This window comes from Canis lupus, chromosome 37 (genome assembly GCF_003254725.2).
Source record: "Canis lupus dingo isolate Sandy chromosome 37, ASM325472v2, whole genome shotgun sequence".
In the NCBI taxonomy this organism is placed as follows: Eukaryota; Metazoa; Chordata; class Mammalia; order Carnivora; family Canidae; genus Canis; species Canis lupus.
In genome coordinates, this window is record NC_064279.1 from 3,199,054 (window position 1) to 3,343,232 (window position 144,179).

A 144,179-nucleotide genomic window follows, 5' to 3' on the forward strand; every position below is an offset into this window, starting at 1 on the left:
CTTTTTATACAATTAGTTATTTTAAGTTATATTTTCAATTTTTATCATATATACACTATGACCTTTTGATAAATGTTAAAATTTTGTCTCTATGTGGTCTTAGAATACAAAGTCCAAAAAGACAGAGTCCTTGAAAAATGTGTACAGTGAAGACTCTACTGGTAATTTCAGGCTACCAATATTTAGGGTAATATTCTCTTGTAGAGAATGAAAAAGTAGTAACACATAATAATACATTTCTATTGGTTATAGTTTACATTTATTAAAAAACAAGCAGTACTTCAGAGATGACGCAAGGAATATTGAATATCATTGAGTGGAATGGTGAGAAAACACTGTTTAATAAAAACCTAGAGAGTATGAGTATGTGTGTGTGTTTCTTTTTTTTTAATATTTTATTCATTTATTCATGAGAGACAGAGAGAGAGAGGGCCAGAGACACAGGCAGAGGAAAAGCAGGCTCCATGCAGGGAGCCCAATGCGGGACTTGATCCTGAGTCTCCAGGATCACGCCCTGGGCCAAAGGCAGGTGCCAAACTGCTGAGCCACCCAAGGATGCCCAGTGTGTGTGTTTCTTGTAGTCCTATATTCATATAATCAAAAAAGGATCAAAGTATCAAAATTACAAAGTAATTAAGACTCTAAGTCCTGGAATCAGATAGCAGTATGTTTGGAAGCTAGCTTTGTCATTTTCTAATTGTGAAACATAAACCAAACTGCTTCATCTTTCTAAGTCTTGGTTAAATTCTCTGTGAAACTGGAACGATGATTCCTAATGTGACATAGTCTAGTGCTACTGTTCAACAATTCATCATCCACTCCGTCTGCACTGTGGGGTAAAGGACACCTCCTGGCCTCACTGACTTTGAGCTTCCTATGTGATTTGCTGAGGCCCTGGAATATGACAAGACTTGGCATATAGAGGCTTGACACGTGGTTTACGAGATCAGGATTACTGGACCAAACAGGATGGAAAGGCACTTGGAGAACGCCTGAACAAGACTGGTGAGATAGTTCAGGGAATAAAAACAAGACAGTTGAGGAAAATGAGCAATGGTTTCGATTCTGGGCATACACTTGGAGTGTTATTTTTTGTCTCTTTGTTACATTGCATATGATATTACTAGCCATCCTGTTCCTTTCTTCTCTCCTTCTTGATTTGCTTTTTAAAACTTGGGTTCTTGCACACTGAAAAAAAAAATCTGTTTTTCATTTCTTTTCTCTCTTAGGGATTTACTTCTTTTTCTTCCAGGAGGAGTCAAGTTCTGTCTCTTGACCATATTGCCAATCATTCTATAGTAATCTCTTCCCCCTTTTTCCCAATGTTTTCTGTCTGAAACCCTTATCAATTTTATTTGACTTTTTTCTTATTCTAATTCATGGCTGAGGATGTTCAGTGAAGCACAACTATTAAATGCAGCAAACACTTGTCATTTTCTTCCTGCTGCTTACTTTCAAGGAGTAATTAATTTACCGTAGCTCTGACACAGAGACTATTTTGGTTTAGAAAATCTATTAAAATCCTTTTATGTAAAAAGTAACCTTTAGATATTGTTATGTGGCCATTGTGGTCAAATATTAACAGGAAGATGGTAACAAATTTATGTATACATAATTGCACAAAAACTAGAATGGATATATTATTTTCTAACTAGAATGGATATATTATTTTCTAACTAGTGACCCATCACTGTATTTTGCTTAATTTTAGGTAGGGCCTCCATATTATATAAATGAACATTTTTCTTTATCAGATGTAGAATTCTGTATTTTTTATCAAAGAGTTGGAAATACTAGGAAAAAAGAAAAATACTAGAAAATTGTTTACTAGCACATATAGAAGTTAATCCTGTTGAAAATTTGACTCCAATACTATTTTTTAAAGTGTAAGATCATAATGGTAGATATTGAAATGTTTGTAGTAGAATGCATAACACGTTTTCATTTTTCATTATATTTTGTACATGTAAGACATTAAGTATAAATATACTTGGTATATGTATAACATGTAATATGTAATACAGTTAATTTATTTCACCCATATTTTCTGCTTGGACCTCTCTACCTTCCCTACTGGAAAAGAAAGGCAAAATGTGTGTTTCAGATGTGCTAAAATATTATGATGCCCTGCATAACCACTCAATAACTATGAATTGATATATTTGATAATTTATGTTTAGGGAAATAAGCCTACATCTGCTGACATCTCAGGCATGTAAGACAGAACCCACACAAGAAGTTAATGTAATTAGAGTGGATCCTATTGGGTAGGCACCTGCCTGTAACAATATAAAAACAAACAAGTCACACCGGTTTGTGAGACCACTGTATTGTGGTTAATGAGTGGATAATGAAAGTTCTTCACGAGAGAATAAAAGAGTTCACTGATGACTCAGTTTGAAAGTACAGACTATGTATCAGCTTTAATCCATTACAACTGAACTCAGTCCTAAATCTGTTTTATTTGAAGATCAATCATGTTGATACCAAATGGCATTTTCAAACCTTTCAAATTTCTCAAAAAATTAAGATTATAGGTATATATGAACCCGTGGAATGTATCTGTCTCCTATAACATATTATTCAAAAGGAAGAACCACAGAGATCAATATTCCCTACTGTAGGAATCCACAGCGATTTCATGAAGATTTCAAATGAAGTATGTGACATTTTGTTTTGAGATTTTCCTTTTTTAATGTGCCATTCTCTCACATTAGTTTCTGAAATCTTGAAGAGCAAGAATCATCCTTGTAACTTGTCAATGTACTTGTATAAAGTAGGTATTGAAGGAAGTTTTGTTGAATAGAAGCAAAACAGAATTATGTTAGGATTCAATTCATGCTCATTCTCTCATATATACTCACAAACTTTACTAGCTCCATGATGATGCATAGAAACAGGCTGGTAAAGATATAGAGCTAACTAGGTTTTAGATCTATTTGGTTTTCCTTTCAGGTAGTTTATAACTGGAGAGATTTTGAGATTAGGCTATTTTTTTTTTTTTGGAAATATATGTTTAAATCAGGAAAAGAGTAGATTGGAAATTATATGAAGCAAGTTTGATTTTCCTTTTACTTGGATGAATAATTAAAGAAATTCTTGAGGGGCGCCTGGGTGGCTCAGACGGTTAAGCATTTGTCTTCGGTGCAGGTTATGATCTCTAGGTCCTGGGATGGAGTCCCACGTAATATTCCCTGCTCACTGAGGAGTCTCCCTCTCCCTCTGCCTCTCCTCCTGTTTGTGCTCTCTCTGTCTGTCTTGCTCAAATGAATAAATAAAAAATCTTAAAAAAAATTCTTGAGTTGGCATGGGAAGACTCTAGGTTTCTGCAAGTCATCTTGGGATCATGCATGTAGAGATACATGGGTGAGGTAGAGTGAAGAATGAGGCAAGGGTCCAGAAGGAAATGACGTCCAATTTCACACAGCTAAAGCTGATCTTATGCTTGATAGAGATAATCAGAGAGCTGAACACATACGATTAGTAATTCATGGAGTATAGGACTTTTGATTTCTCTGACTTAGAGTTCTTCATACATTATTGAAAAAGGTCAGCAGTGTCCATGCTTACAACTATTGCATCAGTTGCTCAGTTCTCAGGGGACAAGGGTGATGTGTGCTATCTAGCTATAACCATCCTCTACTTAGGCATTTGTTGAGGGAGAAAATAGGCATATGTAGCAAACAGATGGCATTGACATGCTCCTGTATTAGGTCATTGGCTACAGCAAAATACTGGAACTATTGGAATCACCAAATTTGCAGTAAGCCCCAGAAGAAACAAAAATGTTTGCAAAAGCCATTACTCCACCACACCAAACTACTGTGCACTCTCTCTCTCTCTCTCTCTTTTTTTTTTTTTTTGAAAAAGGAGGTTTTTTTGGTAATGATGAAAACAGTAAAAAGTGTACATGAATTTTTCGCCATGCTTGTAGTTCAGGCTAGTCACTTCCACATTGCCAACATCTTTTAAATCCCTATTCTTTCTTTTCTTCCTCTTTTACTCTCTAAATTTGTTTCATTTGGTCAAGTAGTTGACGTGGTCTGCTTCATGTTTCCAAATGATTGTGTGTGTGTGTACATGTATTTCAGATCCAGATGTTGAAAATGAACTCTTCAATCCTCTCTTGGGTTTGTACCGATATTACTCTAGTGAATAATTTATCAAACAGAATCTTAGTAAAAATCTGTTCTTGGTTTCCTCAGAGCTTTTAAAGTTATCCTTTCAGGATATGTATAAATTATTTCTATATTATTAAGTATTTTCAAGATAGAATATAAATTACTTCCACATTAGTAACTTGTGAGTTGCTAGAGGATCAAAAGCAGATGAGTCTCCTCTTGTCCATGCATTCAAATGAGTTAATTAGATTTACTTTTATGTTAATTGAAACAGATGCCATAACTGAGTCACCACCAGGTTAAGGCTAAATAGTGGTTTTGTGTTCTTAAGAAAAATCAAATGTATTTTGCTATCTGAATTTGTGTCCATTTAAATTTTTAGTGTCTGTATATGTTAATGTACATAGGATTCTGTGCAAAATTATCAAATAGTCATCAAATATGATCCCTTTGTTTCCAATGACATGAAACTTATTTGTCTTAAAAACATTTTTTTTCAGTAAGAATTAGACTTTTAGAGCAATGAGTAAAGATTGATATTTATGGGAAACTGGATGCAATCAAATTAATACAATATTGACATACCGTTTTAACCTTCACTTTTTTATGATTTGGAGCTCAAAATATTTTTCTAGTTACTTTAAGTTCATAGATAAAGAATAGTATACATTTTGGCAAGACACATTTGTGTCATCATGCCCTCAGAGGCAGTTTCCTTGCCTAAACAAATTACTTAGCTTGAGGAAAATTGCTATGAAAATAAATAAAAAAGTAATAAAACAAATAATACTGAACTTCAGTTTTATCATCTGTAAAACAGGAATAATATTTGTCACTTTGAAAATTTATATGAGAATTCCTTCTGTACTAAGGAATAGGGACTTCTTTTCACTTTCTTTCTATTGAATGTACGATATATATAATATATGCATAAAAATACTGTGTTTTTTAATTTTTTTTTAAATTTATGATAGTCACACAGAGAGAGAGAGAGAGAGGCAGAGACACAGGCAGAGGGAGAAGCAGGCTCCATGCACCAGGAGCCCGACGTGGGATTCGATCCCGGGTCTCCAGGATCACGCCCTGGGCCAAAGGCAGGCGCCAAACCACTGCGCCACCCAGGGATCCCAAAATAATGTGTTGTTATATTACATATTATTAAATTATAATATAGGAACACAAAAAAATTAATCTCAGTTTCACTGTATATGCAATACATGCTAGACATACAGAAGTATAATTTCCTACTGTTCACAAGATATATTATTGATATAAGGTCTCAGAATGGAAGTAGAAATGGATCTTTGTCCTATGGTATGTATGTCACAATGCCAAGGTGTTGTTTCTCATCCTGACCAGCCAGCCCCCAAAGGCTCCTGCATCTTATTTAACAGAAGAGAAGGGAATTCAGAGTGCCCTTGGAGGAGCATCTCAACCAGAAATATGCCAGTGAGCCTTGGGTTCCCAGTGGGAAATGACAGCATTACACTTGTGCTTTTCCATTTTCCTGGGAGATGAAAGGTGTGAAAATTGGTATCGCTCTGTCTGCCAATCATCTCAGAGGCCATTCCCCACCACCTTTAGAAGGCTTAGGTTGAGTTGTTTCTTTCTCTTCACCCATTTTTTCTTCCTTTCCGTCCCCGCCCACCCCCATCCTAATCTACTCAGAATTAAGTAGATGCTTAGGCTTTCAACTATAATTTTATTAAATGAAAAATTTTACAGTGACTTGTAGAGTTAAAATCTAAACTATTATATTTTTTGTAAGTATAAATATTAAGGACTTTATTTGCTTTGCCTATTTGTTTTTTGCCTGCAAAAAAAAATGTATTTAGGTTTGGTTTGGATAGCTGTTTTTTTGAAATACAGTTTTCTTGTTCCAAGGGATTGACAGATGCAAAGAATGTGATCTCTATGGAGTCAAAATCTGTTAGTTAAATGTATCGATTTAATTCCGATTAATTTTTATTGCAGAACAAACTTGCTTACAATAAAACTTATCGGAAAGCCATGGATCATTATCAAATACCTTAAAATGAATACAGCCTAGTAATCTATAAAGTGTAGTCAAACATATCATTTTTTAGACATTTTACAGCAATTTGCCACATTGATAAATTCAAAATGATGGCTCTAGGGGGTTATTATAATGGGTGTATCTTCTCAAATACTTTCACTAGCCATAGACATATAACTATTTGGGTATGACTTTTTATTTTATTTTATTATTTTTTTAATAAATTTATTTTTTATTGGTGTTCAATTAACCAACATACAGAATAACACCAAGTGCTCATCCCGTCAAGTGCTCGCCTCAGGGCCCGTCACCTATTCAACCCACCCTCCTCCCCTTCTACCACTCCTAGTTCGTTTCCCAGAGATAGAAGTCTTTATGTTCTGTCTCCCTTTCTGATATTTCCCACACATTTCTTCTCCCTTCCCTTCTATTCCCTTTCACTATTATTTATATTCCCCAAATGAATGGGACCATATAATGTTTGTCCTTTTCCGATTGACTTATTTCACTCAGCATAATACCCTCCAGTTCCATCCACGTTGAAGCAAATGGTGGGTATTTGTCGTTTCTAATGGCTGAGGAATACTCCATTGTATACATAGACCACATCTTCTTTATCCATTCATCTTTCGATGGACACCGAGGCTCCTTCCACAGTTTGGCTATTGTGGACATTGCTGCTAGAAACATTGGGGTGCAGGTGTCCCGGCGTTTCATTGCATCTGAATCTTTGGGGTAAATCCCCAACAGTGCAATTGCTGGGTCGTAGGGCAGGTCTATTTTTAACTCTTTGAGGAACCTCCACACAGTTTTCCAGAGTGGCTGCACCAGGTCACATTCCCACCAACAGTGCAAGAGGGTTCCCTTTTCTCCGCATCCTCTCCAACATTTGTGGTTTCCTGCCCTGTTAATGTTCCCCATTCTCACTGGTGTGAGGTGGGATCTCATTGTGGTTTGGATTTGTATGTCCCTGATGGCAAGTGATGCGGAGCATTTCCTCATGTGCTTGTTGGCCATGTCTACGTCTTCCTCTGTGAGATTTCTCTTCATGTCTTTTGCCCATTTCATGATTGGATTGTTTGTTTCTTTGGTGTTGAGTTTAATAAGTTCTTTATAGATCTTGGAAACTAGCCCTTTATCTGATACGTCATTTGCAAATACCTTCTCCCATTCTGTAGGTTGTCTTTTAGTTTTGTTGACTGTATCCTTTGCTGTGCAAAAGCCTCTTATCTTGATGAAGTCCCAATAGTTAAATTTTGCTTTCGTTTCCTTTGCCTTCGTGGATGTATCTTGCAAGAAGTTACTGTGGCCGAGTTCAAAAAGGGTGTTGCCTGTGTTTTCTGCTAGGATTTTGATGGAATCTTGTCTCACATTTAGATCTTTCATCCATTTTGAGTTTATCTTTGTGTCTGGTGAAAGAGAGTGGTCTAGTTTCATTCTTCTGCATGTGGAGGTCCAATGTTCCCAGCACCATCTATTGAAGAGACTGTCTTTCTTCCAGTGGATAGTCTTTCCTCCTTTATCGAATATTAATTGACCATAGAGTTCAGGGTCCACTTCTGGGTTCTCTATTCTGTTCCATTGATCTATGTGTCTGTTTTTGTGCCAGGACCACACTGTCTTGATGACCACAGCTTTGTAGTACGACCTGAAATCTGGCATTGTGATGCCCCCAGATATGGTTTTCTTTTTTAAAATTCCCCTGGCTAATCGGGGTCTTTTCTGATTCCACACAAATCTTAAAATAATTTGTTCTAACTCTCTGAAGAAAGTCCATGGTATTTTGATAGGGATTGCATTAAACGTGTACATTGCCCTGGGTAACATTGACATTTTCACAATATTAATTCTGCCAGTCCATGAGCATGGAATATTTTTCCATCTCTTTGTGTCTTCCTCCATTTCTTTCAGATGTGTTCTATAGTTTTTAGGGTATAGATCCTTTACCTCTTTGGTGAGGTTTATTCCTAGGTATCTTATTCTTTTGGGTGCAATTGTAAATGGGATTGACTCCTTAATTTCTCTTTCTTCAGTCTCATTGTTAGTGTATAGAAATGCCATTGATTTCTGGGCATTGATTTTGTATCCTGCCACGCTACCGAATTGCTGTATGAGTTCTAGCAATCTTGGGGTGGAGACTTTTGGGTTTTCTATGTAGAGTATCATGTCATCGGCAAAGAGGGAGGGTTTGACTTCTTCTTTGCCAATTTGAATGCCTTTAATGTCTTTTTGTTGTCTTATTGCTGAGGCCAGGACTTCCAGTACTATGTTGAATAGCAGTGGTGAGAGTGGACATGACCAAGTAGGATTTATTCCCGGGACACAAGGCTGGTTCAACACTCGTAAATCAATGTGATTCATCATATCAGCAAGAGAAAAACCAAGAACCATATGATCCTCTCAGTAGATGCAGAGAAAGCATTTGACAAAATACAGCATCCATCCTGATCAAAACTCTTCAGAGTGTAGGGATAGAGGGAACATTCCTCAGCATCTTAAAAGCCATCTATGAAAAGCCCACAGCAAATATCATTCTCAATGGGGAAGCACTGGGAGCCTTTCCCCTAAGATCAGGAACAAGACAGGGATGTCCACTCTCACCACTGCTATTCAACATAGTACTGGGAGTCCTGACTTTTTAAATTAATATAAAAATATGGCTATTATAGTCTTTTTATTATTCCAAATAAACATTCTCTTTAAATATACTCACAAAAATTATCTAATTTGCAGATAACTCTGCTGTTTAAAAGCCAATGGTACAATAGAAGATTGTGTCCGGTTTATAGGAATAATAGTCTGAATATTTCCTTTTAGGAAGTGTGGTAAGATTTGCAAACCCACTGAAATTTGCTTTTGTATTTTGCTGTCTTTTCCCAGGGCAAATTAAAGCATACTAATTCCTTTTTTTCCATCACTCAGTTACTTTATTGCGAGGAGGCTGGATCATGACTTCAAACAATGTTACAGGCTGACACAGCTCCTCTGCTATTAATCATAATACAAAATTCAGAATTAATGTTCCTGGAAAATCTAGTTATTGAGGCTAAAACTGCTTCTACCATATTTGGATTTCCATAACACGACACCAAATGCAGGTCACTGGAGCTTCTGTTGGGCTTCTGTCTGTAAAATACTGAATAATTTAATTGACTGGGCTTAAAAAAAAACACTGATTACCAGAAGAGAATAAAAAAAGGCAATAAAATGGGAAAGAAGTATCTGTATTCAAACTTCAAAAGTTCCAACTAACAATATGCCTCCTAGGTTTCCAAGACCACTTTGTGCCAAAGGCCTTACTGAGTCTTTGTTTATGACCAAGTCAATTTCTCCAAAGGGATGAAAACTACCATTAATCTTTAATTTACCTTCTTGCACATTTTTCAATAGAACACTTCAAACTTTCCTTTATGGAGAAAATTTCCATGTTAATCCATATTCTCAATGCCTTAGGATGGGAAGAAGTTCAAATTAAGGATCAGAATGTGAGTTTTGAAAGTGGTTTATATAATCCAGATTTAGTTTACTGAACCATGAATTAAAGTTACTGGTTTGTTTCCACCACTTTAATTTTAAGCTAATGTTATATAATCCTAAAATGATTATCACTTATTTGTAAATATTGTGTTGGCAAAATACTTAAGATATATGAGAATGAACTAAATGAAAACACTATATTTAATGAAGAAAAAATAATCAAATATTGGCAATCTGTGTACATTGTTCAAATCAATACAAAAATAAATTAGTCCAAGCATAATATGGAGTTTTAGTTCACAAAGTATTTTCGCCAAAGTATTTCCTCATTTATTAAAGACAGTTTATCTAAATACGTCTTTTGAACTCTTAGCCAGTGCAAAATCCTCTCCATGCATTTAGTATTTAATCCAAAAAAAATGCTTATTTGCTGGAAACAATTATTAGCTCCATTTTACAGCTGAGGGGATCTTTTCTTATTGTGTCCAAGATCATACAGCAAAGAGGTGGGAATAGGAGTCTGGGCCCAGTCAGTCCTGCTGTAAGATTGTGTTATTAACCATCAAACAGGGGCAGAAGGCAGTGTAATCAGTTTTGCAATATGCTTAGGTTCCAAATGTGAATTTGTTTCAATGCAAAAAAGGGAACAATTTGGGCATACTGCGAATTCCAATTTGTTTATGCAAGATTTCAGCTGAGAAACAGTAAGTAATTGCAGAAAACTACAAGCACTGAGCCAAGCCACTTAGGGAGACATACCCTGCATTAGACACAAACCTCAAGCATCTGTCATTTACCTCTGATGTTTTAAACTTTCTTTCCGATTTCAGTTCACCCTCCTTCCTCTACCATTACACGGTAACTAACAAGTCCCAACCCTTTCAATGTCAACTACCCCAAGGAAATTTCAGTCTTTTTCAAGGTAAAGTGCCATATTCATAATGGCATATGTACATTTTAAAAATATTTAGTGAGTATAAAAATGTGCTTTTTTATGATTTTATGTCTTTTTAAAAATACCTTACTGATGATATTTTGGAGTATGTGTTGCTAACTCAATTTCCACCATAAATCCTGTGGTTTTAGTGGCCAATTTTGTACAGTGCTGTGGTTTTTAGGAACCCATATGTCCTGTTATAACTGAATTGATAGTAACCTATTTCATAATCAGGGAAATAAAAAGGTACTTCTGGTTTCACCTGCCTATTAGCCATGGAGCAAAGTTTTAAAATATATTCCAAACATAGGCTTATTTCTACCATATCTGGCTGATATTTATATCTGGGGAGTAATATACTTAAATTGACATATTCGAATCAGAATTGTTTTTTTTTTAAGTCGCATCTATTTTAAAGTTGCACCCTTCTTACATTGTCTATAAGGTAGAATTTATATGATGTTTAATTCTAAAACATCTTTATTTATTTTAAGTAAGCTCTTCCCCCAATGTGGGGCTTAAACTCATGACCCCAAGATCAAGAATCACATGCTCTATTGACTGAGCCAGCCAGGCATCGCTTCATATAATATTTAATTCTAGAAGTATGACATGTTTTTACCCTAGGAACGAGTACTGATATTATATAAAAACATTTTTTAGATGACTTTATGAGGTTTTTGAGAATAACTCAAAGTTCCCATTAGAATTAAATTATCAATATATTTTATTTGCTTGTTTTAATGTAGATGGCCTTTGTTTTAGATATTGGTTATCATATATTTGACAGTATCTTGGGGAGTTGGCATTCATAATAAAAAGTCTACCATGGGGAGCCTGGGTAGCTCAGTCATGGATGGAGCAAAGGGACATTGATTTACACTGAGGTCCTAACCTCAGGGTCTTGACATAGAGCTTCCCATCTGCTCTGAGCTCACAACAGAGTCTGCTTGGGATTCCTCTGCACCTCCACCCTCTCATGTGTGCTCTTTCTCACTCGCTGTCTCCCTCTCCCTAAAATCAATCAATAAATAAATACAACATATATGTTTTTTGAAGTCTGACTTTATTTTTGGATCTTTGAAATGATGGCTGTGAATTCCACCTCCATCTCTGTTCCTGGTGCCCCACTTCTGGGAAAGCCAATCGGAAAGCCCAGGAGCTCCCTCCTTATGGCATTAGCAGGAAGTTCAAATGACACAAGTCCTAGTCTGCACAACAGAACCCTCACCCCAATACCGATGCCTGACCACACTCAGACACAACACACACACACACACACACACACACACACACAAACTAAAGTTTATCTCCTCGTGGCTCTTTTTTTTTTTTTTTTTTTTTTTTTTTTCCTCGTGGCTCTTATAAGACATTTTCTGACCTGCTCGGGATCCTGTCCTTGTCTCCCCAGAAAGTTTCATCATGTGTATGATAAATCTCTTCATACCCTCTCAGTGCATTTGTAGCATGGTCTGCCTCAACAGCCAAAGCAATTTGGAGTCATAGAGTCTCCATTTACCTCTGCAGAGTAATCACAACAGCATAAAATCATTCTAGGACTCTTCTAATTTCAGATTCTGTCTTAGTCAAATAAAACATATCCTATCTCTTTGGAATGCATCTCAGAACTACTACTTTGCTCTGTACATTACTGAGTCAAAATGTCATATATAGTATTTTGGTGAAATGAAGAGAAAGGAGATGGAAAAGAAATATATATATATATACACACATATAGAAGAAAGTGGAAAACTGTGAATGGGTGACAAAACCACACTCTGAACTAATCTATGTATCAATGTTTTAGTCTTAGAATGTAGACAAATAAATACTCCCTTGTAATATTTTACACTTCCCATATAACAAAAGCCTAGTTTAGGGCATTAAGACGGTATATCCTCTCTTTTTAAAGGTTTTATTTATTTATTTGATAGAGAAAGACAGAGATAGCAACAGAGATCGAGCCCGAGAGGAGTGGGGAGGAGAGGGAGAAGTAGGCTCCCTGTTTAGCAGGGATCCTGACGCGGGGCTGGATCCCAGGACCCTAGGATCATAACCTGAGGTGAAGGCAGATGCTTAACCTACTGAGCCACCCAGGTGCCCCAAGATAGTATATTTTTAGTTGGTTTTGTGACTGCAAGATAGATATCACATAAAGAAAAAAACCCACTATTCCTCATGACCATTGGGCATTTATAGCTATGCTCAACTGACTAGAACTAGGGAGATCTCTACGTATGAATGTACAGGTGTGACCAGGCAGAGAGGAACTTCCCTCAAATGAGTAGGAGAATACACTGTGGATAAATGTGCCATATATATCTACATCTATGCTAAACCACTCATTTATAGCATCTGCATTCCAAAAAGAGTGAAGGGAGACAAGTAAAATAAGTCTTTTGGGAATTTTAGATGGGATGATTGAAACTAGAGAATCCATTCAGGAACATGGAGAAGTATACATCAGAAGAACAGCTTGCAATTGGGGCAGGAGAATGTTGTAGTCACCATCACGAGGCACATCTCAGATTGAGGCCAACAACTTAGCATCAACTTAATTTGAGAAATGAAAATTTTACCTACAGAAAAATAAAGAAAGCCATATTATTACCTCAAAGATATCTCCAAATATCTCTAAAATATCTCCAAAGCTCATCCATTGACTTAAAGGTAAATGGAAGTTAAATCTGGTGTCTATCTGTACACATTATCTCTAGATCAATATCTCTAGATCAATATCTATACTCCTATCTGTCTGTATCTATATGAGAAAGTGAGATAAGAAAGTAAAAAAAAAAAAAGGTAAAGAAAGTAAAACAAGAAAGCTGCAATAAATCAACCGACACTCAGTTGCTCTGAGATAACTGATCAACTGCAAGCCTCTGTCTTACCTGATTAATTTATTCAATCAGGTGAATTCCAATGCAGTGTAAATGATGACTCACTTGAAATGATAAAATATGTGTTAAGCTGAAGTAAATAGGTTTTCTCTGATTTGAAAATGGGAAAGCATAGACAAAACCACTTCAGTATTTTGGAAACTTCTTCCAGTACCAAGCACTTGAACATTAGAATATGTCTTTATGTTATCAATACTGTATTGAATTTGTTCCCTTTATTTTTTAAAGATTTTTAAAATTTATTCATGAGAGAGAGAGAGAGAGAGAGAGAGAGGCAGAGACACAGGCAGAGGAAGAAGCAGGCTCCATGCAGGGAGCCTGACGCAGGACTCGAACTCAGGTCTCCAGAATCACCCCTGGGCTAAAGGCGGTGTTAAACCGCTGAGCCACCCAGGCTGCCCAGTTTGTTCCCTTTAGAATGATGACTTGGTAGCTATGAGGATGTCTAAGGGTCAAGGGCATGGAAGTGATATTGACCCTTCTGAGTAGTTTTCAACTCTGCTTCTAGTCCAAGAAAAGCTGTGCGTTGGGAAGTTAGCACCCCATATCCCCCCCAAACTAATCTACCTGATAAATTATCTTCTGCCCACAATGGAGAAAAAAAGAAAAAAGCAGATGGTAGCTTTTTAAATAAATAAAGAACAAATATATACTGTGTTCAGTATTCGAGGCCATCTAAATGTGGACTGCCTCTAACACAAATCAAATACTACAAACCACCTCTCAAATCTTTCATCCAGTGTTGTCCTTTCCTGAAACACAATTCTTTTCCAATTGATGAATATTTCTCACAACAGTACTTTTTCACTTTGTTTCATTTCAGAGTAAACTATTCAGAAAGATGCATGTTCCATCTTTTGAAAGACATCTGGACCAGATTCAAGCTTTAGTTAGGCCTGGGAAGGCAAGAAAATGAAGGTGTAGGATGGTGCAATATTTTCATTTGTTTTTGCCAAGAATAATTTCATCTTTGTGGTCCCCTTTTAATAAAAATGTAGGAAGGGGCTTATCAATTATTTAAGATTAGAATAAAGGAAGGGCTCCCTTTTTATCTTTTTTTCAAGAAATTTGACTCAATCCTTAGTACGATGAGATATTTGGTAGGAAGGAAGCAGACTCATATCAAGGTGCTTACTTGATATCTCCATGTGATTGTCCTAAGTCATCTTTGTATGAAAAAATATTACATGCTTTAAAATGAATAAAAAAGATGACTGGGTTATCTTCGATGGAAAATTAGGTATTGTGTAATGTATCTTACTGATTCTCTAGCGTCTCTATACCTTTCATTGTCCCTGTGCTTTACCATTTGCAAGAGGTGAATTAATGATAGAAATGCAAATTATTTTTGTCCCTAGACATGCAAATGAATTTCATCTCATCAAACACAATTGATTTCTCTTCGCTGTAGAAGATGCATGCTCTGCATCTACTAGGCAAGTTCATTTCAGTAGTCTCGATCGCCTTTGTGTGTGTCTGCTCTTTTGGGTGCTCCCTTGAATAGGTTTGAACTTCTTACCAGTCCTCTCATTAATTAATGAGTTAAATAGACTTTTGGACACATGCTCATTTCGTATTTTTCAAGAGTCATGATTTTACCCGTTTTTTCCCTTTAAATACCCTTTAACACCTCATATTCAGGATCAAATCTGGCCCTGGTGTCCTTCCAGTTTTTCCTGTATCAGAGGCCCTACGATCCGTGGTTTCATTAATCTAAACATTCAGGAACTTTAGGAACTACTTCAGTCCTTCCTTCTATTCTCCTCTACCCTCTCCATTCCTACTCAAATCTGTTTCCAAGGCTTTCCTTCACAGGTGCTCCTACTCAGATTCATCAGATCCTAACAGACAGTGTGCGTGCATATATGTCAGGATACCCCACACCACATTATGCCATTTGTGCTTTCTTTGCACAATTTAAAAACTGCCAGTGAGCAATACTTTCTACAGACCTCTTCATAGCCGGTTTCCGGGCCCCATGTACTCCACTTTCTACATATCCCTTCAAATCATTTACTTTGTGCCTGTTTCATCATTACTCTAGCGACAGCGGGGAGAAAAAGTCGACTTGGACAACTGCAGAAGGAGGTTGGTTGGTGAAGAGAAGAGGGGAGGAGATGGGCATGGCGGGCTGTGGTTCGGTGGTTGGGACTGTCATGGTGACAGTTCGTGCGGGCCTCAGGACTCTCGTCTCCACTCTATTTGTACCCCATGCGTTTGTGCAAAAGTGCTTGTGAGACAAGTGAAAAGAGGATCAGTAAATCATTTAGCACTTGCTGGAAGAACACCATTTACTAATCCATCAGTGTATGGAACTCCTGGGGCACCAGAACAAAAGCCAGGTGGCTGAGCGTCCTTAGTATCACCGTGTACTGACACAAATATCCCTTATTTAATTACTTTGACAGAAACCAGACCAACCAATACTCAGGACACAGTGGATTGCTGTCTACATTGGGCTGTGATCTGAGAACAAACCGAATGCATTGTCTTCTGAGAAGCTCAAATAAGGAGCTTTAATTACAGTCTTGCTGAAAGCACGCATGAAACTTTATTGTGGATCTTTTGAAACGGGAAAGTTTTTTAAAAGATGGAATTAATTTGCTCTGAATGCACATCCACACGTTAGTTACTCAGCATATTATTCAAACACAGTTGCCACTAGTCCTTTGCTGCAGAAACGTCAGAATTGTCCACAGCAAATGCATCAGAACCTTCATGCTTGTATTTTTAGTATCAAGAGGAAGGAGGAAAACCAAGAAAGAACAGAAAAGTGGAAACTGAGGTCGTTATACATTGATACCTTATGCATTCGAGGGTCCCTTTGGGGTAATGCACCTAGTCACGAAGTCCTTGTTACTCTTTTAAAATCACTTGTAGGGCAGCCCGGGTGGCTTAGTGGTTTAGTGCCGCCTTTGGCCCAGGCCATGACCCTGGGGTCCTGGGATCGAGTCCCACGTCGGGCTCCCTGCATGGAGCCTGCTAGTCCCTCTGCCTGTGTCTCTGCCTCTCTCTCTGTGTCTCTCATGAATAAATAAAATAAAATCTTAAAAAAAAGAAATTAAAAAAATAAATAAAATAAAATTGCTTTTAAAAAATGCGTGAGTTTTGGTTTTGATTAGCAGTTGCTTGTTTGTTTGAGGAGAAACAAACAAAATCCAAATCATCCCCTACATGGATTTTGGGAAAGCTGAGCAGTGTCTAGGCTGGCACTTAAGAGCACTACTACTCAGTAATCTCAGTAAGTGTTATCTGAATGGAGCTACCAATTCAGTAGCGGAGAGGAAGATGAATGAATCAAGCGAGCTCCTTGAAAACTTTTTTTTTTTTTTTTTGAATAGACACATGATGGTGTTTACAGGCTCGAGGAAGAGGCAGTCCCTGATTACATGGGAATGGTTCTCCCCAATCATTCTCCGTCTTTTGGTTCTGATTTTTTTTGTCAAGAAAACTGCACATATTCTGAATATGAAAATGAAACATTTACATTATATTGCACATTTCCAAGTTTCTTGGCTGATTGACATGAACAAGGTAGCGAATTAAGAGCTGTTTCCCGGTCAGTCAATAGATGAAGGCAGACCCTACACTTAGGGTCTCGCTAGTTCTTTCCTCCACAAGGGTTTCCAGGCAAGGGGGTGAGTGGCAACCAAGATCCAATCCATGTTGTATTTGCTAAAATCATGAAAAGTAACAATGGCTACTTTTTGTTTAGTTTGTGCCGTCTACCAGAGGCCTTGATTAAAGCTTAGACCTACGCTTTATTTATTTATTTATTTATTTATTTATTTATTTATTTATTTATTTAGACCTATGCTTTAAGAAGCAATTCTGAGGTCCTGGAAAAATAGATGCAGCTGAGTGTGTATTCACTAGGTGACTCAATATGAGCTGATGCTCTTTTAGTGCCAGGCTCGTGTCAGTAATGTTTAAAAATTTAATTAGGCCATTTACATTTTGGCATGGCATAGATTTTTAACTTTCTATAGAATTTGTGTTTCTCTGAATCCCACTTTTGAGTTCAACATCATTTATTTATACTTAACTAATGAATAAATTTTTAAATAATCATGTTTGATTTTGGTTAGAAATGACGTGGAGAACTGAGTACATAGCTGCACCTTTTGAACTTACATTGCCTGTGAAATCCCTGGCACACTTCATGTGTCAAAAATGGGGCAGCAGTGTCTTTGTTTACCATATCTGCACTGTAGGAAGACAAAGCTGTTATTGAAAATTCAAATCTATGCTATGGCAGCAATATCAGAAATATGGAAGATATCACAAGCTCTAGTAATTTTTTTTTTTTTTTGCTTAAAAAGTTAAAGAATTTCAAGCCTTAAAAACAATAAAAACAAAAGTCGTTTCTTCAACAACGTAAAGGAATAAGAAATACCGCAAAATATGACAAATGTACATAAACATTTGTTTTATATGCTTGTGCATGCACATGAGCATGCCTTGACTAAGAACACACGTGTTCACACGTTTAGAATTAGAGGTAGTTTTCAGGACGTCTTAAGAATTTTCCTTTCTAGAGCCAAGAGTCCATTAAAGCAAGCAGGTTCAGCAGCGCATGGTTTTATTTTTCCTTTTTCAATATGCCTTCTTGGCTTTAAGAATTCCTTGTTGCACAGATGTCAAAATGTATTGCACATTATTTCATATTATTTAAGTTAATTTTCGGGCTGATTTGATGCAGAGCAACCTGGAGCAAAGAAAGCTCAAATGCATCACTGGCTGTCGGCTAAATTGGAAATTTGGACGAATCTTGTTTTCCTTGACATTTTTCTGTTTCAGTATCTGTTCTTTTTTCCTTTTCCTCCCCCCAAGGCAGTCCTCCTGGCCAGGTGATTCATCATCTGGGACATTTGTAGCAATGTCATCCTGTCCTTGACCCTCCAAATGTTATCACCTTGGACTGCTAACGCCACACTGCCCACCATAGACAGATTTCTACCTGACAATTCATCTCTATAAAACCCAAGATATCTCTTTGCTGAACTGATAAATTAATCTCTGCTAAGGCCCATCAGGAAAATATGCCTATGATAATAACATACATTTTAATAGTTCCTTACGTAAACAACACTCTATTTTTCTTCCACCGAATAATTACTCAAATGTTGGGGATTTTTTGTATGAGGAGAAGTTTTTTTTTTTTTTTAGATTCTAAGATCAGGTCGGATCGTTGACCAACCATATAAATTTAAAGGCAAGTTTAGAAGTGAAATACCGACTGAGAATCCAAAGACTTGGCTTCCACTCTCCGCTCCAGTGCTACGCACCTGTGAGATCTTGGAAAGACACTGAACTTCATGATGTTCACTCTCTTCATTTCTGTTCTACATTGAGGAAGTTGGATCTGGTGAATTTTTTTAATACACCCTCTAGTAGCAGTTCAGATGTGTTTCTTTATAAGTTTGCAATTGTATAATGTTAATCCATCTCCATAAGATGAGGAATGAATGTAGACCATATAATCATTTCAATTCATTCAGTTCAATTCAAGGATCCAGGGATCACATGTTCAAATCTCATTCTTCAGGCAAGCCGAATATTATAAAATGGATCTTTAGATAACACAAAACAAAGCACAGAAATATCAAAATGTCTTTCAAACTTGCATAACTAGTAAATTTTGAATGGTGAATAGGAGTCGAGTTTTCCGATTTCTGAATTTAACCAAGGTTAAAGTGAAAAAGTTCTATTTTGAGCCAGATTTCCAGAGGTAATTTCTCATTCTCTGCAAGAATTAACACACGTGCCTGCTTAATGATTTGTTAATGCCAAATCCTTCCACTATAAAGAACATCTAGGAGTGCTCACTATACTGTAAGCCGTTGGCTATTGTGCCTGTGAAGTGCATCGTGGCTTCTCTTACCAGCCTGCCCTGTAAGTCAGACTCTTTTTAACAGATTCAGTATTTGCTTGCCCTAATTACATAGAATTCTGCATCCACAGAACAGAACTTGTTTATCACTTCTATCCTCTTTACAGTGGTTGAGGCCAAGATTGAGAGGGAGGAAAGGAGATAGAGGGAGAAAGAAAGGGAGAGAACGACAGAGAGAAAGGGGGAGAGAGAGAGAGAGAGAGAAAGAGAGAGAGAGAGAGAGAGAGACTCCAAGTAAATAGTAAGCAGATTGGGAAAAAATAAGCTTCATAGAAGAATGAACACTAATTAGAAAACCAAATTGAATCCGATTACTTCATAGCTGAAATGGATGACAACATCACAAGATAATTCCCTACATTTGTCCAAATGGGAAATTGTTTTTTACCTATTTTTTGAAATCCCTGAAAATCAGGGATTCTCATAAAAGATGACGAGAATGGAGACAATACTTCTTTGCTTTTGTTTCTGTTGTTGACATCAGAAGCACCTGGTGTAGTTAATCATATTATTTTCATTGTTTTAGACAAAGATATTGTCTCGAATACTTAACCTATTGATATAGTTTTTTTTTTCCTTTATTACCATTCCCTTCCTACCTCAAAGGCAATCATATCAATATAGATACCGATACCTGTTGTTGGACATGATATTGTAAAATATGTACTATTTTGTTTGAATGTATAATTAATATACTTAAGTAGTATTGTGTTATGTATCATTCTATTTATTAATATTAATAATCATTATTATTTCACATGAAACAAATTTTTTTAGATCCGTATATTGTTATGTATAACTTTGGCCTATTCTCCTTTGACTGTAGCTTGGTTTGCATCTGCCACATATTGTCTACCCACTTCTCCAGAGATGGACACCCAGATTGTTTCCAACTCTGCATCATCATAAACAGCACTTCAGTGAACATCGTAGTACATGTCCCATATAGACTGTGGGGTAATTTCTTTGTCGTATAAAGCCAAAGCAGGATTGCTGCCTAACAGCATGTCCCCCCGCTGCCCCTACCTTTGGTTTGGCTGTTATCAGTCCCACCAATGGGGTGTGAATATTTGCATGAGCGTGTCTCCAGCAACACTTGACATCATGCAGCTTTCTATTATAGCCTAAGAGGTTGGAATTGATCTATTCTTATCGTACTTTGCATTGCCCTAAATAAATTTGAACATTTCTTTATATGCTCGACTTTTGAATTCCATTTTTTAAAATATCCCCTTGCTGATTTGCCAGTGTACCGTGTCTTTTCTAGACATTGGTCTCTTGTTAGCCTTAGACATTTCAGATATCTTCTCCCGATGTGTATCATTATCTTTTTAATCTGGCTATTGTATATGTCTCGTTCCCCTAATATATGTACTTATAAGTCATGGCTAAACTTTTAGGGAGAAATTGAGATAGTTTATACATGAATAATATGTTTTCTTCAAGGGAATTTGACAGAGATGCTGACTGGTTGTGTTGGTAGTCCCAAGTTATTAAAACATGTCAAATAGCTGAAGAACCCTTGATGAGAGCCTCTTGTCAAGAAAATGATCATAAACTCTTAATTTTCACATATAATTAAATTCATCAAGGTTTTTTTACTAGTGCTTTCGAGGTTCTTTCATACTTCTAATTTTAGGATATTTTCCTCCCTTTTTGTATGTTAGACATAATTTTTATGCATATTTTTGTTATAATTTTATAGTTATATATGTAAAAATCTTAAGATACATTAAACCTGTAATCCATGGAGAATCCAACTTCGTAGATAGTATTAAATGGGAATTTACTTTCCTTTTTTTTTTCTCTAAGCAGTGAACCAATCTTCACAACACCACCCATTCAACAATTTATTATTCCCCATGAATTTGAGTTGCTGCCTCTGGTAATTACAAAGTTCCTATAAAGTCACAGAAGTGAGCTCTTTACTCTCTCTGTTTTGTTTTCTTCCACTGGAACTCTATATCCTTGTCCTCCCAGGGCAGACGTAGTGTACTGCAAGCATGTTTCTGCAAGATATATTCAATTTGCTAATAAAATTCAAACAGTCCAGGGAACATGAACAAAACCACGTCTGAGTGATTGTACGCTACAAATTCCGGAATCTGGCTGGGTCTTTGCAGTTCCTAAACAGAGTGTCATTCACATCCACCTAAAATAACTTGTCAGAGGATATCATATTCATCCGAGGCGCCTTTTCAACGTTGCCTCCACTAGATGGGAGTCACTCAAGCAGCTTCATTTCTGGGTTGTTTTTACAGTCACATATGTTCATAAATAAGGGAAGTGGATATATTGAATTATTCAGGAGAACAACAGAAAGAGAACATGATTTGGGCACATATCACTATCCTTTGTTTTGAAAGAAGTGGTGAAGATCATCACAGGTTCAAAGGGATTAAGAGGACAGGTAAGAGCGGGGAGGATTATCTCATTCTCCTTTCTTACTTGGGCTGGGTTCACCTTATCAGCTCAGCATCAGTGGCAGCAGGAGAGGTTTTATAGGCTGTTTCTCTTCACTATTTATAGAGGTGTGGTGCCTGGAGCATTTCATGATCATTTTTATTTGCACCAGTCAACCCTCATTAGCCTACTTTCCTAGGACAATAGAATTATAAAATCACTATGTCAGTCTGCCCTATCCTTTTCAACTAATAACTTTTGATCCCAGAGGCTAATTTCAACCAGAACTGGCAAAGTGGCAAAGGGTTTATCATTTCTGTAAAAAACAAAGGCACTCCCTGGAAAATACAGAAGCCCTCACACCTCGACCCATGCATAGGCCTAACAGAAGTAGGCTTAGCTAAAAGGCCTGAAGTGTGCAAATCGATTACATACAAATTTGCTGGGTGAACTTAAAAATAACCTAATTTCAGCAAAGGGTGTTCAATTGAAATAGTCTGTTTGAAATATATTTAATAAAACCCAAGTCCCAGAGCCTACTCACATAATAATCCAGAAAAAGTTTTAGTAGTTAATAAATATAAGATCTTTTTTTAGCACGTAGTGTAACCTACTTCAGTTTTCTCATAAATCCGAATCACACATTTCAAGTATTTTTGAAATTATTAGACCGATGCAAAAAGAGAAGATATATGAAAACATAATTCATTGATTGTTATTTTGTCTATTTCAGAGACTACTAACTTTAAAAATCAATAGTGAATACTAATTACCCTCCTTGTGACTTTTTCACATGTATTATTTCCTTTTTCCACCACATTTTCTTAAAACAGTTTTATTTATTTATTTATTTATGAGCACAAGTCTATGATGACCCTGAAAAGCTTTTCTTATGTTTTCTTGTTTTCTGAAATTTGTGATGAGTCACCCTCAAATAACCCTGACTGCTTTTTAAATATATACTCCCAAATGTCTGATATTTCTGTGTTTTTGTACTTTCTTATTTTGCTTTTGTCATTGGATTATTTCAAAGTTATGTGTAAGAATTTTCCATATAAAGCAATGGGATTTTAACTAAGCTCCTCTCTCACCACACAATAATGCTAATAAGAACTTATATTTTTTAAGGACATTTAAGTGCTTTCCTCTTTCTTTCTTTCTTTCTTTCTTTCTTTCTTTCTTTCTTTCTTTCTTTCTTTCTTTCTTTCTTTCTCTTTCTTCTTTCTTTCCTTCCTTCCTTCCTTCCTTCCTTCCTTCCTTCCTTCCTTCCTTCCTTCCTTCCTTCTTTCTTTCTTTCTTTCTTTCTTTCTTTCTTTCTTTCTTTCTTTCTTTCTTTCTCTTTCTTTCTTTCTCTTTCTTTCTTTCTTTTTTAGATTCTAGTTTATTTATTCATGAGAGACACAGAGAGAGTCAGAGACACAGGCAGAGGGAGAAGCAGGTTCCCTGCAGGGAGCCCGATGCAGAACTCAACCCCAGGACTCCAGGGTCACGCCCTGGGCCAAGGGCAGACGCTCAATCATTGAGCCACCCAGACGTTCCAAGTGTTGTCTTTCTGATTTGGTTTATTCTCAGCTTGATGAATATACTTGCTCTTTATGTCTATAACATTATGAATACTTGTTTATATATTTGGACGGTGGAGATTGGCATATTCAAAAGGTTCTCCTGGGGGAAGGGGTGGTGATGGAAACACTGGCCAGTTGAGTCATAGTTTCAAAGTTGTTAAAGCATGTCCAATGGCTGGAATAGTCTCTCTCAGAGCCAGGGGCCAAGAAAACGTCATGAAACTGCTGAAACAGAATTCAACAAGACAACAGAAGGAACGTCTTCACCACAGATTATAGAGTCAGAATGAAACTATAGTTCTTGGCCGGCAGTGCTCCTGAGACTCAAATTTTTCATGACCCAAGTTTCCTGACCTTGCAGGAGTTGCCTTTGGGAAATGACGATGTTGTGATACTGACATCACTTTTATAATAAGCACATGAAGAGGAGGGAAGAGCTATGGTGTCTCCATTAAGGAATCAGGCCCAGCAGGGAGGGTAGGAGCAAAATAGGAGACACAGACTGAGTCATAAAGGTTTGGCCCTCAGGTGTCCCCACCGGGTAGTCATGGTGCGATGCTCTCACTAGCAGTTGGGGACTGGAACATCTTTTAGGAAGGACCAGGGTTTTTTGTTTGTTTTTACTGGTTCTGTTCATTCTCGGTCTTCTCTGCTAAGTGGTAATGGTGGTGATGCCTCAGCTTCAAGAATTGTTATCAGTGGGGCAGAGGTGATGGGTTTCTGCACTTTTTGTTGGCAGGGCAACAATAACCGAGAATGCTCTTTGGAGAATGTACGTTCTTTAGAATGCTTTCTTCCTCTTTCTTTTTCTCTTTTCCCTCCTCCTCCACTCCTTCCCTTTCTTCCTTTTGTTTGGTAATTTCCTTTGCCTTAAAAAAAAATCCTCGTAGAGGCAGTCTAATAATTTGATTGCAATATTTTCATAAATTCATAACTTTTGTGATATATTTGATTCTTCAACTATATAGCATTATTTTGTGTTTAAAGGTATATTTATTTATTTATTTATTTTTAAAGATTGTATTTATTTATTCATGAGACACGCAGAGAGACAGGCAGAGACATAGGCAGAGGGAGAAGCAGGCTCCCTGTGGGGAGCCCGTCATGGGACTTGATCCCAGGACCCCGGAATCATGCCCTGAGCCAAAGACAGATGCTCAACCGCTGAGCCACCGATGTCCTTCAGTGTATAAAGGTTTAAATAATGCATTAACATTGATAATGTATTAGCATCGTACTAATTCATTATCAGCTAACTTGTTTTAGTCAATATGTGTTTTTCTGACATTCCTCAGTGTTGATATATTTAGATGTAGGGTGTTACATGACTTTATGACATGACTTTAAAAATTATCATTTTTTGGGTCAATCTCCCAACTCAGAAACAGTTAAATTATTTATTTATTTATTTTTCTCACTGTGACAAACAATGATGCTTTGAACTTTTTTTTTTTTTTTCCTCACACATTTCCTTATACTCAGTGGTAGGGAGTTTCTCCAAGGTAGGTATGTAGAAGTAGAAGTGTTTTGCCAAGGGTATGGAGTCTTCGAATTTCTGACATTGCTGAATTACTTTTTAAAATGATTTTAGTAATTTAAACTCCCATTTTTTAATGTTAAATCATAAACACTGCTGATTTCAGAAACCTTATTGTTTTAGAGTTAGAAATCTTTTCTAGTATTTATTAGTCATTGTTTTCCTTTTCAGGTTATCTGTTCATAATCTTTATTCTTTTTCTAAAATCACATTTGACTTTTTAAAATTTATTTTAGGTAGGTAGATAGATTCACAGTCTTGGGTAGTCTTTTACACTGAATCATCAGGTCAGAGCTGGTCCTAATCATAAGAGGTTTTTTGTTTTTTGTTCATTTGTTGGTTGGTTTTTTTGTGGTTTGTCTGTTTTTAGCTTTTATACCTCTTTGGTCTCTGAACTACCATGCAAGACTTTGAACTACTTTGTGGCTGTCAAGCTGGAAACAGCACCTAGAGAGTCTATAAGGAGAGATCCTGAAATTACATCAAGAAAGATGCCCAAGGAACACAGAGAAGAAACAAGTTCCCAGTTAAGTATTGTGCACATTGCAAATTAATGAGCAAAATGAGTAATTTTGATTGCTTTAAATCATTTTGTTTTGGAGTGGTTTTTGAATAGCAATGTATAAATGAAATTGTCTCTTTCTCATCTATTATCTGTGTAGCTATCTATTTACCTATCTACATAAATTCATGTCTATATCCATGTACTGGAAACTAATCTTTCATTATTTGTATGAATGCAAATTTCTTCAATATTATTTTTTCACCTTTCTTTTATTTTTCCAAGCCTCACATAATGTTTTCACTTTAGATAAATTTGTTATAATCTTTTCCTTTATGGTTTTTGTTTTTCATGTTTTTCTTAAATTTTTAAAAATTTCAGTACAGTTAATATACAGTGTTACAGTAGTTTCAGATGCACAATATAGCGACTGAACAATTCTATACCTTACTCAGTGCTCATCTGATAAGCGTGCTCTTTAATCCTCATCATCTATCTCACTCATCCCATCACCCCCCTCTGATAACCATCAGATTGTTCTACAGTTAAGAGTCGTTTTTTGGTTTGTCTCTTTTTTTTCCCCTTTGCTCATTTATTTCTTAAATTCCACATATGAGTGCAACCATATGGTATTTATCTTTCTCTGACTTCACTTAGCATCATACTCTCTAGATCCGTGCATGTCGTCACAAATGGCAAGATTTCATTCTTTTTTATGGCTGAGTAATATTCCATTGTGTGTGTGTGTGTGTGTGTGTGTGTGTACACCACATCTTCTTTATCCATTTGTCTATTTTTTTAAAACATTTTATTTATTTATTCATGATAGTCACAGAGAGAGAGAGAGAGAGAGAGAGAGAGGCAGAGACACAGGCAGAGGGAGAAGCGGGCTCCATGCAGGGAGCCCGATGTGGGACTCGATCCTGGGTCTCCAGGATTGCGCCCTGGGCCAAAGGCAGGCACCAAACCACTGTGCCACCCAGGGATCCCTCCATTTGTCTATTGATGGACACCTGGGCTGCTTCCATATTTGGCTATTGTAAATAATGTTGCAATAAACATGGTGATGTATATATCCCTTTGAATATGTGTTTTTTAAAATAGCCCATTGTACTATTATGGAAATGTAAGGTAGTTGTATTTTTAATTTTTGAGGAAGCTTCATATTATTTTCCTCAGTGGCTGTACCAGTTTGCATTCCCACCAATATTGTGCGAAGGTTCCTATTTGTCCACATCCTCACCAAACTTGTCTTTTGTGGTTTTGACTTCAGTCATTCTGACTGGTGTGAGGTGATAACTCATTGTAGTTTCGATTTGTATTTCCCTGATGATGAGTAAAGTTGAGCATCTTTTCATTTGTCTGTCGGCCACCTGGATGTCTCCTTTGGAGAAATGCCTGTTCATGTCTTCTGTCCATTTTTAATCGGATTATTTGTTTTTTTCGGTGTTGGATTGTGTAAGTTCTTTATATGTTTTGGATCCTAACCCTTTATCAGATATGTCATTTGCAAGTTTCTTCTCCCATTCTATAGACTATGTTTTAGTTTTGTTGATTGTTTCCTTTGTTGTGCAGAAGCGTTTCATTTTAATGTAGTCTGATAATTCATTTTCCTTGCTTTTGTTCCCCTTGCTTCAGAAGACATATCTAGAAACAAGTTGCTATGTCTGATGTCACAGAACTTACTGCCTGTGCTCTCTTCTAGGACTGTAATGGTTTCCTGTCTCACATTTAGGTCCTTTATTCATTGTGAATCTACTTTGCATATTATGTAAGCCACTGGTCCAGTTTCATTCTTTTGCATGGAGCTGTCTAGTTCTCCCAACAACATTAGTTGTAGAGACTTTTCCTATTGCATATTCTTGCCTCTTTTGTCAAGGATTAATTGACCATATCAATATGGGTTTATTTCTGGACTTTCTAATCTATTCCTTTGTCTATGTGCCTATTTTTAGGCAAACTATACTGTTTCGATTACTATGGCTTTGTACTAAAATTTAAATCAGAAATTGTGATACCTCCCAGCTTTCTTTTTCTTTTTCAAGATTTTTTTGGTCATTCAGGGTCTTCTGTGGTTCCATACAAATTTTAGGACTGTTTCTTTTAGTTCTGTGAAAAATCTTGTTGGTATTTTGATAGGGATTGCATTAAATCCCTAGATTTCTTTGGGTAATATGGACATTTTAATAATATTTGTTCTTCCCATCCAATTCCTCCTTACTCTAACGATATAGAGAAATTTATATATATTCTCATAGAAGTTTTGCAGTTTTATTATTATTTTTACCCTTAGTCATTAAAACCTCAGGAAATTATTTTTGTGTAAGATATAGATGCAGCAACCTAATTTTATCTTTTGCATACAGATAACTAATTTGCCATTATGTTAATATTAATCCACATTTTTCCATGATTTGTAACATCACCTTTTTTTTTTTTTAACATCACCTTTTCTATTGCTACTTACATGATATCTAACACTGTTTCTGAGTTCTTTATTCTATCTTTTTGGTTGCCCAAACCACGTTGTTGTAAGTGCCTTAACCATTCTGTTACCTCTTAGTTCTGTTAGTTATCTTCTTATATGTTTCTTTTCTCGACTACTTACATTAACTCTTTTTCTTGTATTGTGAAATCGGACACTTAGTCAACATCTGTGAAAAAGAACTGCCAAGATTTTTACTACAATTCCAGTAAACTTATAAATCAGTGATGGAGATCAATTACATAAGATGCTGTGTTTTCCAATCTATAAAGATCCTTTGCTTATATGAATCTTTACAATAGGGATTTTTGAAAATATCAAGGTTGGGAGAAATAATTTATTTTGTTTTCTTGGGATGGAGTGTTTACTGGTAAGGCTGCGTGATCATCAGTGACAGGTACCACAAAAGGCATTCCAGTACAGAGTGGGAAGTTGAACTACATAACCTTCAAAGCCCCTTCTAATTGTAAAGTTCAAGGTAGTAAAACCAGTTACGCAAACTAATGTTTGCATGTTGTTTCTGGCTCTTTCTAACTGGAAAACTGAGAAAATTGACAAACTTTCCTGAGCAACTAACTTTTATTATCTGTGAATTGGGGTTGATCATACTTCAAAGTGTGGTTGGAAGGAATAACCAAACAGTTAGCACAGTATCTGTTTCTCAGCTGATCAAAAATTTAGTTCCCTTTTCTATCTCTGTAATAATTTGCAATGTCCTCAGAGATAAAGGTGCTCTTTATAAAGTAGTAATGTTCATGAAATTATTAATGATATGCTTAAATCATGTGATGAATAATCAGAATCAGATCTCAAATATTGCTTTAAAGTACATATGGTTTCTGAAATCTCAAGACTAGATTTGTTCAAATTATTGCACAGACATATTTTTTGACGGTTGAGGGACTCATTTCTAAGAAGTCCACTTTAGACAATTCTTATAGAGCTCTTGCTAGAAACTATGTGCTATGCAAATATTATGGGTTTAAAGCATGACCTAAGGTAAAAGTCTAGGAATGGTTGTTCATTTTTTTGTATTCAAAATCACTCTCTATTAATATATTTATAAAAGTAAACCAACAAAACAAACAATTTTAAAGTTACCATGGTTAATGCTATAAGCCTTTGCCTAAAAACCTGCTTCTAGTGCAACAAACTTTCACCTTTGCCAGAGCCATTTTCTTTACTCTTTTTTTCACACTCTTTTTCTCCATATCCTTTTCTATCAGCTATTTTTTTTTGAGGAAAAGGAGAAAGATTAATATTCTTACAGCAAAATTGCAAACACATTCCCCCAACCCTCTTCTCTTATGCAAGTTCCTTCATTACACTCAATATTGATTTAATGAACTGATTATTACTGGCATATGGTAATTTTGCACACATTTTCCACCATTTCCTTTTCATTTTTAAATCCACTTCTCTTCCTTGCTTTTCTTTCTATAGCTTCCTTCGTTTTTCCTCTAAATGTTATTTTCTATCCCAAAATTGACTCTTTGTTCAGACATACAGAACCCACCCCCCCCCAAAAAAAAAAGTAAGAATGACATAAGTCTTGATTGCAGTTATGTGGGATTTATAGGGGAAAACAAATCAGACTTGGCCCTTTTACAGATGAGCTCACATTCTTCCATTTTCCCCATTGGAAATAAAAAGAAAAGTCAGGGAAGAAATCCAAATCAGAACCTTTATCCCAATGCCAATAATTTAATTCCAACTTTCCTGTTTCTCCAAAGAATCTCTTCCTCTAAACTTCTCACCATTGCTTTGGTTCAGAAAACAAAAATACACAGAACTAGAATTTCAACAGTAAAGGACAAAGCTACGTAGTTCAAACCCTTGACACTTGTGACAAATGGCCATCAAAATATTGTATTTTATTCTAAGTTCATCATTTTGCTTTTTATCTCAAACAAAAATAGGGTAGGAGTCATGCCACTTCATGGTACAAAAAGGTATATAAACTATGTAAAGAGCCCCAATGGCTTCTTATTATATTTAGAATAGAATCCAAATTCCTTACTATGAATTCCGAGGCCCTCCAGTGTAACTGGACGTGTCCTATCACTTTTCCTATTTCTCTTTCCACATACAGTACAAAAGCTCCTTCTGTTTTCTAGAATAAACTCTGCCCCGTTCCCACTTCAAGGCTGTCACTACTGTTTAAAGCAAAATATCCTCAGTATCCCTAGGTCATCATGAGGCTGCCTCCCATATATCAATCTCTTATATACCCTCATTATCTAAAAGTTCACTCTCACCAGACACTGTCCCATCATCCTTTTTAATTTCTTCAGAATATGTATTTCTACTTGAAAAAATTTATTTAATTTTTCACTAATTCTCTGACTAACTTAGTGGAATTTAAGTTCCATGACAGCAGGATGCTTATTTGTTTCTTTTTCTTTTTCTTCTTTTTTTAAAATTTTACTGGCAAACTGTTATCATATAGGTTCTTGATATTTTGGGATTTGTGATTTCATGAAGATCAGCTTTCAGTACAAAGGCAGTATTTTTAAAACACACTATTTATAAAAAACATTAATAAATAAAATTTCTCATAGCTAAGTTACCTACTTGAACCTCATATATGGGTTTATATTAATAATCCATTCTTCCAGAAAAGATATATTTAGCAATCAAAAATTGGTGGAAGTGGAAGGAATTACATTATCACATTATTAATACTATTTTCATTGAGTAGAATGATGATTCAGTATTTATCATTTTCCATTATAATTTTCTGTTGTGCATCTATTGATGTACCCAGGAAAAACTTGGCATTAAAACGATAATTAAGGCATCCTCCAGGGGAGAGGAAGAGAAAAGGGAAAGCTAGAAAAAAAGGAAATATGAATTTATGCTGATGGGATGATGAGAAAACTTGTTCTGCATCTCTGAACTCATGGACTTTTACCTCAACTCCTGGTACATTCCCCAAATGCCACTTTCACACTCAATGTCCACTTCTCAAGTTGGTGATTTTCCAAGGCTTGACTCACAGGTCACCGCTTCCTGTTGCCTTCTTGACATCAAAAGACTGGCCCTCTTCTTCCTCCTGGTGGAAATTTGGGGTCTTTTAAGGTAAAAACTGCTTAATTTGATGATGAAATCTATACAAACTTGGTAGTAGGAGATGCTTAAGGCAAGACATGCTGTTCAGGGTCCTTCCACTTAGGTTCGCATTTTAAAAAGTGACATTCAGCAGGTTGTGTACTGCTCTGACTTATAAATAGATGAATGTCTCTAATGGGAATAAAAAGGCAGCTAGAAAGGAGAATTGCTTGTTCTTTTTTTTTTTTTTTCTTATCCTAGTGGGACTGGTATGTTAGCATATTCGGAGACTCATGGAACCATACGGCTGGCTTTCCCTTCAAATGATCTGCTATAGGGTGTTCATTTAGTTATCCAATAATTTACTATCACTAATCTTCCTAGTCTTTCTGTGTCTCGTGTAGAAGGACAAAGTCATTAAACCTGAATAGAATCACCCTTTACTTTATGGACCAAGACATACAAGTCCATTAGCAGTCCTTTTTATTCATTCATTCATTTATTTATTTTCTTTCTCCTTTGGCTTCCCATTGGTCACAGTTCAGTTATCATTTGATTATCTTAGATCTCTGTTACATACTTTCAAATGGATGAATCTAAACAACTAGTATCAGCTCAATTATATCTGATTTTAGGAAGGATATCAAGTTCTTCCAGGTTCTCAAAGAATGTTGTCTATAATCTAAGTTTCCTAATAGATCAACACCTTTGGTATTATCTGATTGCTCGAAAGCACTGGTATACACAGGGAATCTTGAGCATATTGCAAACAACCTTGTTTTGGTGGTATGACTCCAGGGAAATGGTAAATCAATTAACATTTATAGAGTCTAATGCTTATTTAAAGATGCATTTTATCATGAAGAAATAAAATTTCTAGTCCAATCTATGTTTAATACATACTGCATACAAATCGCTTATATATGCACACAAATGAAAGCATAAATGCCTATTCAAAGAGTATTTCTGTTCCCTGCAGTATTTTAAATAAAAGAAGATTTAGAAGATAGGTTTGAAAGAGATCTTTGAGACTTGTGAGGAAGCTTAGCAGAAAACCTAGCTTTTAAAAGAAAGGGCATAGAGAGTGTGGAAATGAGCAAGCAAATCAGCCTGAAGAAGTAGAGGAATAGGTGGAACAATGAATGGTAAGGGGCCTGGCTGGGAAGGGATGGGGGAGCGGGTACTGGGGGGTCAGAGGGGCAGGCGGGAGGCAATAAGTACAACTGAGAGAGATATTTGAAGACCGGCATGTGAAGAAAATGCACATCACCTGGGCCGCCTAGGGCAGGAGAAGGCCCATAACCTGAGACAGGTCATTTGGCTAACAGGACTCCAGAGAGAGCCCAAGTCAACCTTCTGAGTGCCAAGCAGACAAAGCTAATTAAAAATATATCATTTAGTAACAAGTGGGCTTGCAACAGCAAATACAAAGAAAACCAAGCTATACATAATTGAATATGTAGTTTTATCTACCAGTCTACTTACTCCTATAAAGAATGATGTAGTTACATGCAAGACACAGTGAAAATACTGAATATAAATCGGTATTAAAAATTGATGCCCCTGGTATATACAGAGGTTAACTTTTTTTTCCCCTCTGTAACAAGGAAGAATGTCTGTGCATCTCAAATGGATCCCAGCTTACTTTTCCCAGACAACTGCAAACCTGACTATTCCAAGGTGCTTGATTTCCAGCTCATCGATCCTAATTATTTCTCTTCCCCACTCAGGGTTAAATATACTTTAATGGATCTTAAATCTGCCCGACAAAGAGGCTGACTTAGAGACTCATCTTACCCATGACATACAATTATTAATTAATGAGGGTCAGCTGCATAAGGGGATTGCAGCTGATAGGTGTAATAAAGGAAAGCATTACAGCCTGAATTATGCACTGTGGAACAGGAAAGAGTCCATTTTATTAGAATCATCAAAATTTCCTGTTTCCAGACTAATTAGGTTAACTCTTTCTGTAGTTTAAATAAATTGTGTTTACGTCTTTCAGGTTACTGCAATTTTCTTCTAGCAAATAAAATGCCTGGGTCTTTTCATTAAGAACAATAAGCTTCCTTCCTACAACAGTTAAATTTTCTTCTGGCATCACACTTTATCCTTTTTTACTATTGGGTGGGGGTCAAGTAGAGTGTGCATTGTTAATCTTTGAAGCTGTAGTCAGTGTTGGCAGCCCGTTGTGACCGAGAAGCTAACGCTCAGAGAGAAGTCTCTACAGGCTCCCAATCTTCTTTCTCAACACAAGAAAAATGCTTTGCGACAGGAGCGACAATTAGCTCAAACCTGCCTTTTCCCTTCTGGGACATTCTTTCCACCTGAACATACTCCAGTTATCTAATATTATCTGAGACTTTATTTGAGAATGTTCGTCTCATGAGAGTGTTCTTTTGAAGTCTGAGATCTTATTAAAACAAAGGATGTCTGATGACCTTAGCTTCGACCAACTGAACATATCACAGCCCAGATGTGCAGAACCTCTTGGAAAAAAAGATCTGTTTGAAAAACAAAACAAAACAGAAATCACAGGGCTGCAAGCTAGATATATTGACTCGTTTCCATTGGGGATATCACAGTCGTTGGAATGCATCTTAATATGAATTTACAGCCTGCGCCTCCTGTCCAACCACAGCACTAGCCAGATATGCCGATGAAGGTCTCACGCTCGCTTCCCCTTTAGAGGAAACTAGAATAATACGGACTTACCTGGGCTGCTCCTCAATCCTTTAGGTTCCAGCCCACAAAGGAATGGGAATAGGGATCACCTTTACACTCCACACATTCATTGACCCTATGCTTTTTAATTAATTTGTTGTCCATTAAAATGTAAAATCATGCAAGCCAGAGATTTTTCTCCTTAATTCGTTTTGTGTAGTAGTTTCTTTACATGCTGTGTCTGTTAGAAATTTTTTTCTATTTTCTAGAAAAATCTTAAAATTTTTGTTGCTAATTTCATATAAAATGGAGTAGTCTCTGAATTTCCTGCCCAAAGAACTATGCCCTTATAAGTTCAAACACCTTTTGGTGTTTTGTTAAGTAACAGTTTAGCATCTTTCCTTTTAATAGGATGGTTGTCTTTGTTGGCTTCTAGAATTCACTAGTTTTAACTACTTGAAAATCTCCCAAGTGACAGCTCTGTGCTCCTGCCCTTTGGCCCATTATTCCTGATGTCTCTGAGGCTTGCTCCATTGTTAATTGTGGTGCCAGCGGCCCTCTCCGCTGTTAACTGTCTCCACTCCTCCACTCCTGCAAAGCTGCAGGTCTATGCCCCTCAGGCAGAAGCATTTATTTCCAAGTGCTAAATCTCCCTTTGATTTAGCCTGCCACCTGCTTAAGTCTTCCCTCATCCTACCTACACATTCACTTCTATCTTCCTTTTCAATAAAGGGACCCAGATGTCTCATTTTCTCATTTCTTTTTTCTTTTATTTTTTTTCTAAGATTAATTTATTTATTTTAGAAAAAGAGAGAGATGGGGCTAGAGAGAGAGAGGGAGAACAAGAGTAGGAGAGGGAAAGGGAGAGAGAGACTCTCCAGCAGACTCTGCACCGAGTGTGAAGCCTACCTGAGGCTCCATCTCCTGACCCTGAGATCACAACCTGAGCTGAAACCAAGAGTCAGTTGCTTGACTGTGCCCCCCTGGGCACCCCCAGATGTCTGATTTCTTTAAGATACAATAGAAATGGGTTTAATTTGAAGTTGAGTGGGAGAACTGTTCTGAATTTGAAATCTAAACACCTAACATCCTGAAATCACCTTGTGCAAGTTTATGTCAACGGTTAACAATCTGCTTGCAGGTTTTGAGGTGCCTAATACATACTTGTGAGGTACAATGTTCCTTTTTTTTTTGCTAAATGTACATTTTATGTATAGCATTTTGGAAGAAACCCAGGCAGAATTATTTTTGTATGTGATTAAATAAAGATCATCATTAGCAATGTGGGCTATGAAAGCCATAAGATACTTTATTAAAGTGATCTCAAAACCCTGTGACTGCCAAGTACGAGCTCTATAGGCTTCTTCAAAGAATCTTTCTTTTCTGTCTCTTCTCCCAGATGACCCAATGTCAGGAACCAAAGTTCACACTTAGTTGATTCAGCTTCAAAGTTTCAGGAGTCGTGGTCCGTAGCTTTCACACAAGTTGACCTTATGGCAGCTGATTACAGTAAGTGTCAAATGCAAATTATTTTGGGGCTCTCTACAGAATGGAATACAAACTCAGTGCTAATTCTTTAGAAAACTGGATATATTTCCGCAAGGCTGGCCTATATCTCATTGGTGGAATTCAGTGTGGTCTTAACTTCTCTCTTTTTATGCCTTTCTCTGGTTTACTGTCATTGTAATCCAAGTCTAGTCCACTGAACTCTTAAGCTATTCCTTGGGTGGAAGAGAACCTCCTCTTGACAGAGTCTTGGCATATCTAGGGCAGACTGCACTCCTCTCATGCCCTTAGTTACATGCCACAGGCATCTCTTTGAAGACCTAGTTCTACAAATTAACACATATGTTAATATACAACAAGAAGCCCTAATGTCTCTACTCTCTGTTTTCACTTACTGGATAGATAGAGCAGGGCAATTCTGGGGCAGAAAGCAGGCAGCTCCTATCTAAACAGTGTTAGAGTTTAGAACTTGAGATGATCTTGTTTTGTAATTGGTTAAGTCAGCATTTGTTTCTTTCCACATTTGGACATTATGCAATTTCATGTTTTTCTTCATATAAATGATACCGTGTGTAATGATTGGCTCTGCTTTACAGTAACACACAGAGCCTGCTCCAGTGTTTTGCATATAGTAGGCATTTGAAGAAAATTGAACTCTTTTGGTTGTTGTCAATGAACAGCTATAATGATATATTAACTTTCTCAGAAAATGTGTGCCTTTTAATGGAGGCTTGTCCTATCTAACCATAAGTGGGTGGCTTTGGTGACTATTTCAGACATCCTGCCGGTTTCTTCAAGAGATTTCTTTAAATGAGGGGGGCAGTTTTGTACGTCTCAATTCACAGCATGGAGAGCTGTTTTTAAAATTAAATATGCTGGGGCACCTGGGTGGCTCAGTGGTTGAGCGTCTGCCTTTGATTCAGGTCTTGATCCCAGCGTCCTGGGATCAAGGCCCTCTGCCTATGTCTTTGTTCTCTCTCTCTCTATCTCTCTCTCTCGTGAGTAAATAAAACCTTAAAAAAATATAAAAGAAAATAAAACAATAAATAACATCAAATATGCTAATAAGGGCTATGTTTAAACATACTGGGATTTAATTTTGTGGTCATAGTTACTTGCAAAAGGTAAAGATTGTACATTTAACACAATATTTGTATCAAATGGACAGATTATTTGAATAATTAATTTTAACAATTACTTAATTCCTAATATGAGAGGTTCTGTTATTCTGAATTCTCCCCTTAAATTTGTTTTCATGTACACCAGGCCTTTAGTCAATAAGCCCCATAATATTTTTGAAATCTCTTGGAAAAAAATTCTACGCTTATTGCTTAATTATTGCTGTGCTGCTTGTGATAGGTGTGAAGAAAGTACACAAGAGAGCAGGAGAAACTTATCACCTTAATGTTAAGGGGACTTCATAAAAAAGCTTCTGTCTTTGCTCATATTAATTAAATATGTGGGTAGAATCTATTGAGGCAAAATGCTGCAAGTAGTTTTCCTTAGAAGTTCTTTCATCTTTTTTTTTTTTTAAATCAAAAATAGCAAGACAATTTAGCCGGGCACATATTATTGAACATTTTAAATACATCATCTGATACATAAATGTGTGAAGTTATCGGCCAATCGATTTAAGCAACAGGTTATTTATGAAAGTATGCATTGAAAACTCCCAATATGTTGAGCATGAGCACTGTTGCATTGTTAGTTACATGGTACCTTGTATACAGCTCTTTGACTTATTCTGTTAATAAGGATTTCAAAGACCAAACACATTCACTCATTCAAAAAATGTTTCCTGAGTTCCTACTGTGTGCCTGGCACTTTTCTAGGCACTATAAATACAGTAGTGACAAAGCATAAGACAAACAAAAGGAAAGTAAGAACAAAGTACAGCCAAAAAGAGGGAATTAAGTAAACTATGGCATATTCACTAGAATGCTCTCTTGATATGGAATCATTCTACACAAACTAGATATTGACACTAACACAGAAATATGGCATACTTCACATTAAAAAAATACCTTGACCATAACTTATTTTACATGTAGGTCATTGAAATAACTGATAGTATAAAATGTGTAAGACATGGCACCTTGTTTTGGGAAAAGAATAAACACATTACATTCTCATCAGTATAATTGTGTTTTGAACTCGAAATTGCAATAAATGTAAAATCCTACTAAATTATAAATTAAACAATGTAAGTTAAGCTGTTATAGAAACTCATACAAGCTGTTCCTAGCTTCATAAATCACTACTTTGGAATTGTGAATGGAATAACTGAATAGTGCATATTGATGTAAAATCTGGGCCTTTTTTTTGTAAGTTGAATCTTAACACATAAGCTAAAAGATAATGAAAGATAAAAAGCTGTTTGCTAAAAATAAGACGTTCCCTAAAGCAGTGTCTGTGAGCTAGGATTGCTCCTAGTGCAAAAGCCCTTTCCCTCGGGATTCCTGGGCGTCCCCTCACAGCTGGCCCCAGACACGCTTTCTCTCATGCAGTATCTATTTGCTTGATTTGTGAATGATGAGTTAGCACTCGTTTCCCATCTCTTCAACAACGGCAACAGCAATGACACACACTTGTGCATGTGCTCACACGAAGACATCTCTTATTGTGAACATACCTAGACCTTATCTAGAGTTTCACTTAAATTGCTAAGTGAAACAACGTCAAGTCTACTCCCTGAGCATCGTTTACTTTTATACATATTTGGATTATCCTATATTGCAAAGGAGAGGAGCGTAAAGAGAAACTCAAGGAGACAGAGATACAGAGAAAGACAGAAAGTGTGTGCAGTTAAAGGGAGAATTCTGAAGAAGATACTTATGAACTCATTCCAACATTCTGTGCTACCTGGACATAAGGTGAAAGTTGGGGCCACCAGTGGTCTATCTACTGGCTCCCCCCACTATGCTCCCATGGGGAGGACTTCCTGGACAAAGAGTGCCCCCTATCAGCTACACAAAGGGCAGTTTTCCCACTTGCCTCTAACAAGTGTCAGTTCACTTGCCAACTGGAAGAATTATTCAAACAAACCAATTATATCCTCTCACAGGGACTACGGGACGTTCACCTTTTTGATATAACAAAGCCTGCCTTCCACAGCCTCTGATTTTTCACTCTGCTCCCAAGTGCAACCTCCTTGTGGCTCTCTGTGGCATGCGGTGTCCTCCTCCCCTGGTCTGTGCATGTGACTAATAAACTTTTGCTCTCAATCTAGTCTGTGTACTATTGGATGTCCTGTGTCTACCAACGCCATAACTCTAGAGAATCCCTCCCTCACTCATGGAGTGAACAGAAGGCAATAAAACACTACCATACCATGATATACATAAGGATTTTATATATGATAAAAAGATGTCTCAAAAAATCTGGGCATGGATATTTGGAAACAATCCACTTAAATCCTTAAATCACACACAAAACATATTAAAGGATTACATGGGGGGAAAAGATAGGCATAAAACTAGAAGAAAATAATAGCGAGCACTTTTACATTTCTTAACAGGAAAGACTTAAAATGGGTGTGACACGAGAGAAAAATAGATGCAACTTAAACATGTCTATGTATCAAAAAGCATCAAAAGAAAGCAAAGTGACAGAAGCAATAACATAGAAAAAATTTCTATTTCTGCATATTAGAAATCATAATAAAAAGAATAAACTATCTGAAAGTTGGAAAAGTTTGGAAACTATCTAATAGCATATGATAGGCAAATATAAAGACAGCTAGTGAATCAATAAGAGAAAGATAAATGATGTATAGATGTGAACATATAAGTCACAATAAAAGAAATGTGATTGTTTCATAAATACAAAACTTTCTGTTTCATGAGTAATTAAGTCTACATTTTCTCTAACATCAAGATTTCATTCTGTCTGCCTGATTAGCAATGATCTTAAACGTGAATATCTTCATTTACTAGTGAGTCTAATGAGCTAGATCATCTCCTATTGAGAGTATATGTTGCCAAACCTTTTAAAAAATATTTGTATATGAGTTAAATATGTTCACACCTTTTGATTGATTAATAAGAAACAAAGACAGAGATTACATAGACATGGTTATCACAGCATAATTTATGACAGTGAAACAATGGAAACAGTCTCGTTTGCAACAACAAAGGGCTGTCTGACACCACAACCGAGATACACACAAATGATGGAAAACCGTGCAGCCAATTAAAAGTTATGGCTGATGAGTAATTGTGTAATGTAGTGACAGGTTATGATATGCTGTAAAAATAAATTATAAATGAACTTCATATAAACAACATATTTTGCTATGATGGCAAAATATATTCCTAGATAGAAAATTTTAAGAAATTATCAAAACTCTGACAGTTCTCTCTAGATAGTACATTTGAGATGCTTTTCATCACCAAAAGTGTTTTGCATGTTGTAGTTTTTCCAGTGAACATGTACCATCATCATCTAAAAAAATAATCAATTTGATAACTAATACCTTTCTTTGAATTTAGTGAAAAAGTATAGCTTTGGGTCAAATGCTTCAGTAATTACCAGGTGATGGATGATACGAGATATGACATTTACTTTGACAAGATAAATTCATTTGTTACATAAAAATTGTAAGAGAAGTCAATGAGCATAAAGTGTTCCAGGAAGTTTCTAAGTAAAAAAGAAAAGGGATGTTTTAGATCGTTTTCTTAACTTGTGCTTTTTCTTTTTGTCTTGCTTTTTTATTTTTTTAAGATTATTTATTTATTTATTCATGAGAGACACAAAGCAAGGCAGAGACACAGGCAGAGGGAGAAGCAGGCTTCATGCAGGGAGCCCGATGGGGGACTCGATTCTGGGATCCAGGGATCACGCCCTGAGCTGAAGGCAAATGCTCAACCGCTGCCACCCAGGCATCCCAGTCTTGCTTTGTTTTTATTTTAACTTTTGAACTCTAAAGAATTGAATAACTTTCTAGACTAAGTCGAAAGAGCCAAAAGCATAGAAGGAATTTAAGATATGTCATAAAGCATGATCTTGGGTGAGGCAGTGCTGTCAAGAGCAAATGCACAAGTCAAGGTTAAACTTATATGGAAAAATGAATTTTTTTCTTTAAGAAAAGGACAAAGGATGGGGTGCCAGGGTGGTTCAGTTTGTTAAACATCCGACTCTTGATTTCGGCTCAGGTCATGATTTCAGGGTGAGATGGATCCATATAGTGCTCTGTGTTGGTGTGGAGCCGGCTTAAGATTCTCTCTTTCCTTCTCCCTCTGCCCCTCCCCACATCCACCCCCTGCTCATATGCTCTCTCTCTCTCTCTCTCTCTCTCTCTCTTTCTCAGAACAAGGAGAAGGACAAGGGATGACAATGAATGAAAACACAGATGAAATTTTATTTGGAGAGCAAGGATAAATAAACGGTGTGAGCAAAGCCCTCTATTTCCTGGTAAAGCCTTCAAACTCGATGTTTTAGGTCACCATCAGAGAGTGAGCAGGATGGGGCAGGATGAGAGCCTGTGACCGGCCTAGGATTTGAACAGGTGCTACTGGGAACCGAGTGAGAGCTGCGCCCTGGCTCATGAAAGGGTAGGTGAGATCCAAAGGCCCAGCTGACACTGGAATGAATGAACACCAAGGGGCTTGGAATCAATTTTTTCATCAACACTAGTTATAAAAATGATTAAAGTGCATAGAGATGGTGTTTTTTTTAGGATTAGAGGATGTTTTAAGTGATTGTATTAAAATTTCAAAGGCTGAGATATTTAGGGAGTTGGCAAGAATGTATTTAAAATGTGCATTTGAGATAAGGCTAGGTACACAGGGAATTAAATCTAAAAGGAATTCAATAGACTGGATATTGGAAAAGGCATCCCAGGGCCGTGTGCCATGAAACAAATGAGGAAATATTGTGAGAGCATAAGAGTGAGGTGGATGTAGGATCAAATAGGTGGGAACTTGTTTAAAAATTTCAGAAAACCTCCCTGTCTTTATCAGTTTTTCACTGTTAGGTAAAACTTTTCTTTTTCAACTGTTTAGATCTAGTTTTCAGTAATTTTTCTTAACTAGCATGACATTTAAAAAAATATGCAATTATTAGAAAGTGGGAGGATTATATAATTAGAAAACCCGGCCGTTTTTACACTGGTGTTTCTAACCTCAGCATCCTTCATATCTCTGCTTATTATATTTTATGTCAGGATTTCTCAGCTGCATGAAATTTCTAAATGGAAAACCCACTTACTGCACTTGTTGTCAAGTCATTTGTTACATAAGTCTTCATTACTACAATTCTCTGAAATCAGTGAAATCATTTTGTCATGTGTTGTAATTTATTTTTAAAAAATAAAATGTGAGTACAGTTTAAAAGAATAGATGAAGGGAGTAAAGTAGTCTTTGCTGAATTAATATATCAAATTTTGCAGATCCAGTGATTTCTGAAAATCAGATGAGTTGAATTCAATTTTTAAGGTCAAAAGTGCATTCATAGGTTTTAGTAATGATGCAAACTCCTTTAATATCTCCTTAATTAGGGGTGTCTGGGTGGTTCAGTCTGTTTATCGGCTGCCTTTGGTCCAGGTCATGGTCTGGGTCCTCAGACTGAGCCCCATGTGGGGCTCCCCACTTAGCAGGGCGTCTCCTTCTCCCTCTACCTGGGCCCCTCCCCTGGCTTGTTTTTTTTTTTTTTTTTTCTTTCTCTCTCTCTAAAATAAACGAATAAAATCTTAAAAAAAAAAACAAAACTTCCTTAATTAGGTAATCTCTGAGTTTCTGTGAATGACTTTAAATGGCCTAAAAATACAGTTTTATCATGGCTAAGGTCACATGTGGATTTTGATGCCAAATTTGAATATGTAGAGAAGGACTATTCACCAATATATTAATTAAAAAACTATTTAAGGTTCTAGTTCAATAATAAACAATTTATTACTGCAAAACTTACGTGTTGTGGAAAGGACTAAGAAAATATTGCTTGAGGCTGGATATCAGCTAAAAAATCTAAGACTCCGCAGTTGTGATACCAGTAAATTCTTACATATTATTTCCTTCTGGTATGGATACTGGTAAATAATTCTTTAAAAAAAGTCCCACTTAACCTAAATCGTTACTGTTAGTATAGGAATGTTAATACAATTTTAATTAATCAGTATGCAAAATAAGCACAATTATGAGAAACCTGAATTGAGCTGTTTAGGCGGGTGTAAGTATGCATGTGTTTGTATAGGTGTGCATTTCTTTTATATAGATTTTGTTGATATTTGCCTAAAATATTATTCACCCTGACCTTGGAATGAACTTTCCTGAATATGATCAACTTCATTGATACTGTGGCTAGTTAGGGCAAATTCCATTTCACTTTATTTGTTTAATCTAAAGCCGCATATAACTGTGTATTGACAATAATAATAACTCATTTATTTATGATCTTGGTAACTTGGAAATAATGTTTATATTAAATTCCTATGTGACAACCCTTTAAGTGGCTTAAACCAATTTAAAATGTGGGAACTCACAAACTCAGTTGTCTGCATATGTAATTAATCACAATGCAGAATGAAAAGTAATTTTTCTTTTCTTTCTTTTTTTTTTTTTTTTAAGTGGGCTCCACGCCCAGCAGGGAGCCCAATGTGGGGCTTGAACTCACCACCCTGAGATCAAGATCTCAGCTGAGACCAAGAGCTGGCACTCAACTGAATTGATTTACTTAGCTAGGGTGAAACAAGAGTCACGTGACATCATTGCTATTCCAACTTTTTAACGTCAATTCTAGTGCTTTTCTCCCCTTAACATATAGACCTCGGCTACTCCTGTTACTAAAAATATTTTTTTAAATAAGGAACGCTCTTTTAAATAACCATATTCTGAAACTTCCTTACCATCTTCTAAACTTATTATACACAGATACACACAGTCATATCTGTGCACATGTGTGTACACACATATTTCCATCTCAATTGACCAGTGATTTCGTTCTTTAAAGATTTTATTTATTTATTCATGAGACATATACACACACACAAAGGCAGAGAATAGGCAGAGGGAGAAGGAGGCTCCCTGGGAGGGGGAGCCCAATGCAGGACTCGATCCCAGGACCCCTGGATCACGTCCCAAGCCGAAGGCTCAACCACTGAGCCACCCAGGGGCCCCAACAAATGATTTCTCTAATAATAACTGAAACATGGAAAGAGATCCATTCCTTAAAGTGCCTGTGTGAACTCAGTCACTAGATTTCATCCCCAATCCTTGACTATTTCAGAAAGATGGAATAGAAGCAGAATAGTCAGAAAGAGTCACCTGGTAAACAGATTTATGGCAAAGACTGTGAATGCTCACTTACATCCGAACGACTCTCCTTTCTGCTTATACAACTAGGCTACAGGTCCTGACATTCTCCCCCCGGCCCCGCCCCCTTGGAATCAGATGTGACCCTGTGCTGAATTCTGACTATTGCATTGTGAGCGAGGGTGGTACGTATCTTTAGCAGGACTGGCTCTATAACTCTCCCATGCATAATGTCAGACCTTTTACCATGTCCCAGCTGAATGGATGGAGCATCAAGAATCTGGAGGAGATATTATATGACATAGAGTAATATTTCATAATAAAATATATAATTACAGAAAAAAAAGAATCTGGAGGAGAGGGAAGATACAAGGTAGAAGGATTCTGTGATCCTAAATAAACCCATAGAAGGGTGTAAATGAAAAATAATCACTTATTCTAATCAGCCATAGATATTTGAGGATTTGTAGGAATTGACCAGAGTAGCTACAGCAGGCATCCAAAGGCCAGTGCTGACATGCAAATACAGAATAACATTTGGGTAGGATATTTAAGAAGAGAGAAGGTGGAAATGACAATTTTTCATCTCTCATCACTATTTTATTTTCCACACTTTTTTGACGATATTTTCTTCAATGCCACTAATTCATTCTTACTTCCTTTCTTCAAATCTTTTTGTGACAATAGCCATAAAGTCTATGCAGATGGCCTCCAAGTTTCTACCTTCTATCATCTAAGTTATTATTCTTTAGTGTTTCTAAGTTCTCAGACCTTCTGATTTAAAATGAAACAGAACAAAATACTTTTTCTTTTTTTGCCTTTTTTTTTTTTTTTTTTGCTGCCAATCCAGTATGCAGTATCTGAAAGGTTTAAGACAGATTTTGTAGTGGAAGTTGACTGACCAGAAGACGTCAAGAGGACAGACAAGAAAAGCTTAATTTGGAACAAGGGCCCAGGGATCTAGTGCCTAGCACATGGAAACCCAGGGGTCCCTTGAAAATGTGGAAACACAGTGAGGGCCCGAGGTCAATGCATGAACTAGGATCCAGGCATCTGCCTTCATTTCAAGATAAAGGTTATAGATGAGGAGATTGTAGGAGGTGAGCAGTGTTTCTATATTCACCCGAAGGGAAAAGTCTTTTATGTAAATACCATTATGAGCAGAGACCCCTAAAGCTAAATCCTGGATTACAAGACACATGCATGTTGTGAGTGCTTTTATATTCTAAAGATTAGCTTAAGGGTTTTACTACAGGGCCACCTGGGTGGCTCAGTGGTTTAGCACCTGCCTTTGGTTGGGTTGTAATCCCAGGGTTTTGGGATCGAGTCCTGCATCGGGCTCCTTGCAGAGAGCCTGCCTCTCTCTCTCTCTGCTTGTGTCTCTGCCTCTCCCTCTCTCTGTGTCTCTCGTGAATTAATAAATAAAATATTAAAAAAAAGAGTTTTACTATAGGCCGTTTACATTAATATCCCATAGGCATAATGATTGAGACAAACAAATGTGGAATGTCTAGAGAAACAGAATCGTGGGGGATAATTAATCTGCTTTGAGTGTGGCCTATACTCCTCTTCCACTTGTACCCTTTCATAAAAATGATAATATTAGATAATAATTATTGAGCGTCTATCATGAACTGGGCATGGTAAACCATTCATGGTTAATCTTTCAGAATTAAAAAAAAAACAGATTTAAGGTATGGTTGCTGATACAAATTAATAAGTATATCCTGTGTCCAATAAAATGAGATAAGCTATTGGTAGATAACAAGCAAAACAATGAGGTAATTATCTTTGGAAGCCGGAAGCGTCTGGAAACATGTGACTTAGCCAATGGACTGATGAATTGAATAACAAAAGCAGATTCTGACTGGAGCAGACTGAAGCCCCATTAGTGGTGTCACACACACTTGTTCAGGGCATAGCTTTCCTTGTGCTCTGAATTCAAAAAATCCCCAAACAGGGCAGTCAAGTACACCACAGTCCATTCCTTGCAGCGTCTGGTGCACCCCCAGGGGGGTTCATGCAGAAGGTGCTGGCATCACAAAGTGTTACCAGGCCAACATGAGGATTGGGCTTCCAGCCCAGCCAGTATCACTAAGAACCAAGAGGCAGGAGAGGCGACCAGCTGGCAGCTGTTAGGTCCACACACGTCAACCACCCCCTCTTGAAGGATGAGAACAGTCTTCTTACATCTGGGACAGGAGCTGCCATCACAGCTCATATAACCCTGTCAGGGGGCTACATCTGGAAGAAGATCTATCTATCTATCTATCTATCTATCTATCTATCTATCTATCTATCTATCATCTATCTATCTATCATCTATCTGCAGGGGTTTTCTTCTAGAGACAGCTCAACGCTGTCAGGCAAAAACTGAAGGGAAGCACACAAGTGTTCAAGGGACTCAACCAAGCATGTTTCTGGATCACATCCATTTTTGTTATCAGGCGGTGAAGCTTAAGAAACTTCTGTTCCACCACAAGACCTGATCATAAACACTGCATGTTGGAAACTTGATTCAGGCACATATATATATTTATTCTTCTACTTCTCCAGCCTTAATATGATACTTAATCTGAAGACATGAATCATTTTAAATAGATTTGTTTGAACATCATTTGCCTCCATATGCTAATAACATTCCAGAATATGTTGGAACAAATTAAGGTATGTGAGAGTCAAGCACTTTTATGTCCATCTGAAAAGAGGGACTATTCGTAATTACATTAGAGTTTGATGTATTAAGATAAATAACACATGCTTAGCCTTTAGCGCAGTCCTTGAAAATAATAGTCACTAATGGTTATATCTTTAAACTGCCCATCTTCTCAGTACTCTGACACATCTTGATCTATAACCCAATCATTTCACATATTTTTTTGCTGCTTTCTTTTCTATTCTTCTTCTTTTAAATAAGTCTTGATATATGAGACTTATCCCCAAAATACTAAAACAAATTCTCTTGGTATAGGTCCAGAAACTCTGCATTAAAAAAATATATATATATATATTCTTAGCTTTTCTCACACTTCTGAGCTAAAGATGTAACTTTAGTATGTGCACATCTCTCAATTACTCACATTTTCTTTCCTTTGTTCCTATATTGCTGTAGAAAGTCTATGCCCTCTACTTTAGACAAAAGAACCACAAACTTCTTAATCATTCAGGCGTACAATCTTGGAGGCACAAGTATCATTTCTTGCTGACTCATTCCCATCATCCAAATTGATGGTTACATCCAGAAAATCTTATCTCTGTGATGCCTGTCAACGCTATAGATGATAACACATGTGCAACAGTTAGAATAGTCTTAATTTCAAATAACAGACAAAGCAGCCAAAACTGGCTTCAAAAATGAAATGATTTATTAGATATGTACTTCCAACTTTCAGAAGAAGGGCACCAATTAGGGATAGTTAGATCAATGTTCTTGCTCTATTTCTCTGTGATTCTCTTGGCTGTTCCTTCTGTTGTAGACTTGTTTGGTTTTGGGGTTTTCATTTGTTTGCTTGTTTGTTTTTGTTTTGTTCTGTTATTCAAGCTGGCTTCTCCTACAGCAGGAAAATGGTTATAGCAATTCCAGTGTCATATGCACAAACCATAATACTCAGCAGGTAAGAAAACTCAAGGTTTCACAGTAATTGCATCAATGTACCGTTCTTCATTCTGATTAAACCAGCTTGTCAGGTACTTACCTTTGAACAAGTCAGTCGCTATGAGTAGGTAAGTGTAATGCAGCTAGTGGCTAAGAACTGGGTCATGTGTCCCTCCCACTGAACTTTGACTTTTTCTGGGTTTTACCTATCCTAGGCAAAGTTTCAAATTTTTATCTGGATAGGGAAAAATTTCATCCATTTCTACAATATATACAAATAGATAAAGGTGTCTTGATGCCTGCAAGTCAAAGACCTTCAGGAACACGGGAGTAGCCAAACAAAGTTATGTGTATTTCTTGCTGCAGGGAGATTGCTCACCGTGAAGAACTGTGAGATGTCTTGGTAAAAGAATATTAGGAAGAAAATATTGTAGGAGAGGAGATTGTGTTTGGTGAATTTGATAAGATACCAAAACAGTAGGGGTTTCCTCTGGATTGAGTATTGACATAAAGCAAGGGAATTTCAGTGATTGGTATCTTAACGTTTTTTATCTAGCAAAGGAGGTGAATAAACCTGCTTTTATCTTTTCTAAGTGAAATGCATTCCGGCAAGGCAAGTACAAAATTTACATTACTGTATAAATTTTATATGCATATGAGTCACATTTTACTAACTCTCTAAGTTACCTCCACAACATATAAAAATTGCTGCATACATAGTGGATGTTCAATTCATATTTGTTGCCTCACATTGAAAATTATCCTTTGGCTCAATCGAGTGACCCTTTGGAATTGTATGGTATTTACATAAGATTTAGCCTGATGATGAAAATATCATTTATAAAATGTTAATTTTGACATGAAGTATTTTAGGGAATATATATATAGTCTAATATATATATATATATAATATACATATAACATTTAGCCCATGAAAAAAACTAGTATATCTGTTTTGTTATTCTCATTTTGTGAGTGAGAAAACAAGACTGAATGAAGTCTAATAATGTAGTCAATGTCATGCAAATAGCGTATGACCATATCTTTATTTTTTTATTTAAAAATTTTTTCCATATCTTTATTTTTACACTAGGTATTATTGTTTCTTTAGAGAAATATGGACTTAAATATGGACTTCTGGATTTCCAGAATGTCTGGTTTTGCAAAAATTTTAGCAGCAAGACATAAAGCATATGATTTTCCAACCAACAACATTTGGCTTCAGTGTAATGTTAGAAATTATATGCAATTCTAGCTATATGTTCTTGATGTGATGGGAAATACTAATCTATTAGTCAACATCCAGCTTCTCCACCATTGATGGATCATAATGGAGGCCAAGTCTATTTCATTATAAATGGAAAAATAAACAAGCAGAACAAATGGGATATTTTCTTTGGTTACCTAATATCATAAGCTACCACATTTTTCCTGACTATAGTCTCAATATTAATCTCGGAAGGTGTTTTATGTTTAGCTTACAGTGCCTATTCCTTTGATTAAATCCTTTTCTTGCAATGAAAATGTCATGCATCAGGGTTGAGCATTCCCTAACTCATGTTTTTTTTTCATTGATTTTAATGAAATATTATGAATATAGGCCTATAACTAGATATGGAATATATGGCCTATAAATAAGTTTTACCTTTTCTACCTCTTTTTTCACTTTTAAGAAATTCCTACTGCTACGAATCTTCAGTGGCTTCGAGTATTATGTCAGAGAATAATAAATGTAAATGTAACATTTAACTATCAGTAATTCATTCTGTAAGGGTAGTTCAAAAGGAACACCACCTTGAAGCTATTGATTGAGATGAGAATTACAGAAGCATTACACACCGCTTTAACTTCTTTGTACTTTAAGAGAAATTTATATGGGCATAATCAGCAAGCAGTGTGACTAGATGTGACCTGATTATTTACACTTTAATTTTTATAATTCACCTACTTGAGTGAAATCGTTCTGAAATTTTTTTTTATTCTATCAGTGTTAAAAGTATTTCTTACATTATTCAGTCATAATAAGAAGACAATGCAGGTATCTGAACAATGGTCTGTTTTCTGATCTACTTGTCTATTAAGAGAGAATCTCATTCATAAGCTTACCTATCAAAATAATTGAGTTTTCTTTAATGTATGTGACAAAAGAGGTAATAATATATAGTTTTAATTATAACATTGTAAAAATAAGTTTCCTTCATGACATTAACAGCTGTTCATAAAAAAAAAATAGAACAATGGGGAGCAAGTGGGTTTCATCCATTACTGACAAAGAAAAGGATGTTTATAGAAACATTTTAATCATTTATATTGTTGATGTAGTTTGATGGCACACTGTCTCTCTAAAACATATGTTTTTCATTGTCTGAATCATATTTTTCCATCTCAGCAGGGAATTAACTTGAGCTGATATTACCATAATAACAGAAAGATTTACTGATATTCATTTCTCAATAAACAGATGTTGACTTGAATAGAGGTGAAAGAACAAAGTACCTGAAACGTAAATGGCAAGTTATCTCTGCTGATGGCTATAAGATACAATTAACATAATCCAGACCTATTCTTTCTTTAGGAAAATCCCCACTTTCCCTTTTTTATACATAGAGTACCTCATGCCAAGTTTTTTTTGTTTTTTGTTTTTTTTTTTTTTGGATGGGGGACTGTAATTGTCATGTTTGTCTAATCTTTAACTCATTGCTCTGCTTGAAAATGTATGATAAATATACACTGTCATCAACAGAAGTTTATTCTCAAAAACTTAGACACAGCCATTTTAAAACTACTGTAAAATTAGAAAATTGCTTTCCTTGGACTTTTTTTTTTCCAATGCTGAATACAAAGCTTGTTGTGAAAATGGCGCACACCTTGGCATTGCCTAAAATAAAGTTTGGATCCTTTCATCATTAAAAGCATTTGTGAAGAATCTTCATGTGTGTAACTCCTGGCAACCTTTGGCAACAAAATGATTCAACAGAAAAGCTGCTCTCAGCTTGAAGTAGGCTCTCTGTGAATTAATGTCACCTCTAAGCTATGCTGATCGTCAGATAGAAGCCAACTGTGAAGGCCTGGAGAGTCACCATTAAAACATTAGTCATCCTGTTCGTACCCAACTGCTAGGCTGAAGCACAGGCAACACAGATCACCATGGTAGGAGGAGCACCTACCTCAAATTATACGATGCAGTGATTGATTACTGGAAAGCAGGAGTAGAGTTAAACCTCCACCCCGCAGCTGTCTGAAAGGATAAATCTTTTTGATTCAAGGAATTTGTGTACTCTAAAGAATATCCATATGAGAACCTGGATGAAGAAGAGGAGCATCCAGAGTATTCCAAACAGATATATGACAGAGGCAAAAACCTGAAAGAAATAGATGTGCTTGGTATTTGCAAGGAACAGTTAAAAATGTGTTCCAAGTGAGCCTGTGGAGACCCAAAACAGGTATGCGTACATAGGTGATGTGGGGTAAGGTAATAATTATGGGAAGTTGGGCGGAGGAGGTAGAGATGTGAACTTATACATTTGGACACATTTGCAGATATCTCAAATCTAACTTGCCTAAAATGGAACTTTTCATTCTTTGCCCATTTAGTAGGAGGAAACTCTCGAGTCAAAACTTCAGTCTTTCTTGAAACTACTTGGATCTCACTCCAGCAAAATACTTATCCTAATTCTTTTAATGAAACTTCCAAAATATATCTTTCTGTTTTTCTCCTTTTCTACCTCTAAGATGGTAGTCCAAGCCAGAATAATTTCCCAAGTGGTCATAACAACAGTTTCCCAATTAATCTCCGTTTGGTAGAGACAATTCCAAATTCCAATCCTCTTATCCATCCTCTATGTAGAGCAGGAAATTAAAAAAATACACACACACACACACACACACACACATACACACATTTCAACATGTCAATTCTCACATTAAAACCCTTCAATGGTCTCCAACCCTCTTAGAATAAAATCCAAATGCTTTACTGCGGTCTGTAAGGTTTTGCATGACTTCACCCTATCATCCTCTCCAATATTACCTTCTTCCTCTTACAAGATTAAGACACTCTAGTCTTCTTTCTGTTATTGGGAAAACCCAGGTTTGTTTCTGTTTCAGACCTTTGAACGTTTTTTTCTCTTCTTGTCATTATCCATCTCTCTTTTTGCCTGATTGATTTCTTCTCATTCTTGGTCTCAATTTAAAATTCAGTTCTTCAGAAAAACAGTCACTGTTCACCCAACAAAAGTTATTTCCATCCATTTTGTTATTCTACTCCATAGCCCTTATTTCAATTTGAGCTGAAGTTTGAAAGACCTATTTATCGTGTACTTATGTAATTAATGCCATTCTTTCCCCAATATACTTTAATCCTAGTGAGTGTAAGTTGCAAACTTACTTTGCTCACTATTTTGTACCTAGGCCTAAACCCAGTTCCTGAAGATATGAGGTTTTCAAGGTATGTTTAGTCAATAAAATATGTCTGACCATTGAGATCCCTTCATTTCTTGAGAAAAATGACATTAGTAATAATGGACTTTATAAAGACATATAGTGAGTGTTTAACTATTGGTTTTGTTCACTTTTTATTACATTTCTTTGCTGTATTAGGTAATAGAAAACCATTGTGGTTTTTACCAAGGTGGTTAGCAGAGGAGAAGTAAAGGATAAAGATGGTGGTAGGGAAGGATATATGTGGCATGATACTAATTTTGGAAGATTCCATATATTCAGTAAAGAATTCTTTCTCTCTCTCTCTCTCTCTCTCTCTCTCTCCCTTTTTTAAATAAAAACCTATTACATGAACAGATTCAGCCTTTGCTTGAATATTTCCAGTGTAAGGGTTTCCTTTTCTTCTTTCTTCTTTCTTTCTTTCTTTCTTTCTTTCTTTCTTTCTTTCTTTCTTTCTTTCTTTCTTTCTTTCTTTCTTCTTTCTTTCTTTCTTTTCTTTCTTCTTTCTGAAGCAGTTCACCACTTTTTGAGAGAGTTTTAACATTAGAGAGCGGTTATTTAATAGTGAGCTAAAATCCATGTCATTGTATTTGATCCTAATTCTGTCCTCTGCAATAAAACATAAAATAAAAGGGCTCTTGATCACATGGGCCATATTGAATGAAGTACATTCATCACATGTCGAAAACACAATTTTGAGTTTGGTAAACTGATACCTGTTAGATCTAATCAGACAGACATTTATGCAGAAACTACTGGAATAAATATATATCTATTTATCAATCTATTTAGCATCTAGGAGGATGAATAATCCCATAAAAAGAGTTTTATAAGAATGTCTTTTATTAGAAGGAATTGAGATGGATCCATGTAATCAGAGAACAAATAAAGATTTTCAATATCATATTTACGAGAAAGAGAAATGAAAATGGGAATCATCATCATAAATCATCAGAGCTAAAAAATATTTTCTTTATATTGGTATAATTTATAAAGTTAAGCTTTATCTGAATAAACTCTATTTACAACTTAGTAAAGGACAAATGATCTGAAGCATAAGTATATTTTAAAATTCCTATATTGTATTAAGTCCTGAAATTGGGTAAAATACATATATATTCAACTTCAGAAGCCTGATAGTTACGTTTGAATAAGAATGGAAATCAATTGTTGATAAGGCTTTCAGGTGTACTGTGAGGGAAGAAGATGGGAAAAGACACCTGAAACTTCCCAGAACTGAAATTTAGAATACAAAGAAAACCCACAACTTAGTAAAGCAGTTTATTTGAAGAATTAATTCTTCAAAACTTATTTGGAGATTGAAAACCACTTCATAGCTGTTATTTATCATGACACTTTGATGTCACATAAAATAATTATCTTGCTTTATGTAACAAGTTATACCTGATGAAAAGAAGAGGAAAAAGTTAATGCAGCTGCAGCTGCCCCATAGATGGATGCAAAAGGTGAATTCAATTTCACACAGGATTTTCCTAATTGTGTTTTTTAAATATCTAATATTTTTACTAATTTTTGTGTCTCCTAAATATCTCAATTACCAAGAAGGACAAATTACAATCTTCCACCTAGTGATTAAATTTTCTTTACTTACTTCTCTTAAGATTTTCTAGAAACATTATAAAACTACATCATTAGATGACTACTATTTTTAAATATTATATCTTCTTTTAAAATATATCCTGTCACTTCTACTTTTGTTTGCCTTTTGTTTTTTTTTTTTTTTCTTAATTAAATTTTTTGATAGTAATTATTAATATACTACTCCAGTTATATTTTGGCTAAAGCATCCTTGAGATATCTTTACCCTATGATTTATTTTTAATTATTCTGTGCCCTTATTATACATATATCTCTTCTGAATAACTTATAGCAGTCTTATAATCCAGACTGTGTTTATTTCTTAAACAGTTATTTTATATCAATTGTGGTTACTCTTTTATGTGAATTCATTTCTATTTTCCTACTTTTATGCATTTTAAAATTTGCCTTTAAAATTATTTATTATAATTAATTATATATAATATATAATTTAAGAAATTAAAAAATAATTATTTTACTAATTCACATTTTCCCCCTACTATATTAGAATTTACAAAATCAATTTCTATCCTTCCTGGTCACTCTAGAATTATTTTACATTAATTTAATATGTATTTATATTATATTATATATTATAACTATAATGTATATTTAATTTTTACCTTAATAATACAAAAAAAACTTAGACATTTTATTCCCATCTTAATTTTCCCCATTTATATGCAATTTTATCCATGCCTATATTTTAACCTGAAATAGATATTATTTTTTAATTTTTTGTCATTTTATACAGTTAAACTTTAAGTGTGCAGAAACATACACAATCTGTTTTTTCTCATCTTTTATTCTTTCAGTGTCACATACAAATCGTTCTGTGATAATTTTGTGTGTGTGTGTGAGTGTATAAATATATATATATATATATATATATATATATATATATATATATATGAAATTCCCTTAGAGAATCTGTTAGTAAATTTTCTCAGTTTTTATCTGAAAATGTTTTCATTTGCTTCCATTTTTGAAAGTTAATTTTTCTGTACTTACATTTTTAGGATGATTTCTTTTCTTTTAGCTCTTGAAATACATTTCCATTACTTTACTGATTTCAGTTATTATTATTGAGAAGTCAGCTTAAAATATTTTCCTTTTAGGGATGCTTGGGTGGCTCAGCAGTTGGGTGTCTGCCTTTGGTTCAGGCCATGATCCCGGGGTCCTGGGATCGAGTCCCTCCTGCAGGGAGCCTACTTCTCCCTCTGCCTGTGTCTCTGACTCTTTCTCTGTTTGTCTCATAAATCACTACATAAAATCTTTTAAAAAAGATGTTTTCCTTTTAAAGGTAGTTTTCCTTTTATTTGTATTTAAAAACATCTTGGTTTGTTACTGTTATTCAGGTTTAATATTATACATCTAGTTGTGAATGATTTTGTTGAGTTTTCTGAATCTGAAGATTTCCATCTTTTCTCAACTTGAAAAACATTTAAGCAATTTTATTTTCCAATATTCCTATGCCAGAATTCTCTATTTTCTTGTAGAAATCATATTAGAATTCTTCTTCCACTCTCTTTGTCTTTTAAGTTAATTTTCTATTTTTCATCCATCTCTACTGCATTCTGTGTAAGTTTAGGAAAGCTATCTTGCACATAATTCTCTCCTTAGCTTTGTCCAGTTGCATTTTATTCCATTTTTTTGTTATATGTCTATTTTTAGTAGTTATTTTTGTGTTTTAAGAAATGTCAATTTTGATCATTTTTTCCTTATTTTTTCCCAATTCCCTGTTTAATTTTTTCAAATATATTAAACACATCTTATTATAAACTGTACCTCATAAATGAAATATCTACTTTCTTTCTTCTTTTTTGGGGGGGGCAATATCTTTCTCTGAGTTTCATTCTTTAGTTCGTAGCTTTTACTACTTCTCATTCTGTAAGTTCTGTAAATTTTTAAAATTGTCTCATATCCCTTAAAAGTTTATCTGACAAATGCTTTGAGACCACATTTTCAAGAATGTCTCCAGGAGAGGCTTACTGTTTTCTCCTAGCAGAGGCTTGGGAAATATTTAATTCACAACCATTATAGGTCTCAAGATGGACATAAGTGACATAAGTACTAAGAATTTCAGCTCCAAACTTGTGCGAGTAAGCAGTTTTGGAAAGTAAATTTCCATAAACACTCATTTATTGTCCTTGTCCATTCCATACAGGGCCAAGAATAAATCAGACACATACCCTTCTGTATGGTCAGTTTATTGTTTTGTTTGTGTTTTTGTTCTACTGTTGTTAATGATTCCACCCACTAATTGTGGGAATAAAGTTCATCCAGTAAAACTCAACTTTAAGCAGAGATCTTCAATTTAACCTTTGTTTTGACTGCTGTCCAATATGTGCATGTGGCTCATTTAAATCTGGAGTCCAGGCAGCAGATGCCAATAACAAATTGCATATTCTCATAATTTCTGGCCTCCTTTTTTTCTGTTACTTGCCTGAAGTAACTCTTCTCCATTCCCTCACCAAACTCCACTTGTCCATTGTTACCTATCTTTTAATGATAAGTTTAAATGCAAACTTCTTTCTCTCTGATAACCTCAGCTAGAAATATTTTTGAATTTGTAACAGTTTTAGCATTAAAATATGTATTTATTTAATTTATTTAATGTATTTAATTTGTATTTATAAGTATCTCTCTTGAATTCAAATGCTTGTGTGTGTCTAATATTTCCTTTTATTTTCTTTCTTTCTCTAATTTTTTTTTAATTCCAGTTACTTAACATACAGTGTAATATTGTTTTCAGGTATAGAGTTTGGTGATTTATCAATTACAAACAAGTTAATATTCCCTTTTAGACAACAGGTTATTTGTGGATAAAAAGACAATTTGTTTTATCCTCCACTGTATCTGTCAAAGCTCTTGTCATTAAACCTTACTTATTGAGTCAAGAAATTGGTCTCATGGATCTGTTAGCATTAAAACAGAATTATAGACAAAAAAGTTAAAATATAATTATTTTTTTTTCTAGCTTTATTATGAAGTTTTGGAAAGTACTTCAATGCTCAAATCTTAGTATAAATCATCTTCTGGAAATAATTTTATAATGGATATAACTTGAAACAAATTCAGTTACAAGTAAGTGGTATTTAGCAGAAAAACAAGAATTAAGTGAACTATAGCATGATAGCATGACTATTTATAAAAGCAATAATTTGTGACACCAAGTGTTCAAACTTCAACTTTTAAATCTTCCAGTGGCTGGCCTAATTTTAGAGTCTTGTCTCACAAGTGCTACTTAATGCAGCTACTATGAGTTTAGAATCACAAGAGAAAAAAACAACTTCAAAACAAGTATTTTTTACAGTGTATTTTGCATACATTTAAATGTTTTCATACCATAATCTCCGGCCATATTTCATACCATAATCTAGGCCATATTTTAAATGCAACATTGTAAATTTGGGTTATGATGATCCCACTTTCTGTGGGAAACAATAAAATGTCTTTCCCAACATATTTTAGATTTGAGGTGAGAAACTGAAACAGGCAATATTTTAACTTTCAGCTACATAGCTTCATCTTATTTTTCAGACTATTTCCTAGCAAATTTTAAGGGTTTTTGAGGAGACACAAAGGTATAAAGAATTTATCACCTTACAGAGGCCATTTAAGCAACGTAACACTAGCCCTGGATTTCATTGCAATTCAAATTTACTTAGGAGGGAAAAAAATTGCTTCTGGAAATTTCCAAATGAAAGTATAAAGTGTTACCAATAACCATATATTTTAATTTATCTAAAATGTATTCTCCTAATCTATTTGTCCATATACCTAATAGATTTAATTACTTAAGGAATGTTTTATATATGAATAGGTGAGAGCTAACTGCTAGTGTAAATGGGCCCTATAAACTATGAATACACTCTCAATAAGTGTGGTAACTTCAATGTTACTGATGTTATATATTGGCAAAGGCAATATTGTTTAGTAGTGTCTTAAAACATTTTATTGAAATATAATTGACATATAATGTTATATTAGCTTCAGATGTACAACATAATTATTTGATATTTGTATGTAGTGGCTTTCTTAATAAATGTTTTCAGTTCTGCCTGAGAGCAAATTGTCATAGAAATTGGCTCTCTGGTCTTTTTCCATGTTCATATTTCATGTTTGAAAAGTCAATTAAAATTCCATTGCTACTACATAGTAATAAAGATTTATAAGACTATATTATTTATAGCATAACTTGTTTGTGCTTGTATCATATTTTCTCTTTAAAGGAGACAAGTATTTTTTTTTTTTTTTATTCTTTTCCTCTTCAAGATGCGAATGAGGAAATTTCAGTTGCATTCAAATAATTAAATGCAATGTTTGGATGAGTGCTTTAAATTTATTATTCCAAAGCACATATTTTGGAAATAAGAAAACTGAGGTAATACTTAAGATGAATGATTGGTAAATACAGAACTCAAAGTCATAGACTAGAAACTTCTTAAATAGGATCACTGTTTTAATCCTTCTTTCTATCATTATATATGGAAGCTGATACATAATTGGCCTCAGTTAATACTAAGGGTATCAATGGAAGCATAATTCAGACTGAATCCTAATTATTTGAGATCTCAAGAGTTGGACTCTCTCTTTCATCAGAAGCTTCTGAAGGGCCATAGGAACAAAAATGGAAACATTAAATGAACAAAAAACATTTGTATAAATTTGGTTTTAAATATCTTAGCAAATGAAACAATCTTTTTGTGTACAAAGAATTCCTCTTTTCTTCTCCCTGGATATGAAATATTATAAAGTTCGACTACAAGCATAAAGCTTCATAAACACTGTAAGAGAATTCTATTGAAGAGCCCCACAAAAATGTGTCTACCAGGGCACTGGGCTTGGACCCATCCTTTACCTGTGCTGTGCCGGCCCTCCCCGTAAGCGGGATTGCAATCCACAGCTGAGCTAGTTTGGACACAGCTGTTCAGTTTTCAGTCTGTTCCATTTTTTTGAAGAGTGGACTTAAAAACATCACTATGGTTTTGCCATTTACACCTTCTGCTCTCATTTTTCTTAAGTGCATTTTCCTTTTTTCCCCCAATGCTAAGATCACACAAATATTACATTTTTTATTGGTTCATTATTTATTCCAACATGAAATAAATTTTCATTTTATCTGCCCTACACATTTTCTACAATTTCACTTAAAGGAAATGAAAGTAGGTTTTATCTCTTAAAACATCATACTTGGTAATTCTGCATACTTAAAAGTAGATACATTAAAAAATATTCCTGTCACTTATCTGAATCCAATATTTCCCAAACTTTTAAATGAAGAAATACTATAAGCAATATTTCCAAATTACATATGTATTTTGAATGAAAATTTTCCTCTGGAAGGAGTCACCAAGGTTCTATTAGCAGTCATCATATTTAAAACACAGATTAAACCAGCTTATATTTTCTGACAAGTTTGTTAGAGAATGTCTTCAGAGCCTCTGAATGTCTTTCAAACTCCCCAGCCTGGCACGTTTCAGTATTTGAATCAAGTTCATAGTGTCTGAAATTGCAAATTGATTAAAGCATTCCTGTCTATCCCTGTAGTGAGAAAACATGATTTAATACTATAGTTTAGCTACATTCCCCAAGACTTTTTCTTTGACATCATATCATCTTATTGAAGCATTAATAAGCAAAAATGAGAAATTTTGGATTGATGAAAGGTGAAAACTTCCTAATGTTTTTAGAAAAAAAAAAAAGATTTTCTCCTTCTTCACATCCTGATTGTGAGTTCAAAATAAACATATTAAATAATTTGATAATGGTTTTTTGATGCTCTGTGTATGTCTGAAAATCATTAAACTATGTCTTTGGGAGATGTCAAAAAGAGCAATCAAATCCTTCAGTCAATATTGCCTTAGAGAACAGCGATTTGAACCCTGAGTGAATAGAGGCTTCTCCTCTCTCCTTTGAGTTTGGGAAACTGAATATAACTCAAAACCTTCAATTATGTTGGATTTACTAGGTTTGTTTATACCCTGCTTGAAGCAGAGGCACAGAGTACATTTGTGAAAAGAAACACTAAGTATACAGTTTGGAAATCAACTGTAAGCCCTCAAGGAAATTCAAGATTTTTAACATGTTGACTAGTACCGGAAGTTGAATTTGTACTTCTTTTAAGAGGCTGACCTAAACTTCAACACCTCTCTTCCTTCAATCCTCGCTCTATTAGCATCACTCAGTCACTTTCCTGTGCTGTTCCTAGCACCCAGATATCTTTCTTGTATTTGTTGACATGTCTGTTTCCAACATTAACAGGGAAGTCCTTGATGTGTGTATTAGATTTTACAGTGCTGGAATTTAGCAAAGCCTCCCAATTAACAAAAAAAGTTTTGCTGCTTATATGGATAAAGACAACAACAACAAAAAAAGAAAACACTTTAGATTTCCAATTCATCAGTACAAAAGGGCTAGGAAAATGCTACGTAGCATTTGTAAAGCTATGTTTATGGAAAGCTGTTAACTTGCATAATTCAGACAGGTGGTCTTAGCGTATCTTCTAAAATAGGAGACACTGTGCATATCTTGATGAATTGTAAATCTGCCCACTCATTTCTTCCTTGTATTTCCACCTTCCCCTTTCATGTCAGTATTGGCACTTGAACTTCCCGTCAAGTCGTGAAACGTGGGGGTGTTCATTCATTAGAGCAAACATGAGACACTGTCAGTTCTCTTTTCCAAAGCCTGTGAGGACAATCACTGGCCATGTGTCTTGCACTGGTCAAGTGACTATTCTGATCATGTTTGTCGTTATCTGTATCTTTCCCTAAATTATAGATTAACATCCCTTTCTAGACTTTTGCAAACGGTGCTTTCACTTGGTCTCTCAGGTGTTCACTCTCCACCTTCCCCAGTGATTTTTACTTAGCTCATCCTTCTGACTTGTCATATCCCAGCTTGTTTAGAGCAGATATCAGCCAGCCTTTCCTGTGAAGAGCCAGATAATAAATGTTTCAGGCTTAGCGAAGTCGTACAGTCTCTGTCAAAACGACTCAACACTGCATTTGTGAGGTGAAAACAGCCATCGATGATATGGAAATCAATGGTATACCTGCGTTCCAATAATATTCTGGTGAAAAATCATTCAAAAGTTTAGGACTAATTTATTCTTTACTAATTTTATGTGTTACGTACTAGTAACATCTAGGCATTTGGGATCCACACGTGAATAAATTAATATCTTGTCCATCTAGATATCATAGTATGAAAGGGAATAGTAAAATGAGGATTATAGTGGAGTGTGAAAACTATGATGATGGGAAAGGGGAGGGTATTCCCTGAGGAATAACTTGGCCTGATGGGTTTGGGCTCTCAGGAAAAGCCTTCTCTGAGGAACAGATGTAACAGCTGGGATTTAAAAGCCAGAAATGGATAGACTGCTTAACTTTTTTTTTTTTAATTGAATGGTGCTTTTAAACTGGTTATTTCTTTATAGATGTGCAACATTTTATACTACTCCATACATTTTAGACATCAGCTAGTTTCTTTCTCATCACTTTTTTTTTTTGTCAGCAAAAAATGGAGTATAAATCAGAGTAAACGAAGTTATGCCATTAGAACATTCTAGCATGTTTGTGGAATGTATACGTGTGTAGAACACACATTACTCTTCCTAGTTGTGATACATATCGCTGTGCTTAAAGCTCTGTGGCTCGAGCCACGTGTGTGGCTCCATCCGGGCTCAGGGAGCCTAACGTGAAATCTCATCATGTAACTGGAAGGTGGAATTCCAAAACTGTCCTGTGAGAAGCATCAGTGATTAACGTACTACCCGGTTCGTGATTTTTTGGGAACCCTTTTCTTAGCACAATCATGTTTTTTTTTTATACTACTGAGAGCAGGCCTCATTTGAAAGTTTAAAACATTCTCAAAAAATAATTTAAATAATTTTATTTTGGAGTCTATAAAAATATCTGAGACTATAACAGGCAGAGGATTAGCTTAGAGGATAGCATTAAGGAAATAAAAATCTTAAGATCATGGGATTTTATAGTCACCGACATCACATGACTATATATCAGAAAACATAGATGTTTTAGCAATTTTTCAGATCAGTAAGTAAATGCTTACTTTATGCAATCATCAAAGGTGTGAAACATTTATTCATCTCAATAGTCACTGTATGTGGCCTATTTTAAAAGATATATCACCTATTGGAATATTTGAACACATATGCAAAGAATAAGGTTTGCATGAGAATTCTTATATTTTGAACATTATGTAAAGGCTAAACACTGTGTAAAATAAATGTAAAAATACATTAAGGAAACAAAAATCACTCATGCCCTCATACTTAGGAATGGGCAGCATTAATATTTTGACAAATTGCTAGTAATTTTTTTTGTTGATATATTTTTAAAATTTTATTTTTATTTTTTAGAGGGGGAGGGGCTTGAGAGAGAGAGAGAGAATCCTCCACTGGGTGTGGAGCCTGACTCGGGTCTCAATCTCTAGACCCTGAGATCATGATCTGAGCCTAAATTAAGAGACAGAGACTTAACAGATTGAGCCACCCAGGTACCCCTATTGATAAATTACATATAAAATTACATATAATTAAAGTGCTATACAACATGATGTTCCTGGGTCTGCAGGAGCTGGCCTGGTGGCTAGGTCTCTGGAGAGACTGGTCTAGCCCTGGAGCAGGCCTGGTGCTGGGGTCCAGGCTGAAGTCGGGCACCTACCTTACTTCCCTGTGGTGGTGGAAGGTGTCTCTTTGCCCTGGGCTGCCTGGACATGGGTGAAGGGTGATCCGGTAAGTGACACTATCTTTCCTACATTCTTCAGTGAGCCTTTATAAAATTTTTTGCTCCTCCCAGGTGCTATAATTTGTCACAGGGAATATCCTTAGATCTTGTGAAGGAATTTTTGTGCATGGATAGCTGTTCAAATTGATGTTTCTGTGAGAGAACAAGCACTGGAGACTTCCATGCTGACATCTTGCTGATGTCACTAATTTCTCTTTTCATATATATTTTTTAAACCATTGCTATAGGGATCCCTGGGTGGCGCAGCGGTTTGGCGCCTGCCTTTGGCCCAGGGCGCGATCCTGGAGACCTGGGATCGAATCCCACGTCGGGCTCCCGGTGCATGGAGCCTGCTTCTCCCTCTGCCTGTGTCTCTGCCTCTCTCTCTCTCTCTCTCTCTCTCTATCATAAATAAATAAAAAAAATTAAAAAAAAATTAAACCATTGCTATATGACCAACATTTATAGATCTTAATGATAAGCTATAAATATTTATTTTCTCATAGATAATTTGACCGAGGATTTATGGCTGGCAATCCGTATCTCGAAGTGTTTATGTCTAGAATCCCAGCTGAGGTGGCCTCATGTCTCCACAAGGTCTTCTCCTAATAATGGCAGCCACACATGACAACAGATCCTGACACTATGGTATATTTTGAGCCTTTGTCCCTTTCTTGTCTGCTAACATTTCATTGGCTAATCAAAATGAAAGGACAGGGAAGCATAGCTCTCCTATTTCTATCAATTCTAAGACTGGCTTTTTAATCTGGAGATCAAAAAAATTTATCTGTCCTATGGGCTATCACACATTCTCAACATAAAATGGTAAAACATGCCAGGATAAGAGAAAAATGGGAAAATTAGAAAAGCAGGCAATACAAAGAAGAGAATGATCTGTGGCAATCCTGAAGCTTCATTGGGCATACATTGCTGGTTCTTTCCACCCTGGTTCTGTTCTATGGGAGTGACCCAACAGCCCATTATTCTCCATGGCTTTTGGCTTTGCCCTCTGAAAACTCTTTTCCTTTTTCATCTATCTCCTTGGCCACTTCTAAAGAAAGCATTTAAATAATTTATTCTTTATTTATGATGCTGAATAGCTTTCTAAGCCTGTTTCTTTCCCATAGAAAGTTCTAGGCCTAGAAGTCTTTTCCTACCACAAATCCATGTCATTCTGTTTTACTCCAGGCTAAGAAAACTTTTCCTAAAAAACCCCAAACAACAACAACAACAACAACAAAAAGCTTTTCCTAATGCAGCTTTATCAAAGCCATGCGGGTCTTCAATGTATGTATTCCTGTCAAGTCCACGTGCCATACATTATGTTATCAATTATTTTTGAAGTGTGATGTGTCCCTTTCTTTTATGGATATTTCTTTAAAAGAAATTTGCATAGCTGAAAAGGACCACTAGGTACTGACTTTTTGCTTTTAGATCTTCATAAAGAGTTTCAGAACCACTCTATCATCTATCTATCATCTATCTATCTATCATCATCATCTATCTATCACCTATCTATCATCTATCTATCTTTTACTTTGAGGCCATGTTTTATTGATAACATCCTGGATATAGTCTGTCCCCAGACTTCACCCCTTTGCCTTTAATTTAAGAACTTTTACTAGTTCAAGAAATGAGAGATGAGAAACTTCTATTTTCCAACTAAAAAGTTCTAGGATATATGGGCCTAGTATATTTACACTTCATTCTGCAGGTAATACTTTAGGCAATACCTTATCAAATGTGTTGGCACACATTTCTAATATTCTGCGTGTAAATCATCATGTCCAATTTTACAAATTTAAAAGGTACGTTTCCCATTTCACAAGGCGCAGCAGGCTATAGTTTGTCAAAAGCTTCACCATTATGTTACAATTCGGGTCATAATTTTTCTTAATTTCCTTACCATTTTTTCTGTTTCCCATGGAAGTGTCATTATCATTCCCTGGTCAATCTCAAAACAATGCCATACATGTCGTTTTTGTTACAGCAACACCCCCAACTTTGTTCCAAATTAATAGCAAATATCCATAAAGCATTAGTATCATAAAATGCAAGGATTTGTTTATACTGAAGACAATGGCCCTATTGGTATGATTCTGCATCAAGATGTGATATCCCAATGACAATGCTTTACACCGCAGAATGTGCCCTACACGCTTTCATTCTGGGGTGAAGACTAAGGTATCAGTAGCTACCTGGGGCAATGTCTCCTCGTGACTATGACAGAAATACTAGAAAGGAAGTTCATCGCACAAATGCATTTCAAGTGTTTGCTTGCTTCACGTCTTCAAACATCCAGTTGGCCTAGAAGGGTCTCATTGTGACCCAAAGTCAAAGAATGGGGAAGTACAGACATTCCCAGGAAATGAGAGGGCGGTGGGAAGAAACTTTTGTTCATCTAATCTACTACTTACAGAAGCAGACTTTTTTCTTCATAATTTTGGTAATTTTAGAAATTGATCATAATGTAACTTTTATTAAAAATTTATTGTTTATAACGGAATGCCAAAGATAAAGAATCTGTTACGGTAATAACTATTTATTTGCTATGCTAGCAATTCAGAGCATCTGGATGTAGTATAAAAAATAATTTTCTTTAAGCTGAGGTGGTTACTCTAGTCCCAAGAGGGCAACAGTGTCACCATTCCTTTTATTAAGTTGAAATTGTCCATTCTGAAGAACATATTACAGGAAAAATGCATTTAGAAAAAAAAAAAAAAAACAACTAGTGACAAAACTATTCATGGACAGAGAAATCTATGTTAGCCAATTTGTGAAGTTATTAATGTTGCAACTGGTATCATCAATCTGAAAATGAATTCTGTATTTATATTCTAAATGAGATCACAGTGTAAAATTGCCTCCACCCTTCTCTTTTGAAAACTAATTCAAATCATCTGGCTTAGCATTTATCTTTCCACTGAGAAATTCCATTATTATAAATCATACACTGAAATTAAAACTTGGTTCTTAAAATTATCAGCATTGAAAATCTAGAAAATTTGCTATTAGTCCTTTGAAAAAGTCATTTATTAACTATGGAATGATTATATATCATCCATGTAAAAACTAAAGTACATATACTATTTAAAGTATAAGGAAACAAAGATTCATGAGATATACATGTAGGAATGTTGCATTTATATACGTTGTTAGTTCAAATAATATTTTAACAGATTTTAGTTAAAAAATCAAATAGCAAAGAAGTTTTATAGATGATATTAGCAAGAATTTTAGGAAAATCATGAGGATGAAAATAGAGAATGTGACCTATTTTAGCTGACAAGAGAAGGCTGAAACTTAAGCTTACAAAAAAGAAAGCCAATGGATTTACAATGTAGAAACTACCCAAAGGTTTGGAAAGAAATCTCCAAAAATAAGGGTTAGCATAGCACTAAAACCATAAAGATTCGTTCAAAACTTGATTGATCTGTACAATATAAGCATTGCTAGGGTAGGGATCTTTGTCTGTTATTTTCATTGATATGTCTCAATTACTTATATACCAGTGTTTGGCATATAATCAGAATTATGAATATGTGAATATGTGTAACCGCACATAGCAGGAGACTGCTGACCCCCTAATAGAAGCTGGGATCTGAAGAGGTTTGCACGCTGAAAATGCTTGTGAGATGCCATTGTAAACACAGGAAAGTCTACATGTTTATCAATGAGACTAACTCTGTGCCTCAGTAGATCCCATGACACTGGCATGGAGATTCATACCCATCCCTCCCATCATGTGGGAGACTAGTATCCATGTATGGAGACGTCAGTCAGTTGCTTCTTGAGAAATCTGGTTCACTGACTTATTGATTTGCTTTAAAGCCTAACCTTCAACAAACTCCATCCAAGCACTGAGAGCTTTCACTTAAATTCTTAGTTCCTTTTTCTTCAATTAATTGAAAAAATAAGATAAAAAAAAAGCTTTAAGGAAGATTTTTATGAAATATAGAAACTAAAAAAATAAAAATTATCTTAGAAAAAAACAAAAGCAGCACAGAGATATGGAGGTAGATCTTAAAGCAACAATTATAATCAATATCTCCTAGGAGCTAGAAGACAGTAATGAATTATGAATTTCTAGTGCTACAAAGATACCATTCAGATGTAAAAATACTTTTTGAAAATCTAAAATATGACAGTAGAAATAAAAAGTGTTTTAGTAGGCTAGATTCAAGAAAAAAAATCTCAGAAAATATAAGATTAAACATGGCTAAAAACAGACAAATGAATTAAAGGATGGGTTCTGGAAATGAATAATAGATGTTTACTAAAGAGAGACCAGAAGAAGAAAATTATTAAAGAACTAATAAAGTTGTTTAAAAAATAAAAGCATTTTTTTGCATCTCTACACAATGATTTAAAAAAGGCTTATCCACATAAAAGTATATCATCATGAAATTTCAGACAATAGAGATTAAAATGCTAAATTCTTACAGAAAGAAAAATGAAGAGAAATACAAACAAGATTTTAGGTCCTGAATGGGATTAATTTCTCAACTCTAACATCAGAAGTTAGAGGAAAATCAGAAATGTGTCCTAAGTTCTGAAATACATGATTTTTAACCTAGCATTCTATAGTTAAACTATTACTCAAATATAAGGATAGATGATATAATTTTGGGAAATCATGATTACTTCCTATATTTGAACATATTTAATAGTGATGGATAATTATTCTTTAGTGTCTGAGGATGAATTAGGGACTAGCACATTGAAAACTAAATAAGTAAAAATGAGGTAACACGGAAATGATGAAGCAAAAACAGATATAATTTTACCATCCCGTATAGCTCATATGTACATGCCATAATTAAAATTATATAAGCAACAAGTACTGAAATAACCCAAACAGACTGCAACTACACTGGTAAATTAGAGGTAAATTTTAGAAAAATGAACCAAAAATATTGTCACAGATGACTTAGAAGCAGACATCAAGATGGTTTTTGGGGTGTAAGATGTGAAAGGAAGGAGAAATTAGGACTGGAAAGAATGAAAAATCTAATCCTCACTGACTCACTCAAATCCTTGGGAAAATCTGAAGCACATATGTCAGAATTGTCCCATATATTGTACATGTGTCAACCCATTTGTACTCTTTTCTCAGCCGCTGGCTGTGGCCTCCAGGGGAAGGGTGTGTTCTCTAAGGAGGCCGCTTTCTGTGGCTGATTCACATCCTGCCATGATTGACAAGTAGAAGCTGCCTGGTGACAGCACTCCACAGCTGGGTGGCAAATTCTTCCTTAGAGGAATGTCTGGACACTCTCTACCAAAAATGCTTATACATGTTTAAGGTCTATGAAAATGTGCTCAATTATTACTCTTAACCAATATGAAACACAGAGAATAATTCCCTGCAACTTGGGAATGAATGTAGCTGTGTTGAACAAACAAAAATAAATTTCTTAAAATTCTTCCAAGTAAGTTGAATTAAAAGGACATAAAGATAATAAAAAAGGAGGTCAAAATAAGACTAAGTCAGAAATTTCCAGTCGTCAGAAATATATGGATGATCAAATTTATACCATTTTAGCATTAATAAATCAGAAGCAGTGAGGTACAGAATAGAAGCAAAGACTTAAAGAAAGGGAAGATTTTGATAAACATTACAGAAAAATAAAATTTCGAGAAAATCTAAAAAAGATAAAGGCATTAAAGTACAAGGAATTTTGGCATTCTGATGGATGGAATACAAAATAAAATAAATAATATTATATTTCATCACATACTTTATTAGAGATGTGATTTGCAAATATTTCCTCCCAATGTGGATTTTCTTCTCACTCTTCGACAGGGTCTTAATTTTGGTGAAATCTAATTTATCTCTTTATTTTTTCTTTTATGAAGTTTGCCCGTCACATCAGTGAAAGAACTCTTCACCTGATTCTAGGTTACAAATATTTTCTCCTATGTTTTCTCTTAAAAGTTTTGTTTTAGTTTCATATTTTATACCAGTTCTATGATCCATTTTGAGTTCAGTTTTGTTCATGGTGTGAGATGGAGATTGAGTTTTTTTCCTTTCTTTTTTCTTTTTTCCCCTATGAATGTCCAGTTGTTCCATTTTCGCTTCTTGAAAAGTCTATCTTTTTCCATTGGATTGCTTGTGTACCTTTGTCAAAGATCATTTATCTATAATTGTATGTGTCTGGTTGTGGATTCTCTATTCTGCTTCATTGATCTATTTATCCACCTAACAACACCATACTAGCTTAATTACTAGAGCTACATAAATATAAAAATTAGGCAATAGGAAACCTTCAACTTTATTCTTTTTCAAAATTGTTTTGATTATCCTAATTTCCTTTTCTTCCTGTATAATTTTAGAAGCTGTTTTCCTATATCTAGATTCCCACTGGAATTTTGATAGAAATCAATACAGATCAATTAGGGTAGAACTGATGTCTTGCTCGGAAGAGTCAATATTGTTAAGACATCAATTCTCCCTAAATTGATCTAGATTCATGCAGTCTGCATCAAAATCCTGGTGTTTTTGTTTGTTTGCTTATTTAAGCAACTGACAAACTGACTCTAATATCTTTTGGAAAGGCCAAGAAACAGAAAAACCAAAATGTTTTTGAAAAAGAGCAAAGTTGGGGGGACTATTTGATTTTCAACTTACTATAGTCTTACTATCTTATAAAGCTACAATAATCAAGGCAGTGTAGTATTAGAGAAAGGATAGGCATGTGTATTGAGGCACAATACAAACTTCAAAAGTAAATGCAAATTTATAGGGGCAACTAATTTTTGTCAAATGTACAACAAGAATTCAAGGGAAAATGGATAGTATTTTCAAGAAATTGTGCTAGAAATGTTGGGCTTCTATTTTCAAATAAATGAACCTGGACTCATGACATACACCCATTTATAAAAATTACTTGATCTACATTATAAATCTAAATATTAAATCTAAAGCTATCAAACTTCTAGAAGAAACCGTAGGAAGAAATCTGTGGACTTTGGGTTAGGTATTTGTATCTTAGGTTACAAAATGAAGAATTTAAATAATAATAATAATTTAAAAGTTATAAAAATTCAAAAACTTCTGTTTTTCTTAAGACACAGTTGAGAAAAAAATAAGCCAAATACTAGGAGATAATAGTTGCAAAATATTTATCTGATAAAGGACTGGTATCTAGAATGTAGAAAGAATTTCCATAGATCAATATAAAAGAAATGGGCAAAAATTTGAATGGCCATCTCACCAAAAGTAGAACTGTTGTATAAAAATATGACAGTATGTTCTACATTATTAATCATTAGGGAAATATGAAACAAAATCATAATTAGATATAATTGCATATATTTTAGAAGGGATAAGAAAAAATAAGCAAGTAAAAAGTAATAATACCATTGCAGTTTCTTATAAAATTAAACATACATATAATGCAAAAAAGATCTCATATCTATATATTTACATAATGAATGAAAGCATAAGTCCAAGTAAAAATTTATAAGCAGATGTTTATAGGAGTTTTTCATTTTTACCCTAAACTAAAAATAACCCAAATGCTCATTGGTAAATGGATAAACATATTGATTTACATCCATACAATAGACTAGTTAGTGATAAAAACAAATGAACTTCTGATATGTGCAAAACCTTGCATATATTTTGAGCATATTATGCTAAAAGAAAGAGGCTGTGATTAAAAGGTATAATGTATTAATTCTATTAACATAGAGGACTATGTTTCAAAGGAGATCTTAGGTTATTAATACCTCTTTCGATGCTTGATAAAATCCACTTTCAGTTTTGAGGTGGATCCATCAACAGATAATATTAAGTTAGGGGTCTTAATAAATAAATCTGAATGAGATGAAGAAAGTTTCCTAACCGAAGTATGACAATTATAATATTCCTCTTCTAAGATTCAGAATGTGCCATGATGACTAGTAATGTGAAAGGAGAAAGCAAGAGAATCTCATAAGAAGGTAATTAATTATCCAAAATAATTGTACATTCTTCATCAGTAGTAATGTCTGTACTTCATGAGAAACCATGAAGTCAAGTGTGGAGCCTAAAATTAGTTCAAGAGGATCATCAACAAATTTTGCAGCAGCAGCAATTGCCCCCCAACTGAAGGGGATACACCTTGGCAACCAGGTCAGGCTGTAGGAAGTGAAAGGTTTGAGGTGGTTCTCGGAAGCTGAGTTAACCGCCAAGGGCCTGTCTAGATCACTCATGAACAAATTGATGAAATGATTTCTTATAGTTAGGATATCATATTGAAAGAGGCTATAGAAGACGCTTCAAGTTACAGAAGGCCTGTTCCTACTTGGGCTCCCAAAGTGGAGGTTCTCTTAGTAGGACCCAGTCAATTCATAAAGAGGCATGCAGTCTTAGAAATCTTTGTCACTATTGTCTACCACATTCACTTAAAGCCAGAAATCCTCAACTGTCATTTTGTGAGGAATCTAGGATAAGTTTGGGTATTCTTTATTAAGAGAGAATGTTTTTCCTTCAGTGGATAGGCCATGCCCTACAGGGTATGGGATGGCTTGAGTCTTGGCAAGATTGTAATTTATCTTTTGAAACTCTCTGGCCCTTTTATGCTAGACTGAGAACAATTAAATGCAATCTCTTTTTAGGCTCCCTTGTTCTCTGAACAAAGCAGAAGATCATCCAAATCCAAATGTAATAATATAACTAGATCACAAAGGATATTTAGATCTTTTAAGTCTTGTTGAAGACCTGGAGAAAATAGAAGGGGGCTTCACTGAACCCATGGGATACAATTATCCAGGTCCACTGATGTCCTCAAGGTGAAGATGAAAGGTATTTATTATCTTGGTCTAGAGACACACTGAATAAGGTAGAACAAAGCTCCACTATAGGAAAGCAAGAGGATTCAGGAAGAATTGATGATGGCATGGTATTTGGGTTAGGTATTATGAGAAACTGAGGGATAACATTTTTGTTGATGACCCTAAGGTCTTTGCACAAATCAGTCTCCTTGTTCATTTTTTTTCCCTTACCAGATGGGAGTCTTACAAGGGCTAATGCAGGATATTAGAAGACCTTTGTTCCTTTGTTATAGGACTATCAACTATAGGTTCTAGTCCTTTGATTCTGCTTCAAGAGGTATTGGGGATGTTTGAGTAATGATTTGATAGTATCTGAACTTTCATAGGTTTTGCTCAAATTATCTTTTTTTTTTTTGTCAGTGGGACTTTTAGCCCATGGAATATCGGGTATATTGTCAATATCCTTGTCTGGGATATGTATCAAATACAATGAGTAGACAAAGGTATATCCTCAGCAGACATACCTGATTATGAACAGTTTCCTATGGAAACTCAACTAATAGTTCCTCTGGCGTGCATTTAGTACTACCACTCCATTTGCAAAATAAGTCTCTCTGTGTTGAATTTGCAGGGGTGGTATCACAAAGCAGGAGGGGACAATTTTCAGCCAAGAGCCCAAGAATTACAGTTAAGGACTAGAAGGTAGGGAAACTCTGTGGGTTATTTGCAATACCTACCACCTGTCTAATATGTTCATCCTGAGAGAGATTGAACAAGGCTGGTAGTGTTTAGTGCAGAAAGAGTAGTATCTGTGTCTACCAAGAATTGTTGAGGATAACCACCTAGATTTATAGTGAATTCCTTTTAATGTGTAAGAGGAAGACAAGCTATTGAATGAGTTTTCCTTTCAGGGGGCACCCTTGCTGATTTGAATTGAAAGATTTTTCTTTATCTTTGTTATTCTTTTGTAGGAATTGGATATTCTATTTTCTGGTATCTCATACTTGTAATATTCACAAGTGTTCTTGTCAGTAGATGGCTGGTTGCAAAGTGGGCCATGTTACTGTTTGATCAATAGGGCCTCAGTTTATTTTAAGACCTGTCTCATTTTGTCCTAAAGCCCTTTTGAAATGTTCTGCAAGTGTTATAATCAAAATAAAGAGGCTAGTTCCCATTCTAATTTCTGTTTACTGATGAAATGTTCAATTTCAGGATTAATTCCATTGATGAAATGAAAGAGCTGCTATTATATTAGCATTTTCTTTAACTCTCAAATGTTGTCAAGAAAGTATTTTCCAGTTAATCCCCAAAATTTCTTATAATTTCATCTTTTAATCTATTATCAGTTATTTCAATCAAATGTTTTGAATCAGTTAAATCATTTGAATTAAGTCCAATTAATTTTTATTAAAAATGTTATGGCTCTTGTGTGTGTGTGTGTGTAAAAACAGGGGTCCTAATGGTCCCATTCTGGGTCAGTTTCACCAGATTTTGCCTTCCAGGAATTAGTCTCTGCAGTTCTGACCAACATGTGTACAAATTGATATAGGTCATGAAACCTTGAGTCAGATGCACCCCCCAAAATTTATATGAATATTTCCTGGTCTTGTTTGGATTTAGGAACTTCTTTAACTATAGCTCATGATTCAACTTATGTCTCTTAGGAAGATTTAAATTCTATATTTGCTTACTCATGAGAAGGATGGATCTTTAGAGGCAACTGTTATTTGGGGGCTTTTGGGAAAAGTTAAGAGGTCTAGAAAGAAAAAGAGGAAGGAGGCAACAAAGATCCAGATGAAGAGAAATCAGAAAAATAAAGGGGAGGAGGGAGAGCTAGATATAAACAAATCACTGGAAGACAAGGAAGGTCAGGACTCATTAGGAAAATGAGTTTAGTTTGTTGTTAAGATGACCAAATTGCTTACTAATTTTGGCCAAAGAATCATTTAGTGAAGTAAATTTTCATTCAGAACTTCATTTAATGTCCTTTAAATAATCGTAAAAAAATACTTTCCTTTGGACCTAAGAAATATTCTTCCTTTTTTTTTTCTCCTAAGGAGTCTGAAATGAACAATATTTTCCAAATCAAATGTTCTTCAGAATTGCCACTGAAAAATCATTTTTGGGGAATTTATATCATTTAGGAAAAGGGTTTTAAGAATTAGGATTGTGATGAGTGTTTCTTATATAAGAAACAAGGTTTTCATTTGTTTTTTGTTTTGTTTTGTCTTTTTCTGGAAAAGAAAAGTTGTTTTTTTTTTTCTTTTTAAAGATTTATTTATTTATTTATTTATTTATTTATTTATTTATTTATTTATTTATGATAGACAGAGAGAGAGAGAGAGAGAGGCAGAGACACAGGAGGAGGGAGCAGCAGGCTCCATGCAGGGAGCCCGATGTGGGACTTGATCCCGGGACTCCAGGATCGTGCCCTGGGCCAAAGGGAGGTGCTAAACCGCTGAGCCACCCAGGGATCCCCCTTCTGGAAAAGTAAGGGTTTTAAACTCAGATGACTCCATGAAAACTGGCAGTAGTTAGTAGAAACATAATGCTTGTGTACTTCTGAGGACTTGAAACACAGGTGGCCATCTCTATATACAGACCTGGAAATCTGTGCCTTTTGGCAAGTGGAAAAGCAGAAAGAATGTTCTCTGTGGCTAAACATTGAGCTTTCAGAACCAAAAAGTCTAGATGAAGGAAAACCTTTCTAGTTTATTGGTGATCCAAAGAAAAGCTTGTGCAAGTGGATGTTAGTCTGGTGAGAACTGTAAACTCATTGGTCTATGAAGCCAACTTGACCAATAAGACTTGCATGGTCTATGCATGGTCTCTATTCTATGATTTCCATCTTATAACAAACAACACTTTAGACTGGACAACACAAAACAGAAACACAAACACCAAAAAAAAAAAAAAAAGAAAGAAAGAAAGAAAAAAGAAAGAAAGAAAAGAAAAAGATAAAAAGGGAAGGCCTGATTCCACCAAAAATGCCAAGCAAATGGAAAACGGTAACAAAATCCAGATATCAAATTGAGAATAAAGAATAAATAGCCAAGAAACTCAATGCCAAGAAAGAGTTTAGACTCAGTATTACCTTGCAATGTCAACATAGACTTGAGCTTCAAGTAGCAAGGTGTAAGACCTCTGTAGTTATCCCACCTGGTTGAAGGGTGTAGTCTGATGCCACAGAGTCTCTCTTGATGGGCCCTCCAGGAAAACTATGGAAATAAATGAGACCTCTCAAATGAGAACAGTAAAGCCTATTTATTCAGACCTCGCTATACCAAGGGAGTCAGCCATCAGGAAATGGAGGGACATCAGGCAGGAAAGTTGGATATTTGTGTGGTAAGAAAAAAAGGGTTTCAGGTATGCTCTGACTGCTGGTTTTGGCATTCAGAAGATAGGGGTTGGGTGACTAGTAGCTCAAATCCTATGTAATCAGTTCAGGAAACATATTTGACTTTCTCTGATTGGCCCTAAGATAAAAGCAGAGGCAGAACCTGGAGAAGTTGATAGTTATTAATCAAGTACTAGCTCTTCTGGACTGATTGCTACAAAGGTTGTGGTTGGGCTGGTTCACTGCAGATTATTCATGATCTGGCTGTTACTACTTAGTATATTCTATTTCTCATCTGCTTGCCCAGGACTGGAGGTGGGGGAAGATGATTGACTACAAACAGGCAAGAGGGTATTTCCCATATCTTTGTGATGATGATTGCCACATATATATGCAGTCGTTAAAATCATAGAATAATACTCCTACATAGAATGAATTATGTTTTATGTAAATTGTAGTCAATAAACCTGACTCAGAATAGTGAAATTAGACATATTTGTTCTGTGATTTTCTCTAGTGAAGTTTAACTACACTAGTGTGAGTGTAGAAGTGATGAGTTCCAATCAGTGCAAGTAAAATGGGAGAAGAGACAGTCAAGGAATTAAAAGAATTTGCAAAAGTGAGTAGGATACAACACAAAATCAAGGCTATTGAAAGGAAAGTGAATACAGGGAAGTGATTGATAGTATAAAGGTGGTGAAGTCAAGGATCACCAATGAAACTAACTGAATGAATGAACTGGATGGAAAGTCAATGGCAGTCAGGTGGATTTTTGAAACTATGACTCCATAGATGGTGCAGTTTTCACTAGTGACAAATTCTGAGTTTGGCTTTAGAGTAGTTTAAGAAAAGTAATTGAAAATAAGAAGTCTGAGCTGATCAATCACGGAGAGGGATGGATCATCCATGGGGGCGGTAGGGACAATGTGAATTGCACAGTCATTTCAGAGGCACAGAGTCCTTTTGCTAAAGTTTTTAACAAAAGGGAGAATTTTCCTCAAGATTGCAATGGTCAGAAAGAGATTCCCTGTGGAATGAGAGAAGGCAATAGAATCAGATTGTCAAGCCTGAAATTAAAATTATTTTTTACCCTGTTTTTATAAATAAGAGAGGTAGAGCTTAGGAATGGAAGTTACATTGATTGGAGTACATCTATGGTAGGAGGTACAATGAACTACATACATCATGCATGTATTACATATACTGGCGTGTGCAGGAAACATAATCATTTACTGTCCAATCCTCATATATGAAGAGTGAGACCCAGCAGCTTCCCCTGGAAAATATAACAGGGATAATAGTGTCTTTAGGAGATAGTCAAATTCTAGTTGAGACAAGAAGCTGTGGTCTGGGAAGATTGATGGTGTGTGGGGATTATTGGAAAGAGCTATGAGACTTTCCTGAGCTTCCCCAGCATCATTCTTGGTGCTGGTTCTATCATTCTTTATGACCTGTGCCTTCTGGCTGTCTAAAATCTGTACTCCTCATCTGTTATCTCCAGCTGTCTTGACTTTTTTTGGCTCATTTTATTTTAATGTGTTCAACTTTTCCCCTTTTGTTCTGTCACCAAAGACATGTGTATAACCATTTAGTGGGAGAAAGAGGAACTAGAAGGGAGAGAGAGAGGGAGTAGTGAGGAAAGCACAGAATAAACGTTCTCGATTATCATGTTTTTTCACTGTTTCTTCTACTTGCCTTTTACTCTATGATTTTTCAACCATTTTCTATGATTCTAGTAGCAATATTGGTAAGTTCTTTTACTTTATTTTATTTTTAAAGATTTATTTTAGAGGGGATAGGCGGAGGGAGAGGGAGAGAGAGAAACTAAAGCAGATTCCTTGCTTAGCAGAGCCCCATGCAGGACTCAATCCTACAGCCCTGAGGTCACGACCCAAGCCAAAACAAATGTAGGATGCTTAACTAAGTGAGCCACCCAGGAGCCCTGGTAAGTTCTTTTCTTATGCCACTCAGGCGTCTTGGATGTACATGTCATTGGTTATGTAACATATGCCAAAATCTACCAATGACACATCATAAAATATTTAAATATGATGCGTAATTATTTATTACCATTCCAAAAACATTGACATGGGCCCTGTATTTTTTTAAATAATAAAATCATGAATTACTCTTCAAGAAATTTTTTTTTTCTGTTTCTAAATAGTTTTTAGAGATTTAGCTTTCTCTGTCAAATAACTGAAATGCTTCTGAACCATTATTTGTGTCTTCTTCCCTTTCCCCCAAGTTACAGAATGTTAATGCAAAAGTAAATTTTGAATAGGTAAAACAAGGATTAGAGAATATGAACAGAAATTATATCTAGCTGCTTAGATGACTAGGGATATGATGGTAACTTGGGGCATAGTCACTGTACATACATGACCTTTGCAATGCTACAGTAAAATTCTCAATATCACAGTAGCTTATTAGTACACTAATAAGCAGAGAGGTGGAAATCTTCTGATATGGATGAATGTGTATATTTTCAATATTCAGGGTATTAGGAGAGCTTTTCCTCTAGTCTCTGGGAACACAGCTTGCCATATCTTAAATTAATTAGAATTCTAGCTTTACTGAGAGCAATGATAATTTTTAGCAAATAAAGATTCCTTTAACTCAACTCAGCTACCTTGACAAACAAAAGAACAGTCAAACTCGCAGTGAAACTCACGTTCTCTGTTACTTTCCATGTCTCAGCCCATAATCGATTTCCATAAAAATTATTGTTACAATGTTGTACCATAGTTTTATTACTCATTGTTACACCAAAAGGAAGAAAAGAAAGCAAGAAAAAAACCAAGGGAACAAGAAAATAAGGAAAGAAAACAGATGGAATGTGTAAGCAAAGATATGCCTTTTTAAATACTATTTCCGTTTTGAAGCTTATCTGTGATGGACTGCCAGCGGAACATCATGAAATTGAGTGATTAGTAGTGAATTCACATAATATAGTGCATATAAAAAGGATTTATCAAAATGTAATTGATCATTGCTGGTCAACACAGCTAAAGCAAAGGTAAAATATCAGCATTATTGATTCCTTTTTTTTTTTTTTGGTTATTAGGAGGAATAAAAACAAAAACACAAACATGACTCTTATGTAAACAATCTCATGTGCATCCCTGAAAGTAATTTGTTTGGTAGTATCATATTTATCATCCTTAGATACATTCCAAATATGATGACAAACCAGCCAACTGAAGTGTACTTTATTATTCAAACAAAATAATGATTGAAAATACAAGATGATAAAAAGAGCATTTGGGGTTATAATTTTCCTCTATGGCAGTAGAGTATTCTGACAATAAAGTGCAGAAAAGTTATCTGGGGTTATAAAGGCGTTTTTTTTTTGTTTTTTTTTTAAGAATTGTTTAAAAAAATCATCCCAGTATAATTAACATACAGTGTTATATTAATTTCAGGTGTGCATATAATGATTCAACATACTCAGTGCTCATCACAATAAGTGCACTCTTACTCCTCTTCACCTATCTCTCTGCCCTGCACCCCCCATCATTTTATTCTTCATATTTATGAGTCTGCTTTTTTTGTTTGTATTTTTTTTCTTTGTTCATTTATCTTGTTTTTGAAATTCCATGTATGAGTGAAATCATGTGGTATCTGTGTTTCTCTGACTGATTTATTTCATTTAGCATTATACTCCCTAGATCTATCCTTGTTATGGAAAGATTTCATTCTTTTTTATGACTCAGTAATATTCTATTATATATGTTATATATACATTATATATATATTATATAACATATGCGACATCTTTTTTATCCATACGTCTTTTGATGGACACTTGGGCTGCTCCCATAATTTGATTATTGTAAATAATGCTGCAACAACCATAGGGGTGACTATATCTTTTTGAATTAGTGTTTTAGTATTCTTTGGACAAATACTGAGTAGTGGAATTACTGGATCATATAAGAATTCTATTTTTAGCTTTTTGAGGAAACGCCATATTGTTTTCCACAGTGGCTGCATCAGTTTGCATTCCCACCAACAGTGCAAGAGAGATAATTTTTCTCTACATTCTCCCCTACACTTGTTTCTTGTGTTTTTGATTTTGGCCATTCTGACCAGTGTGAGGTAATATCTCATTGTGACTTTGATTTGCATTTCCCTAATGATAAATGATGTCACTTTTTTTTGGTATCCATTGGCCATCTGCCTGTCTTCTTTGAAAAAGAATGAATGTAAATGTCTTCTGTCCAGTTTTAATTGGACTATTGGGGTTTTTTGGTGTTAGTTGCCTAAGTTCTTTTTATATTGGATACTAGCCATTTATCAGATATACCATATCCAAATATCTTCTCCTTTTTAGTAGGTTGTCTTTTACTTTTTTTGACTGTTTTTTCTTGCTGAGCAGAAGCTTTTTATTTTGATATAGTCCCAATAGTTTATTTTTGCTTTTTTCCCCCTTGCCTTTGTAGACATCTAGAAAAATGTTGCAGTGGCTGATGTCAGAGAAATTACTGCCTTTGCTCTCTTCTAGGATTTTTATTGTTTCATGTCTCACATTTAGATATTTAATCTATTTTGAGTTCATTTTTGAGTGTGGTATAAGAAAATGATCCAGTTTCATTCTTTTGTATGTAGCTGCCCAGTTTTTCAAACACCATATGGAAGAGATATCTATCATAACAATTTGAAAATTTAAGATAGTTATTAACTAAATATTTAAGTTCTCAGAAGAAAATAATAACTTTGTTTTCTAGTATTGCTATTTTTCAAGTGACCGAAAGCTGTAGTGAAATGTTAGCAACCAATGAGTATCTAATCTGGGAAGCAAAACCTATAAAATAATAATTTTAAAAGTGATGCTCATACAATAAACATACCACATCCATAAAAATCACAAAATTATACATAATGCAAAATGAATGCTGTGTCAGTACTGTAACAGATGCTCAGTGTTAGTCTCCCCCAAATATTTTACCCTTTTAATTGAACTAGTTTAGATATATATAATTTCTTTTTTATTTATTTATTTATTTATTTTTTATGTATAATTTCTAAATTAATTTGGGTTTGCTCTGCTTGGATTATTTTCTCATTTTGATGCTATCATTTCTCTACAAAAATGTAATGAAATATACTTTCCATAATTTTGCTTAGATTACCCACTCAGGGCTCACAACATTGAGTGGTAACTAAGGTTAACAAATGCCCTAAAAAGAACCAACAATGAACAATATTATTCTATTCATAGTTGTCTGGCAATATCCAATCACTCCTGTCTTCTCCGTCCCTGAACTACCAGCCCCAGGATTCTCCATGCCCCACCAAAGAATAGCGCTGCTTTCAACTCCGCTTTTTCACTCTCTGCTCTCTTATTTCAGTCTAGGGTGCTATTGCCCCTCATTGGCCATTTTCCCACAATTGCAAATCTCATTTTAAACTCACTCCTTATGTTATATGGACTCATAATGAATTACAAAAATTTAGAATGATTTTTCGCCTCCTTGTCTTGATTCCCAAAAACTTGTCTAAAAGAAGCAATACATTTTTCCTTAAATCTCACATACTCCTAGATGATGGTTGGCCATAATTGGCCTCTTCGTGGCTCCACTTTGCTACTTATCTTTTCAATTTCTCCTTTATTAAAACTGTTAAATATAGTTGTGGCATTCTATTTCCATTCTTGTTTTCTGTATCTATTAACCCTTATTCACTTCTTACTTTAGTACCAGTTTTCTACGTTCCAAAAAATAATTTGAATAGCATGTCCACTTTACCAGTCATATCGAGCATTTATTTAACCTTCGATTATTTAGCTAAAAGATCTTTCACCTTCTCTATTCTAGAATAAGTATTCTAGAAACAGCAGCCCAGAAAACAAATCCAGCCTTCTTCTTGTTTTTGTAAGTTAAGTTTTAATGGAATCTAGTCATGTCCACTTGGTTGCATATTGCTCAATGGCTTTCTCTGAGAGCAAAGTGAGAGTTTCAATAGAGACACAAAGTCAAACATATTTACTATCCACCCCTTATAGAATTCTGTAAATCCCTGTTTTAAAGTTCCTCCAAATTCAATGAGCAAACTGGCTTTAGAGCCATCTTTCTAGATGAGACCTACTGATGGCCCTAATCCAGGAATATCTTATTTGGGCCATTTCAATAGCCTCCTGAGTGGCATTCTTTTATCTCTCTTTATTTTTTTTAAGATTTTTGTTTATTTATTTAAGAGAGTGATACAGAGAGAGCGACTGGGCTAGCATAAGCAGGGGGAGTGGGAAGCAGAGAGAGAGGGAGAGGAAGGTTCCCTACTGAGCAGGGAGCCTGATTTGGGGCTAGATCCCCAGGACCTTGGGATCATGACCTGAGCTGCAGGCAGACACCTGACCAACTGAGCCAGCTAGGCACCCTTCTTTTATCTCTCTTAAAATCCATTTTTCTGTATTGTATCAATGGGACCCTTACACATTTTTCCCCCCAAAAGTCAGTTAGGGTTATCTAGCCTCCCCTTTTAAAAAATATGTTTTTCCATTAAATACAGAATAGATTAAACCTTAACCATGACTTACAAGGTCATTTTCAACATATATCATCCTATATTGCCAGATATATATGCTGTAGAGTCTTTCTTCTATCAATTGTCTGCAGCACTCTGGGGTTCCTATTTACTATTCTCTCAATAAGCCATGGAAACTCACGTCTCTGAGCCTTTGTTTATGTTATTCTCTCTGTCTGAAATATAACTCCTATGATATATCTACCTGTTCAATTCAAAATAACTTTTATTTTTTTTTTCCAACTTTGTTGTCTTTGCTTTGGAATCTAGCTCTCCTAAAGTGATGGGAGGTTTCTGAGAGTAGTAGCAAAAAATTATTTTTTAACTTTAAATCCCCAAATCAATGCCTGAAAGTTAATGATCCCTCAGTTAATGTTTGCTGAAGTGAATGTATTGAAATGCAAATTTTAATGCAAATTTTAATGCTGTTATATACCCATTTATATAATTTAAATAAAACTCATTGGTAATGAAAGTTTTGATTGCATTTTCCCTCAGTTGTTCCAGGACAGAATAATAGGGACTGTAATTTCTGAGCTGTTTTTCTTTTATCAACTGGCCAATAAAAAGACTAATTCTTTCTTGCTGTTTCCAAATCCATGTCTTCAATTGAATTCCAAAAACAAAAATCCCAATTTTCATTCTGAGGATCCCAATTTCATTGTACTTAGTAAATGCTTGTGTTGGTCTTTGCCAGAGCGAGAATTTCACATGTAGGCAAAAAGGAGACAACTGTAAAACACTGGAAAGGAATAGTAGAAAACAGATGTGACATTCTGGTTGTTTCACAGAAAAGTTTTAGATAAATTTTATGACTAAAAGATCATAGTGTCCTTGGTAATATTGCTTTCAAATGCAGAGTTGTCATCAGATCAAAGTTGACTACAAATGCATTCAAGGAACAGAGGGATTTAATTATATTCAAGAATGATATACTGTTAGGATTTGTAATTATAAATAGATTATAAATCATGTACAGGCAAAAAGAAAAAATACAGTAACAATAAATATCAATTTATTAATACAGAATTCTTTTATATTTCTCCTTTTCTATTTGTCTTGTAATGTTCAGACATTTCCTTAAATCTATCATTTCTTGCCTTTTCCCAGTAATTGTCAATGACACTAGAATTAAAAAGATGGCCTAAAATTATGAAAAAGAGGAAAACTAATCGGCAATGATGAGCACTGAAACTTTAACCTAATATCTTATTTGTATCATACCTTGAGTGTTCATCATCTGTAATAAATATTTTCCCATGTGATTCAGAATATTCCTCTGTGATAAGAATTTCTCTAAAACCTGAGGTGCCTTGGGATGACAACTGGGTGGCTCAGTGGTTGAGTGTCTGCCTTCGGTTCAGGGCATGATCCTGAGGTCCTGGGATCGAGTCCTGCATCAGGCTCCCCACAGGGAGCTTGCTTCTCCCTCTGCCTGTGTCTCTGTCTCTCCCTTTCTCTGTGTATTATACATGAGAGGATATATAAATAAATAAAATCTTAAAAACCAAAAAACAAAAACCTCAGGTGCCTGAGTGGCTTATTCAGTTAGGTGTTCTAATCTTGATTTCAGCTTAGGTCTCAATCTTAGGGCCATGAGTTCAAGCCCCATGTTGAGCTTCACGTTAGGTGTGGAGCCTACTTGAAAGGGAAAGAAAAGAGAAAGAAAGAAAAGAAAAAGAAAGAAAAGAAAGAAAGAAAGAAAAGAAAAGAAAGAAAGAAAGAAAGAAAGAAAGAAAGAAAGAAAAAAGAAGAAAGAAAGAAAGAAAGAAAGAAAGAAAGAAGAAAGAAAGAAAGAAGAAAGAAAGAAAGAAAGAAAGAAAGAAAGAAAGAAAGTAAAGAAAAGAAAGAAAGAGAAAATAATTTATTTAAAATCAAGGCTAAAAGCACATAGCCATTTGATGTCAGTTAGAACTGCTAATTTATTTTTATTTTCTTCTTTCAACTTCTATAAGTCAGTAGGATTGAATAACAACACAAGCAATAATAAATATTGTACCAAGAAAAATATCATAATATTTTGTTTGAAACATTTTCAAGGATTTCTGTAATAATTAAAGCCTCACATGCAATATAGCAAAAACCCAAAAATGTATCTCCAGTAAGTTCAACTGATTATATTAATCACAAAACTTAGCTGCTTAAAAAAAATCCAAATTATCCCATGGAAACAAATTTTTCTCAATTATCAGTAAATTATTTTTCTATTTTTTTTGTTTTGTTTTATTGCATTTCATTTCTTCAACCTGAATCTAAAATAAGGAAAGGAAACTTTTGGTCTGTTTGCAAATGCCAGTTGACAAACCACTAAGTATCAATCTTCTAAATATGATATTAAATGGATCACGATTACTGAAACTGAGTTTTGCTTGTTATGTCTAAATGTCAGGGAAAAAGATTTTTGCCAGCTCATTTGTCCAATGTCCCTTGGCTGCGATTATTTAACCTCTGAATGCACTAGATTGTAATACTATGGAAAACTTAATAATACTTAGAATGAGAGATGTATTTGCCATTGTAAGCCCCCAAATTAAAAACCCAGTTGTAGATTAAATGTTCAGCTTTCAGCTGTAGATATCATGATTGAAAATGTGAATACATTAATCTTTTAGAAACAATGTTATAAGTAATTGTTCACCAAGCTTTGCAAAAATTCGTATTTAACCCCTATGAAAAATGGGAAAATATGCTACAATACTTGTATGCATTTAAGACAAATTGAATTATAAATGTTAACTGAATCTGATTCTCTGCCTGAGGGAAAGCGGATTTCATGATAAGAGAATGGAGAGTTAGCTGGAAGTACTTTCTGGAGCTTGTGAATATGCATGTTTTTAAGAGCTCAAGAGGTTTATGTCACCTGTTTTTAGTGTGTGTAGCTTAAATTCCAAACATAAGTTCTTTTTTTTCCCCTAAAGATATTTCACGTTTTACTTGTAAAACAATTAGCCATGACTTGATAAAATGAAATAAAACAAAAATAAATCAAGGGACTATAGGAAAGATAGGGTCAATTCAAAGAACAGAGGGATAGAAAAAGATATTACACAGAAGGAAGTGGTTAAATTTATTACAGCAAATGGGCAAGAATTAGAAGAAAGGACAAGGAGAAAGCCATTCACAATATCCTCAGACACATTTGTAAAGTTGCCAAGGGTGATGTTAACCAAACTTAATGGGTGAAACTCTGGACTCTGGTGTTACCATATTGTGTATCTTCCTTATGGATAATGTCTCTATGACTCAACACTGAGAAGTAGAAACGATGGATTAGTTATATCTGTGATCATCCCCAGTGCTCTGTGTAAAGGAGATACACAATACATGCAACTGCTCATATAATAACAGTCAAAATGCTTCCTACTCTTTCTTTCAAAAAGAACATATATTTTTAATTTATTGTGTTGTCCTCATTAAAAAAAAAAAAAAAGATGCCTGCTCCCTGCAGGGCATTAATCATGGTAATTGGATAAAATAAAAATATCAAAAATGTCTATTGTCCTTAAGAATTCATAGGGATTCTTAGATAAAATAGAGATATGATTCATTGTTCTTGGCAGACAGCAACAATGTCACCCTATGTTAATCTGCATTGCAATGTTACTTTGCAGCTCTTCCCATCAAGAGGTGGAATCTATTTTCCTAAACTGGGAAGTGTGGCTGGGCTTTGGAAATGACCTGCTGACCTGCTCAGTTGCCATGTAAGCAAAGCCAGATGAGCTTGCTGTAGATTGAGAGACTGTGGAGAACAGAGTCGGCTCATTTGTCTCAGCCCATGCCCCAGGGATGTGAGACAACCCAGCCAAGGTCAGCAAACGTTGTTTTTTCCTGATTCAAATCACAGCATATTCATGAACAAGGAAAATTGAAACCCACTGGGTTTGTACCACAAAAGAGCTACCAGTTGACCAACTTGGTATTTTAAGCCACTAAATTTTTGAAGTGATTCTTAATGCAGCGTATGGGAATTGATAAAGTGGTAGAGAGAGTGTTTAGGACTTACCATCTTCCTTTTCTCTGAAAAGGTGTTTTTGTTTTTGTTTTGTCTTTTGTTTGTTTGTTTTTGCTTAAGTGGCCATAAAATTAAGGTTTTTGCAGTCAAAAATTAGGTCAGAAAGCAGGTTCTGTTTTCTCCACACCCTCACCAATATTTGGTGTTTGTTTCTTGGTAATAGCCATTCTAACAGGGATGAGGTAATATCTCTTTGGTTTTTATTTACATTTATTTCCCGGATTAGTGCTGTTAAGCATCTCTTCATTGCAATCTGTATCTCTTCTTTGGAAAAATGTCTATTGAGATTCTCAATTGGATTGCTGGATGTTTTGCTATTGAGTAATATGAGTTCTTTATATGTTTTGACTATTAACCTCTTATCAGATATATGATTTGCAAATGTTTTCTCCCATTCAGTAGGCTTCCTTTTTATTTTGTTGATGGTTTTCTTTGCTGTGCAGAAGCTTTTCACTTAAGATTTCTGTTTTAATAACAGAATGAATTTGCCATCATAAGAGTTTAACTTTAGTATTGTTTTAATATGAATGCAGTTGATTATACAACTAAACTAAGAATGCTATTGAATTAAATGTACATATTTGTCCTAGTTTTTCCCCTTAGTTCAAATGGTACATTTCCACACACAAATGTGAAACGGCTTAATAGGTGAATTCAAAGACAGTGACACTTTTAATCTACCATAACTTTGAAAAATAAATCAATGGCTTCTGGTAGTGGAATGTTTCTGATATAGTGGCTGCTTTGGCTATCAAGTTCTAATTTATGTATTTATTCTTCCCCTGGAGCTTCTGGTCCACTCCCTTGTAACAAGCAGAATTATATCTATGAAAGATCCATCATATATTTGTAATACTTATCCAGCAGCTTCAACTAGATGATTACTGCATTACAAATATGCAGTTCTAAATTCTCAAGTATTCAAACCAAGTATTTTGTTTCAGACACCATCATAGATGATTATCATATCCTTGAAAAGAGGCATCAAGTTTATCATAAAAAATCATTAGACTTGGACTTTGAGTTTCTTATGTTCTACAAATATGCCACGTAACTTCTGCTCCCCTACACTCTTTCTCATATTATTCTTTGTATAATGCTTTCTATTGCATATTCTTTCTTTGAAATTTATCCTTGAAAATGCAGAGAAATCTCTTACGCCAGGAACTTCTGAGTCAAAATTAAAAAGGAAAGCGCTTCGTGTACCAAAATATTTTATTATTTAAGATTATAAGAATTAAAACTTAAATTTTACTTCTGATTAGTACTTATGTCTTAATCATCTTTGTAAGCTTACAAGAAATATGTCTGAAAATCTAATGATGAACTTTTTCAACTGAGAAGCTTAGGGCTTCAGCTTCTACAGCCAATTAACGCAAGGTTTAGAAAATTTGTTTCTCTGAAGCCAATAAGCTGGTGAGGTCAGAATAGAAACTACTTTTTCTGACTTCTGATTCTGGACTCTACCAAACTGTCTTACACAGCAATTTCTGCATAGAGAATGTTCAGTAGGTGACTGTTTAACTATTTTTAAGTTTTTGAGTAAGTCAAGACAATTCATAATTAGTCTTCATAAAATAATTTTTTTTTTTGTTTTTTTTTTTTTTTCATAAAATAATTTAGAATGCAGTTTTGTCTTCTATTGACTCACACATGTCCAAGATTCACATTTACATTAAAACCATGTTCATTTGGGGGCACATTAGGTCTGTTTATTAGTTTATTTAATTTTTTACTCCCGTAACGACTGACAGTAGATAACCCCAAAAGCCACAGATGTATTGCATATTATTAAAACAAGGAAAAAGAACAAGAATTAGGTAATGAATCAGAAAACAGGCTAAGACTAACTACTGGTCTGACTATAAATCAAAGCTTTGGGCCTTCTAGTAATTGAGGAATATAAGGGAGTACGATGTGCTATGTCACCTCATTATTAATTTATGGAAGTGGATTAGGAAAATACAATGCAATGTTTTCTAATAAAAACTTCAAGAGATTTTATTTGATGAGTCTTTATATACAAGACATTAGACAGTTTATTGGAAAGTAATGTCAATAAAAATTTTAGAAAAGATAAGAACCATTTATATTGTTATTTTGAAAGAAAGTATCCTTTTAATAAAAGGCCAAGGTATATAATATTATACATATTATTTTGTGAAGACAGTTCTAAGGTTAATACATAAAATCCACATAGCTTTCAGGTGATTTTTTTCTAGTTTAAGGTTAAGAGGTTAAGAGTAGGTGTTGGAAAGTATAGGGGGAGCTAACAATATGTTTTTCTTTAATTGTCAATTGTATTATTATTTTCTTGAATAGATACTAGAAGATAAATAATTCCAAATGAAGCTATTATGATTTGCTACTGGAATACAAGTAAAATTGTGTATTATTTATGGAAATATCTAAATATCTAGAATGTAGTTACTTTGTTTTAGAATTCAGAGAATCTGGCATAAATATGTGGCCCATGTACCTCTCCACTGGGGAAAGCTGTAAGGATTTAGATATGCAGGACCAAGTTTTTCTCAAGTAACATCATTTAATCTGCTCAAATGCTTACATAGGTACTTTGCCCAGATTCTTCACCACCAAGCTTGAAAGATGTAAGTTTGAGTTTGGGGGACTTTAAAAAAATCAGAATTGTATTAGTCTGGGTCTTAAGGGAAAGATTCAAGGTCGACTAGCTACCTGTTCACTTGATAACCTGTTCGTCCAGGGGTGAGGGGAAAAAGAAGGTAGGACTTGCCTCTATTCTATTCACCATAAATCCCTGTAGAGTTTCTGATTTTTTCATTTAAAAGAAACCAAAAACCTTTTATCCTATTTGAGAGCATGTAAAGGTTTTCTCTGTTGAGATTCTATCTGTAGCATCCAGCTATTATGCGATATTGTGAAAAAAATCTGGAGGTATCATCAGAAGCACTTTTCTACATGTAGTTTTTGCCAATTGACTCAAAGGCTAATGACAGATCAATAAATACTATGAAATATCATAAGTTGTTCCTAGCTTCTTAATAAGTGCAACGTAGCCTACAACCATAATGAGCCTACAACCTCACAAGGTTTTAGATAAGGAGGTCCGTAATGGTAGTTACAGAAAAGGAAAAAAATAACACAGATAATGACAGTAATACCAAGTTATGAGGAATTCTGTAAGAATAAAGCCCCAGGTGTCAAAGGAAAAGATTTTAATAGTTGGGAAAAAAAGTTCTTTATGGGGCCCTTGGGTGGCTCAGTCACTTAAGCAGATGATTCTTATTCTCAGCTCAGGTCATGATCTCAGAGTTCCCAGATGGAGCCCCATGTAGGGCTCCACACTCAGTGGGGTTCTGCTTGAAAGTCTCCCCCTCTCCCTTTGCCCCTCCCCTCACTCTCACATATTCAATATCTCTCTCTCTCTCTGTAAAAAAAAAAATTTAGAAAAAAGTTATTTAAAAAAAAAAGTTATTTACACTGAACTTCCAACACCTTGAGTCATGAGTTAAATGAGTGATGTCAGGGGTATTGTGGCCTTCCAATGACAGATCTACTGGTCTATAACCACAGGAGCAAAACTTGAGGTGAAATGGTTATGCAATCATTGGTAGAAAATTGCACCTTTATAATTCTCTTTAAATTTATGTCACAGACAGCTTTTCCTCCAAATATCATTTCCGTAACAAAAGACAAATATAATCACTGCTAACAAGCATTTTTGAAAATGGGTTGGTGCTCATAACTGACATAAAATGCTTACCTTTTCAATAGCATCTCAGGCGTTTTGTTCATTTTTGTTGTGGTCAATGCTGTTTAATTTTGTTTTAATTTTTTTTCTGTTTTGCTTCCTTCCCCCACCCCAAATACTCAGATGGCCATGGCCTATTGATGTCCATGAGATAATTAGGAAATTTCAAGCTGTCTCATCTATGACTGTACACCCATTACTCATATAGCTATCCTGCTGTCATGCTATCTTGGGCCCTCTAACTATAACTCAATTTCTGAGGTTCCCTGGCTGGTGACAAAACAAGAATAAAAATAAAAACAAACAAAAAGAAATAGGCTCCTCAAGGAAAACGTGAACCGCTATGACAGACAAAACCTAGAATACATTCTGAACATTTTATACTGCGTAACGGTCTTTTCCTGCAGAATTTCTAAACAGCATCGGGTCCTGACCCCCTGTAGCCTGCTAAAGGAGAGGAGTGTCTGAAATGATTTAAGGGTATCCAGCGTTGGTATATCCTGTATTGTGCTGACTTATTCCTTCACTCGGCTTCATTCCCTTGTTCCATCCACACGCATCTGAACACATGCAACCTTGCAGCCACGGTGCTGGTAGGTAATGTTAGAATAAACATGAATAAAACATACCCTGTTGGCAAGATCTTTCTATCCTCTGGTAGAGATAACACAAACATTTAAAACTATTTGGCTAATTCCAGTTAAATATAGTACTGCAATCTCATTAGCGTCATTTAGGACCCATTATAAATGTCAATTTTATGTCCATTAAGAGACATAATTGAGGTGTCATTATGACATCTCTATAGGAGGATTTCATAGTTCTGTCAGGATACAAGAGCTATGGCAATGGTTCTCCTCTGCTTTGATGGAGCTTGAGTTTTAGTTACGCATACCCCTACCCTTGTGCAAATGTCTTCATTTGAATATTAACTTGGCATAGGGCAAAACTCTGAGTAATAATTCACAGTGGAAGTCCAAGTCCAACCATGTTTGAGTTTTACATATTATAGAGAAGACGGTACACTTCTTTTTGAGGAAATTATAGTTTGTTGTTTTTTCCAATAGAATAAAGTTTTCTAGAATATTAATCCCAGGAGCAAAAGGATAATGTCATCAACTTGTCCTCAGTCCCCTCTTTCAAGCACATTTTTTCTTGTTTCATGAAAAGAGGTAATGTTATGTTGCCTGTTAATATTTCTAAGGATTTGTGATTTGTCTATTGCTGACTGTCTTCTAGAAAAAACCTCAGAATCCTTTGTATATCAGCAAAAATTATCAAGTAAGCACTTACAAGAGAGATACATAACATCTCGAAAGTATTTTTTGTTCTCTTGTTTTTAAAAAATATTTTATTTATTTATGAGAGACAGAGAGAGAGAGAGAGAGAGAGAGAGAGAGAGAGAGAGAGGCAGAGACACAGGCAGAGGGAGAAGCAGCTCCATGCAGGGAGCCCGAGGTGGGACTGGATCCTGGGACCCCGGAGTCATGCCCTGGGCTGAGGACAGGTGCTAAACCACTGAGCCACCCAGGGATCCCCTATTTTTTGTTCTCTACACAAAGGACTTCGTGTTGCTCTTTTAATTGAATCAAAACATCTTATAGCCAAAAGAGTTGGATAGCTTTCAGATAGTGTGCTATGCAAATTTGTCAGAATAAATTCTCAGAACTCTCTTGGTAAACGATATAATCATTCTCAGACCACTTTTTTGTGTGTAGATTGGAAGTCAAGACTGGTCACCATAAGGTTTGTTTTATGGTGATACAGACAGTAAATTTTTAACATTTGAAAGGTTGGATATTTAATGTAAAAGAATATTTTACATAAAAATCAGATTTCAAAATTCCCTTGGCAAACCAGATGATCTGACTGTAATGGGCACATAGTTTTGTAATATAACAATTGCCCTTGTTTAGTAAAAGGGTTATTTTTTCCAGTTTGTTTCCACATATCCCTATTGTGTGGATTCTGAGTGAATTACCACATACCATTTTATATCTGGCTGGATTCATTCTTAAATCCTTTCTCTGATCTTTTTGGCGTTTACAGTATGGCCGTCACCTAGGAAAGTTAAAGAATGTCACCAAGATTTATTTTATTTTTATTTTTTCAGTATTTTAGATAATAGAATGTCCTTATATCTGAATTTTCACCTATTCCAGTGTTCTTTACATTTTAGACAAAATGTTGATCCTCCTTCTTGAAATTTTCTAGATTTACTTATATTCTTTCCCTTTTACCTAAACTTATATTTTTATTACACAGACAAGATTCCAACATAATTTTATGGAAGAGTCTTCCCAATGCCCTATGATTTCACATACAGCTTTTAAACAATACCAGAAACTTAATGCTACTAAGAATCTCCTTTCAGTGCCAGGAGTTCCATATTTCAAATGTATTATTCTGATTTCATTCTTATTTTCTCTATGTATGATGAATAAAACCTCTTTGTGAAAAAGTGGGATTTAGTTACTGTTTTGCCAAAGGGTTTTGATGATGAAAAAGATTACATAGGTTGCCTTTTAATGTAAAAGTCAGTACAAGAACAAAATCTGCTACATAAAGGTTTCACTCTGTTTTGCCTTCAGGATTTTGTTGCACAGCATATAAATATGTTGATACATTATCTGATAAAATTGCTGGTTGCAATCATACAAATTAATAGAATAGATTTATTATTTTTATCAAGTAGTAGAAGCAAGTACCCTCCTGGGAAATAGGACTTATCTCTTAATTGAAGCAATTAAAATTATGCTACTGAACCACACAACCTTAGCCTTGTGAGGTTATTTAAAATCGCTTCTGGTCATATGAAATACATTTTTAATGAGATGCATAGAGAGATGGAAGTACTTAAGGATATAAAGACTCGATGGTAAACATCATTTTGAATTCCTGTTAAAGTATATATCACATCGAAAGTAATCCTGTTATTCACTTCTCATAAGAAAAGTTTACCTCCACTATTGTCTAGGGCTTTCTCAAGTAGGAGTTTATGGTTTTCCAAGGAAGGAGCTCATTGTGTTTCATGGTTTACTGTTGCTATGAATTTCCGCTCTAATTACGTTTGATGAATTTTAATTTATGAATCTTATGTACAAGTTGTCTTTCTGCACTTAGAATTGTGTCTTTATACACTTTTAAGAGTGTGACTATTGACAAACTTTAAGAAAAAAAATTTGTGACTTGTCCAACATCTAAAAATAGTAGAGTCCTTCCAATTATCCTATCAGTACTCTAGACCATACAAATGTTTCGATTAAGAAATATAAGTTGTTTAAAATATTCTGAGAATGAGTAATGGGTACACTGGATTGTATTTTTCATAGATACTAGAATCATACATGCACTTGATAAAGTGACACTTTTATAGGAATTTTACACAAGCTGGGGGTAATAAATACATATGGAAAATATTTTAAATAATTATGCCAATAGCTATATTTGTTATCTATTTTATATATTTTTTGTGTATATATATATATATATGTATACTAACATACTTTAAGAAAATCCCGCTACATATTTATTATCAATGTCAATGATATTCGCTATTAAATGGAACTGTTACAGCCTAATCTAATAATTATTTCAATATTTATTTAACTTTAGATTTTTCTTGTGTTCACTTAAATAAGTCTTTAAAAACATGAGAAAGGCATCCCCTGTGGTTACTTCTGTAAGAAGAATTACATTTATTTTTATTTAAGAGCCATATTATTTTGTGAGGCCTCGCTAATCTCCAAGCCTGGTTTTCTCCAGACTTTCTGCTTCTGGGCTATACTCCTTGCTCCCACTCCCTCACTTGTTGCCGGTCTATGATTTAAATATTTGGCAGAAACTTCCAAGACAGACAACCACTCTTTATTTCTTCCCTTTCGATTTTGATGTTATACTTGTGATCGGTTCCAATTAACTAGGCCTATAAGAATAGTACCATAATTGTGAAAGTCAGAGTTACATTTAAATGATAAAGAGCATCGCTGCATTTTAGGCTTTTTTTTGTGTGTGTGTGATGAAAATAGAAAGGAGTGCTTTGAATTGGTAATCCTATTGGGATACCATGAATTAAATATTAGAACATTTTCAGGGCCACTGTTTCAACTGATCTTTGCATGCAGAATACTTTTGGTGTAAGCAAAGAATTCCTTAATTAGTATAAATTGGTGTGTACCAATTAAGGAATTCTCTTAGCTTCTTGTAAATTTGGAAAAAATCCTATGTTCAAAGAGAAGTCTCAGAAAGATTTCCACTGCAACCCTAACAAAGGGTATCTCTTAAATGGGTAGGGATGAATAAAAGGAGGCAGAAAAGAGAAAGCTAGGAGCAAAGAGAGTTTAATAGATTATGACTTCTTACACTTAGCCCTTTGCAATGTGACTTTGTCGCTCTTCTATCAAGAACTGGGGTCTAACCCGCCTCTGGAATCTAAGCTTGATCACAAGACTTTGGCTAATGAGGCATTTGTGAATGTGACACATGCCGAGACCTGGGAAATGCTTGCCTCTCGGTGCAGGCCTTTTCTTGTTGCGTCTTGAGCAAGTGATATAGCTGGAATCTTTCTTTTCTCTGTATTGAATCGAATTTAGTAAGAATCAGAGGACCAGTGAAATTACCTGAAAGTCATCCAGATTTCTTACTTCCTTTCAGGAATTCCTTCACTCCTAACCATGCCTGAACAATTTGAACCCTATTTCTCGGCAGCATCACTTAAAGAATCCTAGGAAAAATCACCATATGCATTGAGGAAAAATTTCCAATTGATTAAAAAAGTAGTATGTAGAGGATTTTAAAAATTGCTTCCCACTCCAAGAGCAGAGAGAGACCAGGAAAAATAATCCGAGCAAAAAGTCTGTAATACCACGAACCTAAAAAATAGGCAGAAGGCAATAGAAAATGCAGTGGAAATGTTGAGACTTAGGGCAGGGATAACATCATCATTTTGGAAATGCAGATAGATAGTAGATGGAGGTGCCTGGTAAGTAAGAATAACTAAAGAGACCTAACTAAGCACGATGCACAGCACATTGGACTTTTAAAGACAATGAAAAGAAAGCCAATCCAACAGATGGAAAAATTGTCCTGGATTTGTTATATACATTTTTTTTTTCTACTTGATTTTGATGTTGATTTCAAATGTGGATTCAGGAACAGGTAAAGTGGAGGAAGTCGTGAAAACATTCTCAGATATGGCTGAGGAATAGAGTTACTAATTTATGAAGAAGGCTTAAAGGATAGAAATGCAGTGATCTTGGTTAAAGGTAAGTGGACGGAGGTAAGATGGCTGTCTCCAAACTCACGAAAGGCACAGGACTGCTTTTTAAAAAGGTTTTCATATTTATTTCAGCACTCAGAACTCTTTGAAAACATCAATCCATTATATATTAAAAATTAAACGACTTTTCTGCATATACAGGAAAGTGTATTACATAGAAAAGAAAATGTAATGAAATATAGTTATTGTTCCTAAAAGAGGGACAGAAAGACCATATATTTAAAATTCCAAACTTGGTGTAGGCGGTGATGATAGTAACATTTGCTTATTATTTTTGATCATAGCAAAAAGTAAGTTATATAAATGCTGCCATTTGATATGTTTATCCCCACAGTTTGCTTCTCAAAATATTTGCGATTGCATTCGATAGCACACATATAAGTTAAAACCAAATGAATTAGAAATGCAATATCAAAACATAGTGCACTAGAAACCTTAGTTAATTTAATTGTTGTAATCAAGCATTGACTCTACCTCTGAGCTTCCTGTGATCCAAAATAACACTTCTGAAGTGCCAGGTTATATGATGTAGTCAGACGAGGCAAGCCTATTCATCAGAAGACATGAATAAAACAATGATGAAGTCAGAAAACCCAGAAAGAAGGCTCTTCATGCCTCCTCTGTATATCTGTTTCTGCTTTTATTGAAGTTTTATTCTAACACCTCGGAAAACTACTTAACATTCTCAGCCTCGTTTTCCTGGTCTGCACAATGACAGTTATTGGAGTTACTTTATCTCAGGCAGATGTTTTTGGGTATTCTTTGATGCTGTAGCTTGAACTCCAATGAGAATAGTTCTAACTCGAGTTAATAAAATATCCCTATTTGTGATGCGTCCTCCAACATTTTTTATTATTTATTTTCTACAATAACAGCAGAGGGAACTCTCAAGCTCAAATACCACTGTGATAAATATTAAACCTTATCAGTCTACTGGGGAAAAGGCAAAAATAGCAAAAATTCATGGGGGGGGAGGGGAGGTAGAAATTCCCCTATAATTTAAGGTAGAGATGATAAATTAGATTTCATCTGCAAAGTACAGGAACCACATTCAGGCGACTAGACATACTCCGAAAATGTGAACTGTATACTTAGAGACCAAAACACATCAATTTAGGGAAAAAATTTGGGAACGATAAGAGCCTTATTCATATTTCTCAATTTGCCATTACTGCTGTTATGATGATTTATGATTGGTTTATGTTCTGACTCGACTTTGGGAAATGTCACTTATAGCAGTGACAAGCGCTTTCCGCAGGGTCTATGCTGCGCAATCAAGGGGATGACATCATTCTTAGACAATCAACTTGCTCATGGTTGCTTGCCAGCTTCCTTGACGTCTTTTCATTGCCATGGCCATCATCATGAGTTATAAGGCTCTTACCAATAATTTGAATGACCTCAATCTCTCTTCACATTCTTCTTTAGTGCGTGATATGTTCATTTTACTTTTTAACATCTTTCACATATTAGCAAAGTAGTCATTTAAAATGCATGCAGAGCTAGAAAGTAAATTACTGGGGTAAAGGGCACTTCAAGATGATTGAAAATATGCCTCACGAGCTGTTGCCTTTTCTGTTTCACAGAGTTACTAAAAAGGTGTTAGAAATGCAATTTCACAGGTAAATATGTATGTACCAAATACACATTTTTTAAATTTAATGTACCTGTTACTTAATGTTTAGACATCATTTTTTTTTATTATAGTAAAGCCTGAAGATAATATTACCGTCTATGACATAGCATTGCAGGATTTAATGCCTTGGCAAATTTAAAATTCTCAAGCACTTAGCTGAAATTTTATACATAAGATTGTGCTGAGAATTTGAGGTCTTTTTCACGATTTGCTGATATTCTTTAATCTGTTGTTTACAGATGGTATCTAATTTCACATGTATCTTTCCGTATGTTAACTGAACATATATATCTTCCAGAGTTCCTAGGAACAACCAGTGCACTTGTTAGGATTAAAAAAAAAAAAAAACAAGGTAGGAATTTAGATTTTGGATAGCAAAGTTTACTGAATCATGGCTGTGAGCAAAGTAGTTGGCCATAGTTACAATGGTATAAAATTGATTAATATGTTTTTAATATTTTTATATTAAGTTCCCTCTCCTTTCCTTTTTTTATAAACGTTGTTCTGCAAACCTAATGCAATATGGCAGATATGTTCTGTTTTCTTGTGCTTTTTGTAAGTTGAGATTTTTCCAAAATATGATTTCCTCTTTTTCTCAAACAATGCAGTTTCAAGTGTTGTTAATAGAGGGGCCAAAAAATAATTTGAACCTGAGGAAAAATTTTCCCAAAATGACATATTTTATTAGGGTATTTTTATGACCATTTTACCCATTATTTACTTAGACACAACTCGGGAACAAGCCTTTGGGAAAGTAAGCCAAACAGGGTATAGTTTGAGGGACACTGACAAGGGTCCTTCAGCAACACATCTGTATGGCAGTTAGTTCTTGAAGCTTCATCCCTTTGGTTTTAGGCTTCCATTCAAAAGCAAATAATCCTGTGTGAGTTCTAATTCAGATGTTTTACTAACTCACAATTTCTTTCAACCAAAACCTAATTCTAGCTCTGGATGTCTGGGAGTCGCTGTCTCCCTTATATTGCCTCACTTTATCTTCGTAATAACCAGGCATTATTTTACTCTTTTTGCAACAGAGCTGACTGATTCTCAGGCAGTGCAAAGAGTTGATGTAACATGTCCATGATCATCCAGGTAGAAATTGATGGCATTGGTGTCAGTGGGGCCCCTTATTATTATTATCCAGAAAGGAAATAGCAAGAGAGATGAAGAAGGCATGGGGTTGAGAGACACAGACAGGAGATGCTGTGAGGGCTCCAATGTGATAGGTGTCACAGGTGTAATCTCTGTGAATTTGTCAGGTTCTATTTTTACCTCAGGGCACATAACTGAGAGTATTATACTACTAGAACCCTGGGTTCGGAGGAGAAAATCAACGGTGGACATTAAACTGTCCAACTGGGCTGCATTAAAAATTATCACAACTGATTTTTTAAAAAAGATTTTATTTATTTATTCATGAGAGACAGAGAGAGAGAGAGAGAGAGAGGCAGAGACACAGGCAGAGGGAGAAGCAGGCTCTATGCTCCTGATGTGGGACTTGATCCCAGGACCCCAGGGTCACGCCCTGGGCCAAAGGCAGATGCTCAACCACTGGGCAACCCAGGCATCCCCATAACTGATTTTAAAACTACACTTTTTATCATGATACACTTAATAAAATTTCGGATGACTACAGTAGACGAAATAAATGTATTACTTCCTATTAGCACGCATTCTCAGATTGCCGCACTGTACTGTCACAGAAGGAAAAAAGAAACATATGGTTCTCTATAAAAATTTATACAATTTCTGGGCAGCACACCTTACATTAGCAATAGCATTACCCTTGGAATGGTACGCCAGATAGTTTTATGCACGTGAATTAAAATAAAAAAGAAAATATATACCAGCCTGAAAGGAATCTGTCCATTAAAAATCTGTCATGGTGGTTTTGTGTAGACTCCCACTAAATTAAGGCAAATTACAGCAACTATTAGCAACTGCACTTTATGAAGAGTCTAAATATTTTCTCCCTCACAAAAGGTCTTAAAAGTTTGACATATTAACTGCTCTATTATATACCAACTAAAACATCACAAAGTGCAGATTACAATGAATTTAGCTTTATACAGTCACAACATTCTGTCTTTAAAGGATTGGGTTCATTCATCTTCCCCGATGAGGCACAAACACACCTTTCTTTACCTCATTTCAACAGAACAACTATTTTAAATCTACGCTCCATGGATAAACTGTGAGTGCTCTGACATTTTATGCAAGAGTTTAGAAGCATAAGCCCAAGTGAATTTTTCTGGGGAGAGAATCAAAAGTTGCCCATGATTTTTAAAAGATTGGAATTAGTCTTTATGTACAAATTGTGTGGAAATAAAAATATAATTTTATTTGGCTTCCTATTTCTTTAATCAGCACTTTTCTTTTCCGTGGGTACATATTAATTATTGTCACTTTATATAACAGAGTGGATAGGATCTCAGATTCTAAGAACTACTATTTTCTGAAAATACACTTAAAAATCTATATTTGTGATATCTCCTCTGCAGATTATATGAATGGATGGAATCAGGTTTTGGTCATATGAAGGTTTACTTCCAACCATGAAAAGCCATTTGCCAATCCAAGGTTTATTGCTGCTTCCAAAGATCGTTTTCAGTTTCTTAAATATGTCCTGAAATTCTTTGAAATAGATTATACTTTAATGCCAGGGTAAGGGAAATGGGAGAGTCTAGTGAAATTTCAGCAGAGTAATCTTTGATTTTTTTTTCCTTTTTTGCATAAACTGTCACTTTTTAAAGGCATTCTTGTATTGACTATTAACATCACTCTAAGCTTTTTTATCTCTGATTTTAGCCCTGATTGGGGTCATTAACAATTATATTTTAGAATAAATCTGAACTATAGCTAGGTACAGAGTTAATTTGTCTGTTGAGAAGCAATGTTTTACTTACACAATTACTTTGTGAGATGTAATATTTAAGATGATTCTTCTATACTGTTCATCCTAGCTGTCACGGACCCCAAATTTAATTTTCTTAGTCTTTTTTCTGTTCCTTAGTTGACACCCTTACAAATAATCCCACTTCCCAAAGACTGACAAGTTGGGAATACGAAGAGCTGATTAGAATAAAAAGTATTTCCCTCTTTATGTTTTAAGGAGTTTTCCAATCTAGTAAGTTATCAGTTGAGACAGTGAGGACTATAATTAAAGTTAAATAACATGATTTGCTACAACTTCCAATTTCCTAATTGACATTTCAAATAACTAAGCGAACGTCAAAATGTCATATTCTAAAAGTTGCCACATGCAGAATTCTTAAAATGTCAACAACAGAGGTAAGGGAAATTTTCACTTGCTTTCATCCATCTCTTCTATTTGGTAACCCAAGAAGACTTGGAATATATTTTAAAAGTCACAGTCCCTGGGCTTTGAAATAAGACATATCATCTCATTAAATACAAATACCGGCTATTATTCTAGCACAGAAAGTAGCTGAACAAACTGTCCATTGATTAGACAATGTCATTCTTTCTCAGAGCCAGAGTACAAACAAGATTTGACCAAATTATTTCTTTGAACTTTCAAGGACCTGTTGTTAGTATCTTCTTTACTTTGCAAGACAGAAATAACAGATTATTCATGCAACATTTTCAATGTTCCTCTAAAGGGAAAGAAGACACAAGAGGAAAAAGAGAAATATGTTTCTATATATTTTTGCTAATGACCTAGGAATTGAGAACTTTTATTAATTTTTATTTTGAAGAACAAAAATTGATGTCTATGGGCATCAGCTAGTAAACTCAGAATATGGTATTTGAATTCAGGAAATTTAGTTTTAGACACCAAGTTCTTAACCATCAGACTGTTCCATCTTCATAATGTAATTGTTCAGATATGACAAATGAGTTGTGTAAGGTTTTTAGTTAACATTATTTTTATTAGAAGCATATTTATGAATTTACATTTACAAATTACATTACTGCTGACCAATTTTGTAGAAATCTTTTTAGCTATTGATATACCCATTATATATAGAAATGAAATTATTTTTGGGCATATTGGGTCAATGAAACACATTATTGACTTAAATTTCACCTATTTATTTTTACCTTTTTGAATAAGGTATTAAAATTTTTAATTGTATTAAAATTTTTCAATTGTATTTTACTTGTATTAAATGCACTAAGATGCTATCTTAGATAACTTTACGTAGCATAATTTCTTCAGCTCTTTTAAATATCTGATATCACTTCCAATCATTTCTCAAATGAGTAATGTAAAAATATGCCACAGCTATTTATTTCCAGTGCATTTCATTCCCAGTAAGTTGAATTATGAAATATTAGACCTAAATGTGTTAATGAAAAGTAAGGGACCATTTATTGTTATAAAAACAAATAAAAATTCATAAATATTTCAGCCAGCTTTCTCTAAGGGTAATTATTTGATTAAAATTCTAAGAAAACTAATAGAATAACAAAGAAAAAAAGTCCTTTATCTTAGGAAAAAATAAATTTAGATAGAATTTTAAAAATTATAAATTCACAAACTAATGGTTACTAGAGGGGGGATGGGTGAAGAGATGGGTGATGAGGATTAAGGAGGACACTTACGATAAGCACTGGGTGTTGTATGAAGTGTTGAAGCACTATACTGTACATCTGAAACTAATATAACACTGTAGGTTGACTAATTGTAATTTAAAAGATTATGAATTCAATTGGAGAGTGAGAGTGAGAGATAGGAAGAAGAAGAAAGAAAGAAAAAGAAGAGGAAAGAGAAGGGGATGGAGAAGGAGGGAGAAAAGGAAGGAGAGGAAGGCAAAGGAAGAGAAGAAATAGAAGACAACATAGCTAAAAAGAGGAGATAAGAGAAAAAGAGAAAAGAAGGAAAGAAGAACACTATAATTAGGCTAGTTATAGTAGATTTGGTATTATATTCTCGTATCTCTCTAAAACACTAATGACATAATACTTAAGATGTAGCTTACATATCTAGTTTTGTTTTTGAAAAAGAAAGATAAAATTTATCATGAGTAATATGCATAGCATGAAATTATCAGTTTGATGGAAAATTATTTTTACAAATAAGTTTTTTGTGCTATATCATGTGATATATATATATATATAGTTATATAGTTATATATAGTTATATATAGTTTAAAGGCTTTAGGTGCAGTGATAAGGTATTTAAATCACATTAGAATCCCAAATGTGCAAATGCGTTCTATTTACTTAGCATATAGCTAAGTATACTATATTATATTGCTATTTTGTTATTTTTTCAGTATATCCATGTCCACTGCTTCAGCTCTTAAGAACACTAAGTAAAAAAAAAAAAAAAAAAAGAACACTAAGTAAATCTACACCACCCTATTCCATGTTACTCTTAATTATGAAACTATATGTAAAAAAGCAATGATTTTAATGTTACATACTTCAAAAGAAATGAAAATACATTTCAAAGACTGTATTTTTTCCAAGTGGAAAAAAACAAGGTACATAGTCTCTCAATTGTTAAAATATTTTACATCTTTGAAGCTAGTATCTGTATTTATTCCATTCACATGACCATTTTATGTGAAAAAAATACAACAACCAAGATTATTATTTTTTAATCTATTCATGAGAGAGAGAGAGAGACAGAGAGACAGAGAGAGGCAGAGACACAGGCAGAGAGAGAAGCAGGCTCCATGCAGGGAGCCCGACGTGGGACTCGATCCCAGGTCTCCGGATCACACCCTGGGCTGAAGGCAGCCCTAAACCCCTGAACCACCCAGGCTGCCCAACAACCAGGATTATTTGCTTGTCTCAATACCTGCCATTGCTCCAGCTAGTCACCAAAGTTAGGCATCAGTAGTCTGATTTTCTTTATACATGTATTAATCTTGAGTCATTTAGTTGCAAGCCACTGAAATATGTCTTCAAACTTGCTTAAAGATTTTTTAACACAATTGTGGCTACCAAAAACTACAAGCTTACATTACTTTCCAACTTCTCTCACCCCCAATCTATGTTCCAATTTTGAAAAATCAGAAGAGGTTGCTATTTGGCCTGGCATGTCTTGTATATGAACCTTTACACATGATAGAGGCAAGGAGGTTAGGAATTATGATTGGTAAATTGTGTCTATACTTTGATCATCGCTATTAAAGAATGTTATTGATTGGAATTAAAATAAAAATTTAAAACAACAACAACAACAAAAAAAAAACCCCAAGGACAAAAAATGTGGTCGAAGAAGTGGATCTCTAATTAACTCACAATTTGGTAAGGATGATGATACCAGAAAAATATGTTGCTATTGAAGAAACAAAATAGAACAGAACAGATCTCCTAGTACGCTTACCTACTGGTTAACAAAAATTCTTCCATTTCCTTCTAGCCCTAGCCAGGTGAAAGAATTATAATTTTATAACTTGCTTAGCATGTTTTTCTGTAAAAAAACAAACCTCCAAATTCTGTGAAAGCAGAAAAAGTAGACTCTTTGGGTTCCTGGATGCAAGTCCAACATGTGTATGTTGTGTGTGTTGGGGCTTCTCACACAACACCAAGCAATTCTTGGAAACCAGCAGGATGTAATTGAGAATTGGGTCAGTAACGACACCATCGATAGCATCGAGATAGCATCGGCTGAGGGCTCGGTCCTACCAGACTGCAATCCCCCACCAAGTCAGACAGCAGACACCACCTGTACTCTGACCAACTAGCTATAAAGTAGACATTCCCATAACCCTCTTCTTCCTCGTGAAGAGAGTTGTTGGAGTGGCTCTCAGAGCTAAGAAACGGTTTCACCTACTAGTGCACAGGTTTTATTATAAAAGAATATAGTATCATATGGACCAAATGTATAAAACATAGAAAATAGTGAAAGATGTTAGAGATAACACAACATATGGGAGGAAAAAAAGAAGATGCAATGATGAACCAGTGTGACTCTCACATGAAAGGGAAATGTCCCCTTGTTCCCAAGATCCACTGTGGGTGCTTTGTATAATCCCTCTAAATGTTTGACTGTCTTTAATCAAGGCTCTAGTTCCATTGTTCATAGCACCTCCAGCAAGAAAAGATAGTTTACTTGTACTATTTTACCTTTAAAAGTCCTGTTTTCTAGGAAGGAGAGAGATTTTGTAGATAAGAACATCTATCATAGTTTAAACAGAATTTCAGAAATGACAGGTACCTTATTTAGATAAGGTGACACATTACGGCTTCCTATCCCCCTCCTTTTTCTTATACAATGAGATCTATATGGAGACAAAATTACTTTATCAGTCCAAGTAAGTATCAAAGTCAGGCCTCATCTTCTGAGTTTTACATTTCATATCTCCTTGAATTCATCTTCTAGCTATTTGAAGGACATTTGAAGTGGATTTCGGTTTCTGTTGGTTACATTGAGTGATAATGCTGACTGAAATTATTTTTTGGTGAAAGGTTATTGGCAGAAATTGTAGTGCTTCTGAAATGCTGCTACAGGCTGTTAAGAATCTGGATTAAAAAAGAATGAAGTAGCTTAGAATGTCAATGTTCACTATTTAAAATACATTTTAAATCTTTCTAAAGTTCTAATTCACCATGGATTTTATGTATGACAGGGATATCTCATTCTTGGTGTTATATTCCCTGAACAGTGCCTTTATTTGCAGAAAAAAAATACCTTAGTGTTGTAATCAATTAATGAAATAGGATATTAGAGAATATTTCTCCTGTTACTCTGATTTCAATTTTCCAATTTTCCAAGTTGACGTGTTCATAAGAATTGAAAGTAATTTAGTTAAATACATATTTAAGCACTTTGTGGTATAAAATAAAAACAAATCTGATTCCTGGGAAAATCATAAAGAGGGTAAATATATAAATGCACATAACAGAAGATTATTCTCCTTCATTTAAAAAAATGGTGCTGCATAAAGCACATGAGGGATAAAGCTCATCTTTATGTTTAGAGAGAGTCGCGACCTATGAAGTCCTTTGTAAGGCTTATAAAAAGATGTGCCAGCTCCAAGTGACAGGCTGGCTGGACTACCTTATTGTCACTGAATAAAGTTGCTTTCAAATTCCTCTTAAAATATATGGATCCTGCATGGGACACTGACAATGGATTTTAATAATATCACCTGGGATTTGCAAAGAATAGAGTTTTAAAAGAAGGGAGAACACACTACTGTTTAGTTTTTTTTTTCTTTTTTCTTTATTTAGTTTTTTCTTTTTATAATTTTATTTATTTATTTTAGTTTTTTTCTTTTACATAACATCATCATCATCATCATTACTATTCACATAGATACATAATTTTGGGAATGAAGGAAAATTATCATCTATCTCTACTAGATGGACTTAGCCATCTTTAAAACAATCGCTCTTATTTTCTTTTTTAAGACAGAGAGCGAGTGAGCGCAAGGGGAAGGGCAGGAAGACAGGGTGGCAGAGAATCTTAGGCTCCATGCTCAGCCAGTAGAGTGGATCCCCTGACCCTGAGATCAAGATCTGAGCTGAAATCAAGAGTTGGATGCTTAACCGACTAAGCCAACCAGGAGCCCCCCTTTCCAAAGAAAAAAAAATAGATATTTAAATAATGAAGTTTTCAAAGTTAGAAGAGTATATTAAAAAAATACAGACTGCCTTTCATGCATGAGCACCATTAATACTGAATAAGTATTAATAAGTTTGCAGGAATCTTTGTCTGTATAAGATGCATTCATTGTGGTGCATACATGGAGAGAGAGGAAAATGTAAATAGAGAACATGGAGATGAAACTAAAATAAGAGTAAATGCTGGGAAGGAGAATTAGGTATCTCTGCTATGGAATCTGAGGGCATTTAAAGTCCTCTTTTTTTCTCCATTAATCTTATCCTCGATTCTTTGCTTGTTTGCTTTTTAGGTTATTAAGTATATATTGTCCAAGTTTCTAATATTTGTATTTTGTCTTCTATAATTCTCATAGACGTTTAAGATCCATATTATATTTAAAATGAGTTAATAGTCACCAATGGCCAGTTACCTTTTCCATTTCTCATTTCTTCATTTTTTTGTTATCAGATAATATATAGATTTAAAAATGTATATTTAAAAATATTCCATCATATCAAGGGCTTTTATCATACTAGTTCTTTCATGTTTGGAGAAGTCTGTCTGTTGCCTTTATATTTGCCAATAAACTTGGCTTATAATATTATATTTAGGTCAAGATTTTTCTATGAACTTTGAAGATGCTACACTGTCTTCTAACATTAATAATGTTTTCCTTTCTAAAATGATTTTATTTATTTATTTATTTTGAGAGAGAGCAAGTGTGAGCTAGGGAAGAGGTGGTGTGGTGGGGGGAATGGGAGAGAATCTCAAGTGCTGATCCCCATGCTGAGATCCTGACCCCAACCTAACCCAAGAGTCAGCCACTTAACTGAATCATGCACTCTGGCATTAATAATGCTTTTGATAATTTTGAGGTCATGTTTACTTTTTCCCTATTAAGTCATTGACATATTTTGTCATGATGATTGAAAAATTATGTCTTTAAAGTCCAAAAGATTAACGAAATTACATAACTCATTTGAAAATTTTCTAAATCAAAACTTTCTGAAATATCTATTTTTTCTCAGGTATAAAAAAACTCCTAGAATTAAATTTACATATTTCAATTATCTGTATATTATTGCCTTATATTATCCTCAAATTCAGACACATCAAATTTTCATATGCTATGTGGCTTTTTATCTTATGCTTTAAGTACCTTTATATTGCTCTAACTTCTATCTTTAATCAGCATTTTGAATATGATTATTTAAGTCATTTTTCTTTAAAAATAACTTGCTATTTGATGGTGCCTATTCTGTTCCTTCCTGATTTTAATTAATTTATTAATGATATTTCTTGGTCTAATTAATTTGATCGTTAACCTCCCCTTTTCATTTTCTAAACCCTTGTATATTGAATTTAATATTTATTAATTTATTCTACATAAATAATGACTAAAACTCTTACTATTTCACAAGATACATTATTTTCTTCAAATTTTGAACTGTCTCTTTTGCACATTGATTGTGAATATGTTTTTTTTTTTTTTTAAGATTGTATTTATGGGATCCCTGGGTGGCGCAGCGGTTTGGCGCCTGCCTTTGGCCCAGGGCACAATCCTGGAGACCCAGGATCGAATCCCACATCAGGCTCCCGGTGCATGGAGCCTACTTCTCCCTCTGCCTGTGTCTCTGCCTCTCTCTCTCTGTGTCTATCATGAATAAATAAATAAAATCTTTAAAAAAAAAAGATTGTATTTATTTATTCATGAGAGACACACACAGAGAGAGAGGCAGAGACACAGGCAGAGGGAGAAGCAGGCTCCCTGCAGGGAGCTGGATGTGGGACCCGATCCCAGGTCTCTAGGATCACACCCTGGGCCTAAGGCGAGCGCCAAACCACTGAGCCACCCAAGGATCTCCATGAATATGTGTTTAATTTAGTATCTGAACATAATTACATTGCCAGTTCTTTTTATTTTGTTCATGTTCTGCTGGCTTGTATTGACATTATCTTTACCCTGATATAATGTGGAGCATTTGATTTTGTCTTACTGAATATGAAGTTAGTTTTTCTTTTCCCTTCAGCCTAGAGATAAGAACTGAAAAATGCACATTCTTTCCATTGTTTTGAATAAGCTGAGCTAACGGTAAATACAGAAGTGGAAGAAAAACGTGATGAGGATAAGGGATAGAATTTAGTAATAAATGTATGTAATCTTTGTTATAAAATTTGGTTTACATGTTCATATGAGATGTTATAGATATCACACCTGTAGTTCACCTACAAACCAAATTTTGTGTGTGAATAGGCATATCAATACTATTCTCACAATGGGCTGTCCCTGGATTTTTTTTCCCCCTTGTGTTTTGAAACATCTTTCATTTATGTGCAGAAACTGATCCACAGAATCTTCTTTTTCTCCCCCTCCCCCCCGCCCAATCAAGATGAATCTGTATGTTCAGATTACTTCTTTTTTAGGTGTTTCTTTCTTCTGGAAACTTTTACCACTTCTAGGTATGAAAAGGAAAATATAGAGGTACCTGGGTGGCTCAGTGGTTGAGTGTCTGCCTTTGGCTCAGGTTGTGATCCCGGGGTCCGGGCTCAAGTTCTGCATCAGGCTCCCTGGGATCAGGCTTCTTCATCTCTGTCACTCTCCGTGTGTCTCATGTGAATATATAAATAAAATCTTTAAAAAAAAGGAAAATACAAGTAAATATAAAGATACCCTATCACATTTGTAGGTGATGCCAAAATGTTTTCCAAAAAGATTATATAAATTTCCACCCTTGCTAATAATACTTGAGAATGTATTTACATTTTCTTACATTCTATCAACATTTGACATTTCCAGAATTTTCATTTTGTAAATATAATGAGTATACAATGATTCTGCATATTGCTATTAATTTGTACCTTGCTGGTTACTAATAAATTTGAACATATTTTATATACATATGGTTCACTTGTATATACTTCTCTTGTAGAAATCCATTATAAATTTTATGTATTACTCTTTAATGACTCAACTTTTTCCATTGATGTGTTGTATTTCTCAACATATTATGGATACAGAGGTTAGTTTTTAACCTTTCTATATTGTCCTTTAATGAATATGATCATTAATTTAAATATATTCAAATTTCTCAATATTTTATTGTTTTTATACCTTTTGAATATCATTTAAGAAATCTTACCCCAAAGTTTTAAATATATTCTCTTATAATCTAAAAGGTTTATACATTTCTTTTTGCACTTAGGTAATTAATCCACCTGGAATACAGTGCAAGATAAGGAATTCTTTTCTACGTACATAGTGTAGTGGGTTGAATTGTTCTCCCCCCATCCCCAAATATATGTGCAAGTCCTAATCCCTGGAATCTATGAATGTGACCTTATTTAGGAAAAAGAGTCTTTGTACATGTAATTAAATTAAGGATCTTGAGATGAGATCATTCTGAACAAGTCTGATCCTGTATTATTATAAGAGAAGAGGAAGGAGAAGCCACACAAAGGGGAAGGCCATTTTAAGACAAATAGAAGCTGGGTTTGTGCTACTGTGAGCCAACAGACACTGGAGGAGGAAAGGCAGGATTGTCTTCTAGAGCCTTCAGAGGGAGTGTGGCCCTACCAACCCCTTCTTGTCTTAAATTGTAAGTTTGTGATAACTCATTATGGCAGCTGTAGAAAACTCATAGATACCTAATGCCCTAGTACCTTTATTGAAAAGTCCACCTTTTCCTTACATTTATCTATATTTGTCAAATATTTAATGTCCTCATGTACATGAATCTGTTCTTCTGTCCAATACTCTCTAGTCTTCCTGCATAACATGATATCTATGCACAAAATCACAAAGTATTGACAGAAAAGACCTCCTAGAACTAGTGAGACAATATAGCAAAATCACAGGAAGCACGATTTTGTGGAATAATGGTTGCTTAATGATGTCTATGTCTTAGTCCCTGATGCCTATTATAGTACCTCAAAAAAAAAAAAAAAGACATTTAAGAGGTAATTAAATTAAGGATTTTAAGGTTAGAAAATTATCCTGGATTATCTGGCTGGGCTCAATACAATCACAAAGGGCCATACAATAAAGAGGCAGGAGGGCCAGTCTGAGAAATGAGATATGATGATGAAAACAAAGGTTAGAGAGTGAGGGAGAAATTTGAAAATGTGACACTGCTGACTTTAAAGACAGTAGAAGGCAACGTGTGGGGGTCTCAGGCAGTTAAGCATCTGGCTCTTGGTTTCAGCTCAGGTCATGATCCCAGGGTCTCTCTCTCTCTCTCAAGTAAATAAATGAATACAATCTTAAAAAAATAAAACAGTGGAAGGGACCCCAAACTAGCAAAGAACAACTGGATTTTGAAATCTATACATACATAGACTATGTATGACAGTACTCACACAAAGACCGAAATCTAAAATATAATGTGAGTGTGTGGGAAACTTAAAATTCTGATGGAAGAAATCAACAAACATCTGAATAAATGGGAATATATTCCACAATCATGGAATAGAAGATTCAATATTGTTAAGAGGTATATTCTTTCAAACTTTACTGTATATTCTTTCAAACTGTAGATGTTACATGGTTCCAACCCAAATGCTAGCAAGTGATTATGTAGCTATCAAACCTGTTTCTAAGGTTTATGGGAGAAAAAAAAAAGACCTAGAATAGCCAACACATTAGTAAAAAAGGAGAATAAATTTGGAGGACTTCCTTATGCAATTTTAAGTCTTGCTATGCAGCTGCCTAATCAAGAGGGCATGACATTGGCAAAAGAGTAGGCACATAGATCAAAGAACCATAGTAGAGAGCTCAGAAATAGACCCACATGAAGCTGATCAACTGATTTTTTATAAAGGATCAAATATGTGGTGAAAAGATGGTGTTTAAAAAAATAGTGCTGAAACAATTAAATGTCCATATGCAAAAAAGAACCTAGAAAGAGATAATACATCTTTCATTAAAATTAACTCAAAGTAGATGATAGACTTAAATGTAAAATACAAAATTATAAAACTGCATGAAGAAAACAAAGAAGTTCCTAAGATTTTGTTTATAATCTTTTAGTTAGAGGGCTAAAAGCATGGCTGATGAAAGAAATAATTGATGTATTGGACTTTATTGAAATCAAATCTTCTATTCTTTAAAAGATTCTGATGAAAACAGGAAAGACAAGCCATGGACAGGGAGAAATATTTCAAAACACATATCTGATAAAGGGCTTGTATCCAAAATATTAAAAAAAAAAACACCCTTAAAACAAGAAAAACAACACCAACAGCTCAAATTAAAAACTTGTGCAAAATTCCAGAACAGACACTTCAGCCAGGGAGATATACGAATGGCATATAAGCATTTGAAAGGGTACTTAATACCCTGCATCCCTAGTTAATACAATGAGGACTATCACACGACCTTTGGAATGGCTATAATCCCAAATGTGATATTACAAAATGCTGGTAAGGATGCATCACAATAGGGACCTTCATTCATGGCTGGTGGACATGCAAAATTTTATGGTCACTTTGGAAGGTAGTTTGGCAGTTTTGTATAATGCCAAAGATAATCTTACCATGTAATCCAGCAATCCCATTTTTAGGTATTTACCAAATTTATTTGATTACTTACATCCACACAAATACCTACACAGAAATATTTATAGCAGCTTTATTAATAATGACCCAAAACTGAAAGTAAAGATTTTATTTATTTATTTGAGAGAGAGAGGGAGAACCTACAGGAGGAGGGGCAGAGGGAAAGATAGACACAGACTCCCTGCTAAGGAGGGAGCCTACAGTAGGGCTGATTCCCAGGATTCCAGCACCCTGAGATCATGACAATGAGCTGAAGGTAGAGGCTTAACCAACTGAGGCACTCAGGTGCCCCCCAAGATCGTCTTTAAATAGGTGAATGGATAAACACATTGTGATTCATCCAGATGATAGGATATTATTCAGTGTTAAAAATAAATGATCAAGGCACAGAAAGATGTGAATGAGCCTAAATGCATAGTGCTAAGTGAAATATCAGTCTGACAAATGATCAATGATTCCAATAATATGCCATTCTTGAAAAGGTAAAATTAATACAGACTATAAAAATATCAGTCATTGTCAGACATTCAGTGAAATGGGAGGGAAGGTTGACAGGTGAAACAGGAAATATGTAGGATGGCGAAACAATCCTCCGGTGTATGTGACACATTTGTCAGAAATCACTGAACTTCACAGCACAGAGTGAAGTCAATGCATGCACACATTTAAGACAATCATGTAGGGAGTTGGGGGAGTCCAAGAATGGAATGTGGAATATACCAAAACATTTGTGACTATATCACAAATGTATGAAACAATCTCACTAAAGAAGATGAGGGGGGGAAGTTGCTGATCAAAGTAACTTCGATAATGAGTGGAATTTCTAAAACAAAGACCAAAGAAACTACACTTAAGCATTGTAATCTAATTGATAAAGTTGCATCGCAGATGTAGGTTAAAAATTCTGATATTCTTATATGTGTATACTGAAAATTAACAATTAAATAGATGAATGGGCCGACTGTAGGAATCAGGTTTCATTCTTTGAGTGGGAGTTTACAGATAATTAAGTGGAGGAGGCTAGAATGATCTATGTTTTATTTAAAAACAAAATGACATGCTTTCCCCCTTATTTGTATACTAGTTACTATTTCAGAGTAACAATTACTTCTAAATTTAGTGGTTTAAAACAATAATATCTATTACCCCCACAGTTTTTGGGGGTTGGGAATCTGGGTGCAGCACAGTCGAGGCTTACAGCTCAGCATCTCTCACAAGGTGTCAGCCAGGCTGGAATCATCTCAAGGCTCACTGGGGCAAAATCTACTTCCAAACTCACTTGCAACTATGAATAGATTAAGGATCTTGGGATGGGGAGATTATTTTAGGCTATCTGGGTGGGATCAGTGTAATCACAATTGTTCTCCCACTAAGGAAGGCAGGGATGTCAGTCAGGGAAGAGGGTGTGAAGATAGAATCAGACGTTGGGGAGATTTGATTGCTGACAGAAATTACTACCTAAGGAATATGGGTGGCTTCTAAAAGCTGGAAAAGACAAGGAAATGGATTTTCCATTAAAGTTCCCAGAAGGAATGCAGCATGCCCAACACCTTGATTTTAGCCCCATATGGCCCTTTGCAGACTTATCTCCAGAACATATCCAGGAAGATAACAAATTTATTTTGTTTTAAGTGACTAGACATGTGCTAGTTTGTTACAACAGCAATAGGAAGTGCATACATACTCCCTCCGGGATCTTGGAGCCTCAAACTCTGCTTTTCTTCATACCTCTAGGTCTCAATCTCTTTCTTTCTTTCCCTCTCTCTGTATTTTATGAAACTTACATGTTCTCATCAGAAGGTCCTTCAAATACTACCTTCTCCTTCATACTGGAAGGTCTCAAACAGACTGAATATCCACAAATCATTCATCCCATAACCTTTGTGAGTTTCCCCATTCAGCTACCAGATGAGGATCATGATAAACACTTTACTGCGTGATACAGTGGATTACATGGATTCAAGGATTAAACTGTAACAACCATCACCATAGAGATGTAAATGATGAGAGTGTGTTAGTTTTGCAGTGAGGTTCCCTAGTGAAGTAACAACACATCTGTTTTGAAGCTGGAAAGATAAAACACATGCCTCAGCAAGATAACAATAAAGAAAATGGTCCACCTACTCATTGGCCTCAAAAGATATTTGTGAATAGGTGGAAACAAAACTGAGAATCTATAAAACACAAAGAATACTATAAAATATTGTGGATCCTTCAATACGAAAGACTGATAACATGATTTGATTTCTGCAATAATGTAAAGGACGTCGTTGTGACAAATCTCTTTGGAAAATGGGTCTTTTTACACTGATAGCATATACTTTTTGCATTTACAATTTCTGTTCTATTTTGAATTTTATCGTATAGAATCAATATACTATATGCTTCCTGAGGAAAAAGACAGTAACTTCAACATACTAAGTTATTGCCATATGTAATTGAAGATTTTAATAAATGGTGATTAAATTAGGTAAAGCCACAAAATTCTAAACATATGAAAAATAGTAACTTAACTTAGTACCATTTTAATGTACAGTGATTTTTATAGTCCTGCACTTTGAAAATTAGTAGTCCATGGATGATATAAATTAGAACCAGAAAATGTAAATAACATGAATATAGCAAGGTAGATAAAAAAGAACTGATAATAATTGAGAGGATTAGGTTTATAGGTGGAAATAGGGTGAAGATATTTACATCTGAAATTGTGTGCATAGGAAAAGATGAAAGGCAGGATATGAAGAAACTGGCGTCTAAATAATTAAATATGTGTAAAGCGCTTAAGCGTATCAAAAATTAAAAAAATATAAATACACAGTAGTTATATTTTAAATCTTTTCTCTGTACTCAGAATCCTATCCAATGTGTTATACTTGTATTTTCCTGGTCCACACTCAAGAATATGTCAATTTTCCCTTCTCAACTGACCTATTTCCTTCTGCAGTTCTTTATCTAAAAAGGGTATGTCACATTTTCCTGTAAACTAGAAATAAGCAAAATAAACTCTTCACTGTTTGCTGATGAACAAATTTTCACGCAAACAAAACATGCACATTCACGTGCCAGAGAGAGACAGAGAACAGGAAAAGTTTCTTGTTTGAATTATTGCCAGAGATCATTTAAAAAATGAGTATTCGATTATGTGGTATTTCATAAAATATCCCTGATAACCCATCAGCTAGGTATTCGTGGCTGCCACTGCCTCGCTGTGAGGAAGTAAGAGTTTGTGTGTTCTATATTTTACACTATTTCATTTGTCTTTACTCCAATGTTCACATGAGTGTGCTCTGTCCAAATGCAACATTCTGACAGGTCCTGCATCCTTTAGTATCAGCTACTCTTAAACTGTGGCTGTAAGTCTGATCATTCTTCAGTAGCACCACTACATCAATTTGTCTCTATTAATTTCCTATTCATATAGTGGATTATTTACATAATTAAAAAAATTCTTCCTGAAATCTCCCATTTTGTTCTTTGATGCAGACACATGTATATGATTAATGTGATGTCTATCATTTTGATTACAGGTCTCTCTACCAGGATAACTCTCTTAAAAAAAAATAAACAACTATGCATTGGTTCTTTCCTTTGAGATATGACTAAAATCATTTTACTTGTAATTCCACCTGTACAAGTGGTAAAAATCTCGAGTCTCATTGTATTACCAACGAGGTTTAGTTTATGAACAAGAAATCTCTTTATACGAGCTGTTGTTGCCTGGCAACATCTGGAGAAAGCTATCTGTGGAGCTAGTAAAAACACCAAGTGCAACATTGCCTGGTAAGGCCCATTATAGCCTATATTTTCTGAATAAGTTTGCAATACAGATGACTTTCATAGCGTAATTTCAAAATCTGGGCAATTAGATTTTGATTATTAAATTGCAATAGGGTTTACTTCTCCATGATAAGATACAGAAAGAGTAAATATGTTCTTCAATTTATTTAATTCCCTTAAATTCAGTAAAATAATGTGAACATTGGTTAAAAACATCTACTTATGGAAATGCCATTTGCATTGACATTTGGAAAGCTTGAGAACCTGACACAAGTTGTGTACATAGTCACAATAGAAAATAAAATGACACTTGGAAATACCTTTCCAAAAGCATTTAAATCATTAGAATTAGAAGGTCATAAGGGACCTTAAGAGATTGATTAACTCATCCTTTAGCCATCTGGTATGAATACATATTCTGTTCTATAAAAAATCCATAAAGAGCATGAATGCTCTTTTTTTTTTTTTACAATCTCCTTTAATAACAAGTTTAACACAAAATTTTCACCAGAACATCCTGTAATAACTAACTTCAAATTTAGAATATAAATTTATTGCTAAACTCCTACATGTGTATTGTGTATCATATATGACATCTGCCCAGGTAGTATAGGAAGAACTTCACAGAAGAGAAAATATTTGAATGTACCCAGAATTTAGAGTGTCAGAGTATTTACTAAGACTTGTTTCTTCATTTTCCTATGCACGCAGCCAGGTTATACTCTCTCCACTGAAATCAAGAGTAACCACATAACTGAGTTGTTGACAATGAAATGAGAGAAAAAAAAATCAAAAACAATAATGTGCAACTCCAGGTCTGGCCACATCCCTTTTCTGTGCATTGACTTGATGCAGAGGAACATGGTAACCTTGGAAGTCATAAATTGAAAATGGCGGAACCATATGACTAAGAGATTGAGTCCCTAAATTAGCCTGTATAGTAGAGCTGGCCTTCCAAGCTGGGGCACCTATTTGGAGGCTTACCATGAGCAGGAATAAACAATTGTGTTCAAACTACTGACATTTGGGGTTTTTTTCTTATACAGCAGTTGCCTTAATGTGGCCTTCTTTATCATCTGTAGGGAGGATTTGGACAGAAGACACCTAAGTGGGGAGAGGAGTCAATACTAAAGATGGGTTCAGCACAGCACGACAATGGTGCAGAAGCATACCTGTAGAATATCAAGTAGTCTGACTGTACAATTACATAGTCATAGGGAATAGTGGAAGATAATAACAGAATAAAGAATGTGTATTGGGGCCATATCTTGGAGGACTTCAAGTGTCATGCTGAGGTCCTGGACATAAAATTTAGGAAGTAATGGGGCTCATAATAAAGGCTCATCAGCAAAAGAACATGCACAATTTGAATTGTAATATATGCCTATTAATCTAGCAGCTGTAAATAACATAGTTTAGAAGTAGGGAGTAATAAAGATCTTTGTAATAATAATCACAAAGTAAAACCGTGTAATGTGAATAGATCAAGCATAGGAATATGGTGTTGTAGAGATAGGATTCGTAAGTGTAGCAATTGTTAAGATGTGAAGGTACAAGGAGAAATAGCAATATTAATAATTGTATAAGTTGATGCTAATGTTCTTACTACTGACTATTTTATATGGATTATCTCCCCTAATCATCACAATAACCCTACAAAATAAATAAAATAAATCAATGTTCCCCCATCTTGCAGAAAGAATACGATTTAGAGAGGTTTAGCTCATAGGCAAAAGTTATAAACGGAACAACCAGGATTTGAAAGAATCTAATGTTAGACCCTCGTCTCTTAACAAGTATAATATCAAATCCAGATTATGAGAAGTACGGAAAGCCATTTATTGATATGGTGTGAGAGAAAGTGGTGTGCACTCAACTGATATCTGCCTGTTTTAGTACATTTTTATATTGATATCATTTTGAATTCATAGACAAATTGCAAGAATCGTGCAAGGAACTTCAATACACCCATCATCCAAATTCACCACAACATATGGAATGACTTTTGTCATTTTTTTTTTTTTGCCATTTGCTAAGACTAAAATGACTAGCATATTTACATATTGACAGGAGGAGCCGGTTGGAATTTCTATTTGTAATTGACCTTTTGGAAGGGTTCAGTTCTAGAGAGAATGGTGTGGAATAAATTAATATAGACAGAGATTGGTAAGATTGGTAAAATCTATCAGATTCCTGAGTGAGAGGGTAGAGGGAGAAAAAGATAATTTAATATAACACTGTGTAACGAATGTCCAGATAGGAAAAGTTATAGAGGGATAGCCGTAAGGTTCAACTTAAGAAAGATCAAAAGATCTAAGAAAGGTTAGACTTCATATTCAGAAGGTCTCCAGTGACCTTCAATACAACATTTTGAGTAGCATACTGAAGAAGAAACTAAATCACAAAGGTTAAGGGGAATAATGAGTGAGAAAAATGAAAATAAATATAAGAAAAAATGCTGCACATAAGTTAATAGTTACAACTTTTAATTTTCTCTTCCATGATTTTGCTATTCATACTCTTTTCTTTCTACTAGTAGTTCTGGGTCAAAATTTTTCAGAAACACTTTGCAGTGGCCAGACAGGGAGTTTGAGGCAGGGCAGCACATGGTGGTGGCCTTCCCAGGGGTCATCCCCTCAATGGTAAGGGGCCTGGCCGAGGCAAAGGGAAGATTCATCTTTCTAGGATCACACACATGTCTCTGGATGACCCATAATGGTGGTGTGGGTGGTGCAGAGGCTAATGTGGGGCAATTTTTCAGGAGCAGATTCCCTCCTGTCTAATTGAGCAAGATGGGGTTCGGCTCACATATTTTACTACCTGGAAACTAAAATAAAGAGTGGAACTTCGAATGTGAAAAATGTTGGAGATATTTGGAACATAAATGTAAGCAAGCATATGTATGGATATATTTTATGAATATATTCGTGTATACCTGGGTAGGTATGTATACTTTACCTTGCATTGTGACTCCAGTTGAGAGAACACTTTTCTATATCTGAAGTCAGTGAATCCATTTATGACTTAGATGAACAAATTCTGTTTCATTTAAGAAAATTTTATAATTTCAGTTAAATGAGTTCAATTTCCCTTGTAGGTTCATTTTTCCTGAATTGCATTTATCACAAGGACTATTTCTATGAGCTATAAAAAAAAACAACAAAACAAAACAAAACAAAAAAACCTTTGTAGATAAAAGCTGAGAAATTTGGAGAGACTTGCTCCTTTAATAATGTCACATCAAGAAGCTGTGACTTATAATAATGATAATAATAATATATAATATATAATGAAACGAGATCTTTTCATTCATCCGGTTATGTTTTTCAAAAGACTACTTTATATTGCCTCAATAATTATTAGAATGAAGATACCTTCTAAATTTTGTTTTGCTTCAGTTTCCTTATGTTTAAGTGGAGACAATATTTGTGGCTAATTCCTAGGGTTATTGAACAGTTAAACATCACATTTTGGAACAGTGTGTTCTAACATCTCCAATTTATGATAATTTTCTTCCTGGTCAGTAACTAAAACTCAAGAATGTGTTATCTGCTACTCATACTGGTAAGACCGGTAATGCCTGTCTTTTTTTTTTATCCTTAGGGAGTTGTTGGAAACCATATAATATATTATAATATATATATATATATATAATTATATATATATATATTTAATAGAAATTCGATTTGCCAACATATAATATAACACCCAGTGCTCATCTCATCAAGTGCCCTCTTCAGTGTCCATCACCCGGTCTCGCACCTCATGAAGGCTAATCCACTTTGCAAAAAATGATCCAGTGAGGACTTTTACTTATGTTTGTTCCTTTAAATTAATACATACATCTTTCCTTCCTTCAATGTATAGGCTTATTTCTCCCCCCACCTAAAATTTCCATAAAATGGAAATCACATAAGTCATACGAATTATTTCTTATTGTTATTTTATAATTTTGGACAAATTATAATAGTGATATTGAAGGGATCTCATTTAAATGATCACCTTGTCTGACCTAAAAAGCAGTGGTGTCTGACTCGCACTCGTCTGGACCCCAGAGATGGAGGAAACTTATTACATGTGTCCAGTAACCACTTCTCCTCCATGAAAACTCATATTATGAGCCCTCGTATTAGAGTGAAAGAATGATAGTGACACCAAACACAGTGTCTTGAGTATAGCAGGTCATCTTTAGTCTTAAGAGACCAGTGTTTATGATTGTGTCCATTTACTTATTTAAAACTGTGGGCAGGGAAAGGGAATGCACCTCATCAATCAACCAGGTTTTCTCTCAGGTTTTGTCTTTCTTCTCTCTACTTATTCCCTCACTTCCTTCTTTCCTCCTTATTTCTCCTAATTCCTCCCCTGCCCTTTCTGTTTGAAGGCACAACCTTAGCCTGAACCTAAGTCACCTCTATCCTATGCATTAGATAGGGACAGATTTTTAGGTTTTCGTGTTAATGCTGATTTTTCACATTAAAATATGGGTATGATTGCACATTAAAATATGGGTATGATTATTTAAGAGATGAAATTCCATTAGATAAAACTATTCTCTCATTCTCTATATTTAAAATGTATTTAACAAAAATAAAAACTAATTGCCAACACTTGAGAAGGCTACAGGAAACTTTACTGAGCATTAGTCGAAATTTTAATTTCAAATGCATTTTAAACTACAATAATTTGCAAATACATTTTATTATTGAATACAACTTGCAAATAAAAAGTACTAGTAAATTAAAATATTCTAATATAAATTTTTATTATACAATAATAATACTATACATAATATTGTATCTGAATGTGAATTAGGAAAATATGTTAGGTGTTATTGATCCCTTAATGCATAATGGTTGTTCTCAGGTCATCAAACTAAGGTTTGTTGAGTTATTTCCTATAGGTTTAAATTCCCAAAGGTCAGAATATTTGTAGCATATTTATTGCAAAGTGGCAAGTTATCTTGATAATATTATGTTGAAATTCTGTTAACATTCCTTTCATGCAGAGACTCTCATTGGGATTAACATATGTCACAATTCAAAAACCCAAATTCTATTTAAACCTACTGGTTCTGAAGGAGAAAGCATTCAGGTGTTTATTTGTAGCACTTCTGGGAGAAATGCCAAACCCCTAGAATATTAGTATTCCTGCAACTTTACATTTTCTTTCTAGAAATTGTCCTTCTGGAAAATGTACAATAGTGTTAAAATGTTAGGTAACTAGACAACATCTGTGGTCATATTTGTGATGATTTGCTGTTAGATAAGGAAAAAAAGTAGATGAACAAGTGAGCAGTAAACATTTACTATAAAAGGAAAATGTAACATTATTGTGTTTTTATTAATAGATTTCAGAATAATTTTGCTGCCCTTATGGCTGAAATACCTAGATTAGTATTAATATTAACTTTAATCATAAAAATACCAAATTTGACTATATGCCAGATATTTTATATCCATTCTTTATTTTATGGCCATATCATGCCTAAGAAGTAAATCAAGCCCATCTACTGCATGGTATAAATACTATCGTCTTGAACAACAAGGTTTATCCAAAAGGATGAGGGGATTGAAGTCCCTAATCAGACTGTTGTTAAAGTGAATGTCATGAAGAATCAAATAATCTGGGGCAAATTACATGACTACAAAGAGGTGAGGAAATGAGAGGCTTCAGTGAGAGCGAAGGCTGTTTTGGAAGGCAAGACATGAATAATTTGAGCCGCTGGGAAACCAGTTGGCTCTGTGTGTGTATATTACCAGGTGTATCTGTGGGTATAAAACTGGGGAGATAAAAATATAATCCAACACGTTTTTATATTATAGTCTCTTTATAAATTATTAAACTTGCTTTTGATTATTATTATTTTTTTTATTTGGGTATAGTTGACACACAGAACTTGCTTAGGTTTAAATGAACTATGAGTTCACCTCATTCAGGCACTGCGGTCTTTCAATTTTCTTTTATGTTTGCCACTGTCTGCCTGGTGCCGGATACTTGCTAATTGACATTTAACGCTGTTTTGCAAAGTAAGGTTGAACAAACCAAGGATCCAAGGACAATTCCAATGGTAATAAAAGACACAGAGAGAAAAGACAGATTTTTGTGCTCAGGGAGAAATGACAGCCTTTGAAAACCATAGCGGTAGAAATATTTCATTTGAGAATGGGATATGGCCATGCTGTAAAGCGGCTGAAGTGAACAAAATCTTGTCATTAAAATTTTAAGTACCAGAAGGAGTCAGAGGAAGAATGGTGTTTACCCATTTTTGGAGAGATGCTAGGGCTCTGCCTGTATTTCACTTCATTTACTCATCACATCAACTAAACAAGTGTTAATAATTCTATCAATATATATGCAGAAAAGGCTGATAGAATTAAATAAGTCTCAAAATACAACATAGCTAGCTTTTGTTGAACTTGAAGCAGTTTGCCTACCTACAGTGACATGTGCATATGTTCTGTTTCTCTCTCGATGTACGCCAGCTTTGACTTTAAGCATGAACATCCTTAACTTCACAATTCAAAATTAGATCTTCAAATGTTGTTATATATATATATATATATTTTATTTTTACATGCAACCACAAGGTGATCCAGGCCTAGTAATAGACTGAGCATTGGAAATTAGTCTCATAATTATTCAAGGTGGAAAAAATCTTTTCAAACCTATGTTATATTGAAAATGACTTGTCCCTTCATCTTCTTTCCTTGCACTTGGGTAAAACCCTAATGAATGGATTTTGGAAATGGATTCCCCACAAGAGCTATTCTCACTCATTTGTCACAAGAAAAAAAAAAAAGTCAGAAAATATCCAACTTAAACATCTGCTTTATGTTGAAGATAAAATTCAGTCAAATAAATTTCACTTATTTTTCTTTTTTGCACATTTGATCATGTTTCTAAATGGAACCAGTGGGATTAAAGATACTTTCTAGCCAAATCTAACATTTCTAACATTTTTCTCTTTATACTCTGAACTGGTTATAATTTCTAAACCATTGTGTATGTACGTATGTACTTAAATATTTACTAATGTGTTATAGGAACTTTACATATTGTGAGTAGATTGATTTGTTGATTATTATGTCTTTGATTCAGTTCTCAACCATTAAAGAACCCTTAGACCATTGCAATCACAGAATAATTATTTCCCAACCTGCAATTATGCTTTTAATCCTTTTGGTCAACAGTGGCTCAAGTTTTGTCTTATTATGTGCCTGTGCCCTCAAAGCAGGTTGATTCATTTTCATTTTTTACTAGCTTGCTTTCTTCATTCTTCAAATACAGTTTTAAAATGCAATCAAATAATTTTTCAAGCATCTTACGAAAGCACTCTGGAGACAGGCAAGTTGACCAGGTTTGATAAACTTTATTCCATGAAGTTTCTAGAGAAATAAATCTTTGGGAGTTCCAGACCATTGATGAACCATTGTGAAAATTAACACCTGCTTTCATACGATAGATAGCTAGATGATAGATGATGATAGATAGATAGATATAGATAGATAGATAGATAGATAGATAGATAGATAGATAGATGATAGATATAGATAGATTCCTGCCAGAAAAATATCCTTAGGACTATTATCAAAAGTGCTTGAGTGCTCAGAAATACTTTTGTCTTCCTTTCTATGAGGTAAATAACCCATGCTTATGTTATATAGAACATGCCGTAAGCTAATTTTTAGCATATAGAAAACATTGTTTTCAACAGATGGTATTATTCCCCAGAACAAAATATATTCTCAGGGACTGAAAAGGTCGTGACAGGGCACCCCTGTGGACAGAACTGTGTGGGTCCTGTCCCTACAGCTGTCACCTGCCACACAGGCCTGCGGCCCAGCCTGCTGCACCCACCTGGCCTTCCTCTGGGGCTCAGTGGGGCCCCGTGAGCCTTGATATGCTGTCTGGAGAAGTCATAAGAGCGAGACCCCTTTGGCCCTGCTGTTAGTACTGGGGCCGGGCCTGGTGCGTACCAATAGCAACCAAATCCTCTCTGGCAACCAGGGCTCCCCATTGCACCTCTTCTGGGGAAGGCCCCGGCCACCTGGTTCATGATCCCATGAGATGGGGCTTTGTTTTGAGAGTGTGTTTGGCTGAGACGCAGGCAATGGATGCCATTCTCTGTGGCACCTCCTTACTAGCTGCCCCAGTAGCAGGTCCTCAGTTTACTCCCCTCCCCACCCCCGGGCGTGAAGCAGCAAAGCAGACCCAGAGGCTCCACTGGAGGCCTGCCTGCTTTGCTTGGCAAATGCACAATCCACCCACTCTGACCAGAACCCAGCCCATGGGCAACCTTCACCATATTCAAGAGTGAAGAGGAAACGTGATGAATCTTGAAATAATAGCAACAACAAAACAAGAAAACCTCCCCCAGGTATAGGCATATCATATCCAAACTGCTTCAAAGAGAAAAAGAGATCTTCTTGAAAGAAATTAGAAGAAAAAAAAATCAACATTTTGGGTAGCATACTGAAGAAGAAACTAAATCACAAAGGTTAAGGGGAATAATGAGTGAGGAAAATGAAAATAAATATAAGAAAAAATGCTGCACATATGTTAATAGTTACAACTTTTAATTTTCTCTTCCATGATTTTGCTGTTCATACTCTTTTCAACCTGTAAAGGAACAAGGATAAGAATCACAGTGATCTTATTATAAACTATCTAAGTGAAGATATTTTTTATTCCAAAGAAATATTTTATAATGTATTTGAAATATTCTTATTGGTGAATGTGCGTGTGTATAATCTCTGTGTCACAATCGCATGTGACTTCTAGATGAATAGTCTGAAAATATTTAAGTATTAAGGAGAAAATAAATATTAATCTAGAATTCTACATCCAATGAAATTGCACTTTGAAGAAAAAAAGAATGGATATTTTCTCAGGCAAACAAATCTAAGAGAGGTCATTGCCTGAAGACGTTTTGCAAGAAATTTTAAAGCAAGTTTTCAGACAGAAGAAATATAGTAAGAAATTGGAATTTGTATAAAAAAGAAAGTGTGTTAGAGAAGAAATAGATGAAGGTAAGACACAATCTTTTATTTTTCAGTCTTAATTGGTCTAAAAGATAACTGTTTAGAGTAACAATAGCACTAACGTATTTACTGGTTATAGCACATACATAAGTGAAATGAAGAACCACCAAGTCATAAGAGATGGCACTGGGATGGAGTAATTGAAAAATATGTTTATGAGGTTCCTGCACTATACTAGAAGTGTTAGAATGTTATTTGAAGGTGGATTTAGATGAGTATACATTGTAAATTCAAGGAAACCACTATAGTTTTTTTTAAGACAATTAATACAATAAAAAAGTATGTAAAATTCAACAATGTAAAATGTTGAGTTAAAACCTGTGAATGAAGGAAAAGAGAGAGTACAATAAGCAAAAAACAAATGCAACAAATAGAAACTAGTTACAGACATAGCTGATATTACTCTATCAATAATCATATTAACCTGAATGGCCTAAATATACAAATTAAAAGACAAATATTTACAGAATCAATAAAAACAAGAACAATAAAGATCCAACCGTATGTTTCTCTAAGATATACACGTGAAGTATAAAGATTTAGGTGTTAAAAGTAAAGAGATGGGATATAAGCCGTGTTAGCCTAAATGCATGTTGCTAAATGAAAAGAGACAGGATGAAAAGGCTATGGACTATATAATTCCAGTTAAGTTGCATTCTGGGAAGAGGGAAACCATAGAAAGGGTAAACAGATCAGTGGCTGCCAAAATTCCGTGGTGGGGTAGAGGGTTGGAGAGGTTGACCATAGAAACTTTTCTAGGACAGTGAAAAAACTGTATGATACCATATCGGCGAGTATTTGACTCCAGGTATTTGTATAAATCCGCAGAAATTCACAATAAAAGATAATCCCTAATGCAAAGAAATTTTAAAATAATGCCAAGAATAATTTAAAATAATATTTAAATAAAATAAAATAATTTGAAACACAAGTGTATGAAACACCCTGTACTGATAGGGTGGGAGGAAAGTGGGGACCTAGGAATTTTGAAATTGAGTGGAGTCTGTAAGACTAAAGGCATAAGAGCTGTACACAAGTCCTGTATTTTAGTTGATGAAGTTTAATGAGTGGGTTCCATTTGATAGATGTGAAAACAGGGCTGGGCTTTAAGGGCTATATCTATAAATGTAGTTATATGTATGCATGTATGTAGCTATGTGTACGTATAGTTTACAGTCATCTATATAGTATATAGTTATAAGTGTGTGTGTGTGTGTGTGTACACATATTCCCTTTCCTTGAATTTTTAAGTGGTAGTAGTTCTTCAGTTAAAAAGAGTCTCAAATCTGTTCAAGATCTTCCTACATTTGTACCATTAGCTTTGTGGGCATGGAACAGGAAACGTCATTTTTGAGGAATCTACTCTTGTCTCAGTAAATCTTTTAGTATGAGTTCAAGTATTGATTCTGAATACTCCCAATTAGCCCAACAGGTTCTTTGTAAGCAGTGGATCGATAATAAACCAATAGCATTGCATTGACACTGAAATAGCCTTTTTTCCCATCCTTCTCTAACTTCTCTGGGTACTAGGTCTAATGACAGGTGGAAGGAATTCCAAAATTATCCTCATACCTTTGTCAAACTTTCCATTGGCTACTTTTCTTTTCTTTTCTTTTCTTTTTTTACTTTTCTTTTAATAAAAGTATCTATATAACTGAAACATTTCTTCTTTTGAGAATTTTGTCTGCAAATTTTTGAATCATCATTTATGGTAACGTTTTTTTCCCTGCTGAATTTCTTCTTCCTGGATTTAACTGATGAAAATACAAGCAGGGACATTCCTAAATACTGTGAAAGCCACTAAATTCATTTTTGCAAATAAAATTTTGTTTGCCAAAGAACTCATTCTTCCCTGACATAAATTTCCATTGCTATAATCTCTTTGTTCCACCAAGTCAAGAGGTTGTTTTTCTCCTCAGATGTATTTTGCCTTTCTAATCCCTTATGTTCTTTCATTTTAAGCCAGAAGGAGGAAATTTTTTTATTCCAAAGAAATATTTTATAATGTATTTGAAATATTCTTGTTGGTGAATGTGCGTGTGTACAATCTCTGTGTCACAATCGCATGTGACTTCTGGATGAATAGTCTGAAAACGTTCCCTTAAAAGGTTAAATAGTGGGGCACCTGGGCTCTCAGTTTGAGTTGGGGTCATGATCTCACAGTCATGATCCCAGGGTCACGAGGTCAGCCCTGCGACACTCCTCCCCACCATGGAGCAGCCTCAGTGGGGTCTGCTTTTCTCTCTCTCCCTCTTCCCCTGCTCTTTTTGTCTCTTTCTCCCAAATAAAGAAATATTTTTAAAAAATGTCAGATAGTAAAGATTTTAAACTTGTAGGATTGTAACATCTCTCTTGCAACTACTCAATTTTGCCAAAGTCTGTGGAGTGTAGTTTGCCAATCCATGTTCTAAATTACTGAGAAAATTAATATTTTCTTTTATTTTTGCTTGATGGTTTCTAGTTTTTTATCACAAACATATTCATGTAGTGTCCAGAAATAACATCTCAAAAATGTCTGAAGAAAGATCTATCCTAATATTTCATAAAGAAAGATAAATATATGCATATATTTATAGTTACACTAAATATATTTATCAGTTTTTGCTATATGCATACATCTCTCCTACATAATTCTTAGGTTAACTTACATTGAAATGTGCTTACTATTATTTTGGCTTTCTACATAATATTTATATTTGGGGATTTATAAACACTTTAAAGAAGTGAAGACTTGAAATGTTTATTTTCTTAATGGCCGTATAGGGATCCACATTTGATTTCATGGAAATATTGTCTTTATATGCCCTCATCTTATAAGTATTGGCCTGAAGACCAATTTACTTCTTTAATTTATGTTATGTACTGTCTCAGTCTGTCCTGGCTACTAAAATGAAATACCACAGACTGAGTAGTTTATAAACAACAGAAATTTATTCCTTCCGGTCTCCAGAATGGGAACTCCAGCATCAAGGCACAGCATGGCTGTGTTTTGGTGAGTATTGTTTTCATGGTTTATAACTGATGACTTCTTTCTGTGTCCTCCTATGGTAGAAAGAGCTAGAATTCAATCAGGATCTTCTTTTATTAGGCACAATTCCCATTCATGAAGGATCCACCTTCATGATCTGAGCATCTCCCAATGGCTCCACCCACCACCACCAACCACCACCTTGGGCATTAGTATTACAATGTCTGAATTTGGGGAGGGGGTGCACACATTCAAACAGTAACACGTACCTTCTTGAAAAACGGTAATATGATGAAATGACCATCTCTGTGCAATGCACTTTATCTAGTTTCATCAAAGGCAGTGGGGAGTGGGGGGAGAAAGAAAGGAAGAAAGAAAAATAAACTATATATTATTGCCATGTAGCGCTATAATAAGATCCTTGACCAAAGTTTCCAAAGCAGCAACTTCTTAAGCAGATAAATGTCCTTGACAGTCAGAATATTAAAGACAGCTGGTTGGCAGAAATAAATAGGCAGAGAAAACTGCCTTGCATCTCAGTAAATTAATACTATTAGTATGAAAAGTAATTCAATACGTTGTTGGTCCGTATGTATGTCAATACAGACTCCCACATGTGATATTTTTTTCTGTGTATGGTTACATACTTATATATCATGCAGTTAGATAAGGACACTTTATTTATTAGATAATAAATTCCAGAAACAGAATTTATCCATTTATGCCTGGATCTATACATATCTGTTTAATAAAAACTGATCAAGTTCAAAAAACATATTTATAACAATTTTATGTTTAATATATTTTAGTAAAAGAACGATTCCATCTAATTTGATGTGATTCTCACAACCTTCTTTCAGAGGTAGGTAAGTACTTTCAGACAGTCCTTACTGAAGAGGATATTGAGGTTACAGTGATTATTCATCTTGCCTGTGTTTACACAATATGTAATGTGAATTGTTGGGTTTAAAGACCATGCATTATGATTTCTGGTCTACACTCCCTGTCTCTACTAATCAGCTTTCTCTCTCTCTCTCTCTCTCTCTTTTTTTTTTTTTAAGATTTTATTTATTTATCCATGAGAGACACAGAGATGCAGAGAAAGAGGCAGAGACACAGGCAGAGGGAGAAGCAGGCTCCACGCAGGGAGCTCAACATGGGACTTGATCCCAGGTCTCCAGGATCATGACCCGGGCCAAAGGCAGGAGCTAAAACGCTGAGCCACCTGGGCTGCCCTAATTAGCTTTCTCTTATACAGTCATCTATAATCATCAACTTTTGATTCAGACACCAGTATATGTTAGATACTGCTCAAATTATTTTGCTTTGTCATGTCACAAATAAGAGTTCCTTTATTTTAAAATTACTTTTGATCTGTATTATATTCTCACGGAATAGTCAGGACAGGTTCTATTAAGCATTTTTTCCCCCTGATAAAGCTGAAGGACATTATCATTTGATCTATAATTTTCAGATATGTATCAGTATCCCCACAGTACCCTCCAAACCTCTTTCTATATCCGCAATTAGGTCTTCATGTTGTCTACTTGTTAATTTGAAATACTTGAAATCTAATAAGTATATTTCACAATTTTATCCTTTTTATAAATGCATTCACAAAAGAACCAAATATTAAACTGCATCTGGGAAGATAAAATAATTAAAAGAGAATATTTCAAACATCTAGGTCAAATGGATTCTAATCTCTTAACATTGCATTAAGCTTATTCAAAATCATGCTACCAAGGACCATGATTTTTTTAAGAAAATTCTTTTCCCTACATTTTAATAAACTATTTTTTCTTGTGAAAGAGATGTCAGATGACTGACTTCTACAGCCTATCATTTAACCACACAATTGTTGAGTATCCTAACTTGGTTCAATTGTTTTCAAGGTATGTTTGTGCCTACTATGATTTAAAAAAAAATATTTTATTGTATATATGTTCCATCTGCACTTCTGAAGATCCCTTGGCTTTCTATCTTGTATTTTTAGATTCTTCATTATGCTAAATGGGATTCTTAAGTACCTTTATAAAAAAATAATGAATTTGAAAAAAAAATAGCTTTTTTGAGTCAAATATATCTAAAAATGTCTCCCCCCCCCTTTGGTAGTTTTATAATGGTGGAATTTGTTTTCAGTTGAAAATTGTTTTCCCACAGATTTTTAAATGCATAATTTGATTTCAGTTGTTATTATTAGGGCTTGATGATGAGAAGATTAAAGATTTTGTATCATTTCCTATTTTCTTCCTCTTCTGAAGTTTTATGAGTTAAATATGGGTATCATTATTTTGATATTAATAGTCCATATTATTGCCTTTCAATCTGAAGACTTGTGTCCTTCTTCAGTTTGAATGCTTTTATTTTCTTTTCCTTTTTATCAATTTGTGTATCTACATTTTCTCTTTTATTTTTCTGAAACTCTTAAGAGATGGATATTAAATGTAAAAGCCTAGATAGATTCTTTGTTGTCTCTTTAGAGCTGAATGAAATTTTTATTATTTTGGTATATTGCATTAACTAGCAATGTTAACTCTATGGTGCAGAGAGAAAGAACAGGCAGATGGAATGGATCATTTTTAAAATTGCCAAGAGAAGCTGGTAGCTACATTTAATCTCATGGCCCCACCTACAGTGTGTAAATTTCATAGGGCTGCCATAACTAATTACTACAAACTTAATTGCTTACAACAGCAGACATTTATTCTCATATAATTCTAGGGCCAGACGTCTAAAATCAAGGTGTCAGCAAGGCCATGTTTCCTCCAAAGTTTTTAGAAATTAATCTCTGTCTTTTCCAGCCTCTGGTGGACTCTAGAGATCACTTGGTTCAAGGCAGCATAATTCCAGTCTTTGCCTCCATCTTTACAAAGTCTTCTCACCTGTGACAATGCTGTAAATCTCCTTTTTCTCTTATAAAGGTACTAGTCATTGGATTTAGAGCCCAACTTAAATCCGAGGTGATCTCATCTCCAGATCCTTAACTTAATTACATCTGCAAAGATTCTATTTCCAAATAAAGTTGCGTTCACGGGTACTGGGGCTAGAATTTAGGCATATCTTTTTGGAGGACAGAATTCAACTCACTACACTTGGCATCCTGTGCCCATGCAGGTAGGTCTCAAATTCTTTACTTTAGTATCAGTAAAAATAGTACTTTGTAATTCCTAACATGCTGGCATTAGATCGGAGCCCCTCAGAGATTCTGTTCTAAAGATACGTTCATGCTCAACTACAGTCTTATGTTATCTAAGACTTAGCTGTTGACATTTATACTGTAGCTTCTTCATAAATGTATTTGTACTGATTTTCCTAGGATTCAGTATTACATTTGGTCCAAGGGTACTTGCTTCTAACAATGACAATGTTAGAACTGCTTGTTTCTAACTAAACATATTGCTAGAAAACACCTAGAAAAGTTAGAGGAGAGAGGGAGAACGAGAACAGAGAAATAGAGAATAAGGCTAATCTCATTTATTTTTTTTTCTATTTTTCACAATTATTACCTGATGCCCAATAACTTAAAACTATTATTTCATGTTTTTATCTGATTTTTGAGTTTTTAAGTGAGGAGAGCAAATATTGACTCTGTTAATATTTCTTGGCTAGAAGTAAATTTTATAAATGTAAATGTATAAGAATAGAAATGAGATTTAAAAATCACTTATATAAAAAGAAAATTCAGGGATGTGAGAAAACTGTAGCAAAATTAATATCAAAGGAGGAAGAATAGTAAATGTATAAAAGAAGCTGATAAAACATTAACAAGAACTAGAAGACCCAAGCCTGGGGAAACAGAAACAAAAGTTGGTTCTTTGAAATAAATAATAGAATTAATAATAAAACAATAAAATTGTAATAGTTGCCAATAATAAAATAGGCAGTGAAAATGAGGCATCACTATAGACCCAAATATTTAAGAAACAATAAACATTTAAAAATAAAATAACATAAGTGACTTCATTCCAAGAATATTGGAACACATAGGTAAATAGGATAAAACTATAGAAAAAGAAACTAACCAAAACAGACACAAAGGTAAAATGAGTGTCTGAATTGTACTATAACTATTAGAGATATTGAATTTGCTCTACAATCCTTCCAAGATTTTAGGCACAGATGCCTCATTTGTAAATTATACCAAAAAAAAAAATTCCAAAAAACTAAGGAATAAAAAACCACTTTCAGAAACTCTTCTGAGCTTAAAATAAAAGGAAACATTCTCATAACTGTTTTATGATAAGAGCATAACCTTAATAAAAAGCTTGAGAACGAAACTCTTATCCCATAGCTGTGCATAGCCTAAAGAAATACAATAACATTTTTAAAAAGATCTCAAGCAAAATAAATAGCAAGAAAACCACAACTACTAAACTTCTGGAAATCAGAGGCAAAGAAAAATATCTTAAAACAACAAAGATAAAAAGTATATTATCTTCAAAGGAGCAAAATTAAACTTGGTAGTTGATGTTACAAAGAAAGTATGGAGCTAGATGACGACAGAAAGATATATTTAAAGTGTTTAGGGCAATGCTGCCAATCTAGAATTCTATAGCCAGTGAATATAGTCTTAAAAACAAATGCAAAACAAAGATATTTTCAGACAAAAGACAAAACTGGAAAATATATTTTTTCAGCAGACATGTACTCCAAATAAAGGAAGTTTTTCACACAGAACAAGTTAACCAAGAGAAAATTAAACATGAAAAGTTATGGGAAGGAGTGAGGACCACCAGAAAAAGTAACATATTCTATAGATATACATGAAAATTGATTCTTCAAAAGAACAATAATAGGAGCGCCTGGGTGGCTCAGTCTGTTAAGCATCTGCCTTTGGCTCAGGTCATGATCCCAGGGTCCTTGGATGGGCCTTGCACTGCATCGTGCTCCCTGCTCAGCTGGGAATCTTCTCCCTCTCCCTTTCTCCCCCCCATGCTCTCTCTCTCTCACTCTCAAGTAAATAAATAAAATCTTTAAAATAAATAATAATAGTAATGTCTTATGGGATTTATGACATTGGCAAATATATATGATGACAGTGGCACAAGAGGTAGGACAGGTTCAGTGGGGTTAAATAGCTGTAAGACTTTTATGCTATTTTAGAAGTAGTAAAGCATTAAATTAACGCTATTTAAATAAATCAAGGGTGCAGTTATGATCGCTAGGATAACCACTGAAATAATTATAACAGGAGATATAGTTAAACAGCTGATACTGTAAAAGCAAAAAGATATCATTAAAAAAATTATTTAATCCAGAAAAAGAAAAGAAGGAAAAAATAAAAAGAATAGCAATGTTGCAGATATAAAGCCAACTATATTCATGAATATACAAAATGTGAATGTAGTAAATACTTTATTTTAAAGTATTTTAAGGCTGAATTTTATTTTATTTATTCTATTTTTAAAAAGATTTTATTTATTTATTCATGAGAGCCACAGAGAGAGGCAGAGACACAGGCAGAGGGAAAAGCAGGCTCCATGCAGGGAGCTGATATGGGACCAGGTCCCCGGGCTCACCACCTGAGCCACCCAGGCATCCCATAAAACTGAATTTTAAAAACAAACTATATTTCTAGTTTCTTAAAAAATTTAGACGTTAAAAAAATACACATACTTCCAAATAACCTAGGATTCAATGGTGAAATCACAGTGGTGGTTCGAATATATGTATATAAAGCCTAACAAAAATTACAATGTATCTGTGTTAGTTTGTCCAGGCTGTTATCACAAAGATCCCATAAACTGTATGGCTTATAAATAACAGACTTTATTTCTCACACTTCTAGAGACCTGGAAGTCCAAGATTCTGGTACTAGCAGACTTGGTGTGTCATGAGAACACTTCTGGTTTGAAGATAGCCGTCTTCTCATTGCAACCTCAAACGGCAGATAGGGCAGGGGGTCTTTCTGGAGCTTCTTTATAATGGCAGTCCATTCAAGAGGGCTTTCACGACCTAATAACCTTCCGAAGGTAGCGCCTTAGGGGTTAGGATGGCAACATGTGAATTTGGGGAGGACATAAATATTCATACCAATCCCCAGCTTCTCCCTAAGGAGAAGTGTCCTACCTAGTGTCCCACCTTTTAAGGCTGCTACCCAAAGAATTAGCTCCCAAGTCACCTGGCCCTGAAAGCCCCGGGCATTTTTGAGAATTCCCAGACCACACAAAAGAAAGAGGCATTTCTATTTATGCACATGAGCATTCCCAGTGACTATTCTCTCTGGCTCAACACACAGTGAAGGCAAAAACACCCAGCTCCTGGATTCTCCTGGATGAGAGCTAGAATATCTAATATCTAATGTCTTGACCTTTCCAGCTGCTGCCTGAAATGTTCCAGTTTACCTAAATTGGGAAACTGAAGGGATAGGCAATTAGTAATCCTCCAGGAGTCTGAGCAGGCATATGAGAATTTCCCATACCTTTGGGACATTGGCAGATCTTGGCATACCAACTACTAGGAGCCACTAAGAACACAGACAATACTTTGAACAATCACAAAGATTTGAGGGCCAATCAAGAGGTTGGGCCAACCTGGTTGAAGAGTTTCATCTCCTACATGAAACCAGTCTGTCAAGGCAGGGAGAGGTAGCTCTTTTACCTAAAGCACAGAAATCAACACAGATAGTTAAAGATTATGTGAAGAAACAGGGGAACATGTTCTAAACAAAACAACAAGATAAATTTTCAGATTTTGGTCTTAATGAAATGGCAATAAGTGATTTACCCAATAAAGAATTCAAAATAATAGTCATAAAATGCTCAATGAGGAACCTTCCTACTGCTTTCACAGTGACTGCACCAGTTGGCATTCCCACCAACAGTCCACCAGGGTTCCTTTGTCCTGCATCCTCTCCAACCCTAGCTGTTTCTTGTGTTTTTGATTTTAGCCATTCTCACAGATGTAAGATGCTATCTTATTGTGGTTTTGAATTGCATTTCCCTGAAGAGTGATGTTGAGCATCTTTTTTGTGTCTTAGCCATCTGTATGTCTTCTTTGCAAAAGATGTCTACTCATGTTCTCAGCTCATTTTTATTTTATTTTATTTTATCTTATTTTATTTTATTTTATTTTATTTTATTTTATTTTATTATTTATTTTTTTCAGCCCATTTTTAAAATTGGATTATTTGGGGGTTTTTTGGTATCAAGTATAAGTTCTTCATATATTTTGGATATTAACCCCTTATTATGTATGTCATTTGCAAATATCTTCTACCATTCAGTAGGTTGCCTTTTTTGTTTTGTTGATAGTTTTCTTTCCTGTGCAAACCCTTTTTATTTTGGTGTAGTCCTTTTTTTAAAAAAAAATTTTAATTAAAAAAAATTAAAAGCTTTTAAAAATATTTATTTATTTATTTGAGAGCTCGAGCAAGCACGGGCAAGGAGGACAGACAGAGGAGACATGAGCAAGGAGAAGTAGACTCCACAATGAGCAGGGAACCCAACACAGGACTCCATCCTAAGACCCTGGCATTATGACCTGACCTCAAGGTAACCGCTTAACTGACTAAGTCACACAGGTGCCCCTATTTCAGTGTAATTCCAATAGTTTATTTTTTCTTGTGTTTCCCTTGCGTAAGGAGATATACCTAGAAAATATTTCTATGACTGATACCAAAGAAATTACTGCCTATAATTTCTTCTAGGAGTTTCATGGTTTCAGGTCTCACATTTAAGTCTTTAATCTGTTTTGAGCTTATTTTATGAAAAGTGTAGGAAAGTGGTCCAGTTTCATTATTTTGCATATAGCTTTCCAGTACCATTTGTTGAAGAGACTTTTACTCATTGTATATTTTTGCCTTCTTTGTTGTAGATTAATTGGATTGATAGATAAATGGATATAGAAAATGTGATACATACACACACACAGAGGAATATTTTACAGCCTTAAAAAAGAAGAGAATCCTATCACTTATGACAACATAGGTGAACATGGAAGGCATGATGCTGAGAGAAATAAAGTTGACAAGAAAGACACATATTGCATAGTATCACTTAGATGTGGAAGCTAAATCATCTTTTTTTAAAAGATTTTATTTATTTATTCATGAGACGCAGAGAGAGAGAGAGAGAGGGAGAGAAAGAGAGAGAGAGAGAGAGAAAGCGGCAGAGACACAGGAGAAGCAGGCTTCATGTAGGGAACCTGATGTAGGACTCGATCCCAGGACTCCAGGATCACACCCCTTGGGCTGAAGGCAGGTGCTAAACCACTGAGCCACCCAGGGATCCCCTAAATCATCTTTTTTAAAAAATCAAATTTATACTATTAGAGAGTAGATGATGTTTGACAAGAGTCTGGAGAGTGGGCGAAATAGGAAAGATTGGCACAAATGTGTAGACTTTTGGTTATAAGATTAATAAAATCTGAGGATCTATTGTATAACATGGTGACTATAGTTGATAATTATGTAATTGAAATTTGCTTAGAGAGTAGAACTTCAGGGGTGTCATTAAAAAAAGTAAGTATATGAAGTGATTGATATATTAATTAGCTCATTAGAGGAAATCCTTCGTGATGTGTACATCAAATTATCATAATGTACACTTTAAATATATTACAATTTTGTCAGTCCAACCTCAGCAAAGCTGAAAAAAGTCAGAATTTTCTATTAAAATTTAGAGGAATGTTGATTTAATTATTTAATCAAATTAAACTAATCCTCCATCAGGTAGATTTTCTTTAATTTAGAGATGACAAGTTAAAAGACAGTAGATGCAATTTAATCAGTTAAAATCCATGAAATTATTAAAACTTTTTCAACATGTCATAATTTCATTTTTGAGAAATATTTCTAAAGTCTACTGAATAAAGTAGGATCCATTCAAATGTTCCTAATGACCCTTACCCAAATTTATCTTTAGCACAGATACTTTAAACAAATATGAGAAAGCATGTGTATCTCTGTGTGTATAGCATACATATATGTATATACATATACATGTCTGTAGTGCATAAATAGTATATATGAGTATGCATAATATGTGTGATATACATAAACTGCATAAATACATTTAAATACATGATATATGTATATATCCATTATTATATGATTATTTTGTAAATTCAATAGGGAGATAAATGAGAATGTATCTGGAATAAAAAGTTGCAGTTTTCTCAAATTCTAGACTCTAATAAGCCTTTGGAAATGCACATGATTTTGCATCACATTAAAAAGAAAATATAAAACTATATAAAATATTTTATTCATCAGTTAATAGTGCACCTAAACTCGATGAGCCAAATATTTTTGTTTAGGAATCTGCTTGTTGGAATATGTGTGATTTAAATATATTTTAAGTAATTTTAATTATGCCATCAATGATATAATAGATGCTTGTAAATTATTTTAAAAGATATAACCACACAATTGGAAAAGTGGAATTACTCCTTCATATTGTCACATCCTACATTTGATAGAATTATAAATACTGTTATACACACTCTTTCATATGATGGCACTTAAAATCTGATTTTAGATAACTCAAAGAAGAGAAATTAACCAGCATAACATGGAACATTATTATAATTTGGATTTACACAATTTCATTTTTTCCAATCTTGAAATTGTGCTGCGAAAAAATTGAACTGTTTGAAAAGCCCTGTGATCATTATATTTTTGTATGTGTTATTCATATTAAAAATACTTTTTAATTGGAGATCCCTGGGTGGCTCAGCGGTTTGGCACCTGCCTTTGGCCCAGGGCGTGATCCTGGGGTCTCGGGATCGAGTCCCACATCGGGCTCCCTGCATGGAGCCTGCTTCTCCCTCTGCCTGTGTCTCTGCCTCTCTCTCTGTGTCTCTCATGAATAAATAAATAAAATCTTTAAAAAAAGATACTTGTTAATGAATTCAGGACCAAGTGCATATAATCACAGAATACAAATTAAGACTTCTGTTATTAATAGGAGTAAACACACAAATCAGGAGAAAATGTATCCTTATATTTTAAACTTTGAAGTTTATATGAGAAATAAATTAACCATAAAATTAGAATGCAGTCAGCTTTCTAAGAAACAGTTTTAAAGGTATTCTAAAGTATTTAAAAGGCAATATTTCCTTAGGAATTTAAGCAGAGACACATAAGTTGAACAAGGGGATTTGAAAAATTGGGCAAGATTTAGATTCCCATTAAAATTAACCTTTGCTTAAGTTTCCTGGAAAGTGAATTGGACTCACTGTAATTGCTAGTATGCTATAATTAAAAGAACAGACAAATCGTCCATTTACTCCCTAGTCACCAAAAACTTACGAATTCATTGGGATTCTTTCCAAAATGACTATCATCACAATTCATTTCCCAGAGAGGGGAAAAAAAAAAGGAATTCTTTTGAAAAACATGGGGCGTAATATAAAAGAAGGTAGACTAAAAATGCTGACAAATGTGCATGTTTAAAATTTTCAAATTTTTCATCAGGAGGAATTTTTTTTGTTATGCAATTTTTTTAAAATCTTAATTTACAGATAAACATATACAGGAGTGTGTAAAATATAGATATTGTGTTTCACAAAATAATTAGAAAAGAAGGATGATGTAGGATAAGATCCTAAGAATATGTGAGCATTAACCCCTTCTGGTGAGAGACAATGTGAAAATAGAAATCTTAACATGAGCCATGAAACATTCTCAAGATTTGATTTCAAAATGTAAGACCATGACCTAAAAGGCTGACTATATAAGTATATTGATATATGCTGTACATCATGGCTAACCTATACTCTTATTTGATGTTTACTGTTTTATTAGAAATTAATATAGTTACTCATTTCAGTTGATTAATGTTAGGGGGCATATTTTTTCCATCTCTTTATCTTTAATCTACATGTTTCTTTATATTTATTTATTATTATTATTTTTAAAAGATCTTATTTTCTTATTCATGAGAGACACAGAGAGAGAGGCAGAGACACAGGCAGAGGGAGAAGCAGGCTCCCTGCAGGGAGCCCGATGTGGGACTCAATCTCAGGACCGTGGGGTCACACCCTGAACTGAAGGCAGAGGCTCAACCATTGACCTACCCAGGTGCTCCTGTTTCTTTATATTTAAAATGTGTTTCTTATAGACAAATATAGTCAAGTTGTGTTTTTGATCCACTCTGACAATCACTTTTAATTAGTGTACTTAAACCATTGACATTCTATGTGATTATTGATATAGCTGGATCAATATACACCACATTTATTACTGTTTCCTCTCTGTTCATGTTCTTCTTGTCTTACAATCTTTTCATGAATTTCTGGTTTTAATTGATACTTCATATGATTCCATTTTCTCTCCCCTTATGTCAATTATACTTTTAATTTTTTTATTTTATACTTTTTTGTGGTTGCCTTAGAATTTGCACATTTAAACTAATCTAAGCATACTGCCAAATAACACTATACTGCTCATGTATGAGAACATTATAATAACAATATAATCCTAATTCTTCCCTCATGTCCTTTGTATCAATGCTGTCATTCACTTTTTCATATATAAGCATATATAAACATATAAATATATATGCACACACCTAAGATACATACATAAGATACATATTAAATACAGTATTGCTATTATTTTGAATAAACCATTATCTGTAAGGTCAATTAAGAATAAGAAAAATAAAAGTTTTTATTTTACCTTCCTTTATTCCTTTTCAATACTCTTTTCCCTCCTTATGTAAAAACTAGTTCCTGACATATTATTTTCCTTGTCTCTAAAGAACTCCTTAAAACATTTCTTGAAAGGTAGGTCTACTGGCAATAAATTCTCTCAATTTTTGTTTGATTCTCTCAAGTCTTTATTTGTCCTTCACGTTCGAAAGATAATTTATATACAAAAATCTAGTTTTTTTTCTCTCTTTCCACATTTGAAATATGTCATTCCACTTTTTTCTAGCTTGCATGGTTTCTAAGAAGTAGAATATAATTTTTATCTTTGTTCCTCTATAAGGTATTTATTTTTCTTCTGGCTTCTTTCAGGAATTCTGCTTTGTTTTTGATTTTCCATAGTCTGAAAATGATATGCCTAGGTGTACTTATTTTGGCATTTAAGCTGCTTGGTATTCTCTGAGGTATCTGAGACTGCAGTTTGGTGTCTGATATTAACTTGGAGAAATTCTGTTGTTATTATTTTAAATATTTCTTCTCTTTTCTCTCTCTCTCTTTTTTTTACTTCTGGTATTCCCATTACATGTATGCTATATTATACCTTTTGTAGTTGTCCCAGTCTTTGGATATTCTGTTCTTTTTGTTTTCTTTGTGTTTTTTTTTTTTTTTTTTTGTCTTGTGATATACCTTGTAATTTTTTCTTGATAGTGGGACATAATGTACCAGGTAAAAAGAACTGCTATAAATAAGTCTTTATTAATATGGTGGTGAGGTGTAGGGAGATGGGAAGCATTCTATAGTCTCATAGTTAGATCTTAGTCTTTTGTGGAACCTATGCTGCTGGCCAGTGACCTTGACAGGTGTTTCTCATCCCCGCCCCACTTGGTTTAGGTAGAACAGGATGGCTAGAGTGCGCTGGAAATGGGTATTTCAGCACCTGCATGTCAGTTAGCTTCTGACAATACCTCAGTAGGCTAGGTTCTGTTTAACCAGCTTCTCCTGAGGGCAGGCCTTGTTAGAGCTGCTTTGTGTATTACATAATGATTCCTTTTCCTCTCCCCCTGCTATTAGTACAAGGGGATTTTTCCTGATGTTCATCGTGAGAACCTTATGGAGTTCCTAGAGATAAGTCTTACAAAATTGTGGGTTCCCCTTAGAGTTTTTAAACTCTGAGTTGTCCACACTGAACCTCCAGCCAACCACCAATTACTGTACAGGTTTTCCTATCCTGGTATTGGTTTCCATGCAGGCTTCTGCTAGGGAGTCTCAGCCTCTGTATGCACCTGAATTCTTCCTCCTAGGGGCAGAGGCTTACTGTGTCCTCACTTTTCTTATTGATCCCAGAAGAGTTGTTAATTTTTTATCTATTTGTGTTTTTGCTTATTGTTAGGATAGAGTGGTAACTTCTAAATCGCTTAAGGGCATAACTGGAAAGCAGAGGTCTGTCATTGTAACTTCAAATGGAAAATCTCAGGCAAATTTTTGAAGGATTCAGGATACGTGTTATTTCATTTAGATAAAATTAATCCTGGTGGTAAAAAAGAGTAGTGCACCTATTGACAATGTAAGCTTAGTTAAAATACTTAGCCTTCCTATACCTTGATGGGTACCCCTGGCAGGGCTATCATAAAGGGTTGAGTTTAATTAAAACTTAAAAAAAAAAAAAGTTTTAGGACTTTGTTACCATGTAAATGTTTATTTTCCAATTAGAATCATTGGGATTTAAATTCAAGTTATAGGGCAGCCCCGGTGGCGCAGTGGTTTAGCGCCGCCTGCAGCCCAGGGCGTGATCCTGGAGACCCTGGATGGAGTCCCACCCTCTGCCTGTGTCTCTGCCTCTATCTCTCTCTCTCTCTGTGTCTCTATGAATAAATAAAATCTTAAAAAAATAAATAAATTCAAGTTATAATAATTTTAAATAACCTTTGTTAATCTCTAGATCCTATTTCCTAATATGTAGCTATATCTATATATATAGATATATATATAGCTATATATATCTTCAGAAGAAATTGCTAATATATATTATATATTTTTATGTATATGTATATACAAGTAAGTACTCTTGTATATTTGTGTTTTACCACAAAGATAATTTTGGCTTAAACTGATGTTTGAGAGTTTCCCAATTTGTTTACAAATCTATGTATTTAGCTGCCGATGGTTCATCTTCACTTTTGTATAGTTTTTTTTTGTATAGTTTTTATTGTTTGAATATACCCTCACATATAGGATATATCTCCCCTCCAATGTAGGATATTTAGGTTGTTTCTATTTTTAGCCAATATAAAATGTAACATAAATATTCCTGTACAACTCTACATGCACATGTAGGAGGTTTTTTTTTTTTTTTTTCTGAAAAAAATCACTAGAAGTTTCTTAGTATCACTAAATTACTCTTCCCTCAGAACTAAGAGATTCTAAGATCCACATCTGCATTAGTGCTTTGTATTTTCAGAATTTTTATCTTTTTGCCAATGTGGGAGTATACAATGGTGTCCTCTTGTTTCTTTAATTTGTTTATCCATGATTAAAAGTGAAGTTCAGTATCTTTTTTTTTTTTAAGATTTTATTTATTTATTCATGAGACACACACACACGCACACACACACAGAGGCAGAGACACAGGCAGGCTTCCTGCAAGGAGTCCAATGTAGGACTGGATTCCAGAATCACGCCCTGAGCCTAAGACAGACACTCAACCGCTGAACCACCCAGGCATCCCTGAGGTTCAGTATCTTATCTTCACATAAATACATTGGTCATTTTGATTTCTTCACCTGTAAATTGCTTAGTCATACTTTTACCCAATTTTATTTTGGTGGTTTGCCAGATTCCCTATTTCTATTTCTTACTATGTACTCCATCTATAGAGACCATAAAGATAATTTATTCTTGAAAACTTCAATAGGATTTTGGATTACATTTTGCCAAATAGATATATCAGGAAAAAAAGACCTAATTTCCTGTATTAATTATGTTATGTTTGAAATACATAGTGTTATTTTCCTGACTAAACATTGATTGAGTTGTTGTCTCTTCTTACTGATTTATAGAATTATTTACATTCTGAGTGCTTATTTTTTATTTAATTTTTATTTATGATAGTCACAGAGAGAGAGAGAGAGAGGCAGAGACACAGGCAGGAGGGAGAAGCAGGCTCCATGCACCGGGAGCCCGACGTGGGACTCGATCCCGGGTCTCCAGGATCGTGCCCTGGGCCAAAGGCAGGCGCCAAACCGCTGCGCCACCCAGGGATCCCTGAGTGCTTATTTTTTATTTGGCTTATGTGTCACAAATTTTTCCAGACTGTGGTTTACTTTTTGATTTTGTTGATAATATTTTTCAGTTAACCAACGCTTTCAATTTTAATCTATTAAAATGTGTCAATGCTTTAGCTTTTAATTTTAAGTTTAAATAACAAACTCTATCCATAAATTTATAAAACTACTCTCTTAAATTTTCTTTGAAATATTTTAAAGTTTTTGATCTCATATTTAGGGTAGGTTTTGCATGTACTTTATTTAAATCTCACATATGAAATTTAAATTTAAATCTCACATATGAAAAATATATAGCCTCCAGAAATTCAAACACAAAAGAAAAACAAATTGAAACAAATTATCAGTATGTATCTCATTGCAAATATAGGTAATCCAAATGTAAATATACAGCAGTAAATACATTCCAGAAATATAGAATCATGCTTCCCAAAAATGTTTATTCCAGAAATACTAGAATGATGTTTCTTTCTTTTTTTTAATTTTTAAAAGATTTTTTATTTATTCATGACAGACACACAGAGAGAGAGAGAGGCAGAGACACAGGCAGAGGGAGAAGCAGGCTCCATGCAGGGAGCCTGATATGGGACTGGACCCCGGTCTCCAGGATCATATCCTGGGCTGATGGTGGCACCAAACCACTGAGCCATCGGGGCTGCCCAGAATGATAAGTTTCTTAACATAGAATTGAGAATCCTAAAAAAAAAAAAAAAAAAAAAAAAAGAATTGAGAATCCTATGTTTACTGGCAGACATGAATACCTTTTCTTTCTCTTGATATTGTATGTGCTTTACCAGTTATTTAATCTCACTAGCCCTTTCCCAAGAATTAATTTAATTATGGTTTCAATAATTATGTAATAATAATAATAGTTTAAAAATAACAACTATCGCAGACTTTACATATTAATGACTTGTAAAGTGATACAAGTTTTTATAAAGTAGTTAGTATTATACAAAGGAAATATTATTATTAACAAATTTAAGCTGTTGGCTCAATAGTATTATTTTGTTGTAATAACAAATAAACAGGGATCCCTGGGTGGCGCAGCGGTTTGGCGCCTGCCTTTGGCCCAGGGCGCGATCCTGGAGACCCGGGATCGAATCCCACGTCGGGCTCCCGGTGCATGGAGCCTGCTTCTCCCTCTGCCTGTGTCTCTGCCTCTCTCTCTCTCTCTGTGACTATCATAAATAAATAAAAATTAAAAAAAAAAAAAAAAAAAAAAAAAACAAATAAACAACTAAATAAAGACAAATAAAAGTTGACCCAAACAAGATATATAACTATTATCACTTTCTCATTGTATGATTACTTTTAAGATGTTTATATTGCAGATTTTAAGCAACATTTTAAGCTACAGTAATAAGAGTGTGAAATCATACCCCCCCAAAAGTAGCTAGATAAATAAAATAAACATAATCTAACTATGGCCCCCAAATTAGTGAATTCTCATGCATATTTCTATAAATGGTGTTCAGAAAGCTGGCTGGCCACTAAAAGAATTAAATATGTATGAATAATTATCTCTTAGTCTCAAATGTTTGGTCGATTAGTTTTTCTTACCTAATTTCCTGTGAAATTCCATGGTTAGAATAAGTTGTGGTATCCAATAGAATCATCCATTTTTATCTTATTTCCTATGTCCATAAATATTTCTTGAGCAAATGTTCTGTTTTAAAAATTTTGCTAAATGATGGAGAAACACAGACAAATGCCTATTTCTTTTCTTTCTATATATCACACAAAGCATGTAGTACTTTTATATAATAAAAAGAAGGTATTTTTATAACAGGTAGTTGAGTAGGACTTATCCCTTTGTCTTCAAAATTTGAGTAGATTCTACAACTGGAAACATGAGATAACTGAGTACCTCCTTTCTAAGGGGAGTCATTAATGACAAGGACTACACACTTTTCCCTCAGTAACAATTGAGAACCTGCAGATTCAAACCCACTACCGTCAATGTAATTTACTACCACATTGTAGATGAGAAGAATACTGGTAAATAAAAACAAAGAGACATCCTTTGATTTCTTAGATTTATGGGAATAACATATCTAATTAGATGCTTCCCCATTGTTTCTGGTTAGAATTGGGGAAGGGCAAGAGAGGTAGATGCTTCCCCATTGTTTCTGGTTAGAATTGGGGAAGGGCAAGAGAAGGGTTGATTAGTATTCATTGCAAGCAAAAGGAAGCAGAGCGCTAAGGAGAATCATGCCTGGATGTTGAGAGTTTCCTCCAAAAGGGAAGGATGACCTATACTTCCCTGCTAGTTGATTGCTGGTGCTGCCATAAAGGTAAACATAGAATGTTAGGTTAAATAGATATTTCCTAGATATTTTCTGTCATATATTTTAATTCTCTTATTTATTTTACTATATATGTGTGTTTTTGTGTGCATGGGTGTGTATAATGATTTAATTAATTAATTAATTAATTTTTAATTTTGGAGACAGAGAGTGTGCATGTGTGAGCTGGGGCAAGGGAGAGGGAAAGGGAGAGAAAGAGAATCTCCAGCAGACTCCCTGCTGAGCAGGGAGCCTGACAATGGATCTCAGTCCCATGACCCTGAGGTCGTGATCTAAGCCCAAACAAACAAGATTTGGATGCTTAACTCACTGAGCCACCCATACTATATTTTTTTTATTAATTTCACTATATATTTTCACTATATATTTTTAATTAATTTTCTTCATTATTGCCCTTGGGTTTTTTAACTTAAAAATTTTAGTTTTATATTTACACTAGTTTAATTTCAATAGTTTAGAAAAACTTTTTACCAGTACACCTTCATTCTCTACCCTTTACATCTTCATGGTATTATTTTAGTACACATTATATTGTTATATATCATAAGCCAATCAACATAATTTTATAATTTTTGCTTATTAAAACTGTCTTTTAAGTCAGATAGGAGAACAAGAGTCAGAAAAAATACATGAGTGCAGTATTTTATATTCATCTATATAGTTACCTTTACCAGTGTTTTTGAAATTTTTTTAAAGATTTTTTTTTATTCACAAGAGATAGAGAGACAGAGGCAGAGACACAGGGAGAGGAAGGCAGGCTCCCTGCAGGGATCCTATTGCCGGACTTGACCCCAGGACCTCAGGATCACACCCTGAGCCAAAGGCAGATGCTCAACCATGGAGCCACCCAGGCATCTCTCTCTCTCTCTTTCTCTCTCTCTCTCTCTCTTTTATTTCTTCAAAAAATCTTAAGGTGCTATCTAGGGTCTTTTCATATCATCTCAAAGGGCTCCCCTCCCCCTTTTTTGTATGGTTACTCTGCTAGTGACATATTATCTCCATTTTTGTTTATTTGTGAAGGTCTTAATTTTTTCCTTCGTGTTTGAATGATAGCTTTTCTGGATATAGAATTTTTAATTGAAGTATTTTTCTTTCAGCCTTTGGGTGTGTCATCCCACTGCTTTCTGGCCTTGTGATTTCTGACAAGACATCATATGTAAATCTTATTGAAGGATCCTTTGTACTATGATGATTGTTTGTCTGCTTTTGAAATTTTTTGTTTGTCTTTCAGTGGTTTGATTATGAGGTTTCTTGGCAGGGATCTCTGAATTTATTCTATCTGGAATTTATTAAACTTCCTAGATGTGAGAATACATTTTTAAAAATCAAATTTGGGAAGGTCTTAGCCATTCTTAAAGTATTATTTTCCACTTCTTTCTCTTCTCTCCTCTGGGCCTTCCATTGGCATCTATTGATAAGTTTGATGGTTTACCTCAGATTTCTGATGATCTATTTATTTTTACATATCCTTTTTTTTTATTTCTTTTCCTCAGACTGAAAGAATCTTGACCTAACTTTGAATTTACTAGTTCATCATTCTGTCGGCTGTTGAGCCCCTCTAATGAATTCTTCAGTTATTGTCTTTGCTGACTCCAGAATTCCTATTTGAACAGTTTATTAATTTCTCTTTCTTTTTTTGAATTGTATATTTGATAACATCTTTTTCATTGCCATTTGATTATTAGACATATTTTCCTTTAGTTGTTTGAATATATTTAAGCTAGTGGATTTAAGATCTTTGTCTAATAAGCAACATGTCGACTTTGTCATGGAGTCAAAATGCTTTATTATTTTTTTCTGTGCATGAGCCATTTATTACTCTTTCTTTGAGTGTCTTATAACTATTTTCATGTAAATCTAGACATTTAAAATAACATAGCATGGGAACTATTAAATCAGTCCATCCTTTTGTTTGTTGTTGCTGGTTATTGTTATTACTGATGTTTGTTTAGTGAGTTTCCTGGACAACTTTCATAAAATCTGTTATTTTTCATCCTATGTGACCACTGACGTTCCTACTCAGGTTATTGGTCAGTTAATGGTTGTGCAGAGATTTCCTTTAATACATTGCGCTATCCTCTGTTGAGTTGTTTGTATGTTGGGGCACATCCTCCCTGCTCTGACGGTTTACAGTTCTGCCTTTACTTCCTGCTTTCATTGAG

The 144,179-nt window shown here is 34.8% G+C and overlaps 1 long non-coding RNA gene across 4 annotated transcripts; it reads left to right on the plus strand.

Moving 5' to 3' along the window:
- The first annotated feature begins 45,404 nt into the window (after positions 1-45,404).
- Positions 45,405-113,811, plus strand: LOC112656580 (uncharacterized). 4 transcript variants are annotated; one of them, XR_004812408.2, is made up of 7 exons: positions 45,405-45,971; positions 49,813-50,342; positions 55,919-56,025; positions 61,542-61,702; positions 62,201-62,342; positions 112,574-112,826; positions 113,535-113,811. It is a non-coding gene; the product is annotated as an uncharacterized LOC112656580 (long non-coding RNA). The 4 variants fall into 4 exon arrangements; XR_007408929.1 differs by lacking the exon at positions 61,542-61,702; XR_003134473.3 differs by lacking the exon at positions 49,813-50,342.
- The last annotated feature ends 30,368 nt before the right edge of the window (positions 113,812-144,179 follow it).